Source organism: Sceloporus occidentalis, unplaced genomic scaffold (assembly GCF_023333645.1).
Source record: "Sceloporus occidentalis isolate IW3139 unplaced genomic scaffold, rSceOcc1.0.p SCAF_47, whole genome shotgun sequence".
In the NCBI taxonomy this organism is placed as follows: Eukaryota; Metazoa; Chordata; class Lepidosauria; order Squamata; family Phrynosomatidae; genus Sceloporus; species Sceloporus occidentalis.
In genome coordinates, this window is record NW_028317027.1 from 4,204,801 (window position 1) to 4,343,043 (window position 138,243).

A 138,243-nucleotide genomic window follows, 5' to 3' on the forward strand; every position below is an offset into this window, starting at 1 on the left:
ACAGCCCCATTTCCCAATGAGACAATAGACACCATGTTTAATTAAAACTTTTTTATTTATACGACTTTGGATACATTTGGCCACAGTCAATAATTAAATACATTTTCCCAACCGTGACACTCATAACGTAATCAATAATCACAATTAACCACACATTAACCACGCATTTGGCTAACAGCCAAGCGTATTAACACTGATATGTATAGATATATGTATACGGCTGGTAAGGGCGTAACCATTCCAAGTCACCTGTAGAGGCTGCCGGCGTCCAAAGCCCAGCAGCCACCCATCAACAAACACGTCACCTGAGCAATGCGCCCAGGGAGTGTTCTGCACTTCCGCCCTTAGGCTTGTGCACCACGAGTACAACCATACCTTAGACAGTTGTCTCAAGCACCGTACCAGCCAACCACATATTAACAAAACCCATAACTTAAAACACCAACCGCCACACTGGACGATAAATTATCAACTCAAAAAAGAGGGAAGGGAGGGTGGGAATTTTGCCTTCTTTAAGACCTACAAGCCTGATTGTGAATAGCTCTGTCACTGAATATTCAGAATGGGGGGCAAAATTTCATCTGGAGGCCAAGGAGTCATACAGGATGGTTGCAGGTGACAAATCATTTAACCCTTTGCTAGGTCATGGGGTGCTCCTTGTTCCTCACCCGGTCATGGTGCCCCTACACCGATGTACTTGCTTCGGGGCTGGTCTTGTCTGGTCGACACAAGAAAATCATTGAAAGAATACAATGGATGCAAATTGATGGCGGGCCATCCATAACAACAAAAAAGTGTCCAAAATGTAAAATACAAGTGACTGGTGACCGAGAAGACAATTGCCTTTTAATAATGGGGAATAATGAGATTATTTCTTCTTCTCTAAACCCAGATTTCTTAAAGAATATTCAGAATTGTCACTGGGTTTAGGTGTTCCTGGAGTATGTTTTGTTCTTCAGCAATGAAACCACATGCAAAGAGATCCCGGGTTTTGTCCATGAACACTTTTTCCACATCCTGACATGGTTGATGGTTGAGTAGTGAAGTGGCCACAGTGTCTGTGGCTGTTTTGTAGACAACCAAATTCCATGTTACAACCTTTGATCAAAGAGAACCTGTTATTGAAGGCAAGGAACTTTGCTCCAAAGTTGTAGCTCTCTTACTTACTTCAATCAGTTAGCCAATTTATTTCCCTTCAAAGAGTAATCTGTAATTCTTTACAGGTTTGTGACCTGTATCCAAATATCTGTGAGTATCCTTTACAGCCTACACTCTACAAATCGAAATGTTTAATTATTTGAGGATTCATTTTTGGGTCATAAGATGTCACAAATACCTCTCTGTGAAACTTAATTTTAGAATGTCTTCAACATAATAGAAAAGAAAATGTCTTGCTTGTAGTAGTTCTGAAACCGCTTATGAAGAAAATAATAATAATAATAATTGTATTTTATTTTTGTAATTGAAAAAACAATGGCTTACATAACAATGCCACGTTTTTAAGGAACGACTGCTTACTCCTGAAGTATTATGGGTAAGAACTCCCTGGGAAAGGGAAAAGCAACCACCCCATCCAATTTAACATTTACTGTTTTACTTTGCGTTAAAAAAAACCACTAAACATCATCACAGGATATATTTATAGAATAAAGAAGAGGAAGATGGTGTGATACTGTGACTCATATGTTAACTGGTTCTCCTTAAGGCACAAAGTGGAAAATATTGACCAAAGCGTAAGTTAAAAGTAGATATACAGCTGAGGTAATGATAATTATTGGCAAGTATAACTTTTAAAATAGTTAGTGTATGTGAAGCTTCATGTTAGTTCCAGACAGGCCATCTAGCACACTGGGAAAATGTCTAGTGGCCAATAGGATGGCACGCTAATAATGCTGCTCCAGCTTGGGACCTGCAAGTGTGTGGTCGCATGCTGCAAGAGTATAAAAAACGTAAAACATGCAGTTTCATTGACATCTTTTGGTAACTGGTAGCCTTAAAAAGTCAGGGTCGCTTATTCATCTTCAGTCTGGGCCTGATTGAATTTAGAATTTAGACACTGGCTTCTTGCATTGGAAAGGAGAGGGCATCGTGTGAAATCACTTAACTTTCTATATATTTGGCTACAGCTTTTAACACTACAATATAGTTTAAAGTCACTTCCAGTGGTCTCCCTCTAACCGGTCCAAAATTAAGGAAACAGACCTTGCGCTCTCACCACAGTAATTAAGATGATAGAAAAGAAGAGAGAATGGTAAGAGATGGAAAGAATGGAAGAAATAATAGTGAGACAGATAAAGACAAATAAAGAAGAGAGATAAAGAGAAAGAGATAGATAGATAGATAGATAGATAGATAGATAGATAGATAGATAGATAGATACACAAAGAAATGGTAGAAATAAAGGGAAGCGATAATGAGAAAGGGGAGAGATTATGCGAAAGGGAATAAATGGGGAGAAAGGGGAGATATGATAGTGAGAAAAGGGAGAGATAGAGAGAGGTAACGAAAAGGAAAAGACTACCCCTACAAACATTATAAAAAATAAGTGGATCAATTGAGATAGGGGAGTGATGGGAGAACAGAGGGATAATTAAACAGTGAAGAGCAAGAGTGTTTGTGTTTTGAAATTATTTGCATGTTAGGGCAAGTGTGTCTATAGGGATGTAAGTCTGTAGCTGCAAAGACATTATATCTCGGGGGTCCACTCCGAAAGGCATGCAGCACCTTTTATTGTAGTTTGGACATCCACCGCTGTAGGGGTTCCCCTAGGCAGAGCCTAGGCAAGTTCCAAAGGTAGTTAAATTACTGGCTTGTGTGTGTATGTTATTGTGTGTCTGGGTACATTAGCTTTTGTGTGTGTCTGGATCTGTTGGTATAAGTGTCTGGGTGTGTTAGTATGAGGTATCTGTGAGTGACTGGGTGTAGTGTCTGATGCGGTAGTGTGTGTCTCTATGTGTGTCTAGTGTGTTAGTATCTAGGTGTGTTAGTTTTGTGTAAATGTGAGTTTCTATGTGTGTGTGTTAGTGTGAGGTCCCCACAGTGAAACCTAGCCGGATAGCAAGCTATTGGAGCGATGAGAGGTAGGCGGGGGCTGTTTGTATGTATGTTAGAATGAATGTGAGCACGAACAGGGCCGGCCCGACAATGGAGCCGAGTGGGGCAACTGCTCCAGGCGGCACTTTTGAAGGGGCGGCACTTTGCCGCCCCAAGCCCTTTTTTTAAAGCTCTGCGAGCCCTCTAGCTCGGGCTCGGTGCCGGCTTGTAATGCTGAGCGCCGGAAGTTGGCGTCATTTCCGGCACTCAGCATTACAAGCCGTCACCGAGACCGAGCAGGGAGACTCGCTGCAGGACTGCTGAAAGGTAAGTACAAGGAGGGGGGGTAGGGTAGATAATAGGGAGGGAGAGGAAGGGTAGATAATGGGGGGACGGCAGGGAGGGAGAGGAAGGGTAGATAATGGGGGGGCAGCATTTTAAACTTCGCCCAGGCGGCATTTTGTCTAGGGCCGGCCCTGAGCACGGATGTGTAATTGTGTGTGTGTGAGTAAAGATGTGTAATTGTGTGTGTGTGTGTGTGTGTGAGCATGGATGTGTAATTGTGTTTATGTGGGAGCATGTATGTGTAAGTGGGGTGAGATGTAGTGTGTGTTAGGATGAATGTGTTCATGTGTGTTAGTGAGTGTATGTAAAACGTGTTTACATATGTGTGCCAGAGTGTATATTGGAAGGGGGGGCAAGGGGCAAAGAAGGCATGGACCAACTGTTGGGGGGCCCCGGGGCAATTTTCACACCAGGGCCCTGTGATTTATAGTTACACTCCTGGCTGCTCCTCGAGGTAAAGAGGTATACTTAGTTTAATACAGAACTAGTCGTGTAATAAATTTCCAGTCCAAATTAATCCAAATGTAAGAATAGTCACAACTCAAGTCAATGTTCAAACCAGCAAATTATACAATCCATAGGTTAAATGCCAGGTGAAATAGACAAGAAGTTGCAGCTTCAATAACCAAGCACTACAAAGCGAGTGTGTGCTGATTAAATAGACCAAACATTCCCAAAATGAGGCTCAATTTACTCATAATAACGGGACATGTGGTGGTAGAGCCTCAAGTAGGTAGAGTTAAGCAGCAGTATGTGGTACCTACTTTAGGCTTCACACCCTTCTATCCCAGGGTGTTTGAGCTCATTTACCAGCATTTAGCCTGTGTGTGTATCTCAGACAAACACATCTTAACACAATGCTGCCTGTGCGCAGTGCATTGGGCGTAAGCAATATTTGGATGGGACAAGGTTCCAAAAACGGGACTTCTCAGTCTATTTTCGGGGCTGATGTATTTGGCTGCTGTCCAAATATATTCAGTCCAGCCCTGCACAAATAGGTGTATGATTAAGTGCTAGAGTATAAGTGTATATATATTATGAGTGGGTGGCAAAATGTAAGTGTTCATATGAGTTGCAAAAACAATGTTTTTGAATTTTTTTCCAATAGGGTCATCTCATATTCAGGCTTTTTTTTTCTTTCATTAAAATCCAAAATTAGGGGGTCAATTTATAATCTGGAAAATATGGCAAGTAAAATACTCTTTGGGCTTCCCAGTCCCTGTCCAGTTTTAGAATCAGGCACAAAGAGAATTAGTTTTTTCCACATTTTTATTTTGTCAGGTTTCTTATTTTAAATTTTGGACCCCCTCTTACATTTGGCCAAAATAAAGACTTAAAAGTATCAATGATTGTGGTGGGATGGTCCCTGGTAAGTGTTCAAGTAGTTTTTTCTCCCACAGAATGCTTTGTGTGCCAAGGGAAATTGGTGGTTAGATGTCCCTTATTGGCTTTGCCAATTTTGTGGTAAATAAAGGTAGGGATAGGAAAGAATTTTTTTTTAACACTACCCTTTTAGTAATTACTTTTTTTATGCATTGAGGGCTAAACATGGGATGAGCTTTGTACCTTCCTGTCAGGGAACTCAGCACTGGATCAGGTAGGAGTCTGAATGCAGGGGCAGGTTCAGAACATGGCTGTAGGAAGGGTGATGTGCTCCACTTTAGCTTTAGATTTTCTCTTGGGCGCCATCTTTAGGTGTTCACAGAGAGCAGGATAAAAACAGGCAAGAAACTGGAAGCCCACTGGCAGGGCAGACGGATAGGAAGCCGCTGGACAGGTAGGTATGTCTCGAACACGGTCTGGTACACAAAACTGGATCGCTGACGTAGCCAAGAGTCATACACAGGAGACAGATCAGATGCAGCAAAGCAGTAGCTCAGTATGCAGGGCCAGGAACACAATCCTCTAGCAATGAGGCTAGGCTGATGCCTGGTTTATATTGAGCCTTAATTGACCAAATGAGGTCAATTTTTTCAAGAGCATTAGGGAACAGCATGGTCCAAGGAGAGGCAGAAGGATACTGCAATCCAGGATCCACCTGGTGGAATAAATGGATAGGTGATTTACCTAGAATCCACAGGGTTGCAAGTTCAAATCCCTGTGGTGCCTGACACTTCCACAGGGTATTTCATATATTTAAACCCACTTGCTATCCAATTGAACAGTTGATTTTGAGGGGGGCTATAGTTGAGGTCTACACCTCCCATGGGTATTTACCTCCCACCACACTGTAAAAGGGGCACCATTTATATTTTTATATATAGGAGTTATATGTTTATTTTTAATATTACTGATGGGGGAGTTTGCCAGTCACAAGGGACTTCATACTGCATGCAGTTCCCCCTAACATTTGCAACTTGTGATGTATGACTACACCTTGGAACACTCCGATCTTCGCACAGAGACTCCAGGTAAAGTGCTACTTCTACTGGTCACTACAGATAACTCTGGGTCAAGGGCACGCCCCACTTTGTAGTCACTGCTTAGTAAATATCTGCAACAAACATGATTAAACTTTGGCAGTGCAATATGTATATGGGAAAAATGCTTTCCATCAGTTGCTTCAAAAGAGAAAAAGTGTAATTATGTATTAGATTGCGTATAACAAAAAAGTAAAAGCTACCCTACTAATAACTGTATTATTAGTTTCAATTATAAAAAAATTGCAATGTGTAAAACAAGTATGTGCTACCCACTGACATCTGTTAATATGCAGCAACAGTAAGGAAGTGATACACATGCTGTGTTGTAAGAATAGATGTGGTTATTGAGCAACATATAAGTACATGGTAAGAACCCTCACAATACATTTTATAGACATAATTTTCACACATGGCTTCTCCATTTTGGCTTTTTTTTTTTTTTTTAATTAAGTCATGACACGGTGTAATAATTTACCAAATATTTATACCTGCTAAGGAACAGATTTTTGTTATTATGTCCTAATATGTAAAATCATACATAACAGACAATTGTAAATGTTCATTTGCTGACAAACAGTATGATTTCATTAGGTTACAAAGCACCATTTACTGTTTTCTTTGTACGCTTGAGTCATAGCGGTAGGTTTATACATGAGAAAGTAAGTTCAGTTCCAAGACATGATTTAGTACACAGCAGAGGTGGACATCAAAGTGGAAAGATGTTAAATTGCTATGAATAAGGTTGAAAGGGCTTAGCAAATAAAGATAAATCACTTCAGACACCCAAAAAAGTTTACAAATATGGGTCACATACAGACATTCAAACTCATAGAAGCACATTGTAATGACCCACTTTTCACAAACATTTTATAAATCAAAGTACATAACTGTGTCTAAAAACACTAACTTCCTGTTATCATCACTATTATGTTACTCTGCCCTTTTTGGTGGAATCTGCTTTGTTTATACAGTGTTCTTATGGTTGTTGGGGGTCAGCTCAGGGTGAAGTTATTTGGTTTTAACTCCATTTTCAAACACCATGATGAGGTGATTATGTACGGCGAAATCCAGTGTGTGTACAACGCCTCCGTTCCTCACTTTTATTAGTATAAAGTATCAAGCTGAGTGGTTAAGACTAAGCCATTTCAATGTTTGTCCACAGAAATTATGATTAGGAGTTAACGGTGTTTGCTATTATGCAGCTCTCTGAAAAACATGTAAAAACCAGAGCAGCTAGAAAAAAACAAAACAGCACAATATTTTTTAAAAACCTATTTTCAACCTGATGCTAGCAATAAAGAAAAAATGCTTTTAGTTCCCCTTTCAGGATATACATGCCTTGACAAAGATCTTTGCTTCCGTATGCCACAATTTAATAATGTGGTGCCATTCATTAGAGTGAAGTAGCAATAACCCATGTTCAGGGTTGCACAGTAACTGACGTCCGTCTGTTATTGCAGCAGTCTACCCCACTGGTATTTTCCAGCATGTTTCACTTCCTGTCTTGGGTGACCATTGGACTTCACATGGTTACAGAACATGACATTTCCAAACAGTAATTATGACATGCATAATTTTAACGTAAAACCTTTTTTGTGTTGAGGAAAAGCTGCACAATTACAATATTAATAATAATCTCCATAGACAATCATTGGTAGTAGAATGGGCGGCCACCTTTGCCACAAGTCAGGTTATGAAATTTTTGTCCTGCTAAATCTGCCTTCACTTTGCCTATGATACAATTAATTTGGTTTTGCCTGCATGGCTTGAACCTAGACTTGCCAGCTGTCCAGGTTTGATATGGGCAGTCCAGGAATAAAGTGTCGGGAAATACTGGGCTAGTGCCCATGTGGGTTCATTGTCTGTAAGGGGATACTAGGCAGCCTTTGGATAGTTGAAAGCGGTTATTCTCCACACTTCGCACATTTGCTGGGAGTAGGTTGAACTACAGTATCAACACGCACATGTTCTGGAGATTTGTGGCCTCTGGAGATGACTGCTACACGATGATGACTGACCCTCTCTGGAATACCATGTGCAGGTTAACAGGTAAAGGAGTTTCCTTTCCCTTTCCTCTTTTTTTCCTTTTGCCCCTCCATTTTCCCTTCTCTTTAGTTTCCCTTTTCACCACTTGTCTCTCCTCTTCTTACTCCTAAATCAAACATTTTAGCGATCACCAATAACCTATGCCCATTGTTACACTGCACCACAATGCACCAGTTACACTCAAGATTTATTCCTTTTAAAGAGTGTCCAGGATACAGTCCAGTAAAATGTGACAGCCCTACTTGAACCACTGCTTTAACCAGTGACTTGGTTTTGAGAATAAACTGCTTGATACCAATCCTTTTCACCAAATGTCCATGGAGTTTATTAGGTCAGGACATTTACAAGACCATTACAGAAACAATCATTGTGAACCTTCGTCCCAGTCTCAAATCTCTGGAAGACTAAAACAGGTTTCCCTCAAAAATGTCCTTGTATTAAGCATCATCCATCATTCCTTCAAACCTGATCTGTTTCCCAGTCTCTGCCGATGCGAAACATCCCCACGGCATGATGCTGCCAACACCATGCTTCACTGTGAAGATGGTGTTCTTGGGGTGATAAGGAATTTTGAGTTTCTGCCATAGAATTTTCCTTGATGCCCAAAAAGCTAAATCTAAGTCATCTAAACATTTTTCCAAATATTTAAGGAGTCTCCCACGTCTTTTAGCGAACACCAAACGCGTTAGCTTATTTATTTATTTTTTAATCAATGGCTTTTTTTTTTTTTCTGGCCACTCTTCCATAAAGCCAAGCTATGTACAGTATACAGCTAAAAGCAGTCCTGTGAACAGATACTCCAATATCCGCTGTGGAGCTTTGCAGCTTCTTCAGAGTTATCTTTGGTCTTTCTGTTACCTCTTAATGCCCTCCTTTCCTGGTCCATAAGTTTTGGTGGACATCCCCCTCTTAGCAGGTTTGTTGTGGTGCCATATTCTTTTCATTTCTTAGTAATGGATTTAATGGTGCTCCGAGGGATGTTTCAGATTTTGATTTACTACTCAACTCTGATCTCTACTTCTCCTCAACTTTGTCCCTGACCTGTTTGGGGAGCTCGTTGGCCTGCATGGTGCCCCTTGCTCAGGGGTGTTGCAGAATAGGTGTATGTATATATACAGACACTTAGATTGCACCAATTATGTGACTTCTGAATGTAGTTGGTTCTCTTTATTTTAATGCACCAATTTTGACTATTATGTGTAAGTTACGTGAAATCCAAATAAAAATAAAAAAAAAATGAAATGCCAGGTTGTAATAAAACATAAAATAGGAAAAATGCCAAGGGGTGAATACTTTTGCAAGGCACTGTATGTTAGTCAAGGCTGGTCCAAATCAGGCATGTTGACCAAGGTATTCCAACACCTAACAAAAAACCTCCGTAAAAGGAGGGTTTACATTTATGGGAAGACAATAACGTTTTCATACCTGGAGATTGCCCTTTTAATTATCAAATTTAAACCAACTTAATTTGTTCTCTCAGGCTTACTCTAGATATTATTGCAACATAATATAATCTTATCAAAACCAATGCGAAAACTAGGCAACCAAGAAAAATGTATACAAGGGAAATACTTTTTTTCACACCACTGTTTGTAATATAGTGTTTGTAATAGTTCTGGTCACGATTACTACCTCTGATTATGGTCAAGGTCTGAGGATACAGAAGACAATCTTCTATTTAAAACAATGCACCAAAGGAGAGGTTGGATGATTGTTTCTTGACAGACATGAATCCCATGACAAACATGTATGTCCTTCTCTGTTGTAACTAATAATTCAAATAATTCCTTAGGGGTTTAATCACTAATGTGAGTTGCTATGTGATTGTTTGCCTAAAATGTAGACATTTATTGTTTCATATTCCGCAGTGCTGTACAATAGATATATGACCAAATAAAGATAACATCTTAGTTAATGGACTTACCATAATATTTGTACTAAATATGTAGAATAAACTCTATCAGAAATTACTTAGAACTGCTATATGTTAAAACATTACCCTTTTAGGGCAAATCACTGTGAAGATATGTTTTGTTGACAAGTCACTGTTAACCAGTTCATGGTATCTTTACGTACGCATGGAACAGACATATGGCTATCCTGAATCTAACATGAGACAAAGGACTGAAAGTCAGAAGTAAATCAGGCAACACAGAAGGACTGAATGGTTCTAATCTGCCATCAAATTCTATCTTTCTACCGGATAGGAAATTTACAAGAAATACATTCTTTCGATGCCGTGTACCAAAAGCTAAATGAACGCACCCAAAGACAGAATGTGTAAATTTTATTTCATTTAAGGAAAACATGGGGAAAAAACCAAGGATTTTCATGATACACAGTAGACATAAGTTAGATAGCACTGCAAAATGTCTGAGAATGTTTATCACGTCTGCTTTGCAGCTCATCAATTAGTAGATTTTATGCAGTTTGTCACCTGTATTATTTCTGCATGTTATCTTAAAATCAGAGACATTTGAGGTTATAGGTCACAAAATGTGTACTAGTAATTTATGAAAAACACAATAAACAGCCTCAAAAAAACAAATATGTGATGCACATTAGTTTAACAAAAACAAATGTAAACATTTTCTCCAACATAACATGGGCATAAAATAAAAAGCAACTCCACAGTCATACTGTTCCTGTTACTCAAACATACACAAATTTATTATTTTTAAGCATAACTAAATCTACTGGCGGGGTTTTTTTTTGTCTGCTTGATGATATACAGCATTAAAGAAATATTGTCCATAATTATCACATAGTGGTTTATGTTAATACTGGTTTTATCAGACAGTTGGTAATGAAAGCTAGCTTTTTTTTTTTTGGTTTCTTCTTGAAAGGTGATCCCCGTTAAATTTCAGCAAACGATGCGGCTGAAGCGCTTACACCTTGATGTTAGCGTTACTAATTAACCTAACATTGCTTGAACTGTGGCCATTCCTCGATGTAACGATATATATATTACATCGGAGACCCATCCTACAAGTAACATTTCTTCTTTTATATATCTGTATAAAAAATGTCTGGGACCCCCAAAAAAATTTAAACAAAATTCTATAAATTAAAATAAATGACGGATAGTGATGGCCTACATGTTGTCTTCATGGAAACAAAGATCTACAGGAGAATAGGATGCTCTTGCGTATAGACATTTTGAACATAAACAGATAATGAACGTGTCAGTATTTTTCTTTCAGTGCTTCTGGTGAAATAATAAAGACAAACCTATTACAAACAACTTTTTTTTTCTGCCGTTAATAAGGCTTCCACACCATTTTCTTATTTATTTGCAAGTCTAATGGAGTGGCCGCTGTGCAACTACCTTGCTTTCAGTAACTCAAGGGAAATTTTCCCAGCACTTAAAAGTATCAACTTGTGCCGTTTCAAAAATATATAATATGAACATGACAATTAACCTCATAGTGTATTAATTCAACAACAAAAATATTTAAAAAATGATTAAAAAAATGGTGTAATACTATGGCAGAAATAAAGAGTAGTCTATTACTACATTAAAGAGAGAAACTGTTCACAAATGAACAGCTTAAGGCAGCTGTCAACAATGTACCCCACACCAGGAAAATAAAATCTTAGAGGGTTCAGTAATGATGACACTGTGCATTGCTACATCACCCACAACTATACACTTAAGGAACCTCAAAAGTTAACGTGTAGCCATTTAAACAAGTTTTGACGTTTTAATAAAAAATGTCAAAACTTTCCAAAAATAAAACTGACCGTTTTAGGTTTTTATTTTAGTTTAAAAAAAAAAAAGGACAGGGAATCTTACACCTAAACACAGGTACAGTATGCCATTTATGAATAAGCATTAACTACATTCTTATAGAATAAATTTTTAGTGCATTGCATTCTTAGAAAAGGAATACGTAGCCCCCTTCAAGAACAAACATGACCCTCCCGTGGCCGTTCTAGGTTTCTACATTTAACTAGACTAAAACACTGATCTCCCTATATCAGCATATCACAGGGTGAAAGCCCTACAGATTCAGGACAAAATCCAATTTGAAACAGACAAGTTTAGTAAAAACAACAAGCAAAAGAAAAAAAAAGTATTTTCACCAATGAAACCCACTAAATTTCCAATCAGTGTTTTGTCACCACTAGCCACAACTGTGCCACAATTAATACCAACTTCCGCCATTGGGGATAATCCATTATGACAATGACCACTCTGGCAATGAATTTGGTTTTAAGATTACACATTCATGTTAAGGGTGAGACAAGGGTGAGGAGCATTCCACAAATTCAATGCAGCCTGGGACATCAAAGGAGTTTGCGCACTGGCAAGAATGAGGTAGGAGAAATCATAAATCAAAGGACTGATCAGGATCTGCCTCTGGTGTCAAACTCTTTGTTCCCTTTAAACAGTACAGACTTCACTTAGTACACTGTTATGCACCTTTACTGAGGGTTTCTGGGGGGGGGGGGGGAGTGTAAACCAACACATGAGACAGCGCTAACACTGTCACATGGTGTTAGGCATAATTCAGCAACGCACAACATTGTCCCAAAAATCTTCATGTAGAGAAAAAAAAATTGCTATCACCTTTCACATTTTATAAATACATTTTATTTTGTTTGTCATATTATAAAAAAAAAAAAGGGAAAAACCTAAATTAAATAAATCAGAGCATTAGAACAAAATTGCCAGGCTGTGCATTGTTAAAGTTGGCTATAGTTCTCCTGGTCTGCCCTCTTGTGTTAAACCAATTTCATTGCACAAGGTGCTTTTACTGGGATATGCTTTTGTATTTCTCATTGACAAATCTGCTTTTAAGTTTTAAACAGGAAGCATCAGCGTTCGTAAAACCCTGCTGGGTTTTTTTGTTTGTTTGTTGCGTTGTTAATTTCCAAATCTTAGATGTATTAGCACCCAACAGAAGGCAATACAGTACAGCACTAGCTGCCTTGCAAGCTGCATCAAGATCCTGTAATCATCTCCCCTAAATTAGGTACATAACATTTTACTAAATTAATGCAAACTCCATCTCTTAACAAATCTTTCAAATAGAAAAACATCAGTGCGTGGGTTTGTACTCCAGTTGTAGATGATTTCAAGTTACGGAGATTATGAAGGATGTAGGGGAGGTATCAGCCATTCCTTTCATGCTCTTTCTACCAGCTCAGCAGAGAACTCCTGCCCAAGGTCATAAAATACACTTGGCTGCTTCCACCAGATCGCACAGAAGCAAAGAAGACCTGTACCAAGAGATAAGCGAGTTAGATCAATTTGTCTTTCAAACAATAAAAATAGGTAAAGGTAGTACGAATAAAGAAAAATAATAGATAGGATATGAACGTGTGTATAACACATGTCATTTTAACAATATATTGCATGGATAAAGTACAGACACTGATCTTTCCATGTTATTAGGTTCCCAGGGCCAAAACATCTTCAGGGGCCCATCCCACAGCTGTCCATTTCCCCACTAACCTGGCTACCCCCAGTCTCCATGGGCACTTCTTGGAACAAATCTGAGTGAGATTTGGCTACTAACTGATTTAGTTAGTGTGAGTTGCCCCTTAAAACAGGATTTTATGAGATCATATACGCATTTGTCTGCCCATGTAGTTTTTTTCAATGGCTCCATGTAAATTAAAGGCAGCCCTGCAAGTTATCTGTAAGGGTAGCGTGAACTACTAAGATTACTAGTTCTGAGCTGTACCTACTATTTAAAATAAAAAAGGCAATTTAACCCCTTCGTGACAAAGGCTGATTTTACTTTTTGTACCCTTCGTGACAATGGCCGTTTTAACATTTCTGCGCTGCGCGTGTTTAGCTGTAATTTTCTTCTTTCCCGTTTACTGAACCCACACACATTATATATTGTTTTTTTCAGGACAAGAAGGGCTTTCTTTAGATGACATTGTTTTGATTGTATCATATTATTTACTATTAAAAAAAGTATAAAATATGGTGAAAAATTTAGAAAAAAAAAATGACTGTTTCTAACTTTTAGTTGAAAAATCTTTTACTCCTCTATAAAAGGTAATGAAAAAACCTGCTAAATAGATTCTACTATTTGTCCTGAGTTTAGAAATACCCAATGTCTTTATGTTTTTTTGCTTTTTTCTACACATTATGGGGCAATAAGTACAGGTAGCGTTTTGCTATTTCAAAGCCATTTTTTCCAAATCTGGTAATTCTTCCCCCCATGTGCCATTTCGGGTATCTTTGAAGCCGGCCAATGCAATTTACCCCATCAAGTCATATATTTATGAAAACTAGACAGCCCAGGGTATTCCAAATGCTAGTATTTTAACCCTTTCCAAGCACTAATTCTACCATCAGCCTTTTTCAAACTTTATGGTAGTAATTTTTTTTGAATTTGTTGTCACACACATTTTACTTCAGGTATGAATTAAAAGGTTTTCGTATATGTCACTATCACAAAACACCCCAATATGTGTTCGGCAACATCTCCTGAGTACAGCGATACCTCACATGAATGATTTTGCCTTGCTGTTTGGGGGGCAAAAGGGCCACATTTTGGGCATGCGCATTTTTCAATGTTGAACTTTGGCATTTGGGGATCCACTGCCCATGCCCTATTTGGTACATCTTTGAGCCAGGCCATTTCAGTGTGCCCAACAAAACCATATATTTTTGAAAACTAGACAGGGTATTTTAAATGCTGGTATTTTAACTCTTTGGATGCACACATTTTGCCACCAGAATTTTTTCAAAGTTTGCAGTAGTATTCTTTTGTGTGTATTTTTCCCCCACACACCTATGTTATGTATGAATTTACAGCTCCTGGTATATGCCGCTGTCACACGACACCCCAATATGTGTTCAGCAACATCTCCTGAGTACAGTGATATCCCACATGCATGGGTTTGTCATTTTTGGGGGGAACTAAAAGGCCACATTTGGTACGTGTGCATTTTTCTAATTGGAAATTAGATGTGTGGCCATCCTTCCCCCCTGTGTTAATTGGGACATTGTTGAACCCAGCTAATTCAATTTACCCCATCAAATCATACATTTTTTAAAAGTAGACACCCCATGGGCATTTAATATGCCAGTATTTTAACTCTTTCCATGCAAGAATTGTTTTAAGCTAATGTGCTAATTTTAGGACTTGCTCACAAAAATATATATTTTTTATATATATATTTTATTTCTTTTGCCTTTTTTAAAAAAAATTTTAAAAAAAATTCAACTTGAAGGTTCCCCTGATAGTGACATCAGTGGGAAATTATTTTTACATTTTACTGGTTTTTTTTACTATTTTTTTCTAATTATTATTAATTTTATTTTATTTTTTAATTTATTTTTACTAATCACACTGTGATTAGAAAGCTGGGCTCCATTGACTTGCATGGTTGAATGCAGTACCTGTATTCAACCTGCAAGTGGAGCCAGAGTTCTCTAGAGGGTCTGAAGACCATCTAGCGAACTTTTTCATCTTTATTATTTTTTTTCCCGGAGCGGTCACAGTCCATCCTGGGGTAAGTGTTTGGTGTCGCTGGATGCCTCCTGATCGAGGCATTCCAGCGACACCATTTAAGTTTAGGAGGTGATCGTTGATCGCCTCATAAATGCTTTTAAAACGGGCGTCCGCCGCCATCCATGTATGGCGGATGTTGACGCCCCGGGGAGGGGCCAGACATGGCCCCTGGTGCCGATCGTGGCGTTGCTGAATGCCCCGAGGTCGAGGCATTACAGCAACGCCGTTTGGGTGAAAAAAAAATGTAAAAAAAAAAATAATAAAAAAAAAAAATAAGCGATCACGGATCGATTTTTTTCACCCGTTTTAACAAATGACAGTCCTGGCACGTCATTTGTCGTAAACGACTTGTTTTTCCGTGACGTGCCCGGACCGGCAATTGTCATCAAGGGGTTAAAGGAGTTTCTCACCTTTTATTTTCGAAGAACAAATTTATTCGCAGATATAAGCATCACATAACCATGCCCCCCAACTGTCCTGAATTAGGCTTTGCAGGGGCAGAGGAAGGGTGAGACGAGAATCGTACTCTCCTCAGGTGCCTCCCTCTATTCGGCTCAACATTAGGGAGCACAAGGTCTGTCACTTCAGACCTTGCTTTACTGCTCCCTCATCAATACCCGCCGGCAAATAATGGCGAGCGCGGGGATATGACATCATCCCTGCGCTCTGCAGGAATAACCGGCGCGTAGTGATGAGGGAGTAGTAAAGCGAAGTGACAGACCTTGCGCTCCCACCGGAGGATGCAGGATACAGGTAGAGGGAAGAAGGATGGAGTTAGAGTTAAGAGATGGGGAGAAAGGGGTGTAAGGGCAGTGTGTGTGTGTGTGTGTGTGTGTGTGTGTAAGAGCAGTATAGGTATTTGTTAGCTGGTGTGTAAGGGCAGTGTACATGTAATTGTGTGTGTGTGTGTCTGTGTGTGTGTGTGTAAGAGCAGTATAGGTATTTGTTAGCTGGTGTGTAAGGGCAGTGCACGTGTAATTTGTGTGTGTGTAAGGGCAGTGCATGTGTAATTGTGTGTGTGTGTGTGTGTGTGTGTGTGTGTGTGTGTGTAAGGGCAGTACACGTGTAATTGTGTGTGTGTCATGGCAGTGCACGTGTAATTATGTGTGTGTGTGTGTCAGGGCAGTGCACGTGTAATTGTGTGTGTGTGTGTGTGTAAGGGCAGTGCACGTGTAATTGTGTGTGTGTGTGTGTAAGGGCAGTGCACGTGTAATTATATGTGTGTGTAAGGGCAGTGCACGTGTATATGTGTGTGTGAGAGTAAGGGCAGTGCACGTGTATATGTGTGTGTGAGAGTAAGGGCAGCGTATGTGTGTGTGTTTTTGTAAAGGCAGTGTATGTGTGTGTTTATAAGCAGGTGTGTGTAAAGGCAGTGTGTAAGGGTCCTGGGACGGAGGCTAACATTAGCCTTTTTGAATAAAAAAAATAAATCTCTGCTGCTCTGGACTACTCTTCCAATGATGGTCAGCCAGCATTATGGTGGACATCTGGCTGGCTGAGAATCATGGGAATTTTAGTTCACAGCTAGCATCTGCAGCTTTACTGTTGCTGTACTTCCCATGACGCTCAGCCAGCATCATGGAAGTAGTATGTCTGGCTAAGCCTCGCGGGAATTCAATGTGCTGACAAAACCAAAGTGTGTTTTAAGCGGCGATGCAAGCTGGACATTGTAAAGTGCAATTGCTTGTATCGGTGAGTTCCGCAAGATAAAGTGGCCCCCTTTCACATTTTGAAATGCTTGGAGGTATGCATAACCGTATAACCAAAAACGGTGCTTGAAAAGTACTGTGGTAATAGATTTAGTGTTAGCTGTTGGGCAAATGGAGCAGAGTCCCAGTGGTCGTTTTTCCCTACTTAACCTGGACATTGCATTTCCGATTCTGAAAAAATGATTGAAGAGTCATGGGTATCATGGTCACAGTACACTTACTAATGATGGGTATAATGCAATAAAATTGTGTTTATTACACCCTATAAGGCCTATTTATTTTGCATTTTTTAGTAAAATCACCAATATTTGTACTTTTAAAAAATTCTGTTCAGAAAAAAGTCAGTGATACACTTAAAGCCTATCATATCAAACCAAGTTTTACCTTATCATTCCGTTCGCACAAGAACTTGAGCCGCTGTGCCCGTTTGTGCATAAATACTCCATCCAAATGGCCAGTTTCTACAGATCGTATCTCAATTGCTTTTTCACCCCATCCCATTATCTGGTTAGATCGAATATATGCTGGAAAAAAATCAAAGTTAAACACTAGATGAAATAATTGTAACAAAATAGACCACATTAAACAAACAATAACACAATGCATAATAGCAATCAAAACCTAACACCATCCCTTTTTTAGCCTAAGCGAATGAAGAGGCTTTTCACTACATATTTTTTGTATGCAGGGTCGGCCTTTGGGGTGTGCAGGCACAGGGCACCATGGCAGCAGGGGCGCCAGGCGGCCGTCCCATCACCAATTCACTGAGGGCATCCGAGCACGCGATAAACACGGCCCGGCGCTCGTGCAGTGTGCGTGCAATCTCCATTACATTGCCCTAGGGGCGTAGGAACGCACCAGGCATGGGAGAGGTACATCAAAAGCTTCAGCCGACTGGCAAGGTAAGGGGGTAGAGACTCTCTGGAGAAAGGAGGGAAAATAAATGAGTATGATAATTAATTAATATGTGGATGAATTGTGTGAATGCGTGAAAGAATAAATTAATGTGTATGAATTGCTTGAATGATTTTTGAGAATGTGTTAATGAATGCGTTAATGAATGTGTAAATGATTTGTGTGAATGCATGAGAATGAATGAAGGTATGTATGGATAAATTGAATGAATGAATTGCTTGAATGATTTGTGTGAATGAGTGACTGTATAAGAGTTTATGTGTATCAGATGTGTAAGTGATTTGGGGAAAGGCTAAAATGGGCAGGATGATTATGGGACAAAGACGGCACAGGGAGGGCTGTTTATGGGACAAAGACGGCAAGTCCTAAGTGTGTAATCTGGGCCCTGGTCAAGTTCTATGTGGGCAATGTGGATGACAGGGTTGGGGTGTGCAACCTGTGGCCTGCATTTAGGGGGTTTTAATCTATACCTTTAATGCCAAGTTTGTATGCAATTTCCTGTTGATCTATATCTGCTATGCTATGTTTCTATACATTATTGTATACCTACAAATACAGGATTTGTATGTCGGATTCTGTTTATTTGATCTATATCTTAAATGCAGAGTTCACACTTTATTTTCAATTGATCTATACATGCAAAGCTGGGTGTATGTGTTATTCAGCAGATCTATACCTGCAGTGCTGTTTCCATGTGTTGGTTATTTGATCTATACCTTCAGTGCTAAACATTTGATTTCCAGTTGATCTATACCTGGAAAGTTGTGTTTGTGTGTTATTCTGTTGATCTATACCTGCTATGCTAGGTTTCCAAACATTATTGTATACCTGCAAATACAGGATTTGTATGTTTGATTTTGTTTATTTGATCTATACCTTCAATGTCGAGTTTACATGCAATTTTCAATTGAGCTATACATGCAAAGCTGGGTTTGATCTATACCTGAACTACAGGAAGGAAAAGATGTGTGGCTTAGTGAATGAGGGGACAAAGGGACTGTGGGGATTATTATGGGGGAGTGGACCTCTCAAAGTCACGGTAGGGTTAGAAGGAGGCAAGACTGCAATCACCGTATTCCTCTAATTTTTTTTTTTTGGTGTAAGAGCGGAGGGAGTGATTGCATGCTAGGGAACGTGGAGGGGGGACCAAGTTAATGCTTGCCTTGGGTGCATTTTTTTCAATATTTTAAAAAAAATGTCTGATACAAAGATTGCTAGTTTTTTCCTCTGTATTTAAAGTACATTATTGTTACTAGGGCTGAAACAACTAATCGATAAAATCGATAATAATCGATAATAAAAATCGTTGTCAACGATTTTCATTATCGATTAATCGAATCGATTTTTATCGATTATAAAAATTATAATCCGACCTCAAACAGAGATCGGATTATAACACTAGAATCCAGATCCCCCGCAACGCTGCAGGGGACCTGGATTCCCCTCACTGTCGGCCGGTCTCTCACTTCCGTCTCTCTCCCCCTCCCATACACCCCTCTGACTCCTCCCCCCTCCCATGCATCACTCTGCCTCTCTACCCGGCTCCGTTACTGACTTCATAGAAGCCTCAGCGTAAGTGAAGGGCAGTAACGGAGGCTGTCTGTGCGCATCGTTTAGACCCCCACCGACTGACAGAGGATCATCCTCTGTCAGCCGGTGGGGGTCTGCATCGCACAGATAGCCTCCGTTACTCACCTTCACTTACGCTGAGGCTTCTATGAAGCTGCAGTGAAAGTTCCTGTCAGTAACGGAGCCGGGTAGAGAGGCAGAGCGGTGTATGGGAGGGGGGAGGAGTCAGAGGGTTGTATGGGAGCCACCCTCCCATACACCACTCTGCCTCTCTACCCGGCTCCCTGGTGTCTTGTGAACCTCCGTGGCTGACAGGAGGCAGAGTGGAGTATGGGAGGGGGGGAGGGGGCAGAGTGGAGTATGGGAGGAGGCAAAGTGATGTATGGGAGGGGGAGGAGCCAGTGATGTATGGGAGGGGGGGGAGGCAGAGTGCAGTATGGGAGGGGGCAAAGTGGTATATGGGAGGGGGAGGAGGCAAAGTGATGTATGGGAGGGGGGAGGAGGCAGAGTGGTGTATGGGAGGGGGGAGGAGGCAGAGTGGAGTATGGGAGGGGGGAGGAGGCAGAGTGGAGTATGGGAGGGGGAGGAGCCAGTGATGTATGGGAGGGGGAGGAGCCAGAGTGGTGTATGGGAGGGGGAGGAGCCAGAGTGGTGTATGGGTGAGTTATAGTGGTGTATGGGGGGTATTATGAATTTCAGGGCATATAGGGGGTATAAGGCATATCGATATTAGGCATATCAGGGTGGCATAAAACATATCTGGGGGTAAAAGGTATATCAGGGGGCTCAGTGGCATATAGGGGGTATAAGGCATTTCGATATTAGGCATATCAGGGGGGCATAAAACATATCTGGGGGTAAAAGGTATATCAGGGGGCTCAGTTGCATATCACTGGCATATAAGAGGTATAAGGCATATATGGGGGCAGAGCGGCAAGCTGGGGGTCAGATGTGCATAACCGGGGGCAGTTTGGTAAATAAAAAAAATTTAAACAAGGCTTTTTTCTCATAGTTTTTATTAAATATGAAAAATAATTAACATATGAATTAATATTTACTCATAACTTTGTATTAAAACCTAGTTTGAGAAACACTGTGTTTGGGTTCTTGTAGCTTTTATTATGTCAGTAAAATAAGAAGGTGAATAGAGAGAGGCCATTGCAATAAAGAGATGAAAGTGTAAATTGTACGTTTTTTATTACATTATTTTAAATTGAAAAAAAATAAATTTTTTTATCCGATTAATCGAGAAAATAATCGGCCAACTAATAGATTATTAAAATAATCGTTAGTTGCAGCCCTAATTGTTACCAGTGTTTCTAGTTATATAGTTATTGTACACGTTGTATTAGTTGTTTACAATATTTTTTTTTCCTTTTTTGCGGGGCGGGGGGTGCCAGAGGAGTAGCCCGCACAGGGTGACTGAACATCTTAGGCCAGCCTACTGCATACTTTTAAATGGATATAGTATGGTGACGTATGATCGTATTTGTTGCCAACTATTTTTAATGTTACGGCTAGATAACATTCTAAGTAATACGTTCAAAGTAATACGAATAAAAAGTACAAAAAAGCAATAGTGAACTGCCTCAATGAGATATTCAAAAACATAAGCATATAAATGAGAACGCCGTCAGGCTACAGAAACATACCAACTGATGTAGGCATTTCTCCCCACTGTAGAACCACATCTTTTGTGATTCTGCCATAGGTATTGACATAAACTCCTTCATCTTCATAGCAAACCAGCAGTTCCATCCCTTCAGTATTTGGGAGAATAATGATTGCATGTGGCTGAATGCTGCTTTGGATCTGCAAGAGGATATGTGCATATTATATTTTCACATCTTCTAGGCCAAACACTCAATAGTCACTATTTCAAAAAAAACAATGCACCAAATTCCACTACAGACTTCATTTTCTCTAGTGCCAATAATGCAGAATTATTTTTTATTATTTCTAACACAAAACATTCAAACCTGCCGTGTTCACAAAATGATTCCACCCAAAAAAATATTTACATGAGTTGGTAGATATATATCGTAGACAGCTCCCGAGTCCACATCTACAGCATGGAATCCTGCGCATGATCCATAGATTACTTTGAGCCTCTGTCCTTCTTCTACGGTCAGGTCTACCAGCAGTGGCCTATGTACCAAGTCTCCAAAAGACTGCATGAAATACATTAAAAACAACATTACAAACAACTCCTATGCTTGTGAAGGGACTTTTCTAGCTCCAAACCCATCACCACAAAGTTTCTAAAATTGTTGAAATGTTTAATTTTACTGATTTTACCGATATTTGTTTAAAATATGGGTTTAGAGGCACCGAATGGCAAACTATGCAATTACTAGTAACAATTTCTACCACTTGCTAACCCTCTTTAATTCTAAAGCTGCAATAATTAATTTAATACAAAGTAATAATTGCACCAATAAAGCCCCAAATAAGGATGATATCGTGTGCACACACATTAACCGACACATCTGAAGTACCTATGCCGTTATGATTGTACAAAATAGATTTTTATAGTGCTATGAAGCCACGTGAAAAATATCTCCATAGACTACATACCTTAAAGGCCATGAATTTGTGATATGGCTTTGGTGCCCAAGCATAGACTTCCACTGAACTCTTTAAAGCAATAACCAAAAACTTGATGCGTTCATATTTTACTGAAACAGAAAGGAAAACAAAATATATGTACTAGATTTTTAATTTGAATAAATGACTCTTACAATAAAAAAATAAAAACAGGGCTCTCCAACATGCCTCTAGATTGTAAGCTCCTTTGAGCAGGGCCCTCCTCAACGGTTGTCTCTAAGTCAAATTGTTGTTACTTTCTACTTGCTTTGTCGACCCATTGTACAGTGCTATGGAATTTGATGGCACCATATAAAACAAATAATAATAATAATACTCGCCATGCTGTACCATGCCCCAGAGATACCAGCATGATATAGCGAGGTGGGGGGGGGGTATGTATCCAACAATATTGCAGCTTTGCTTTTGGATATATAGATAGATAGATAGATATACGATACTGGACTATTTTATCTGGAAGACACCTGCCCTAATGCTTAAAATGCACGTATTCCTAAAGTCTATACATACACTTTATGGACTAAAGTATTGGGACACACCTCTAAGTTATGGAATTCAGTTGTTTCAATCAGACCCATTGCCGCAAGTGCATTAAATCAAGCACCTAGCCATGCAGTCTGTTATTTACAAACATTTTTTAAAACATAGGTCGTTCTGAAGACCTCAGTAAATTGAAGCGTGGTACTGTGATAGGATGATACCTTTGCAATAAGTCAGTTTGCAAAATTCCATCCCTGCTAGATATTCCACGGTAATCTGTAAGTGGTATTATTGTAGAGTGGAAGCATTTAGGAACAGAAGCAACTGAGCGGAAGACCACGGAAAGTCACAGAGCGGGGTCACAGAGTGCTGAGGTGCATCTTGCGTTAAAGTCACCAATGCTCTGCTGATTGCAGAGCTGAAGAGTTCTAACCTTCCACTGGCATTAATATTAGCACAAAAGCTGTGAGGCGGGAGTTTCATGAAATGTGTTTCTATAAATGAGCAGCTGGATCACCAAGTACCAGTCAAATGGAGTGGTGTAAAGCACACCACCAATGGACACTGGAGGAATGGAAACGTGTTCTGTGGGGTGACTAATCATGCTTCTCTGTTTGGCAGTGTGATTGACAAGTCTAGGCGGATGCCAGGAGAACCTTACCCGACTGCATTGTGCCAACTGTAGTGATTGGTGGGGGAGGGATAATGGTATGGGGCTGTTTATCAGGAGTTGGCTAGGCCCCTTACTTCCAGCGAAGGGAAACCTTAATGCTTCTGCATAGCGATACATGCTGGACAATGCTACACTTCCAATTTGAGGAAGGGCTTTTTCGATTCCAGCATGCTTTGTGCACTGGGGCACAGTCAAGGTCCGTAAAGACATGGTTGGATGAGTTTGGCGTGGAAGAACTTGACTGGCCTGCACAGAGCCCTGACCTCAACCCCATTGAACACCTTCGGGATGAACTGGAACAGAGATTGCGAGTCAGGTCTTCTCGTACAATATCAGTGCCTGACCTCACAAATGAGTCCAGCTGTCCATGAGTGGTGATCTGGCTATTGTACCTCTTCCTGAGTTTTGTCTAAAGGCTGTCTTGTACAGCGGGCAATTACTTTCAAGGAATCCATGTATAAAGTGGATATAGAGGCAAAGGTGATAATTGTTAACCTTGTTTGCATGTGCCTACCCAGAATCCCTTGTGGTTGTGAAAGCACCATGAGATATCTGAGGGAAAAGCAAGCCTTCTGGCTTGTCTGGTGTGTGTAGATGAGTGTTTAACAATACTTCTACTGCCCCTTAAATTTAAGTGGAAGGGTTTCTGTTACCTTTTACCCACCACAACTTATGTAATGACCTCACAAATGCTCTGCTTGATAAATGGGCAAAATGGAAACACTTCAAAAGCTTGTGGAAATCCTTCCCAGAAGAGTGGAATCTGTTATAGCAGCAAAGGGGGCACCAACTACATATTAATGTCTATGTTTTTAGAATGGAATGTCATAAAAGTCCCTGTTGGTGTAATGGTCAGGTGCCCCAATACTTTTGTCCATATAGTGTATAGGCAACTTGAAAAGAGAACAGACAGAACATTTAATGTTGTGACTTTAGAGTTGAGAAATCAACTGCTAATTTATTTTGAATAGAGAAGTCATAATCCATCCCTTTGGCATTCTTCGAGTTGCTCAGATGCTAATAGCCCTAGAGAACATTGACAATATACAAATGTGGATTAAGTGTTGGTGCATTGGACCACATACCAACTTTGTAGTGCACACAGCCTTCCAAATCACCCACAGTTGTCCATCCTTGTTTCTTCTCAACTTCCGGGTCATTGCGAAGAATTTTATTTCTCAACCAGGATAAATAATACACTCTGAGTTTGTTCTTTTTTCCTGTGGACAAAATAAACAAAATTTTCTTACCACAAACATATAAATGAATAATGCTTTCTTATGTGAATCAGCCCCACAGCTTATGGATCGTATGTCTATGGGGAGTTCATCGAAGAGAAAATGGTTTTGAGTTACTCTTGTGTTATTAGAATTAAACGATTGTATACACTTTAGTTATGTTTTTTAAAAGATTATGGTTAATTATGGTTATTGTGGAGAAGAGGCCATTTTTTTACATTTTGCAGCTGCACCTCTTGTTGATGTTCATATTGTTTTAATTCGTTATAACACCTGTGTCACGTATATATGTGGACCCTACAGCTGAAATATAGGCCCCATACCGCCACATAAATTGCTCAAATTGTAGCACAACCTACCCGATATTGTAACCAGTACATTAAGGCCTTCTAGCACATCCATTTGCTGAAATCGTCTTCTGTTGATTAGAGGATACACTTTTCCCTGGCCACTTCGATCCAACAACATTAATCCACTTTCAGTGCCCACTAACAAATTAACTCCTACACAGACAAACAGGGGGAAAAAAAGCGTGACTTATAAAAGAGTTTTAACCTAATTAATTCTTATTGAGAATTTAGGCAAGCAACAATGCCAGACTCAACAAAGTGCATCGTATTAGCAAACATATGAATGTTTCTACGTCTGTAAAAGTGCATCTGTAACACCTAAACAGTTATCCAGATTATGCTCCAACGCTCTACAGCACCCCCCCCCCCCTCTATGCGGTTTAACAATATATTTTGGTTGAAATATACATTTTAAAGATTACAGGATTGCTTTAAATTGCTTCTGAGCATATAATGTGGCTAGTGGATTACCAGTATAAAGCTTGACAAGGCGATATGTTGAAACCTATCCAGCAGCCCTGAGTAAGTCGCCTTGTATATATATTCCCATGTAGTAGGCTCAAAAGCTCGCATTCTAACACAGTGTAGATTCCCACTGGATTATGCTGCAATTAAATAGTTGGCCCCCGACGTTAGCAGATGAGTCTTGAGAATGTGTAATTTTAGAGGTTGGAAAAGAAAATTTGTGGCCCAACTATAGCACGGACTCTAAGAAGATTTCTATTCTTGAACACAAGGTAATTAATAATTAATATGGAAGTAACTGGCAGGCATATGCTTTTGGGCTGCCAAAGGAATTACTTATTAATGTTCATTCTGATCTTTTGGAGCTTCTACTAGGCACAGAATAATTGAAATAGGGAGTGTCAAGCTTTGTTTGTGTGTATATATAGTGTGTTTTACAGCTGAGATAAATTATTCTAAATAAGCCTTTATGAGTTGGAATTCCAAACCACTGAAACTTACCTAAGGCACAAAAACATTGTGAAAATTAAAGGTCTACAGACACTTCTGCCTTAAAGGAGTCATGCTACTGTTATTGTTCCATGTTCACGTTATTCCACTTTATGTTATCCAGCTCTGACAACACATCTACCCGAGGCAAAAAGGTACAGCCAGGTGTTTCATATGAATTATCATGCTACCCTTGATCGGAAACAGTCGCTCCAGTAGGACATTTTAACAAGCTTTCAGTCTCTTACTGACACCTTTTTGAAACCGTTCTACAGCAGCACAGTGGTAACTTTCTATATTAATACTTTATGTGAAAAGGGAAATGCAAAAAGCAATAGCAAGGGCCAGAGATAACCTAAAACATCGCAGTTTGATGCCCGGCCATTTGGAATACTTATATTCCTTTTGACAAAATGACCGATCACAGTAGCAGGATGCTTTTCAAACCGAAAGGCAACAGCAGAACGACTGATTGCATGTCTACCACTTACCCCACAAAGCTGCACATAAAATCTCAGAATTAAATCTCTTCTTGTATTTGCGTATCTCAGGTGTGTCACTCTGTGGCCTTGTATTTGTGGGATTAACATTAACAACTGATCCTTTCCTGGTAGGATCTTGCCTCATAGCATCTGGCCTCAGCCCTTCACTGGAAAATCCCACTAAAATAAAATGAGTATTTTTATGGTTAGCTTCCAGCGTGCGCATGTATGTACCTGAAAGATATAAGCAGTCATATGTTCAATAAAATAAAATGTAAAAAAAAAATTTAAAAAAATGGCACTTTATAATTACACTGCATACAGCAAGCAGGGTGGGGAGGTAGCAATGCTACTGGAAAAGAAAAGCAGATTCTATGCATATTGCTACACATATTATCCCTTCATTAACACAGCCAGATCAGAAAAACCGGCCTGCCAGGTTTTCCACTGAAATTATATTAAAGTGGACCCGTCACCTAAGGGGGGAAAGTTACATTCATCTACACCATTTTAGGTTTGTGGCTACAGTTTTAAACAAGATCCAGAAGAAGGGTTTTGTTTTTGTTTGGTTTTTTTTACTACTAGTATGTGATATTAACCATTTGTAGGTGTTTTAGCTCTATAATCATAGCCCAATCTACTAGGCAAAGTAGATTGGGCTATGATTATAGTGAACCATACAATGGCTTATCAGAGCCTCTCACTAATGGAGAAAGAGGTTTTAGAACTGCCATAAAGAATCAGCTCAGTGTGGCCACCCAACATTTCACTAAACCGACAAAGGCAATCTCTAGGTCTGCAGATAAACTAATTTATTGGAACCAAAAGAGATAGAACTAAGTTTCTGTCATGCATACATTTTTCATGGGACTACCACCTGGAGCTTTATAACCCATAAAAGAATCCATGTTATTTACTCTTCCTCAGCTGCTAATAGGGTATGGGCTACAGCTGCAACAGACAAGGTAGAGTGGATAGTAGCATGAAGAAGAATATATGAAGAATGGTATTTTTCACAGTAATTTTTTGTAGGTGACAGGTCCACATTAACGGACTATAAACCCCACAATCACATATTGCTAACTAGTCTTACAAATATATGCTTTAGCAAATAAAAGAGAGGGGATGACATCGAATGCAGTACCAGTTCAGGATACAGAACATTTACGTCAAAAGGGACCTGCAGAAATGATACTTTATTTACACTACGTTAACAGGCTTCTTACGTCAGATCTATCTCTGATCAGATTGTGTCCACTACCTATGCCATACAGGATTAAATACTACAACCTAATATGCAGCCCTGCACTGGCATCACAAATCAGTGGGTATTCAATAATCACAGTATTGTGAAGAAATAGATGTTGGGTTTCATTCCTGGCACTCCTGGTTAGCCTTTAGTTGGAGAAGCTGGGTTTCCAGCGGGGCAATTATGCGGGTGCTGAAGACTTCCCCCGCCTACCTACGTTAGGTAAATTCAACAACAATGCAGAGGTTGTTAGAAGCAGGGCAGCCGTTAGCCTGGAGCACAAGAAACACATACTATATACAGGAACACAGATCAAACGTCTAATACACAAAGATGTCTTCTCATTCAAAAGGCCATTTCAAACTGGGCTCTTAAAAGAATAAACTTACAGAACACGCAAGAACAAAGTACCCCTGGTAATAGGCACTAAAAGTGGCCACCAACCTCAACGCCACTGTCTATTTTCCCATTTAAATGATTGCGCTACAATACGTTATCGCAATGCGAAGCGCGTTATAGAAGCAGACTGATGTTTACAATCTTTCGTTTTGTAAATGAAATACGTGGCGTCTAATAAACCTACATGTTCAATAAGTTTTCTTATTTTAAGAGCAGACTTGCTTCCAATATTTTCACTTAATGCATACGTGGTTTCAGATCTCAAACTGCAATATTATGCATCTTTTTGAATCACATTCACATTAATAATTCTGTTATGACATGATAATTCTGTCAGTTACTATCGATGCGGACTGCTTTAAAGTTTCAATTCTTGAATCACGATCGTTAAAAAAAACAAACAGTCTAAACGAATATATCAAATTTAAAATAAAAAATCACCGTTCTGAGCATATTTCTTTAAAATGCTACCGCTTTTACACAGTAAACAATGTTTTTTTAGTCAAGAAGTATTAAAATACATACCCACTGAGGTAACAGTTGTACCACTAGACGGTGAAATCTGCAATAACCGAGGGTCTATGAAAGGCGTAAACGAGGAGGAAGATTTGTGTTTCTGAAGTGTGTTACTTGCGGATTGGGTCTGCAAGGCAGAAAGAATAAAGCATAATTATCAAAAAGCACAAAGCTCAACAGAGTAAGAAAGGGCAATGGACATGAGCGGATAAAACCGAGAGACAAAGATGGATGCATGTGGGTTACAGTGCTGTATTAAAGGGATAGTGAGGTGAGAACTGGAACCACTGATGTTATAGGGTGATTTGTGATGCAAAGGGGTTGAATTCATGGGCCATTCCACTTTGGCTCTATTACTGTAAAAACTAGCACAACCACCAGCATGGACGCTCTACACTCTACATTGCATGGATACAACTACTAATTTTTTTTGTTACAATCAGTAACATAGGCGGTGTGTGTTTACAATATTCTTTGTGACAATGATACACAAACACAATCAAAGCAACACAAACCAACACAAAAGGGGGGACTAAAGGGTAGCACAACAGAAACAAGATTCCTGCCAATCCATTATAGGGAAGCTACATACAAGGCAAACTGAGGACAAGAAAGCAATCCTTATGCTAGCAAATTATGGGCACAATCTACGCACACCCAGCAACCGCTAAGAATGACTGCTTTATGAAAGGCGTAGCAATGACCATGACATCCTTCAATCTGCACACGTGCACTTGGTCCCCACCTTTCTAATAACTTGTACAGGTTTTTACTGAAGGAGTCAAGCGAGTTTCCCTGCTCCTAGTCTACCAGTTATTTTGACATTTCACCCCAGATCATCAATCCAAGATGTCCTTAGTTACCCTTTCAGACTAGAAGGAAAATAACTGCTTCCTGGTCGGCCATTTTAATTGCCATGACATCACATGGCCAGAAACCATGTCATGCAGCACAGAGGAAGCAACAAACCAAAAGAAGGAAAATTGTAGAGAGAAGGAAGCCTCATCACCATAGCGTCTGCAGAAGATAGTATAGCTAGATATGAGTGTGTGTAAATTTCTTCCTATTGATTAGGGCCAGGGACCTCCCTCCACTGTTGATGTGCAAGGTGTCTTTCCATCTTATTTTTTAACCACTGTGTTAGGAGCTCTGTAGGTCATCACACAAAAAGTACACAGATCAGTCTGGCCGCTTGACAGCAAACATGGCCAATAACTGCCCATTATTCTAAATGGACATTAGCGTGGCTATTCAGGAATTCAAAGAACAGAGATGCTTTGCGTAGTGTTTGTTGATTTCAGCCACCATTCTGGCACGTTATTTATGGATTTATAGCCTTATACGCTATAGCATGTCTTATCAATATTGCTGCCCACATAGTGTCATGTATAGCTAATCAAGGACAAAGGGAAAATTTTGTTGTCAGTGCAACAATGGCGGTTTGTTTTATCTCCTGTATTTTATGGTGTCAAATGCATTCATTTAAGTAGGCACTGTGTGGACAAGGATTGAAGAGGGAAACCAACGAAGCAAGCGGCCAGATTCTGTCTTATAACCTACTACAGCCGCTCTATTTCCTGACTGAACAGGCCAGCTGGGGAAGGAGGGTCAGACATACCTCATTAGCAGTTAACTTGTCCTGGGGTGTCTGTGGGGACATGGTAGGTGTCGGTTGACTTGAGGTTGGGGAAGAAGTGGTGGAGGAGGAATGGCTTTGCTGTAAGAGATCTGGCAAGAGGTGAATGCGACCGGCAAAGCCATTGCTCTCAAGTTGATTGGCACGCTTTTTGTCAACTGTACTCTGCAGAAAAAACAGGCACACTTGTCTCGTTCAAGTGCTGCTTTGTAACACTCTAACACGCGCAAAATCCTACACGTGAATTCACAGTCCACAAACTCTAGATCGCAGAAGCAGTCAGAGCTAAAAAAAACTTCATGTCTCGATGCCATAGTAAAGGTGAAGGGTTTTAGATCAGATGTAACCAAATACATCTACACTTTTTTTTTTTTTTTTCACTGGGGTCGATTTTAGTTCTCTAAACTGAAACTCAAATCGGTTTCAATTAATTATAACGTCCCATTGCAGATCACTAAACTCCTAATACATAATTGAAAAAAAGATTTAGTTTGGGACTAAAAATCTAACAGTTAAAAACAATGAGAGACTACCCTTGACCTAGTCGCTGGTACACCAAGCATGAAGTTATGAATTTGAGTTAAGTTTATAAATTCTACATTGTCTGAGTTTTAAAAATATAACTGGGAATTTGACTATAAAAGTACAGGCACTAAAAGTAGTTAGTGTAATAGGAAAAGTACTCTGCTAAACTGTGTTAACACTCTTCCTTTGCTGAAAGCTAAAACTAATCACTGGGGCAACCAACCACGGTGTCATCTGTGATTATTTTTGGCCTGTTTGTTTCAGCCATACAAAGCGTTTTAGTGAAGACTAGCTGAAAAGAGCCATAGGACTATTAGAAGTTAGTGGAGTAGGGGTCTGTGCAAAACATGCAAAGTGGGAAATGAAAGGGGCCAAGTAACTATTGCGCATGCAAATTAATCTATAACTGCTTAAGAAACAAATGCTACAAAGTAAACATACATGATGTTGAATGTACAGCATGGATGGATGAGCTGGCAGGACACAGAACATTGAGTGTGAAAGTGGTACCTGTCTGACGATTAAAGTGCCTTCTTTGGAAGGAGTCATGGCAGGTTCACTCTCCACATCATCGTGGACAATCATGGTTTTCACCGACTCTGTCTCTCCATTGCTCAAATTCAAAGATGACCTAGATTTTTAGGACCGGAGGGAGATGTTTGTTAGACATTTCAACTCAGTCAAGTTTCTATAACCTGAAGCTGTTCTAAACATACATGGCTCTAGCATCCTCAGGTCCAGATGTGGACTCATCTGCTCCTTCCTGTTCCATGTCATCTTCCTCATCAGTAGTGCCAGACTCTTCACTAGATGACGAGTAATCTGTTACTTTATGCAGAGGCCGCACATCCTCCACAGCACGAAGCTCCTTTGCCAAAGCAGTTAGGTCCTTGTGGGGGGGAAAAAAGTCACAAACTTGGTGAGAATGGGTTAATTTCATCATGTCTTCCGACAATAAAAGTGTGAGGACATTACTTTGCAGTAAATAGGCTTCCAATAAAACATCTTTTTACGAGATGTTTGCAGTCATTCTTGTGCTTGTACAATGATGTCTATCTTCATACCGGTGTCTTGACAGTAGAAATATTATACATAGGGCCCCTATATCAATTTACACATTGTTAAGCGTTTGAGATGACGGATAATATGGAAACCTTTCGAAATAATTCTGCATTTTTACTTACCACCTCTCCCTGATGAATGCAGAATTGTTAAGTGGTGCCATCAAAAATCCAAGATCATAACAGCATAGGAGAGAAAAAAAATCATATTATAAATACTTTTAAATAGACCATTATCATCAGAATATGCAGTTACGTAAGCAAAAATACATCCATACCTCCCAACGTCTCAAATGGTCAAAGAGGGGCACTTTTGTTTTAGGCAGGACTTTTGTGCGGCATTGACCTATTGACGGCCATTGATAATGCGTTTCTAAGAAGGATAATGTATGGTACTTGCACAATGTAATATATAAACATATTTTCATGTATTGCTGTTGTGTTGGCCAGTGACCATAGACCTGTGTGAATTTCTTTAAAAAAGTCGTAAGGAAATATTAAATATGTAATTCATTGGGTACAGCTTAAAGTATATATTCAAGTTTTTCATATCCTAAATTGAATGTTATAGCAGCAATAGAGGTGTTGCTGTCTTACCGCAGGCTTGTTAGATCTTAGGGTTTCCTTCTTCTCTTCAGGCTTTTTGGCTACATTTTCTTGACGCTGAGACGGGGACCCTTCTGACTTAGATGAAGCTATAATAGAGGAAGGGAAGCCATTACGACGGAAAGTACGGAACGGTCAACATGCAGCAACTAAATTGCTAGGTTTCTGTATAAATTGGTTAACAGCAAACAAGCCAGGCCATGAGGGTGTATACCGGTTTAAAAAAAATAAATAAAAAAAAAAAATAAAAAAATTACACATAATACATTGTCTCCAAAACAAAAGACAGTCACAATATTTTGAACAGGTGAAGAACTAGTGTGGCTTGTGGAGGATGAAAAAAAAAAACCAAAAAACAAAATACAAACACAAAAAGCTAGTGATGCATATTTCTGCAAGAGCAGTTAAGCCAATTTTATTAATAATTACTTACATCTCATGCGGAAACGCTCCCCGGATCCACTCTGAGAGCCGGGATGAGATCCTGCCTGAGACCCAGAGTTACTTGATCCAGAAGAACTGCCACTACCTGGTCTGGGCACCAGCTTCTCTACCCTTTCCCAAAGCAGTCTAGGCTCGATATTGCTATAGGCACAGGAAAGGAAGAAATATCATTAGGAGTTTAAAAAAATGTTAACAGGTACAAAAAAAACCAAAAAACTGTTGGCAATCATTTTAAACATTCATAATCAAAAAAGGCAAAAGTAGAATTCAGCAGTTGCATGCAAGGTCTCTAGGTAAGGAAGTTGTCACAAGCTTCACCATATCCGCAAAAAGGCTATCAGCAGGGTTTGGTCCACCAACCTGGTCGCTTATACTATATATCAACTGGTGTTATGCCTATGGCTTGCAATAGTATTAGGACAAACCACAACATCAGAAGGATGCTCATATAACATAGAGCAATTGTTTCATGTCATGTATATTCTAACATTTCGGAACAAGGCTACAAAACGAAGCAAAAGGATACAGTTAACAAGCTGCTTTTTCCTAACACTAGATGGCACTGAAATATAATAAAAAGGCCATTTCCCCAATAGTTGTATCATTTCGGATGTGCGTGTAGTTTTCCAGCATAAATACGTTCTCCAAAAAAATAAAATGAATATACGAGAATGCAGCACAAATTAGTTATTACTGATAATGTGTATCTCACCAGCAATGCTGGGCGGAGAGGGGGGAAAAATGTCCCCATGGTCGGGTGAAAGCTGCTGCCCTAAACAAACTCATACATTTACAGTACATATTTCAAACCTTTTGCTTCAGTGTTCTTTTTTTTAAATGAATCACTAAACAATAACCATTACCCCTTGCTAGAGAACTGACAGACCAACCGCTCATTAATGTATGCTAAAGTAATAATGAACAACATCTCAATTAAAAAACTGGCTTGCAAAGCATACTTAAAGACATGCCTATGAACACCTGCTTCTCCTCTTACAGGTGCAGTCATGGCTTTTTTTTTTTTTCTCTTTTCATCTCAATCTCATAATTGTCTCCGTATAATCTTGTATAATTTTATTATGTGTCATCCATGAAGATAATATCATTAAGAAAATCTGTTGGCATCTACAGGTAGTACAGGTTTCCATTTGGATTAAGTGACGACATCACTCTGCTCCCACAAAAGCCAAAACAGACTTTCAAATGGAGAAAAAGGCTGTATTTCTGTTATTTCGTGAAACCGTAAAAGCTTTCAGAATCAACAAGAATGACAGTTCTTGGTATCTAATAACGCATTCTATTATAAACAGATAAATAAATAAAAGCTTGACGCCATCAGCAGTCACTACGTGATAGTTTCACCATAAATGTGGTTAAAGGAGTGTAGAATGGTTACATTTCCAAATAGGTCAGCTTACACCCACCAATTCTTTTGTTAGATTTAATTAAAGATCCAAACAGCTTTTTTTTTGTATTTGAGGGTTTCTCATTTATTTTTCTGCGTTTATGTAATAAGGGATGATTAATGGGAATATGCCCATGTTTTAGAATTCTTCTCACAAGATCTCATTTAAATTGACCAAATCCGTGCCAATACTGATCAGAACATGGCATCTAAGATGAGATGGGTTCACGCACCTTGTGGAGTTCCTTTGTCCAGCTTGGCTGTTCTGCTGGCCACTGCCCTGCAGCGGGGAGTCTCTACGGGATAACACAGGGGATCTTGACGTTGTCCTTACAGGGACCTTTTTGGGAAAGCAGAATTAAAACCCGGTTTCGTTACAAAATTTTGTATGCATTCAACTATATGAGGTACATGCAGAAGTCTACAGCGTGTATTCATTTTTGTAATAGAAAACAAAGAAACAAACATGAAATAACCCTACAAAATGGAAAATACACAAAGGGTAACGAAATATGTTGTCAGGGACTGGGATGTTCTTAATACAAGATAAAAGGAACAGGAATATATTTGCTAAGCTTAGGGTGGATAAGCACACATCAGCTGTGGAGAGGCTGTGAGGATGGGAACAGAAAAGTATCGCTGTGTCACAAACATTATGTGACACCACCGGAAAGTGCAAAACCCAATGAGGAGCTACAGACTTGTTCATCATCTAAAAAGTTCAAGAGGTGGCCAGATGAGTACATTGCCACTCCTAAAATAGGCTTTCTTGTAAACTGTATTTGATTAAGCAAATCCACAAATAAAACAGTGAGCTAAATTTTTTATAAAAAGTGAAAAAGAAGAAGAAGAGTATAAGTGAACTTTATGGCAGAAAATGTCTGGTCTCAGAAACAACAGGAAAGTATAGAGACAAACAAAACAAATTATTACTGGGAAAAATCATCATCTAGTTTTAAGAATGGGGGCTAGGCTGTCAAAAAAAACCGGTTCTTAACAATTCAATCATAGTTCTGCTGTCTGCTCCTTACCCTTGGAGGCACCTCTTCACTGTCTGATCGAGCCCATGCCCTTTGGTTGGGCTCAGGTACCTCAGACTTAGGGTCAGAGCTCTGAGTTAGGACTTCACTGCGTGAAGGTGGGTGTGGGTCCTGAGATCGAAGGTGGTGAGGTGCAAATTTGGGAGAAGGGTCACTGAAGGAATGGGAACGCGAGACAGGGGAAACATTGTTCTTGAGGGATGCCAGATGAGACCATTGTACCTTACGAGGAAACAAGACATAAAACATTTAAATGGTGCCTTGGCATTTCCACCTTTTCCAGCTTCAAAGAATCAGGCATGGACAATAACAAACTTTACAACAGAAAGCTAGCCCACAATGATAACAGCAAGGAAAGGAGGATTTGGGGGATGGAAAGTGAACAAGAAATGAAATGGGTATGACTGAATAATGCGTTATTAAGCATATGACTGCATGCACTAATTGTACAAAATAGTTTTCAAGACCATTACTGAAAAAACACACTCCGGTTCAAATTAGCAAAATGCACATTTCAGCCCATTTTACTTATGAACTTTGCCTGCTTCAAAAGTAGACAGGGAATGTGTGAATGGGTCTGCAACCAATAAATGTGGTATGTGGTGGGGTCCAACTTGCATTAAAGTTTGGAGACTGGAATAACTCTATAACGAGTAATGATCGAGAGATTTCTTGAATTGCTCCACATTATGCCACACAAGCAGACTCGCCTATTACATGAAAATATGTGCCTCTGTTAGTCAAAGGTTTGGCTGATGCTATGGCTCTCTTTTTATTATTATTATTATTTGTAAGGAGCCAACATAATCCACACATCTGATATTTGAGTAGAAGACTATTAAACCAGTACATTGAAAAACCCTACCACAAAGGGAAGCAACCGGAATAAAATCAAAACATACAATGGCCTGTTTATACTTTATTTTGCATCTCCTGTTAGCCCTTTTGGATCATGCCCAGAGCAGATGCCTACCTGAGGTTCCACTGGCCTGTGCATGCCACTCTGAACAGACTCAGAATTTCCATTGGAAAATGACTCCGATCTTGAAGGCACTGGTGGTTCTAAAACTCTCCCTGTTGGTTTAGACTGTGCTTCAGGAGAACCCTGGAGAGCTTTCCTATGACGCTCTTCTGCCTGAACAGAACATAGAACCAAATACAATTACAATATATGTAAAAGTAAAAAAAATACAATAAAAAAAATGAAAAAAAAATGCAATATTTATGCAAAAACGTTAACAGTTTTAAACATTACACTTTGTGTAGACTTGGTGGTCACACTGTCAACATAGCCTTCTCTAAGGAGAAACGAGTAGATTTCTGAAGAGGAAGCTAATTAAATATGCTAGTTTTGACACAAGCTACAGCACCAATGGGGTAAAACAGTCCACTATTTTTAAATCTCTCAAAAAAAAATGCACCAGTTGACAAACAAAAGCTACAAGTAGTTTAACCTATTCAGTCCCAGGCGTTAAGAACCTAAGGACCAGTTAGTTTTTTTTGTCATTTTCTCCATTTGATTTGCCCTTTGCATATTTGATGAACCCCCACACATTATGTATGTATGTATGTGGGGCCATCTCTTAAAATCATAGAAATACATAAAACATAATTAATAGTGCTAATAGATTAGAAAATTGATACTATAATAGAAATAAAAATCAAATTTTTGCAATTTTGCCTAAAATGTCCTCTACACTGTAGGCGCCACAGCAAAACAATGCCCCAATTTATGTTCAACAGCACCTCCAAATTACAGTTATACCTCACATTTTTTTGTATGTTCAAGTGGGCCACATCCATGCTTTACAATACTAATAGCTTAAAGGGTAGATATATATGATTTTTATTATTATTATTATTATTTTTACTTATAGTAGTAGGGCTAAAAATCCTGTTTTAAGGATGTACTGGTATGTCCTAAGGGGACATAAAGGGTTAAATAAATGGATGTAGTTATGCTAAAAAGCTTCATGGCAACATTTCCCTTTTAATGCTTTTTCATACGACTGTCACCTCCTACAGGAGCATACGTTTACTGGGTGGGGGCTGTGTCTTGTACATATATTCTTGTTTTCTATTGTGTAAAAGTGGGGAAGCACATGGGGTATTTGCGTCTGATGATGTGACTGATAACAATCCTACTGCTCCAAGCGCGGTCACACACAAAGTCAGAAGGCTTTAGAAGACCGGAGCGTTAGTAAACATACTTCTCGAACTCGTTCAGCCTGGTCATAGTAAGCTTTAGACTCGGGACCATGGTATGGCAGCTTGCTCCTTTCTTGTTGCTGTAGTGGAGGCTGCTGAGGTTGCGGCTGCTGCAGTTGCTGCTGTGGTGGTTGCTGGCGATGATCATGCTGGAGAGACATGAGATACGCCTGCTCCTGTTGCAGTTGGCGCTGAAGCCTTTCTGCTTGGCGATGCTCTTCCATTTCCCGCCACCTGTATTCCTGAAATAGGTTATGCCATCGAACAGCTATAAACATTGGCAGTGCTTTTAAATATATATATAATGTTAAATGCCTTAAAATGTACAAGTCTTTTCCTAAAGATGAGTAAATGAATGTTACCGCTCATATTCTGATCTGATAGATTTACATGGCAACCTTTAATGTTACTGTCATTTTAGTAAGCTCGCTATGTTTACAGGGCCTAGCTGAAACACTAAAGCAAACCCTTTGCTTGTTGCACTAGTAATAAAACAGCAGCAAATGCATATTCAGTCCGAAAAAGGTCCATGAAGCAAAACTGGGGTGCTGATTGCCCTCTTAAGTGGTCATCTTCCGAACAGTGTGCCACAACTCAATAAGATGGTTACAGAGGATGTGTGTGATCGCTCCAACAGTCCATTTACCCATTTATGCCAAGGAGGACTCCGTCAAGATGAAGTAAAAGTCAAGATGCAGCGAGGACAGCGGCGGCAGGGGGTGCTGCCCAGGGTCAGGGCACTGCCCAAGGTAAATGCATCACAGAGTACACGGGCTAATGTTATATGGTGGGGATTATGGAGAGAGAATGGTAAACACATGGGACGTTCCCAGATGCAGGAGAGACAATGAGTTTCATGAGAAACCATTCTAGCTTGGCCCGTTAGATCAACAAACTCCTTTAATATATCTAAGTATATTAAATAGTTTGCTGATCGAAAAAAAAAAAAAAAAAAAAAAAAGGGCAATAGGAGAAGGTCACTGAAAAGAAATTCAGAAATGTGTATGTAATTTTTTTTTTTAAATGCCTCAAAGTACTGCAGTGCACACCCTTTAGAGTTAACCGTTTATACAGCTTTTACAGCCCCATAGATGCAGCACTGCTATTACCAGTAACATGGCCTGCTCCTGTAGCAGCTGCTGCTGAAGGATTTCCAAGTGCCTCTGCTCCTCTTCCAGCTGTCGCCGTATATATTCCTGTCAACCAAAATATTCTACAATTATTTTCTTTAAGTTATGTTTACCGTAGTGCTCAATGACTATACACACACACACAATTATATATTTAATATCTCCCAAAGTGTGTGTGTATATATTAATAGCACCATAAATGCTAGTTATTCAACTAGAAATAAAGATGCCTGATAAGTTAAAACTCATATTGCAGAAAAGATACAAATGAGAGCTATATGACCCCTATAGAGATGTGTGTAATAAAATAAGGCAGACTATGAATGGAATATAACTGGGGAACACTACCAATGATAAGGATTTAGGAATAATGGTAGACAACAGACTTGGCAAAAGTGCGCAATGCCAGCAAGCAGCTGCAAGGGCAATAAGGTTTTGGCATGCATAAAAATGGGGTATTGATTCACGGGAGGAAGATATCATCTTGCCTCTTTACAGGTCAATGGTAAGACCTCACCTTGAATATGCAGTACAATTCTGGGCAGCGATCCTTAAAAAGGACATTATGGCAGTAGAAAAAGTGCAAAGGAGGGCTACAAGATTAAGGGCATTGGACGATCTTAGTTATGAAGAGAGACTAAAAAAGTTAAAATATACACTTCAGTGATCTGTTCATTAGCAGAGATGTACAAAGAACAAGAGGTTACCCTCTGAGATTGGAAGAGATTTCATAGATGACAAGGGGGTTTTTTACAGCAAGGACAATAAAGGTATGGAATTCACTGCCAAGGGAGGTGTGGTGTTCTCAAATACATTAGATGCATTCAAAAGGGCTCTGGATATTTTTTTTAGAAAAGCATACCGGGCAATAAATAGAATAACAATATTCTAGAGCTTCTTGATCCAAGGGGAAAACAGATTGCCTTTTGGAGTCAAGAAAGATTCCCCCCCCCCCCCGATAGCAGAATTCAAAGTAGCTTAATTAGGGGGGTTGCCTTCTTTTGTATCTAGAGTAAGGTTAGGTAGAAGGGTTGAGCTTGATGGACGTAGGTCTTTTTTCAACCTTATTTAATATGTGACTATGTAACACATAAAACATTTCCATAGAAAAAATACAATCTTAATATGTCAGTTACAGAAAAAAAACTCAGCAGCAGCAAACAGGTACCCCTCTTTCAATTCTAGAATCAAAAACCTATTGGGTAGACTACTCCAGAAAGTGGGCCCAATGTATTTGCACCAGCTAATATTGTCCAACTGGTCAAACTGTTGCCTCTGATACCATAAACCATTAATACGTCTGCAAATGGTATATAAGACTCTGGACTTTGCATCATAATTGCTCTTTATAAAAAAAAACAACAACGTTTGAGAAGCACTCTAATCACCATAGCAACCAATAAAGTATCATTGCCGATTCTAGCATCCCAATGGTTTGTATGGTGACAAATCATTTATAGGGGATGTGACAGAATGACCTGTCATGCAGGCCCCGAAGGTAGTCAGAGATGGCTCCAGCCTAGCTGTCAAACAAAGATAGCACAGGTAGGAACGCCATTGTTTAACTAATCCGATTAACTGGATTACTGCGAGGGGAATTGAAGGTTGGGTTGTATACATGTATCCGTTTATCTATGTAAATGCAGTTCTGTGGATTTATGAGGCTATGTTTTTCAACAATAAAATGCTTGCTGTACTCAACTCAAGGTAGTTGTGTCTACTTATTGGGTACACATAGCAGGGTTCCAAGGTGCGCATGCTGACTGGTGCTGGAAGTTATTCCGGGGACAACAGGAGGATACATGTGGGTGATCTCTGGGAGTTACTACAGCTCTCTTGGTGAACCCGTACCAGGGGAAAATTAATAAAGCCTTACAGGTATTAAATGCCTGTAGTTACTTTGCGAATGACAGTTGTACTGACCTGTTCTCTTTCTACTCGTCTTTTCTCTTCTTCTCCTCTTCGTCTTTCTTCCTCTTCTTTTCGTCGTCTTTCCATCTCTTCCATTCTCTTTTTCTCTTCCTGCTCTCTCCTTCTTTGTTCCCGTTCCTGCTGCCTTCGAGCCTCACGTTCTCTCCTTTGTTGCTGGTATTAATAAGGGGTCACCATTAACAGAATGAATGCATCATCAACTGCAATTAACTAGCAAGAAAATTCAAACAGTGCTTTACTGTTTTATAATCCAGTTACATTTAAAATAAAAAAAGTGATCAATCACAACATGTTTTATATATCCTAATGATAGCACACTGTATTGTAACAAAATGTATGCTGTTTAAATGCACAACAGAGTAGGAATCCGTTTCTAAATGCTAAAAATGGTTTTAATCAACAATAATAATTTTCCAAATTATCAAAGTCTAAATTAATATATTTAAATATCTAGGAAATTTCTAAGTGTGTTACATAACGTTATTCGTGTAGCCTACAATCGATACATGATGCCAATCATTAAAGGGATGCTCTCAAATTATAGAAAAAAAAAATACCGTATGTCCTCGATTATAAGACGACCCCGCAAAATTTGAATATTAATTTATGAAAAAAAGAAAAAGCCTGAATATAAAATTACCCTATAGGAAAAATCCAGGAGGATCCAGGTCCCCTGCATCGCTGCGGGGGGATCTGGATCTTAGTCTCATAGTCAGACCTAGTTGAGGTCTGATTATAAGACGAGGGGTATTTTTCAGAGCATTTGCCTCCAGCAAAAAAAAAAACCCCAAAAACCTCAATATCCGTGTGTAACCTACACACTACGGGCCAAAAATGAAAAGAAATCTGTGTAACCGACTCATAATGAATAAAGAAACAAACACAAACATATTAAGCTGCAAATAATTTAGATATCGGACTTGTTTTAGTGACCATAAACTACAGTCAAAATGTATTTTACACAATTAAACTCTTGAAAATCATGAGCACCCTGGATGCATTTTGTAGAAAAAAATTCTCAGGAGACCATTTTATGACAACACAACAATCTTTTGTCAGCAAAGATTAAGTGGTAGAGGTTCATACGGTGAGTTTATTTAAACATGCATGGGATAAGCATGTAGCCATTCCGAATCGAAGCAGGACTAAAGGACTAATTAGAGTTTGAGTCTTTACAACAGGAATAATGGTCAGACTAGATGGACCAAATGGTCTTTACCTGCTATCAAATTCTAGGTTTATATGAACCTAATTATGACCACAGAATCTTCAGCAGCTGCCAAGTACATAAAATGTTCAATGAAGAGAACAGGTGACCCCTGGTAGTCTGGTTGTCTTTTGGGGCTAGAGATGAACAGGTTTAGTTATTTAAAGTTGACTTTTTTAATCAGACGGTCAAATAAAGTTGTTCCCTCGTGTACAAAATCGATTTTCTGTTTCTTAGAATATGTAACCTGTCACTAAAGTTACCATTGTGGTTTTTGTGATTTGTTTTTTTTTTATACTTCCAGAACTAGTAGACAAATATGCTTCACAAAAAAATGAATGGATAAGATGCAAACCATTTCTGTACCTCTTCAAGTCGCCTCCTTTGCTCTTTCTGCTGTTCTATACGCTTCTGTCTCTCTGCCAAGAGCTGTCTCTTGTATTCCTCCTGCTCTCTGAGCTGTTGCTCCTGCAACAGCTGCTGTCTCCGCAAGGCTTCAGAGCGCTCCTTGTTCTCCTGCTGGAGTCTCAGGAAATCACGTCTAAGTGTGGATTCCCCAGGCACGTTGAGAATGGAGCTGAAAGGGAAATATTGGTGAACTTAATCTATTGAATAAAATAAGTCAAAAAATTGAATTTGCTCCATTAACCCAACCTAGTGTTTAATTTCCAGTTAAGGCATAATACTAACTTAGAGGGCAAACTCGCAAGCAAATGAAAAATTATCTACGGTGAATTAAAAATTGAATTTTAAAAAGTTTTATTGATTGCAGCTCTTTTATGTTCCAACTCTGTATAAATCACAATGGTGGAAAAGCAGCTCACATAACAAACCCTTAATATCTAATGTGACGATGGCCACATGCGCATGCATTGCACTGAAAAAGGAGGAGAACATTTAAATATCTCCAGGTATCAGTAGCAGGAGAGCCTGCAACATTTAACATTCAATGTTATTTCTTTTGTATATATGTCGCAGACCAATACTGTATGCAGACATCATGTGTACAAAATATTTTAAATTTACTAGGGAAAAGCAATTTACCTAATCACAAAGTTGACCCTAATTTTCAAATTCATAAAGCAGTCTATAGTGACATAGAAAAAGAGATGTAAAAATGACAGAAGCTTTTAGGAACTTTACATATTTTTCTGTTTCGTCCCAATACAAAATATTTTCATAAAAAGAAAAAAAAAGAAAAAAAAAAAAAGTGTGTTTTCAGGATAACCAGTTAATCACTGGTGCCTCTGCTAAATTCCATAAAAATTTTACAGCACTAAGTCAAATACACTGTGTTTGCCACCCACATTGATACAATACCACACTTAAACACATTATTAAAGTTTTTTACCCAAAGCACATAGATTCATATAAAGGCTGCCCACTTCTAATTTATATTATCTTTTACTTATATAGCGCCAACAATTTACGCCGCGTTACTTACAAAGCGTATGACAAAAATAGAATTGACAGACTAAGACAAGTCCCATATATTAGGTAGAGAGGGCCCTGCTTGCGGACTTACAATCTATTAAAGATATTCACTAGGGCTGGATATCTAAGCATGCTGTGTGTGCTCGGCAATTTTTCATTTCTGATTCTTCCTTGTGGTAGATGAGTTGTTGCCACAATGCACTACTATAACAGCAACAACAAAATGGCGGCAGGTCCATCTCAATGAATTTATTTGTAGGCCTCATAAAGACTGATGAGAGAGTCCTTCTCCTTTGTTTAAGATGGCTGACGTTTTGTAGCAGCCCACTAGCCCAGGCAGAATTCTCCTTGCTAGATAAAGAACCTGATGGTCAGCAGAAGAATTCTGTCTAGCAGGGTTTGCCACTATTCAATATGGGGATTCCAAGACATGCCGTACCTTGGCTCTCCTTCCTGTTCAGGCACTTCCTCTTCTTCCTCTTCACTTCCACTGTATTCATATTCTGTTTCATCTGAGAGAAGGAAAAAAAAACAGGTGTAAGTGGTTGCTGCTGGAGGCGCCAGAACCACAAGCTCCTGTCCGAGGAATCGAATAAGAATTCCTTAAGATATAAAAGGGACATACATAGATGTCCCTTTAGATCACACAGGTGTCACCAAGAGATGAGTTTTGTAACTTTATGGCATAATAATATCCTTGTGCAGGAAACAGAATGGTGCCTCTTGTGAGAATATCCTAAAATATTCTATTCCATAAGTACTCACAAATGACCTAGCCTTTTCTAGCATCTCAAGAAGGAATTGAAAAACTCCAATTATGAAAAAGGAGCATGTTTCTAATTTTACATTCATATATGCTGCTCATTTGTCCAGCCAGCACATACAAAACAGCTCTAAGTATGCAGGTGGCTGTAATCTATAAAGTAAATATATATATATTCAACTTTGTGTCATACCAAAGCCAACGTAACCATAATTTCCCACCAGCAGAAATTGTTAAAGATCAAGCAATCTTATAATTAGCAGTTCTGTTTGTAGTGTTCTTCTCTGAAAGGCTCTGCATGTCCACCATAGAACCACAATGTCCTTTTTTTAAATTGTATCCTAAGGAACACTGAACCACTACAAACATTGGTCTCTCTGCGTCCTTTCACAAGCACGCAAAAAAAGCCATACAATATTTGAATTAGAAAGACAAATAGCAGCAAAAAGGTCCTTAATTGGACTCTGTTAGTTTCTGGAGGGATGATTCCCAGCATGCAAGCAGTCTTTTGAGCTGGATACAGACATCAATTGCCGCTTTGTCTGTTCTGGCATAATCAATGCAAAAAAAGTGGAGGTATCTACAAACCATCTCAGAATGACAAAAAAGGTGAGGAGGAACAGGGTGTCAGCGGACATATTATACGACAACACATAAATCTATTTCTGTTGTGAATAGTAGGTTTATCACACTTGTAGTAATTCTTTTTGATAAGAACAGACTTTTCTTCTACTCCAAGTCATAGTCGGACAAATGCCAGCGCAGGCACGCTGGAGGTGCCACACCAGGCATCAGCGAGCAAAAAAAAAAAATAAATAAATACAAAAAGCCGGATACAAAATTTTCCATCAGTGACATCTATTAAAGGGTTTTGATCCCTAACGCAGATATTCGTCAAGGAACAATTTAAAATATAATACGTTATTTTTGTACATTGCCCCAATAAAGGACTGAAAATGGCCGGGCTGAAAAATCTAAGTAAAGTTTAATGCATAAGTAAGCCTCGAAGTTCACTTCTTCATTCTTGGCAGGATATAGAAGCCTCGCGTGAAACGCCTACCTTTCTCTCCCCTCTTCTTCCTGGTCCTGTCGATATGATCTTTGAGCTGGATTCTCACTTGCCGCTCATTTGGCTGGTCCCTTATAAAAGGGTGCTTAAGTAGTTGCTCAGTTGGAGGACGCTGCATGTAATTTTTCACAAGGCAGCCTTCTATAAAACTGAAAAACTTTTTTGACCTAAAAAAAATAAACACGCAGGCTGTGAGTGACATTACATACACAAAATAGGCAAAGCAAATAAAGTTACGCTAAATTCCATGAGTATCCTCTGCTCAGAAATTGAACCAAGGCAACGCATCACATTTGCTATGGGAATCTTGCAAATAAAGGGACTGTAATGAATCCCGTGACTAATATAAATACCGTTAGTTTATCTCAACAGATTCAGCATCAGAATTTGAAGACTCTTTCTAGACTATTTTCCCTGCTGTAAATAAATAATTTGGTCCTTGGTCTTGTCGTATTTAGAATAGCTTGCATATTCTCCCTCATTGTTTCCACCTATAGTACATCAATTGGAATATTGTTACATATAAGGCCACCTTCACAAATACACATTTAACGGCTCCCATGACATTATGGATTATTTATTTATTTATTTTTAAACGTTTGCCAAGAAATAATTTTATTCAGCACTTTTAGTTTAACGATTGTAGAAAACTAAAACTAATGTCTAGGAATCTTTCTTTGTCCGATGCAAGTTTACATGGGTAGAGAGTAACCTTTCAGTATCCACCAGTTAAATTAGACTACTTTCAAACATCTTAGTAGGCCAATTGTCCCCTTCAAACACAGATAACAGATTTCATAACGTACAAGTCTGGCACAAATGATTTAGGATTCCACTAAAAAGTAAAAGAATCCTCAGATCCTTTTCTTATAAAGACCACACATACACACACAATTCCCTGGAAGTTTTCATATCTATAATAGGGAGGCAGGAATAAAAATGGGGCTCAAAGGGACAGTAGGATGGGTGCTTCTATAGTCACAGTGCAGATCTTGACTTTCCGTGAAGTCCATGATGGAGATCAGAAGAGAGATCAATAGTATCTCAAAAGCACAGATCACCTGCTCCCATCACCTACTGCCTGAAATCAGGGATAAAGTACGGAAACGTGGCTTACTGGATGGAGATAAAGCCTTTCTCCTTCACCTTTCTTCCTTACATACTGTAAGGTGTGTCAGTAACCTTGCCTTTGAATATGACATTACAGAACATGTTTGCACCATTCTAAGTTGGCTTAACGAGTACTGGAAAATGTCCCTTGGTTTATTTGTTTTAATAATTCCATCAAAAGTATTTTGATCATTGCGGTTATAGTACTTGACATCTGTTGATTTGCAATAAAGGAAAACTATCTTGATCAAGGTCTATAAGCTTCTAAAATGAGCCATTTGAAAATGTGCAGATATCTTGACCAATTAGAAATTAGAAAAACTTGGTGAGAAAAAAAACAAAAAAACAGTGCTTACACTAAACACCTAAAACAATATTTCAGCCTATGGCTTCTATTCAACATCTTCTCAAAAAAGCATCGCTGCCGCAAAGAAGAATGCCAAAGTTGCCTAAAGCCAGTCTTGTTAGCACTGCTGTTATCCCTCTAGATAAGCAATGATATCACAAATGGCTTTTGTATGTAACCGTATAAAACACTCAAAAGTAGACTGGAGAAACAGGAAACAATCGCTAAGTGCACGCATCGGTTAACAGCCATTGAGCCAAAGAGATACCTGTACCAACCCCACTGAACCAAAAGCATTTCTGTAAAAGGTAAAAAACGTGTGAACTTTTCCTTTAGGCTTACTCTCGTGAACCCCACCAATCGTTAACACTCTGCAGAGCCACTTGCCTGCTTAGTAGGCTAACATGCCATTGTGCGGTTGGTTTTAATCGATGCCTAGGGAAAAAAATGGACATTACTGCCCATTTAATAGCTTTTCCTAGTTTAGCACTAAAACAAATTGCAGGTATATTAACATACTAGGAGATTGCCATTTTTAACTATTTTCATCTTTGTTAAAGCACATAATAGAACAATTGAATGGAAAATACGCTTAATTAGGTCACGCGCCAGGAGAACATTCGTAGGAACTGAAGCTAAATGTGGGCTTTACTGCGTCTAGAAGGCGAGAAACTGGGGATTAACAGTGAAAAAAAATCTATTGCAGCAATTATGGAAACAATAGGCAGTTAATCAATCTTATTATAACTGCTATTGCTAAAATCATGAAAGGGTTCCACGCCAAATTCCAGCTGCACTAAAAATACACTTTAGAGTCACCAAAGTAATTCCTCTTCTTGATGTGTAGAAAATTCCCATTTAGGGTCAAGGTATCACTACAAAACAAACAAAATGAAGAGGGTACGAACTTTCCCATCATAGACTTGGAAGACTTTGTGTCTATGCCATCACATTACTTATAACAGCCAAAACACAGTCAAAGCATACAGACTGTTAGACACATAACTAGCAGGAAGGATGCACTATAAGAGTACGACTGGGACTGATCAAAATAGAATTCTGCATGGATTCTACTCATAATTCATGAGGATATCTGAAAATAGCACATACATCCAGTATATCAGGTTATGGTGAAGCTTTAGAATGACAGTCTTTGGCTGCCGAGACAAGACAAGGTGAAACAAAAACAAAAACAAAAAAGCATAAAGAGTTCCTCTGTTACAATTACAATTAGTTTCACTTTACATTGCTGGAGGACGTGTGGAATAATTATTGGCTTAGGCTCTGATCAATTTGTTCATAAGCAGCGGTGTGCATACTTCTCATACACTATACATATACACTCCAGGCCAATTATTTATGACACCCCACTCAACCCCCCCCCTTCCCTAATACCATCACTTGTTTTAAGTTATAACCTCTGTCATGTTGATCAGTATTGCTTCAGACCTGATGAAGGGAGGATACATCTCGAAAGCTTGTCTTTTAAATATTATGTTAGTCCAATAAAAAAAGGTATCACCGCATACTCTGCAATTGACATCGTGTCTACTGGACTGATACTGCTAAACCCATTTACATTACATACAAATATACACACAAACACACCAATTCAACTTACCATTTCTTAGATTTCAGCCGAGGAGGTGGATTTCTTGGAATAAGGAACAAAGCTCTCATAGGATGCATGTCACAAAGAGCTAAAAAAAAAGGACAAAAAAGAAAAATTGCAAACTTTCATATTACATAACCACAAAAAAATCTAATTTGGCATAAATTTAAGAACACATTAATAATTTACCAAGCAATTATATATAATTCTATATCAATAAACTCACTAGCAGAAATGCTAAAACAATATAAAAATATATTTGACAAACGTATCTCGATACTTGTAAGATTATCCATCCAACTGAAAAGTAAATGTAAGATATCAAGTAATACTTACGAGGAGCACCTTCTGCCATCTCAATAGCTGTAATGCCACAGGACCAAAGGTCACTCTGTTAAGGAACAGACTCAAAGTTTTTAGCAAATTGATGTCAATTGATAATGTAGTGACTTCATAGTTGAGGTTGCTCAAAATTATTTAAATTTTCCAAGATAAAAAGAAAGAATTTTAAAAAAAGGTAACAAGCATGTTTTAACTCCTCCCAATTAAATATACCACAGTTATTAAATCATGAGTCTGAATACAGAGGTTCCACATATGCCACATTCTTACAAGAACATCACTGGCACTTCCTGCAATATTGATGAAAAAATTAGATTTACATCAGAAGCTGAAGCTTTCAGATATTAATTTAGTGGTGTGTATCAGCTACACATGCATTAAGTCACGGCTGTTGCCAGCTTCCTTGTTACATTGATGCCTCTTGTTAAACACAGCTACTCCAAAATGTCCAAGATTCCCTGTCCATAAGGCAGTGCATCATGGGGATATGCGCCTAAGCCCATTAATTTACAGTTTACGCATGCAAATATTTGCTGAATTAAATAGTTTTGTTTACAGAAAGAAGATCTGGGAAACTTTTAAGGACCAAAATAACACGTGATTATAATATTACTATTATACTACAAGTTTTGAGGAACATCTCAGGTTCTTCAATGTTGTATGCTAGAGTCTTTAGCAACTGGGAACCAGGAATTCTCTTTTAGACCTAGTGAAAAACATCACTTATCAACTCAACTTGCCACAAGTCTATTCAGAGAATACTCCAGCACTGGACAATACTGAATGTATCCCTCTTCAACCAAACATTGGGAATGTGAGTATTAAATGTGACTCACTCTGTAATCGTAAGTAGCATCTGGGTTTTCGTCGCAGGCAATAACTTCAGGAGCCATCCAGTAAGGAGTACCAATAAATGTATTCCTCCTCCCCACAGTTCTGTCCAGCTGTGCGCTGACCCCGAAATCCACTGCAGGGAATGACATGAACCGAACAAGATAAGAACTTCCAGTACATGCCTAATTAAAGACTGCCTGGTCAGCAGAGCAAATCTATATGCTGTAAAGTTTTTAGCAAGAATATATATGCTGGCATGAAATCAATATAGTCTTACACTAAAAGACAAGGGCATAGTTGCATGTACACGAAACATAACATAATAAGGTATGGTGCTTGTGTCAGTACAGTAATTTAATGGCATTAATAGCAACCAAATGATATCATTAGGCTACTAAATTCAACCAAGGTAGTTTCTTTTGTTACCCTGTATAATATAGTTCAGTAAAACAATGATCCAAAAGGACATTTAATATCTAGAAAGTTGCATTTAGAACAGCTAGAATAAGTCTCCGTAACAGTGTGACTCCACAGGCTTTCACACCAGAGCATGATTATTGAAATGGACCAGGAAAGCGTGTGTGTGTAGCCATGCGTCTATGGACAAAGGTCCATCTGCTGAATCAGGAAATGTGTCAAGTATGAAGTCTTTGCTGTTGCAACTCTACATAGGAGCGTTAGTATACAAAAAATACTACATCAAGCTTAAAGAAATCTGCTTTGGTTCAACCTTTTCCTAAGTTATTTTATAAGTAGGTAGTTGCAAACAAGTGTTACAAGGATTGCAACCTCAATAGCACATGGTCTATCACTTGAATGCCGTCACTTACCAAGCTTCACCTCTGCGTTCTCAGTCAGCAGAACGTTCTGCCCTTTGATATCTCTGTGAATCACGTGATGCGCGTGGAGGTGCGCCAAGCCCTGAAACCAGAGTAGGTTACAACAAAATTTACCAATTGCTTAACAAAAAAAACCTATAGCCCTGATAAAGCATCACGGTAACAAAAGGAGCCAACGACTCCCAGTACCGGCTCCTCAGCAAATAGAACTTAATACATATTTTGGGCCCCTGCTTGGCTACAGAAGGGTGCTGAGGCGGGTGCCTGGATGTACCATAGTGCTCGAGTCAGTGTTTTGAGATAGCGTGTGTGTGTGTGTGTGTGTGTGTGTGTGTGTGTAACAAATTATTTGCCAATTTAATATTTATCAATTAACAAGTTACTGATGTACTAATAATGTAATCATGTATCTATTAAATGGATTATTGTTTTCATTAACTTATCTATCAAGTCTTTATTAAATGGATCATCAAAAATACATTTGCCAAATTTTAATTCTATTGATCAATAAAAAACTTTTTCTAATTATTAAATATATTTTGTGAGATAAAAATTATCTTTAGAATGGGACTTTCTTTTTTTAAATATATATATATCATAGGGACTTATGATGGTGGAGCATCATCTTTGAAGAGAGAGGGAACATATGACCAAAACTTTAAATAACTGCAAATAAAAAATGTAGGAGCCAGGTTCTCTCTCTCAATCATGTTTTTGTCTGGCTCCTAGATCCAAACCAAATGCACCAACCCTTGGTATAGGTTAAGACAAAGAACGGTCACAATTACTTTATATAGAACACACAATGAAAGACTTGTATGCATTTTATAAATCATATGTTCATTGGTTTTTACAAAATTTATGTTGTGGATTCAATAACGCAACTTGTTTATCCCCATATGTAGGACTAATTGAATGTGGTGCACACGAATGTACATCATAAGTTGTTGGATAGAGCTTTGTGTCTGGCCAATTCCCCAATGACTGACGTCCTGTATTAGCGCAATTATCACTTCTGCTGGTTAGCCCTGTGATGCCAATACCTTGCCGTTTGTTTCTGCAGCAAGGGGATTTCCATTTCATAAAAAGGATACCTGCCATGACATAGCCGATTAATAATTCATTGAAAAATTCCCAGCAATATATTGAATGCTGCAGACAGAACATTATTTTCTCTTACCCTAAGTATCTCACGGGAAATATAAGCAATCCAGTCTTCTTTCAGAGTATTCCCCTTTGTATTCTTCACTAGGTCAGTAATCGAGCCAGCACCACAGAACTCCATCACAAGCTGTAAGAAGTCAAAACCAATGTAAGCAACTCAAGGAACCGACAACAGCTGAATTCCACTTATTACATGGCGGAACAGAGACAAATCTCTAAACCTTTGATAGATATAATCTAGATGGTTCAAGAGCATAAACATTCTCTGGAAAACCTCTCTAAAACTGTTGGCTCATGTTGTGAATAGCGACCCAACAAGTGTCTGGGTTTTCCTTCCTTCGCATGCAATTAAGGAAAATGATACAGGCTAGAGGCAGAGAGGGATCGGGATGGAAGCAAAATGGCGCAGGGCCAGAGGTGGGAGTGGGTGGAGACAGACCACTCGCTCACCTCGCAGCACTCAGAAGCAGAGCATTGCAAGGAGGACAAGTACAAGATGTTATTTCAAGAGGAACAAAATATGCACAAATGTATGCATTTGCATGAAGACTGGAAAAAAAACTTTTTTTTTTTTTTTTATGTATTGTATGACAAGATGTCAAAACCTTTTCACTTAAAGTTTATAAGAAAGAAGAAAAAAATGTATGGCTGAAAAGTACTGACATACCCATACCCATCAAATATCCTGACCTTCTAGAACAGACATCCAATGAGGAATTCGCCGTGGGATTTGGGTTCCAAGCAGAGATTGTCACTTGAGAATTATTCACTGTAAATACCGTATTTCACTTAAATCATTTTCCTAACTTCATTTTATTCCGAAGGGAACACTGCAGCTAATTTTTTCCTTGAAGCAAGTTAACTATGGATGAATGTCTAACATTTAGTGGAAGAGTATCCTTTAATCTACCCTCAAATGATTATCTACAGTAGGTTCTTCCCAAAATAGATGTGCGTCATCTGACCTTCAGGTGCTACCTGCTTTTAAGTGCATGCCTGTCGCTTTAGTGTAAGTGAAACATAGGTGTCTTCTGCACAATATATTGCATGCAGCTTCTCAGAGCCCAGTCCTGGCATCAGTGAATAACTACTGCAGCAGTATGACATCCTTCATCTCTAGTATCAACAAGTCATAAGGAATGTAAATAACACTCCAGAAATCCACAGGCTGATTAAGCTCCATTTCTACATACATAGGAGGAGTTTGGGTAGTGGAAGATAATTTATTCTTTTGTATCTGAAGATTTCTTGACATGGCATCTTTCTCCAATCCAGACATGTAAAGAATACATGGTTAGTCTCCTGGGTCCACTTTGACAGCCAAGTAAGCCATAAGTGGTTGGAATTCTTAATTTATGTTTTTCATCATAATGCAACATTGGGGCAGAGGCCGACTAGTACCATCACTACTATACTCCTTTGTCTGATCACAAGTATTTCTCCTTTTTTTTCCTCTTATATCCTCTGTCTTCCCCTCCCATTAAAGTTAGTCAGACACAAGGGCCAGATGCTGTGGCCCCATGGCAAATACTTTTTAAGCCATTTAAGCTAAAGCGCACTTCCCACAATACAGTACGGGATTACTGTAGTCCCTTGTCTTTTGTAGTCGAGCAGTGCCAGGAAGCACCAAAGTGTAAATGGGCCATTGAACAGCAGTACACCAGTGTGCCACTGCTACCCTGGACCTGCCACCTAGTCAGCCTAGACCAGTTTGTACTGCTGTACAATGGGCAGAGATTATTTCATATTAGTACTTTTAGGACATAGAATAAAGATCCAAAAAAAAAAAAGGCAATTTAAAAATGCGTCCATGTCTTTGAAGATAGAGCTGTTCAAGTGGCCTTGGAATTTTCATAAATTGGCATACACTATATGAACAAAAGTATTGGGACACCTGACCATTACACAAACAGGGGGAACACTTTGGGGGAGACCCTTTTTAATTTCAGCATGACTGAAATGCACAAAGCAGTGTCCATAAAAGACATGGTTGCCACAGAAATTCTCCAAAATCTTGTGGAAAGCCTTTCCAGAAGAGTGGAAGCTGAAACCTGTAATCGTCAGGTGTCCCAATACTTTTGTCCATATAATGTATGTTACGAGACTGGACTCTTAATAGTCTCAGGCTGTGGAGAACACTCCTGATTAATGAGATCATTTCTTTTGGGTTTACCCCTTTGCAATTAATGGTGTGCCAGGTCCTAACAGGACCAGTGACATACCTGGTACCTCATCCATTAAAATTGCTCTTGTGTGGCTGTCATATGTATTTAATTATTTTTTACTTGAAGAATACTTACTACTTACAGAATATTTTAATGTGCATTCTTCTTTAGTGGTGGTGTCAAGGCGTTTAAACTCTCCCTTTAAGTAATGGATATCAGAGAGAAAAACAATGAACAAAAGGAATTGTTAATGTGCTTACCCAAAGTTGGTCATCATGGCCCGGAGGGCTCTTCTTTATGAAAGCACCATAATAAGTAGCAATGTTTCGGTGATGAGAATATTTTTTCAGCATATTGATTTCCAGTTTTATTTCCTCTTCTTCATCCTTGATGGAGGGGAAAGGTAACAGATCAGAACTGATTAATATTGTCACAACAGAAGAGTACCATAGCATTATAAAGCTTTATGAGAGGATCTCTTTTGAAACCAAGGTCCCACACCGGAGTGCTTTCCACGTGTGCACCGAGGTCTTATTAGAACTGCCTGAAAGTCTTGTGCAAGTCACTATTGAAGCTGGCTGATGACAGTTATAGAGCGTAAGCTCAATGACAAGCAAGAGCTGTGTGCAGTTGAGCACATCTCCTGCAAGCCAAGGAGCTGATGGACAGGTAATGAGAGCAAATGCATACCTAGGATTCTGATGAACGCCCCATGGCCTGGAGTTTGACAAAAATAATTTAAAAGGGGACACTAGGCACCATATGCACTAAAGCGGCTGGAGATCACCTTTCCATATTGCTAAGTCTACAATGTAACATGTGTATGAAGAGCATTCTGCTAAGATGTGGCAAATGTGTTGCAATCACCATGACATGCTCCTGCTAATCGCCTCTCATAATACCTTCAGAAGCACAGTACTGGCAGGTACTAGTCTCACTAAGATGAAACCACACAAAGATTCTTTATCACTTTAAGGGAAACAAAGGAGTTGTTAAAAACTGTATTAAAGTTAACATTCAAGAAAGACTCCTTGTAAATAAATAAAGTTACAAAAATGATTGACAGATATAAGGGCATATCAAATATTAAGTTATACCGAGACTAATATTTATTAAAAATTTGTTTACTAAAAATGTATTAAAATAAGTCAAACATTATGTATGAAACCACTTCAACAAAAAAGTTTAATAAAGAGCATCTAAAGAGATTGTTGGTGAACAAGTTTAACCCCATAAGTGCCTGCAAAACGTTTCAGAACATGCTGCATATCCATTTGGAGGTAAAACTGCTTTATACAGATTACATCGCGTGCATCGAGAACATCCCACTGCGAACCACGAGCGCGGCTACGACATCTCCACTTACCATCAGGTGGAGCCTGTAGGGGGAGATTAGTAGCACCATATGCTCATATTTTTTTTGTTCAGATGACCCCAGAAGCACCATATCCATGTGAAATCCTATCATACTTGTTTCCCCCTGGCTTACTCAAACCATCAAAAGAAAATGCCTTTTTTAACGGAAGCCTTAACAAAATCATGGAATCCGAACCCGGCCAAATGGTTTCAATACGGCTTTACCCTTTATCTTTCATTCGAAAGCATAAGACATAGTTTGTTTTTAATAAAAGTTATGGTCAAGAGAAGTGCACTGGTAAGCAAAGTGTATATGAACGTTAATGCAATCAATAATATAAATTAGATTTTAACAGAGATCTGTTAGAAACAAACAGCGGCCAACCGGATGTCTTACGGTACTTTACTAGCCAGTTATCTAAACACACCTCTAAGAAAAAAAATGTAATTAAAAAAGACGCCGCAAGGAAGGTTATGGACTTATCAAGGAGACGGCACGCTCAGTTTAACAACATTGCCTCTAGAGCCGTCAGACTTTCTAGATAAGGATTAGCCATTCAATGCCATCAAGACTTTTGGTTGACTTTATTTGTAAAAATATTTGCAATATTTGGATGTAGGAAAGAAAAGCTTTCGTAATATGAGATTCTATCCATGTTACAGAAGCGTTTTCTGCCATATGCTATTGTCACCTGGGAGATAGCCTCTGTATATTAATCCGCCGCCACGCAGTACTTTCCGCAGAATCCGACACCATTCCAGGTGTGAGCAGATTACTTCAAGCGTTGACCTACTGACTGCATCAACACCATGCATTTAGATTATAGCTGCCCCGCTGAGGTCATGCTGGGATAAAGAGACGCAAGATCTATTCCCTTACCACAAGAAGCAGACAAAATGATCTGCGGCATGATTGTGGGAATCAACAGTGCTCAGATAAACATTTCCTTGTTCCAGAACATCCATAAAAATGCTGTTTCTATTTGTAACGCCTTCAAACGGTAAGGACTAGACAAAGATTTCTGGGAGGCCAATTTAAACTACCTTAGACTACCGTATGGGAAGTCAGCCACACAGAAACACAGAATTGGACGGCAGTTAAGGACCTGTCGGCCCATCTGGTCTGCCCAATTCTCCTGATGTAGAGACAGAGACCTTAATCAGGTCCTTGGTCCTTTCTGAGATTCAGGATAACTTTATGCATATCCCATGCATGTTTAAATTCCCTGACTATATTAGCCTTTATCACTTCTGCCGAGAGGCCGTTCTTGTTATCTACCACTGTCTCGTACATTAGATCTAAGCCTCTCTCCCAGAGACAGACAACACTTTTTAATACCGTATTTGCTCGATTATAAGACGACCCTGATTATAAGACGACCCCCCAAAATCTGAATATTAACTTAGGAAAAAAGAAAAAGCCTGAATATAAGACGACCCTAAAGGAAAAAAGTTTTACCAGTAAATGTTAATTCATGTAAACTATTTTTTTTAATAAAAGCTATGATTGAGAAAAATATTTTTTTTGTTTTTATTTCTTGTATTTTCCAGCCTGTCCCCCAGTTACGCACATCTGCCCCCAGGCTTGCCACACCAATATGGCACTGTGGCCCATGATATGCCTTTTAACCCTCTATATGCCACTGTGCCCCATGGTATGCCTTTTGACCCCCTATATGCCACTCTGCCTCCAGAAATGCCTTATACCCCTATATCCCATTCTGGCATTTAGGGGGTTAAAATGCATATTATGGGGCAGAGTGGCATATAGGGAGGTATAAGGCATTTCAGGAGGCAGAGTGGCATTAAGGGAGTTAAAAGGCATTGTATAGAGCACTCTGCCTCCAGAAATGCCTTATACCCCTATATGCCACTCTGGCATTTAGGGGGTTAAAAGGCATATTATGGGGCAGAGTGGCATATAGGGAGGTATAAGGCATTTCAGGAGGCAGAGTGCTCTATTAAATGCCCCCTTAACGCCACTCCAGAAATGCCCTATGCCCCCATTTAACTAACACACACACACACTCTCTCCCCCCTCTCCTCTCTCCCCTCTCTCCCCTCTCAGCCCTCTCTTACCGGTGCTTCCAGCCGGGGCAGCGGGTTGACGTCGCCTTCTGCTGCAGCCGGAAGGAGGTGGAGTTGGCAGCGGGGGTTTGTATGCGTCCGTCGCGTATACTTTCCCCGGCTGTCAGAGATCAGAGATCTCTGACAGTCGGGGAAGGTCTACGCGACGGACGCAGACAACCCCCGCTGCTAGCCACACCTCCTTCCGGCTGCAGCGGACGTTGTCTACGCGGATCGCGTAGACGTCAACCCGCTGCCCCGGCAATACAGCAGGAAGCACCGGTAAGTGTGTATGATGGGGGGGGGGGGTGAGACAGGAGGATCCAGGTCCCCTGCAGCGGTGCGGGGGATCTGGATCTTAGTCTCCTAATCAGACCTCTATTTGAGGTCTGATTAGAAGACGACCCCGATTAGAAGACGAGGGGTATTTTTCAGAGCATTTGCTCTGAAAAAAACCTCGTCTTATAATCGAGCAAATACGGTAGTTTATACGGCTGGAGAATGCAGTTACAACTAAATGTCATTAGGTAAGTATTCAAGCTACAAAGCAATGCATGTTGATCAAGTACCCCGTGTGTGCTACAAATACACACAACACGCACATCCACCCATAAAACCTGACTGATCTGAAGCACTCGCTGTGTCATCGGAGGATTTACTCTACTGAGAGGGTGGTAGGCATGTGGAAGATAGTGATAGATACTAATACAGTGGTTTAAAAGTTACTGTGTACATCTACGTATACTTCTTTACACCCCATTTATTATGCTAAAAATCCTAATCGATTCATGATATTTATATTGCGTTCAGATGTGTTAATTGTCACGTTATATTTCAATTAACAAGAGCTCTAAACCAAACAGGATTAAACTATTCTAAATCAATGACATGGAAACCCTCAGAAGAGACAGCTTAATCCACCCACCCCCCTTGTGGAAACAGACAGAAAATGTTCCTCCCTTGTCAGCTTGTTAAGAGATTTGTGATGCGAGTTTCAAGTGCTGACTAGGCTTAAAAGTGGCAGGTTGAGACCCATAAAATACAGCGGCCAAAAAAATAATATTCAAGGGACTCAAGCTGACCAACATCTTCACCTCCTCACCTGTACTGTAAATCAACTTGTTATGTACTACTTGTTATCTCCTGTCTAGCCATTGTACAGTGCTAGAGAATATGATGGTGCTATATAAAACCAATAAATACTAATACTACTTTAATTATATATACACCTAAAAGTCTTGTCACCAGCACCCATGCTCATGAGCCTTAAAGCACAAGTAGACCTTTGCTGTACATCCTATTCAGTTTGACTGTCAACTCACAACACGGCTCTGCTGGATAACGTTGTGCGCAGTGAGAACAGCAGATACCAAATAGCGTTGGATGGGGCAAAAAAAAAAAAAAGGGCGAAAGAGGAGAAAAAGGGTAGAAACAAATAAAACTCTGTCTTATATCAATACAACAGTGTAGTAGCTGCTAGAATTATTTAACTTCTGTCCTTGTTTTGTGCCGTGAGGTCAGGTATTATTTTAAAACCTGGAGTGATGCCAACTATGAAATATTCTGGGGACATCCTGAAGGACCTAACTCATCGACCAGGACTTCTAGTGGTATAGTTTACATAATATCCTTACAGGAGGTTCAATGGACAACTATTTCTAGCATAGCCTGCTTGGCAGCTTTAAAATCGAGAGATAGGCATCCAGAACTTGATTTGGCAGCTCCAAACTAAGCAACATTCCAAATCCCTTGCTACGTGAATCTCACTCAGCCCCACCACCCTCTTTTCAGTAATGCTGCAGACACCGCGCTCTCTGTGAAATGTTCTGTAAGACTGAAATATCCAGATTATCTTCAACGTTCCTATATAAATACTAGCAGAAACTCCAGTTACCTAGTCTGCCACGCCACGAATCAAACAACTGTTGGTGTTGCCACTTCAAACACAACTACATGTTGATCACGGCGACATGGAGGCTTAAACAGTTTATAGCATTTCCAATTAAATTATAATATTAAATGCATAGCCCAAAATATAAAAACCTAACTAGCACTATCTTATTCTAGAGGATCTGTAAAATAGGACATAACAGTAGTTCATGGCATAACCGTTTGGATTTACAGATGCAATAACTAATTAGGGGCCTGCCTACACACACTATTGTATTCTGCAAGATACGAAGCACTGCTCTTTAATTTATAGAAATCAAAATACAAGATGCAAGCCTCCTGTTTGGACTCCATACTTCTCTACTATTCTGGGTATGCCACTTTTATTAGGATTTATCGGTATGCTTCCATTAGCACAACCACAAATCAAGTTTGATCCCAAACACTGAGCAGCATTCTATTATATTAATCATAAACCATTGGATTTTCCCCCCCACTTTGGAAGGTTTTTGTTTTTACTCATCACGGGCCATTTAAGGATGAGGTCACAAATGTAGAAGTTCTAACCTTGTCCTCCAGGGAATAGTATTCTCACATCCTCTAGCCAAGAGAATATCCTGAAGCTACATGACTCACCTACTACCAGAGAGTTTCACAAACAAAAGCTATTGAATGATAAACGTCAGACATGGGAAGCATACAGACACTGGCTGAATTTCTAGGTGCCACAATGGGCGATTACTATCCTCATCTCGGAAGGCAGCAGATGACCGTTGGGCACAACATAGCAATTGAGAACTAAGTTGAAGTAAAGTCCTACTGTGCGAGAGGGGAAGTAAGGTCATGAACATATGAGTTGTGTGTTTGGCCAAACACTGCTTTTCAATAAATCATCCAGTAAGAAAATGCATGAAACCAGCCAGATAACTCAAATGTGGTATTTAACCGCTAGTACAGGAAAGGCTAAGTATGAGTTGTACATGCTGACAAACAACTTACAATTAAAGGAACAGCGGTGCCCAATAATAAATGAAATCCTCAATTAAATGGGGTGTTTACATGCTCTGTCTTAAATGTCTTTACAAAGAAGTCAAAACCTCCATATTTGTGATATGGAAAGATCTAATGGAAAACCAGCAATGAGTATTTCTGCATTCTCCCAGTAATATATTGTAGGGCTGCAACTAACGATTATTTTCATAATCGATTAGTTGGCCGATTAGAGGCCACGCTGCCTCCCAGACATGCCCTGCCTCCCACATATGCCACTCCACGCTGCCCCCCACATATACCACTCCACGCTGCCTCCCACATATGCCACTCTGCCTCCCACATATGCCACTCCACGCTGCCTCCCACATATGCCACTCCACGCTGCCTCCCACATATGCCACTCCACGCTGCCTCCCACATGTCACTCCACGCTGCCTCCCACATATGCCACTCTGCCTCCCACATATGCCACTCTGCCTCCCACATATGCCACTCTGCCTCCCACATATGCCACTCTGCCTCCCACATATGCCACTCCACGCTGCCTCCCACATATGCCACTGTGCCTGATACACCTTATACCCCGATACACCACTCCATCCTCCCTAGACATGCCACACTGCCTCCCAGACATGCCACACTGCCCTCCCCACATATGCCACTCCACTCTACCCCCAGATAAGCCACTCCACTCTACCCCCAGATATGCCACTGTGGCCCCAGATCTGCCTTATACACCCTGATACACTGCCCTCCCCACATATGCCTTATATACCCTATATGCCTTATACCCCCAGATATGTCACTCCGTCCTCCCCAGATATGCCTTATACCCCCCAGATACTGGGTTAATCTTCACTGCCCCCAGGATTTAGATTCCCCTTAGTTTGCCCCCTTTATCTCTAACTGCACCTTAAGTTAACTTTAATAAATTAATAAAATTAACCCTCAGTCCTCATCATTAAATTAACCCTAAACACCCCATTAACCATAACTGCCCCTAAATTAACCCTAAAGACCCCATCAACCACAGCATCCCCTAAATTAACCCTAAAGACCCCATGAACCACAACAGCCCCTAAATTAACCCTAAACATACCATTAACCAAAACTGCCTCAAATTAACCCCAAACACCCCATTAACCACAGCTGCTCCTAAATTAACCCTAAACACACCATTAACCATAGCTGCCCCTAAATTAACCCTAAACACCCTATTAACCATAGCTGCCCCTAAATTAACCCTAAACACCCTATTAACCATAACTGTCCCTAAATTAACCCTAAACACCCCATTAACCATAACTGCCCCTAAATTAACTCCCACCTCCCCTAACTTTCAGTAGCCCAAATATTAATTTTATACTTACAGTTAGATGAGTGTCACAGCCATGTGGTTCTGGCCTTCTGGTAGAAGGAAGGGGGCGGGGCCAGTTGTCACAGTGATTACAGGGAGGGGCTGGTAAGTAGGAGCTGCTGCTGTGAGTCACTAAAACGGATTATATAATGAGGGGTAGTTTTCAGAGCGTTTGCTCTGAAAAAACCCTCATTTAATAATTGATAAAAATCGATTCAACTAATCGATAATGAAATTCGTTGGCAACGATTTTCATTATCGATTATTATCGATTTTATCGATTAGTTGTTGCAGCCCTAATATATTGTATCTGCTCCTGGTTAAACCGAGTTTGCCAAAGCGAGATAAAAACTAAATTCAGTAACAGTCTCATAGCCTTCTCAAGAATATTGTTGACAAGCTAAACTAAATTAGCGAGATATTAATCGTTATTTGTCATAAAAGAAATCTGGTGAAATTTCCAAAGTTTGGCACCATTGGGAGAACTATTGGCTGCTATAGCAACTGCACCCTATTTAGAGCTTTGACCTAGAATTGCCAGCCCTGCTCCTCACAAGAGTAGGTTTGCATGGTTGAGTGAAAGCACATCCACATCATTCTATTGCAGCAAGGAAACATGCATAGCTAATTCATTCTCTCACGCTACCTAAATGTCAGATATCAGTGTGTGCACTTTTACAGGCGTGATAGCGTTTGTGCAATAGAAATAATGTACTAACCGCTCAAGGAAAAGCCAGACATAAACGGAGGACTTAGAGGGTGTACATATAATATAAAACAGAAGCAGACCAGCTTGGGTGGGAATCTATATCCTCTGGCTATTCTTGGACCAGTATGTGTTGCAAGGGAAATGCAAGTTTGTGGGGAGCACATCACCTTTAATGAAGCCTATAGAGGCAGTGATGAGCTGGCACAGCCCTCGTGGTGTAAATAGGTCAGTTGGGGAGATCAAAGCTTCTAGGATACGTCACTGGTGCAAGCAATCCAATGAGCCAGCTCAACCCCAAAAAATTTATAAATGCCAGATTCTTTAACAATGGCCAGAAACAAAGGGAAAATTTAATGATTGTATTCTCAGACACTTTAGAAACAAATGTTTCTAAGACCGTTGACTGAATTCAAAGCTGTCACAAAGCCATATTTTTGCTTTTTATTATAAGGACATAAAAGCAGGTCCAAAAGATTTCAAATTCATGTATTTATAGGATGACTAGTCATACCAGAGCTCTCTTACAAACAAAAATCCCACCTTCTCCCTAGGAATGGTGTGACAGCCAGGAAAGCCGAGTCAAACAAAAATAAAGATGGATGGTGACACACTAACACAATAAATACATTTCAACTGCTCTGTGGATGGAAGGAAGTATATATCACCATTAACTATGACAAATGAAGCACAGGCCATGCAGGAAGCAATGCTATCCTGCACATGTTCTATGAATTAAGTTGCTATTTACAGCAATATACACAAGGTACGAAATTTTTTTTTCTTTTTTTTTAACACACGGAAACCTAAAAAGTGCAATCCTGCATGGCATTAAAGAACTCTTCATTACAAAACACAATTCGAAACGGAGGTTGTTTTTTTTTACATTCCTAATTAAAGATAAACCTGCACACCATGAAAACGTAGATTTATTTATAGCTTTACAAGGCCATCCATAACTCCCTACATAAGGTGATGCTGTTACCCAAATGACAAGAAGGAATCTTTGACAGAGAGCTTTTATAGAAAACGTAACTTAGACTATAATGTTCCCTACCGAGCAATAAAGGCCCATTTAAATTAGATTTTACTTGTTTTTCAAAGTTACTACTACTTAGAATTTACAATTTTACTAAGGGGATAATGCATGACATTTATGTATTTTAAAGGGTTTTGAGTCATTCGGCACTCTATATCAGTATGTTCGAAATGACTGCAGCATACAGGGGGTAACTAAAATATTTAACTCTTAAGGGAAGGCCAAGAATTTCTCCCACACAAAAACCTGCCCTGCCATAAACACATGTACATGCAATCAGTCATATACTATTTTTGCCCAACAGGGAAATCAAAGCGTGAAGCGATGGGGAGGAGCAGCCCGCTGTATGCAAGCATTTACTATACACTAGTTGGTGTAGCATAAGGGGGCTGGCGCCTTCTTGCTCGGGGATCATGTAACGTCAAGCAGCCCTATCAGTCCCCATCCATTCGGTTCCTAACATACGCACTGACACACGTGTACACACACTCTCACGCTAACACAATCACACCTCTCCAACACACACTCACTTGCTCCCTATCTTACCACCTTACTGTGCAAGCAGCCGTGCTTTTACCAGGTGATCAAACATTGCATTACGTGACCCCAACGCATCTACTCCTCTGCATTTGCTCCCCTGCCCAGCCCATGTCGATCCTAAGGATGGACAGGCACTTAACACAGAACAGAAAAGGACTATTCAGTGTATATATATATATATATATATATATATATATATATACACACACACATACAGTAAATAATTTTACTAGCTCTCAATCTGCAGTTCAAAATCACAGCAAAACGCTTTGCTAAGAAGCTGCCGTTTTATATATGCCGGTCACCTACCTCCGTAACATCCATGACTTTAATAGCTGCAAGCTGGCCCGTTTTGACATGCCGACCCTGAAAGAATACAACATAAGAAAATGGTTTATTGAAGTAAAATAACAAGGGTAAGAAAGATAAACTAGAGGATGTGGCCATTCTAAAACTTGTTTGTGCAAAGATCACAACAAATGAAAATTTCTTAGAAGGGTGTTTTTTCAAAAGCAATTCCTACTATCCCCACCCACAAGTAATATATACACAAAATAATCCCTTCCTATACATACATATTATATTTACCTACATACACACAAATTTATACACATGTCCCAAAGTAGTAGCAGCAGAAGTTTGCTGTACATTTCATTTGTAGCTTGTTCTTGCTTTTGATTTTTGGTTAAGGTTAGGAAGAAAGAATGAAATTTATCATGCATTACTTCCACAACAATGTCGAGTTGACAACCCAGGGGAGTTGAGATCAGAAAAACAAATGAATGAGCTGTTGGGATGAATGAACTGGATGAAGGGAATCAGTCTTGTTTTTATAGTCACTTTATTGGTTTTAAGTGTACTTTTTTCTAGCAAACACCTGAAAATCTGTCACAGTTGCTTGCGCATTTCCAAACAGACTTGCAAAAGTACATTCTCAAGGCGTCGAGGGGAGCTGGGGTCGGACTTAACCGTGGATCACGTCATAGCCTGCTATGGCAAGCTCCATCATCAACTGCTAAATACCGCTTGGATAAGGCTGATGCAAAAAGAAGCACAAAAACTTTACCAAGAGGTTGCTCTAGAGCTCTTTTGGAACTGCACCTCTCTTACAAACTTCAGACAGCCTATGGGCATTTCAATGATGACCAAGTATCCACGGAGAGGACATTTAGCAACATGTAGATTACAGTTGGTAATCCTTGAATTTGGCAACTCCCAATTTCTGCTCTAGAATTATTCTTCATGGGTAGATTAAGGTGAGGGGTGCAGGTCAGCAGCCTTACTCCTCATGATACGTACATTCCTTAGAGGAAAGAAACGAGAGCTTTGCTAGGAAACTTTTATTACCCCATAAATAGAAGAGACTGCCACATCCAGATTAACTAGACACCCCCTCCTGCTGCAAATATAAATTACTGCACGAATTTCAGGGCTACACTTAATGAAACCAGTCCAAGATAAATTTATGAGAAAAGAGAAATAGGAATCACCGAAGGGGCATTAATTTCCTGTACGAAGCAGCACTGTATACATTAAATGCATAGCAGGACAGCCAGCAGTTAAGGGGAACGCCACCATTTATCAAACTTGTTTTACAAACTAGCTTACATATTTGTATCCTAAATGATGTACCTATGAAAGGAAATTTCATGGCACTCTGAAACCTAAACTATCATTTTATTAAAAGGGGAACTCTTTCTCTGAAAAGAAATTCAATGTAAATATTAAGTGAATTGCAGCTAACTTTAGCACAGAAGGGATCAGCTGGGTTCACTCGCTTAAGGAGCAGGCAAGCAGTAAGGAACTTAAGTGAACTCAACATTGGAGGTCATGTATAAAAAGCTATTCTGCCGCAAAGATTGAAAAGAAGGAGTTTCAGCGAGAAGATTGCGTTGGTTGCTATGGTGACAAGACTTCTTTTCAAACTCTGCACTAGGATATCATTTACATGTTGAGACAAACATTTTCACTTATGAGCTTATTCTGAACACTTGCACAAAGAAAAAAAATAAAATAAAACGGTTACGCAGCTCAATGTCTTGCAGAATAGATACGAAAAGGGGGACACCATTCACTTTTGGGAAGTATATAAAAAAGGCATAAAGAGATAATGTGGATAAATGGTATATATATATATATATATATATATATATAACAGATGGGGAACCCCAAGTTAAATTCTGTACAGGGTGCTAGAGTCCGTTTATACTCTTAGTCCTGAAAGTTCCGTGTACAGAAGAGATTTAGACTGACAGAGAATGAAGGGTAGATTTCTTTCCCCCACTATACTATTGTACCATTCCTGGCTAAAATATAAGTGTGTCCCTCGATTAGGTTATTCTTCAGTGTAGACCTCTGCAGACTTTTTTTCCCCCAAAACACAGATTGCTTATGTGGAACAGGAAAAGCAAGGCCAGAGCATGTAAATCCTCTCCTTCATAAGTACTGACAAACTCATGCTTAGCATGTTCACCTCTCCGCATTACTAATTTCCCTGTGGAGGTCTGAAAACAAGGGGAAGCTATTCATATGTGTTTTCCAGAGCTGAAGCTTGTGCCATGTGGGAAACCTTTCCTGGATGCTTCATCCCCAGCACATTGCAAGCCAATAGCTATCCATCAGGGACCCTGTCTCCAGGAGAAGGTCTAGCAAGGGAGGAGGACCACAGCTGCGCTGCTCCACAACACATGCTCGCTACCATGGGATGATCTCATCCGCACAATATCGCTATTGTCAGCCTCCGATAACATTGCACACCTACCTCAAAGAAAGACATATATATATTTTATTTATTTTTTTATACACACACACACACACACTCATCTACTCCATTTCCTAGCAATAAAAATGGTAAACAAAATGAATTAAAAGAAACAAATTATAAAAACCATCTTAACCCTGCAAAAGTTAAAACACCTTTTTGTAAAAAATAAAAAAAAATAACCCGCGGAGAGTTGAAGTTAAGAATCTCACAGAAGTATAATGCATTGGTCACCAGGCCTCCTAACATAAAAAAGGATGTGTGTGACCGTATAGGGATCTCTAAAAGCATATGAAGAGATCCTCATGATCAAAAGACTTTGGGATTAACCCTTAATTAAAACTACTCAGGGCAGATCTGGCTTCCTCCGGTCAGTTGAGCTTACCAGGTACCCGAACCGGGTGAATTCTATAGCGATACTGCTCTACTGTTTATCATTTTGTTCCATGCTTTCATACAAAATCCAGAACATAAGAACCGGGTTAATGGTAGAAGCTAAACCACTGAGAGTGAAAAATCCATGCAGTTATGTTTGCCAATGACATCATTCAAATTCCAGAGCAGTGTTTAATGCACAGGAATTCTGCATTACAAGAACATCACCACCATAAATGGTTAGCATAAAAAAATGCAGTTCAGACCTAATTTAACTTGTTGTCTGAAACTGGGAAGGCTTTCAAAAAAGAAAATTAAGTATATCCCACCCTGGGAATCCACTTCTAATCCTTCAATGAGAAAGACTAAGTTTCATTGCAGGATGAGGACCCCCTCTATCATAGCAATGGTTAAAGAAACATTATGTTTTTATTAAAGCATGTAAAAGACAGAACCCTAGATTTTCTCAGACTTATTTTGAGGAAGGTTACGTCCTCCTGGGAAACATCTGTGCCAGATTGTCGAGGCAAAGAGAAACAGATCATTTTCCAACACAGCATTTCCAATTGCTCCAACAGTTATCGGGGAATTCTAGAAACATACAAATAAATCCCCTCTGCACTAATGCTCAAGGGACAGATGTAAACCTCTTGCCTCCTTTTTTTAAGTTAATAAATGAAAAGCTATTTTCAAATCTCAGGCACTCTGGGAGCATTTCATGAGCTCATAAAGGCTTCCAAGGACAGGCCGCATCCTTTACTGTCACTCACTTCTCAGACCTGGGAAAGATTGTGAAAAGCATGCAGAACGGAAACTCCCATCATACAAAGTCCTTTGTTAAACAATCCACTGGCCCATATCAGTTGCTTCTAGTCTGAGAACTAATTATACGCAACATCTTTTGAGCAGGTTAAGGTCACCGCTATTTTATGTGATCGTTTACTTAAAAAGCATATACGTTCAATGTCACGCAGAGGACAATTTTGCTTCGTCTCAGAAAGCTTATTCTCGGCATAGTTTTTTTAATATATATTGTACCTCTTACTCTGAACCCCCTTTCTCTAGTGTTACTTGGGCATGCAAAACGATATAACACCCAAGGACAGGTATATTGTTCAGCGATGTCTTTTCTAAGTTTTGTCTTAAGGTCTCACTTCATCACATGCAAATTAGGGCATCTGTGCCACATTAATGCTCTGTAGTAATATTTGAAGGGGGCAGTAATACCATTTCTTTAAAAACCAACATGTCAAACCTTTGAGTCGCCGGTTCAACTAAACAAGTTTTAGATATAGGATGAGATGAAAATATATTCCTACATTAACTCTATTTTATGGCGGGCCTACTTTCTTTACAGAAACCTGCTCTTAAATGATGGTTAAATCAGTGAAAACGTTTTTGGGTGTACTGTGATTGACGTTCATCGGTTTCCTATAGTTGCCTATGTAAGATCTTTTGTAGACTACGTTCCTGCCATTTCTGCGACAGTAAGTACAGCAATGCAGGCTCCCAAAAGTTTAGCCTGTTGACAGAAGCACAATGAAAGATCTTCTACACCAGGCCAGAAGCCATGACTTCCGATGCTTGTGTTGTTCTAATGACCCAACCCCGTCACACTAGCTGCTCCTCAATAATAATTTCCTTCCCTGCTTCTCAATCAACAGATATGTACGTTCCACGCAGATGCACCAGTGATTTACCCTAATTATATTGTGAAACATATAGGGTACTTGGAATGTACTACTATTGTTAACAAAGATTTAACATTTTACAAATTGTGAAAAAGATGTAAATATTTGAAACATATATAGTGCAGGATATGCTCAACAGTATGGTCTATGAATTGTAGCATTTTGTGAATGTACGTCTCCCATCTCCACCCCATGTCTCTAGACGTGAAACCAGAGACATCACAAGAGTGCCAATGAGAAGGGACAGAGACATCACTATCACAAGTACACAGACAGTCGCTGATGAATAGCTATGTGTTTACTCAATGAGTTACTATTCAATTTGAGCAAAACACTGTAGCAATAGCGAGAATAGATAGCAATAGTGCTGTTACTTCACAGTGTCATACAGTGTGACCTTCCTTATAAAACGTACAATATATGATTTTCCCCAATATAAACGAAGGCGTGTCAGGTATTTCACCGGTTTACATCCTATTCCAAGAAACTATTTGCAAAAGATTACAGGACCAATATGGGTAACCATATGAACCATTTCTTTGTTGAGACTACAATACCAAAAATGTTCTTCATATAGCATGAATGTATAATCAACATTAACTGTTTACTGTAGTAGAAGGCTTTATTTATTTTACTACCAGTGTAAAAGTTGAGGTTTTCAAGATAACTGCAGTTCACACTGACAGACTTCAGTATGTGTTATGAAGCGCAAACCCTGCCTAATAAAAATTAAAAAGGCTGGCTGCTCCTGTATAATTTTCGAGATGAATGAAGATTTCTCGAGAGTCACTTCACAAACGGGCCAGCTCAGCTCTTCTTGAGGAGAAACTAGCCTGGGTTGGCCCCTCCACAATCAAATCCATCATCTAAAACAACAGCCCCCCCACTTTAGTGAATAAACCTGTGAGCACAGTCCATCATATATTGCATTACAGACTGTTCTCGTCAATAACATTCATAAAGGTGGTACAAAATGTAGTTTTTGTGCATAAAAAAAAGAAAATGTTAAGGATAATTCCATTCTAAATACAGAACACTTCTGCAATTGGTGCTACCTTACTTTTGGTAGTCCCACTGCTAGACAAAAAAGCATCAACAAAATCCTGAAAGGGTTAATGCCTGTTCTTTACAGGCATGCTTTTGGGATAAACACAGGTAAAAGGTTGGTATGGAATGAAACAGGCTGATTTACGTACTGCTTTTTGGTTTCCCAGCTACCATGAAGAAAAGCTTTATCTGCATTTAGCATTTAATTAAATCTAAATCGGTGGTGTGCTCTTGGATATATTTTTGTCCACATCGTTCCTTTTGACGAGTAAAACACCAGTTTCCCTTCTTCTGACTCAATGTAATGATATTGTTCTCTCCCGCCTTCCCTGCTCTGACGGGCCACAAGAACCAAAATAACATATCTTGTGGTGTTCTCCAACGTTCTATCGGTGACTACCCAATGTTAAATTAAAAGGGAGCTCAAGTCATGTATATATTTTATATAGAAAAACTCAGAAGACTAAACAGCACAATTATGGTACATATTTTGACATGTTAATAGTGTTTTATTTGCATTACGTGTTAATGTTGTTGCATTTTCCAAATCCAGAAAAAAATGCAAAAGAAAAGAAAAACAGACACAGCAACAAACAAATTAAATTTAGGAACAGTTGAAATTGCAAATCTCCAAGGAAGACAATATGGAAACAATATATATCTTCACGATTATGGTTTACCAAGCTGTATTCAACACCCAAAGAAAAAAACCCAAGGCACTTCCCATTTAAATCCACAATAATGGAAGCTCTCATACATAGCATTTTCATGACGTTCTAGATCCCTTCCGTAGGGATTTCCAAAATAACCTGATCTCAATGGCATCTTTAAATTTGCCTAACATGCAGGGCCGGCCCAAGACTTCGCCGACGCCATTATCTTCCCTCCCTCCCTATTATCTACCCTATCCCCCCCCCTTTGTAATTACCGTTAAGCAGTCCTGCGGCGAGTCTCCCTGCTCTGCCACGGTGCCAGCTTGTAATGCTGAGCGCCGGAAATTGAAATACTTTTCATTTTGTGACTTGGATGACAAATCTAAACAGGTGTTAAATCACTCTGCCTTTAATATCAAAAAAACAGATCTATATTTGGGCAACTTATCTGTGGGGCCTTATCAGTCCGGAACGAGGGCCGCAATTGGCTCTCGGGCCGGACTTTGGACATGCCTGCTCTATACTAATCCTTTGGTAAATGTACCAGGACTCGGAGATAAGGCGATATTTCTGAACACAAAACAGACACTCAGAAGCTACAGAGAAATGGATGAAATAATCCACATTAACTCTATATAGACAAAGGGAAAAGGGTCAAATCTGAGCAAAAAGCTCACCCAATTAAACATATTATTGAACTATTAAAGGAAAAGATGGATTCGAAGATTGGGGGGTTTGGACATCCATTTCATTGTTTAGCTACCCTCTAATCTTCATGATGACTGACTGGGTCATAGTTTAACCCCAGAGTGCCAGATGGACTGTAACCTAATGCAAAGGCTAACACAATCCCGCAATATGGTTTCCACCTAAACGGCCACAAAAGTTACTTCCTGAGGGGGGGGGGAAGTAAAGTCAAATCTCCAGCACTGCGGAGGTCTGAATGGTGTTTAAATACAATACACAAGCGTATGTTGCAAAGGAAAAGAGAAATAGAAAGCGTATAATTGCCGTGGAACCGCTTGGCGGAAAAAATAAAGTTTACAGAGCAATTTATCCAGAAGGCCAAGGAAGTTATAAAGCCATTAAACCTCACATATCCTCTTATTTAAGAGACAAAAAGGTTGTTATTAGAAAGCCCAAGACTACTGAAGATTTAAGAGGGATATATCAAAACAAACCACATACAAATGAGCTAAGATTGTGTAGCAAAAGAAAATATATTTATATTTTTTGTATGTATCTATAGTATCTATGCAACCATGGACAATATTTACAAAAAATTATATATATATATATATATATATATATATATATACACACACACACACACACAAATACACTCATACATACATACGTGCTCCTTGATTAGCACAATATACAGATTGCTCATTTATGTGGGACACTGTTTATAAGTGATGTAGAGATACAAAATTCAACAAGTTCTCTACACGGTTGTGATTCCTATACTTCGCACAGCAATCTGAAACCCAATAAAAGCCCCTCTGCTACACTATCCCATTAGCCTGTAAATGAGACTAATTTGATCCGTGCCATATGTCCACTTTAATTCATAGGCTAGGTAAAGAATAAATGTTGACCTAAAGAATATTTTTGTACAACAAGGTTAGTTTACTTTATTAGCTTTATTGTGTTTTCTTATGTCTCCCAACTTTCCTGAAATCAGTTATTTGTAGGACCCCTAAGGACCCCAGACAGCTGCCCCATTGTAAAGACAGCCATAAACCCTTCTTTATGGGATTTTTATTTTAAAAAGCACTGTCATACAATCACCTATATTTTAGTATTGTTACTTTACGTGCCGGTTTTATTTTTCATACCCTTTTTATTCCATTGCTACATTGTTTACAACTTAACATTATAATGCTGCTAGTTATTTATGTTTTTTTTCTTGTATCACAATGCAGTTCATCTTGTACACATTCAATATAATGGGTCACTCATCTATACTGTGTTCCCCAAGTTTGCCAATTCCTTTCCCTTCTTTTTCTTCATTCTGTATCCCAATATACTTGAATCAACAAAAAATTATAATTGAAAAATATACTGCTGCTACTTTTTATAATATTCTATATTACATGTAAAATATTACTTTGTATACCATTTTATATTTCACTGTTAAATACAATTTTATTCTGTATTATGCTGATAAGAAAATAGTTTCACAAATGTAGAATTTTTTTTCTTCTTCAAATATTAAGGTTTAATGACCGATTACAGGATTGGAAATAACCCACTCGAAGTTTGGATGTTAACATATAAATTCTGTTAGACGACTACTTCTAAAGCTTAACTTCAGATTAGGGCTGAAACTAATCGATAAAATCGATAATAATTGATGCTCTGAAAAACTCCTCTCGTTATATAATCCGACCTCAAACAGAGATCGGATTATAACACTAGAATCCAGATCCCCCGCAACGCTGCAGGAGTCAGAGGGGTGTATGGGAGCCACCCTCTCATACACCACTCTGGCTCCTCTTCCTCCCATACGCCACTCTGCCTCTCTACCCGGCTCCCTGGTGTCTTGTGAACCTCCGTTGCCGACAGGAGGCAGGGTGGAGTATGGGAGGGGGGAGGAGGCAGAGTGGAGTATGGGAGAGTTATAGTGGTGTATGGGGGGTATAATGAATTTCAGGGAGGCAGAATGGCATATCTAGGGGAGTTAGAGTGGTGTATAGGGGGAGGTAGAGTGGTGTATAGGGGGTATAATGAATTTCAGAGTGGCATATCTGGGGGAGGCAGAGTGGTGAATCAGGGAGTATAATGAATTTCAGGGTGGTGCAGGGCATTTATGGGGAGCGGAGTGGCATATCACGGTGCACAGTGGCATATAGGGAGGTATAAGGCATAAATGGGGGGCGAGTGGCATATTGGAAGTTATAAGGCATATAGGGGGTATAAGGCATATCGATATTAGGCATTTCAGGGGGGCATAAGACATATCAGGGGGCTCAGTTGCATATCACTGGCATATAAGGAGTATAAGGCATATCGGGGGCACAGTGGCATATCAGGGGGCACAGTGGAATCTCTGGCATATAAGAGGTATAAGGCATATATGGGGCAAAGTGGCAAGCTGGGGGTCAGATGTGCATAACTTGCGGCAGTTTGGTAAATAAAAGAAAATATAAACAAGGCTTTTTTCTCAGTTTTTATTAAATATGAAAAATAGTTAACATATGAATTAATATTTACTAATAACTTTGTATTAAAACCTAGTTTGAGAAACTGTTTGGGTTCTTGTGGCTTTTATTATTATGTCAGTAAAATAAGAAGGTGAATAGAGAAATGCCATTGCAATAAAGAGATGAAAGTGTAAATTGTATGTTTTTTATTACATTATTTTAAATTCAAAAAAATTGCATTTTTATCCGATTAATCGAAAAAATAATCGGCCAACTAATCGATTATTAAAATAATCGTTAGTTGCAGCCCTACTTCAGATTAATATTTTCTTAAGAGGGGCTCACTTTTGTAGCGTTAAAATCACTTCAAAGTTATTAATGGTTATCCATCCATAAAACAAAAGGGAGAAGAGGGGGAAAAAAAAACAACACATTTTTCTAGCCCCAGACTCCCTTAACACTTAAATAAACACAGCTGCACGAAGATAACGGTCAGCCCTGCAGCTGCTTGCCACTTCACCATAATAAAATTAACACAAAGCATGGATAGACGACTTAGCTTTATGCATCAGGCAAAATTGGTCTGGCGACTTTATAGATATAGATACATGAAAGAAATTACAGCGACAGAGGCTACAATTAGCTATACTAGCACTCTGGAGAAAAAAATGCCTTGTATTAGAAACGCAGATCAGAAATACCTGTCCTGAATAGGGGTGACCCCTGCAGCCTTCAACGGAACCTGAGACCTAAAGAAGTAGCAGAAATCAATACACAGTATCCTGCCGGAGAAGGTCATTTGCTGCCCTGCTCCACCGATGTCCTTGGTCTAGCTGCTTACATTTCAACCACCATCCTTGGGCCCAATATAGACTTCAAGCCACTGATCAACAATGGCCGAGCAGCAAACTGTATATAGGCCTTCATTTATTTAGTGGCATCAACTACTTCATAGGTTGCCAAGATGCAGCTTGGCATCAAGAGAAATTGGTTCCAAAACAGGCAAATTACTCCCTATCCCTGCACCATCTAGTTTCATGTACATCAGTGTTGCCCCATGTCACTATAAGTTAAGTGTTCGTTGCGTTGCAGCTGTTCTACAAAACAATGAAAATCCACACAAAGGGCACAAGAATTTAAAAGGCTTAACTACTGAAAGTACATTTAATCTCCCAGTCACAGACCCCCCCACCCCAGAGTCCTAACTTAAGTTTCTACCCAATAAACCAACACCCACCCACCATGCAAGCTTGAAGATCACCCCAGAAATAATAGCAAAGAAACCATCACTGGCTAGGTTGGGCTCTGTGGATTTTCTTCCACTGCTAACGGTCATTAAGAAGAAGTAAAAATGAATTTATAACCAAAAATTCTGAAATCTGAAACTGAGTATACTATAAGCTTTCCAATCGCATCCTACTGCCAACTTCAGTAGGTCTTTACATTATTGCTAACAATTTCAGTAATAGATTTTGCTTTATTGAACCAATTAATTAAAAGAGGCAACCCTGTGTGTATGAGATGTCTCACTGCTGAACAAAGAGGTTCACTGTCAATGATATATAGTAGGAAACCCTCCCTTCTCAAAGCAGACCACAGAGAAGCCTTTCAAGACAGATCACATGATCCTCTCTGGATAGCAAAGTACAATGAGATCATCCAGTCTCTCTGTAACGTTTAGCTCAATTTACATCAGTCAGAGTCATTATCTCAGCTAAGATGCTGCATTACAGATGCTTGAAGAAGACAGGAATGCATTAAATGCAACAGCGGACCTTGTCGAGTTAGACAAATGTCAAGGAAAAAAAATTAAGTGATTGCGGAGTCCAGCAAATAACTGGGATTAAGCATGATCCCAGAATACAGATTTATGTTGGAGAAGAAAAAAAAAAAATCTTAAAATCGGTTACACAACGAAAACTAAGGTTAGCTTAATTTGGCATAATAGATAACCAACAGATTTTACAGGCATTTTGCCTGTTTATATCAGAATATTCATTTAAGCAGCACATACTCGCTATCTGTTCCTTCAGGTTTGCAAAACGCATATTTTGCATTATTGTGAACATCGAAGATATAGTTTTTGGACATTAATGACATATCAGGTGGACATCATGATCCTGTGCTATATTATTCATGTTACATAGGGCCGGCTGATATCTTAAAAGATGATGTCACTCTACATTTATATATGAACATATACTCTAGAACAGTGGTTCTCAAACTTCCTAATGCCTTTAATACAGTTCCTCATGTTGTGGTGACCCCCCCAACCATAAAATTATGTAATTATATATATGGAAATGTGTTTTCCGATGGTCTTAGGCGACCCCTGAGAAAGGGTCACTCGACCAGCAAAGGGGTCGCGACCCACAGGTTGTGAACCACTGCTCTAGAATGTCAACAAGATCTGCCTAGTCCTATTTGTTCAGTTTAGTCCCCAGATTTTTATTTTTTATGTTGAGATAATTCATATTAGGGAGCAAAACCCAGAATGCAACTTGTACATGCTTAGCAACATCCCAGCATACATGTTTAGTTGGCATGTAATTAACTGGTGCGGATCCCATTGACCATGGCAGGAGTTCTACTGTGTGCTTTATGCAAGAAGCATACTGCGGTATGCTCTTTACTACAACAGAAGCAGCAGGAGGAGGGGTTAAATAAGTCAGAAATCCCCATTTTCTAACTCCAGCAACTAAAGAATGCATGCACCAGTGGGCATGTTGGAAAATACACTGCAGTCCATACAAAAGAAACATTCATTGAACATCTAAGCACATATGAAAAAATAAAATAATCGTAGTTGTTATGTCTGCTAATCTCTTAAATTTCACAAGTCTTTGTTAACTGCTCAATAGGAACAGTAGATGGAATCACTAAACTGCAGGACAAAAAATGTTCTAAGAACAATGTCAGATCCTAAATAAAGATGTTACCTAGTGGTGTAATGAATGAATTATCCCGTGAAGGTGTAATTACTGCTTTAATAATGGAACATGGTTCATAATAGACTGCAGAGAAACAAAGATATTTTTACTCTCACTCCATAATTATATTGAATAGTTAAAAAGTAGTAAAAACAGCAATTGCACATCGAACACAAATGTATAAACTCAATGGGGGTTATGTATAAGAAGTGTCTCTACAAGCCCTCTATTTCTTCCTTCTGAACTGCTAACCGTGGACCTAAATTAAGGTCAAAAAGAAAATTTTACTTAAGCATTTCCTGTAACAGAACTGTGAACGTATAATTAGATCACGTCTTTCATTTTCTGTGTAATTGGTGCAAAGGTGCTAGTTTCACGCGGCAATCATTCGGAAGCACTGTTCCACTTAGACAAAACATTACTTTCACTCTCTAGTATCTGGCATGCCAGATTTTGGGAGGTTTAGTCACATTTAAAAAAATAAATAATAAATAATTGAAAAAAAATGTTTACGCTTCTATGGCACCAACCTATCGGTGCCTTCTTCAGTGTCATGTGACAATTAAGTGTTCATGGCAAAAAAAATATATTAATGAGGCAAAAATCTACAATATTACATTTCATGGAAATAACATTTAGTTATTTTGTACGTTTGTTCTATAGCACTGACACTTTACCACATAATATATAACGCAATGGAACGAACTTAGGGTGTGAGATAAACGAAAGTATCCACAAGTAACTGAATCGTCAAACTAATCACTGTAGGAATGAGTTTCCGAGAGGTAATTAGGGCCTAAAACATACTCTCGCTGTAAGTATGCAGCAAGCTTTCCCAAGGGTCTCCGTCTGCTTTGATGTAGAGTAAGGGATGTGTGTCAGATCTGTTATGGTGAGTGTGATCTGCCCAAGTCTAGATAAAAACAAAGAGGAAGTGTGCTAATCAGATATCAAATTTTCTGTTTTACCATATGAAACTTGGTGTGTATTGCTAGTTCAAACAGCCAAGTGTTTCTGGGGAATTTTAGAAAAACAAACACACATATATATATATATATATATATATATATATATATACATACACACACACACATATATATACACACACACACTTTTCATTATGATTTGTACCCTATAAAATGTGACAAAGTACATAGACACTTTTTTTGTAGTGTGTGTGTGTGTGTAAATTATATATATTATATACACATCGACTTATATAGAGGAGATGTACAAAAAAGGTGAGTAGTTTGCAGGACAGAAATTATCAGAAAAGGTTAAAGGATCAAAAATATGTACATCTTGGAGGAAAGGAGAGAGAGAGGGGGATGCAAGAGAAACATTTAAATACTTAAAAGGGATTTAACAAAGCACAAGAGGCAAGCTTTTTTGAAAAGAGGAGCAATGTTAGGACAAGGGGTCATAGACTAAAACTAGAGGGTCAGAAGCTTAGATGTAGCATCAGGAAGTTGTACTTTACCGAGTAGTAGATGGATGGAAAAGTCTTCCAGCAGCAGTGATAGAGGTTAATACAGTGAGGGAACTTAAAGAAGCATGGGATGGACATAAAAGCTTTCCTCACCAAAGGACCTGACCAAAGACTGGATTAGGGGTTTAAACCCATTACATGTTGAAAAAACAGGCAGACAAGATGCGCCAAATGGTTCCTATCTGCCATCAAAATCTTTGTTTCTATGACGCTACAAAGTACACGAGTTTACACATGAAGCTTTAGGCGTTATTCACCCTTTATTAGGGTGACCACATGTCCCGGAATTGAAACGACTCCGTGAGGCCTCTAGTATGTCTTATTCAGTTGATCTATACATGCAAGTGCTGTTTTACATGCATTGTTTATTTGGTGCGGTAAAGGAGGGGAGTGATTGCATGCTAGGGCCCAATTTTTTCAATATAGAGTGTATTGGCAACAGGGTCTCATATTTATATACCATATTGGCTCGGATATAGGCCGCACTTTTTTCCCCCACTTTAAGTCTTTAAAGTGGAGGTGCAGCCTATATTCGGGGTCTAGCGCCCCAAGCAAAATAACTTTTTTTGGGGTGTAAACAGTTACTCTAAATACTCTGGATTCTGCTCTAATGTCGTTTAGAGACACCGTTTATTATTTTGTTTGGCTCTTTATTACAACTTTTCCCTGTTTCAGAGCACGAAATTGTTTGCTAACGGAGGCTGAGGTCATCCACTCGACGATGCCTGCCAGAAAGAAACAAGTTTGCCCAGTGTTACAAACGAATTCTACCTAAAGTGAACCCGACTGTCTCCAGGCAAAGTTTAGATAGAGGGGAAAAAAATTTAAAAAGGCCTAATGGTTTTCTGGCTCACAGCTGAAGATATCCAGAATAAATCTGAATACTTTGATATGGTATGGCCCACTTCAACCACCCAACACATGAACAAATTAAAAGCTTGAGGCTCACAAAAAAAAAGTTACTCTTCAGACCCATATCTAGATTAAACTGCTACTTTTGTTTGTAGCTATCAGTAAAATAAAGAACCTAGGAAGTTGGTTTCCTCTTTCTGAAGGCACTGGAATACCCACTTTTCTCACATTCCTCTTCCACTTAAGGGTGCCTGGGGTTAATCCTGTCCATACAGGTGGCTAGCCCAACCTGTACACAAACTAGCTGCCTTCAAGTCATTAACCAGAAGAGCTGGAGCTCCAGGTCTACCAGAAGATGTTCCCATGTATGGTTAGGAGTTATTATCTATGGTCACCAAGGACTTGTTTTCAAAGTTTGGCAAATTGGCTTTGCATTTTGAGTGATGACCATACTCTACTCCAGCTCTGTCTACTTGATTTTTAGTGTTTTACTTCAAGTCTACATGGATACAGTCAAAGTTCAAGTCATTCCCCCCCCCTCTAGTTCCAATCGATGATGGATTGCTGTCAGAGACTATTTCTCAAGGGCTATAAAAGCCACAAAAGGAAACCATGAATGCAGAAGAAAATAAAAGGAATGTATTATTTATATTCTATAAGAATACTTAGTACATAAAAAGGTCATACTTTACAAAATAAGTAAAACAAAAAAAATGGAACTGGGAGAACATTGATATAAAGATGACTGTACCATCCTAGCATCCCTCCTAAGAGTTCCATTTACTGCTGCCACTGTGACGTCTTGGCTAACAGAAAACCAAGTTCATTGCCTGGAGAGCTTAGCACTACAGGAGGGAAAAGATCAAAAGTTCCAAGACGGAACAGGGGGTATTCCTAATGCAGTGTTTAGAAGATGCAAGAAAGAGCAGCATATTGTGCAAAAATAAGAAATCTATTTTCTACATTTATGATACAAGAAAGGCACAGCCTCAGGTTGGTGCAGCAATTTATTTCGACAGGACCGGCTCAGATGGCAAGGCCACAAAGCAAACATGGATTGTACCTTCTGCTGATTGTGCAGAAAGAGTCACCTAAAACCTCCCTTCAAATATTTGTTTTCACATAGTAAATGCAAACACTGCTTTGTTTCCCAGTCAGTGTGTGAGAAGAGCAGCAACGGTCATGACCCAAGGTCACATCAAGGATTTTACAGACTGATTTATGGTCAAAGATCATTTTTACTTTGAACATTAAATAGTGTTTTAAACATGATGTTAGTTTTTGACGGCTGTATATTTACTTCACTTAATGTGTATACATTTTAACAACTATATGACTGCTGTTAGACACTCAAGTCAGTCTTACAGATCATCGAACAAAGAAAGAAGACGAGGATAACATAACATATGCACTCTCATAAAGCAACAGGTACAATGTGTTTGGTGAGTGGCTGTGATCTCCAACAATATGACATGACTACCAACTGGTTCAATGGCAGCCATTTTCTTATCTGTACATTAGACAATATAAACTCAGGTGTTCAACATACAAAGAAAAACATCTAAAGCTGATCACTGAAATCCTCTCACACATCATTGCTTAAGCAATGAATTGGGCAACTGCATTTTTTTTACCTATTAAATAGCAGATCATAAAGCATTATAACATCTACATATGAATACACATTCGACATTGCCTTTAGTAACCAACTCCAATGCAGTGCCTGCCATTTTGGTGGGGACTGACACAGAAGCTCAGACAATTTCTAATTTCTTAAAACAGGCACGTGGCATTCAGCAATACTGAGAAGGTACTGCTCAATACTATTCAGTAATACGCAGGAAGCTGAGAATATACTTGACTTATAATATAACTTATCACCACTGCTTGGTAGTAATAGAGCCAAAAAATAGGCTCTACTCGGGGTTGAGAAACTGATATGATAGATCACAACAACACATGTATGTATGTATGTATGTATATATAATCTATAGTATTGCTCTTCAACTGTGACAATCATTTTTATATATATCTCCTTTGTGGTTATGGGGAGTGGATTACAGCTTTATACTGCCAATAGCTGAATATTCATTCATTGGTGTCCTGCCCGCTTCACAAAAGGTTGGATTAGATACATTTGTATAAAAAAAAAATATATATATATATATATATATATATATATATATATATATATATATATATATATATATATATATATATATATATATATATATATTATATACACACACAGGCTCCTGGGATTGTTCTCACTTGTTTAGCCAAGTGATTATTGTTGAATAACCCTGACTCAGGCATGTATCTGAATGTTAAGTCAGACACGTTACGCACATAAGAAGCAGCGTGGTAGACGGGAAATAGGAGTGCCTTGACTGCCCTCTTCTCAAATTGCACTAGTCATATTTTTATGACCGACTGTCGAGGGAAAATGCTGGAGGACAACCAAGTACTCTTATCACACGTATTGCCCAATTGGATGAACATTCCCAGAACGCGGAGAAGGAGTGTACGAGGCGGCTTTAATGCCTGCTGAACAGTCTACAAAGCTACTGGCCCTTTCCCTCCAAACAGAAGAGGATTACTCTTAGAAACACGCGTTTGGTCATCATACATCTTTAGGACATGTTGCTGAACTTTACAAGGATGTTAATTCCTGCACACCGCTGGGTAGTAAAGTGGTCCTGTACCGGTAGTTCTATGAATTGCCCAAAGGCCTCAGATTTCAATGTCAGATGCCTGGAATATGGTGTAATGTATATCTCTTTAGTGTGACACAGTAAAAAAAAAAAAAAAACCAACAATGGCAAGTTTTTTCAACATAGGACATTAATAATAAAGGATAACCAACGGTCCGCGAGAGACGTTATAATAATAGTAATAACACACACCAGCAGCTTAACAAAATTATTTTTGTCACACACAAGACACCAATTTAACTGTCTTTCCAAAACACAAGGATAAAAAGCACCATTTATTGCCCAGTCGGAGAGAAGTACCTTGTAAATTCCATATCTACAAGCACATAAAGAGAGGGAGGCGAGCTACGACTAGAGGACTGCATTGGGAGGCGGGTCCCACGGGACCCGCCAAAAAACTTGCGGGCGGTCTTTCTGGGGCTGCATGGGGAAGGTCAGGCACTGTACCTGCGGGTCCCAGTAATCCCGCGCAGTCCCGCAAGGATGCCTTCTCGCTGCTCCATTACAGTGTCTCCTATCTTGCTCCGCCCGTGAACAAGGCGAAGTCACGTGATGTGACGTCACTTCCTGTGACCCCGCCTTGTTCCTGGGCGGAGCAAGAGAAGAGACACTGTGAGGGAACAACTCGAGGGCAGCCTTGCGGGACTGCGCGGGAAATCAGGTAAAGGAGGCAGGCGTGATTGGCCACAAATGTGGTGGGAGCGGGCGGGATTGGCCACAAATGTGGCGGGAGCGGGCGGGATTGGCCACAAATGTGGCGGGAGCGGAACACCCACATTGCGGGAGCGGGATTCAAAACAGCGGGAGCGGGATTAAAAAAGCAGTCCCGCGCAGGGCTCTAGCTACGACTCTCAACATGTCTCAATGACAACTTACCATAACTCAAAGAAACGGTCTGTGCCGACTGGAGTCTCTATGGTAATAAATACCAGTTTCACCATTTAGTCTAAAACCAGTGCCTGCTTTCAATACATTTGAAATAAACTTTATCACCATGGCACAGAGCAGACTTAAACAGGAGGAATAAGGGGGACTAAGAGTTTGTGCTGTTTATTTAGTATAAACATACATGGACGCTAGACTTGTGGCAGAAGGTGACCCCCTCAACTGACATTAATCAACAACTTCCCTGTCCTGAAGTTATCTCCAGATACCCCACCTTTGAGATAAATATACACAATTACACTATTCAGTTCCTCTGTCAGCACCTGCTTTCTGACATTAAGTCAGAAAAAAAAATGCTGGCCATCTGCACACACATACACCAGCACACGGGCATTGAGGATTGCATTTGTTAGTTTAAATTTGCATTTCAGTTTATTAATGACAAATTAAAAAAAAGAATATTTAGTTAAACGGTTTCCATGTATTCCTTACAGTCAAAAATGCAAAGAAGCTTTCAAACTAAACATTTGCGTGGCATGTATGACAAAGGAGGCCAGGGAATCCGGGCTCCCAGCAGAGCAAAAATTTTAAATTTTGTTTCTTTTTTTAAGATGACCTCATATAAATGCAAGTATCCATAAGAGTCTTGTGATAATTAACGGACAGGTAATGCAGTGTTAAAGTGGTTCATTAAGCACTTGGAAGCATTCTCCTTACAGCTCTTCTATCAAGGATCCACATACAGAAGATCGACCCCATCGACACCTAATTGCAACTCAGGTAGAACAACCTGCTGCGTAGAATGGGGTACCACGAGCAGCAAGTTGAGGCAAGCCTGGGGTTTTACCTACATTAAAGTCACCTATGCTCAAGAATCAAAAACAGGTTTCATGGAATTTAAGCCAAATGTTATTCTGCTCGTCTTTGCACTCATTATTTCACACCACACGAAAACCAGGCCAAAGTCTTGTTTTGTAACAAATCCAGAGAATATTAGAAACTTAACACAAACAATCTATCCCAAGCAACACAAATTTAGACAGACATTCTGATCAGTTGAAACTGTCAGCCCTTCAAAAACAAGAGAGGATCACACAGGTGTCTGGCCCCGGGGTCAAAAGATTGTGTGCGGGGGGGGGGGGGGGGGGGGGAATTCATACCAACAGGGTTTGGAAGTTAACCAAGATGCAGAAAACCTGTTTTTGTCAATCTTGTGGCACAAAAAAAAAAGAAAAAAAAAAAAAGAAAAAAGAAAACAGCTGCATGTTCTTTGCCTTGTTTTGCCTCTGTAAGTCTAATTTGTTTAGCTTATAGCTGAGAGTCACATTACAACACATTACGCAGTGCTTGAGCGTTCGTTTTCATGGGCACCATTTATAACTCTACTTCAAACCAATCAATCTTAAAACAAAACACCAGAAATTGTAGAAAAAAATTGCAAAACCCACCATTGGGAATGCCTTCAACCACCCAAGGTGCAGCAGACCACACTCAGCAGAACCACCTCAATGTGCTCAATGTCAGAGTGTCTGTGCTTTCACACTACTTGTTGATGTAGTCCACATAATTCCTACAAAACACAGCATACTTTCTACAGCTGGCTAATCTAAATAGCCACCGGCTTGCTATACAGTCAAAGGTTTGCCAAGCCCTAGGAGCCAGTGATCCTTGACATGCTTTACAGTATGTTATATTAAAGGTGTATTAATTACTATACTTATAACCAAGGTCCAATTTGTTTGGGGTTTTTTTTCAAAACTAATCTGAAGCTTTAGAAATGCATTTTTTCAGAATAAATCTGCCTTCAGATAAAACAAAGAATTTCATAGAAAGCAGCATCATTATATCATACCTTCCAACATTTTAGATGGTGGAAAATGGGTACTTGTTACAGAGGCTATGGCTAGGAGGTATGGTTAATGGCCATGGATTTACAGATACTAAAATACTAAACAGTGATTAAAAGTAATTTAACATTAAAAGTTAAGAGTCGTCAGTTCTCCCAACGGCGTACAAATCTTCAGACCCATGATCACTTTTCCGAGCTCTGCTGACAAGACAGCGAGGGTCCTTTCTTAGAGATCTAGTAGGAATGTATGATTTAGTAGTGTTTGTATATATCCTGTTGTAATATCCCCATAGGCCAGTATGAAATGCATTAAGGTGGTGGGGGGGTTAAACTTGCTTTTTAGCAACCAAGTAGTAGCTCAAAGCTAAAAAAATCCACAGATGTTGGTATATCTCTGGTTTCACTGCTGGCAAACTGGCAGTAGTTTTCCCAGAAATTCACTTCCAAGATAACATCAACCAAATACAAGGTGATGAAAGACTTTGCCGAGTCGGATAGAAGACATATTTTAACAAATACCAGAGAATGAACAAAACGCGATGTACTTGGTTGACCTTCAATATGGTAGAAAAAGAAATACAAGCATTGTACTAGCTACAGCATTTTATGTGTGTGTGATACATACATGCAGTTGAGGCCACAAGTAGTTTCTTCTTTTTCCTAGCAAGGAAATTGAGTCACCTATTCTGCTCACATCAGAGGTAATCTTAAATCAATTGATCGATTACAGAAAGAATTGGTTCAGCTTGATTTCACTATATCAGAATTTATATATACACCAAGTTGACTTGGTACCACGGTCAACTGTAAAAACAAAAATTGTATCTAAATATAATATCACATCAATAAATAATTCCCGAACCCAAAACATTTCACTGAGAAACAATGCTTGGCACATTTAATGGCTTCAGAGCTCTGGTTAATTTTCCTCTTGTTGAAAGGGGTAGTTTGTTTCGATGCCCATATTTTATTTCACTTCTGGACACCATCTACCACTGAAGAGGCAGTACTGGGAAATAATTGCCCACCAATCATGTTTCCAAAGAGCATCAAATAAAATCTTTGGGATGTAAATGTTCCACCAAAATTCAATCTAGCTGAATAAAATGTCATGTTAGGTCATCGGTGAAGCAAGTCTGTTCCAAAAATAATATCCAAATTCCAGCAGCTGACAAAGGGCTAGAACGTCAGCTTCAACACTAACAAGGAAAAACTCGGTTCCAAAGCTTTGCTTTTATTAGCGCACATTAACCGCTCTTCCACAACTACTTATACCCAATAAATATTGAATTCCTATTTCCAAGCGCAGTATTTAATTTATTTATTTTTTGCCATTTTTGTTTTGCTTTAAAGTCTTCAGTGACTTTTTCCTCAAGTGTTCAGCTCCATCAACCCATATGTTAATCTAGACCAGCTGAACATCAGAACTTTTAGCATAGTTTAATAAAGCTACCTGTAACTTATGTGTCACAGGTTGTTGATATTATGGTGTTAAACTACATTAAATATTCAAAAGGTATAACACACGTCATGTATTTGTTGAAATGACACAATGTAAACGGCTTCACAACTGTGTTTGCCTCGGGTCACATTAACATGTCAGACAACAGGCAATTAAGGGCTCGGAACATCTGACTGGGCAACCAGTGCCAACATGAAACGGGACCAATCTTACAGCCTTACCTTTCCTATTTCCTTTCTTGTTACTCAACACCTAACTAGCCCAGACAAGCAAAGCGTGGCCACATCGAACCAGTTTACTGTGCGATCTTTGAGTCACAGAAAGTGCAATAAGGCTATATTATTACGTACCATTTCGTAATAACAGAATTACAGAGTTAGTTAGCAAAGCAAATTAAATAGCACAGGTTTTTTTCCATAGTGACGTTACCCTCTATTAAACCGTGAACCATTTTTTGTCGCTTGTTAATCACAGTCAAAAATCTATAAAGAAGAGGAATGACATAAGCAGGAGAAAGGGTTTTTTTGTTGCTGCTGCAGAATCAAGTAATAGCAATTACAATATATATATACACACATATATATATATACACATATATACACACACACACACACACACACACACCTGCACAGTATGGGCATACCTGGGAACTAGTTCACTTGGAGCCTTCCCTTGCGGGACGTAGCTAGGACTTCCCGCTGACGTCGGTGGGTAACACCCCCATTTAAAGGGGCGGGTCAGAGGATTCGGGTGTTGACCAAGAGAACTGGTGCTTCACCCTGAGAACTCCGGGTCAAAGCCGGAGAGTTCCCAGGTATGAGTATGGGCGAAAACCTCCAACATTATGGGAGATTCCATAGGTTTTGAAGAATAACAGGGATAAGATCCCATGGGACTTCCAGATCCAAATAGACAAGCAGGTACTGGAACATCAACCCGACATTGTGGTAGTAGACAAGGAGCAGAGGACAGCAGGTGATGTGTGGTGATAGCGACATCAGGAAGGAGGAGAATGAAAAGCTGTAGAAGTATCAAGGCCTCATAGAAGAACTAGAGAATATGTGGAGAAGGAAGGCCAAAAGGGTCCCAGTGGTCATAGGAGCACTCGGGACTGTGACTCCTAAACTGGGAGAGTGGCTTAATGAGATTACAGGAACATCAGAACACTATCTAAAAGAGTGCAGTGCTAGGAGCAGCTAAGATACTGCTCATAACCCTCAAACACCCAGGCCTCTGGGATCCAAGGTTGAGGAAGACACATACCATAGGGGTGAGAAGGGAATTATATATACACACACCCTTCCTAATGCTTTAGCCTGAATATTTCAAAATCAATGGCTAAGACTAAATTTAGTTTCAAAGCAGTCCAAAAAAAAAAGAAAAAAAAAACAAAAAAAACTTCACTCTTACTGGGCTCTCATTCATGGTTTATAACGCCCATGTAAGTATCACGTTTCATTCCTAGGATTCCAGTTGAGAGGTATTTAAATGACCAAACAGACAAATATGTGAGAGATACACCTAAAAAGCTTATGCCACAAGGAAACAAGCACCTTTAGCCCGTCTGAGCTGTTCTATGATGTTACTGTGCATTTCCCTGGCAAAAACTCCACAAATTTACTAAATCATCATACCATGTTTTGATAAGCATCAGTGACTATGCTTCATGAAGCGTGATAAAAACGCATAAAGCTGTTTCATTACCCCTGCCGCTGTATGTTCGTTTTTTAACATTTAATACAAACCAACTATTTAAGCCTTCAAACTTAATGGCAACTGCTGTGGCTTTTGCATGTAAAACAAATACATACAAAAATATATATACTTTACACACACACACATATATATACACATATACACACACACACACACACACACCGGTATATACATGCACACTTATAATAATATTTAACTCTTGTCAGGACAGATTCACTTTTTACCAGTTATTTTATTATCACATGCAACAATGCATCTAGGAATTTAATAATTATTACCTTTTATTTACATACCGCCAGATTCCTAATGTACTATGCAATGAGGTTAATCACAACCAATACGTTGCATCTTTAGAATGTAGACAGAAGGTACAGACGTCCACACTCAAAGTAAGCAAATCCAAGACACAGGTTGTGTGTATGTGGAAGACTGTCGAATGCTAATGAGAATAGCAAAATATATTGTTTTCTGGGAATTAGTATTTTGTATACAGTGATGCCATAACACACTGAAGAAAGTGGGCTTAAATATATATATACGGTAACTGTTCCAATAAACTTCCTTTATTGCTTATAACATTACCTGTGGTAAACAGCTGAATGGCTAAGTCTTTATCACTTAGCTGGACTTCTTGAGTAATGCAGGTCTAAGGAGGAATGGATTGCCTTAGCATTTGCATAAAGGTCACCCAAAATATAACGACTGACAACAACGGCAGCCTCCAGGTCTGCGGATAAAGGGGGTTTATCGGAAGAAAATAAGATAAAAATCAAGATTGTGTGTCATTGCTAAACCACGCTACTGTATACAGCAATATATTTTACGTAAAAATAAAATTTTATCTAATTTAGTCATATCACCAAATATAACTGAAACCATGAAAATGATAGTATTTCTAAAAGCTGTAGAAGTCCCCCTTTAAAACACATCAGATAAATTATTTAAATGAAGATATTAATAGTATGAAGCCTGCTCGCTTAATATGTCTAATGTCGACACCCTAAATCTGTGTTATATTATGATTGAAGGATGGAATCAAAAGGAGGCCAAAATCATAATTGGTGGTTCATTAGTCCGTGGCGCTCTTGATAGCTCCATCAGTATCATAGCACAATTCTGTATTTTTTCTTGGCAACACCCAGATACAGAGACAAAAATAAACTGCTTCTTAAATGACACCTTGGAAGGTGACAATGTAAACGAGAGCAATGAGATCTTCACACACACAAAATCCTTCCAAATCCATCCACTGTAGCTATGAAGAAGAAAAACTATTTTAGATCGCGGCCTATGGAAGAAGACGACTATTTTTTCTCGTGATGTCAAGGCATTTTTCTGCATGTTAACAGTTGTTTAAGATGTAGGCAGATGGGCATCACTTATCAGAATCAAACAATCTGTGATACTTCAAGTCAGTCACGGGACATTACGAAATGACACTATTCCCACGCAACAGCTCTTGGATGCCAACGTTGCGCTTTTTACTTATACATGGGGTACTTTGACATAATACACTTTTATTAATAGCTGACCACACTATACCCCTAACTGACCTGGTTTAGTTGAAGACACTTCCCAGTTCAACGTAAGAAGAGCATATAATGGTTGGAACATCTCTTTTACAATAAACATAAAAGGTGCCCCTTCAGGTTTTATAATAACCGGTTAATAGTCAACAAGCCATGACATCGTATCTTTTAATTTGTGCCGTTTAATATTCTAAAAACCTGTTTTAAATATTTTCTAAAACGTGGCCATGGTTTATCTCGCTTTCATACAGTATTGCAACAACGTGTCTCAAGGTCAGGATCAATGTCATCTCTGCTATTTTTGGATCAGTCCGCGAGGATAACCAGATCTTCAAGAAGTTTAGTTTTCCGATAACGGCCCGATATACCTTAATTACTAAAGTATTTTGTAATAACATTATTGTAAGGTAAGTTTAATGTGAACGCACAGGATAGGCAACATCTAAACATTAATTTCTATGATGTTCAATCTAATGTCTCACTATTCAGCATTATAAAATACCGTATTTGCTCGATTATAAGACGAGGTTTTTTTCAGAGCAAATGCTCTGAAAAATACCCCTCGTCTTCTAATCGGGGTCGTCTTCTAATCAGACCTCAAATAGAGTCTGATTAGGAGACTAAGATCCAGATCCCCCGCACCGCTGCAGGGGACCTGGATCCTCCTGTCTCACCCCCCCCCCCCATCATACACACACTTACCGGTGCTTCCTGCTGTATTGCCGGGGCAGCGGGTTGACGTCTACGCTGCAGCCGGAAGGAGGTGTGGCTAGCAGCGGGGGTTGTCTGCGTCCGTCGCGCAAACCTTCCCCGACTGTCAGAGATCAGAGTTCCCCGCACCGGTGCGGGGAACTCTGATCTCTGACAGCCGGGGAAAGTATACGCGACGGACGCAGACAAACCCCCGCTGCCAACTCCACCTCCTTCCGGCTGCAGCAGAAGGCGACGTCAACCCGCTGCCCCGGCTGGAAGCACCGGTAAGAGAGGGCTGAGAGGGGAGGGGAGGGGAGAGTGTGTGTGTGTGTGTTAGTTAAATGGGGGTATAGGGGGTGTGTGTGTGTGTGTGTGTGTGTGTGTGTTAAATGGGGGCATAGGGCATTTCTGGAGTGGCGTTAAGGGGGCATTTAATAGAGCACTCTGCCTCCTGAAATGCCTTATACACCTATATGCCACTCTGCCCCATAATATGCATTTTAACCCCCTAAATGCCAGAGTGGCATATAGGGGTATAAGGCATTTCTGGAGGCAGAGTGCTCTATACAATGCCTTTTAACTCCCTTAATGCCACTCTGCCTCCTGAAATGCCTTATACCTCCCTATATGCCACTCTGCCCCATAATATGCATTTTAACCCCCTAAATGCCAGAATGGGATATAGGGGTATAAGGCATTTCTGGAGGCAGAGTGGCATATAGGGGTATAAGGCATTTCTGGAGGCAGAGTGGCACATAGGGGGTCAAAAGGCATACCATGGGGCACAGTGGCATATAGAGGGTTAAAAGGCATATCATGGGCCACAGTGCCATATTGGAGTGGCAAGCCTGGGGGCAGATGTGCGTAACTGGGGGACAGGTTGGAAAATACAAGAAATAAAAACAAAAAAAATATTTTTCTCAATCATAGCTTTTATTAAAAAAAATAGTTTACATGAATTAACATTTACTGGTAAAACTTTTTTCCTTTAGGGTCGTCTTATATTCAGGCTTTTTCTTTTTTTCCTAAGTTAATATTCAGATTTTGGGGGGTCGTCTTATAATCAGGGTCGTCTTATAATCGAGCAAATACGGTATAAAATATCGAAAAACTGTTTAAAAGGTTTCAAAAAGGGTTATTTTCTCACTGTTAGTGTAATATCCCAAAATATAGTATTGATTCGGCAAATGAGTCAAACTGAATTATTTTCAGTTGCTTGACAGTGTCAAAGCCGATTTTAGCAGGAATAGAAATGTATACATTTTTTAAAAAATTTACATAATATACATTATTATATATATTTATGGACATTATATTTACTATGTGTATTTACACATACAAAAGTTTTTTTTGCAAAAGTAGACCCTGTACCAATTCTAATTACAATATTTATGTTCTGATATTGTATTTTAAAGCTTGTATAAAGATTGTCCAGTAGACTTGAAGATTTCTCTGCAGCAAAATGTGGATCTATTAAATCCATTTATCATAAATCTTAAGCCCAGAAAATAAAAAAAAAAAATCTCTTAATATTTACCCAAAATAAAACCAATGTCATCTTACAATAATAGATCAATGTTTTAAAATAAAATGTAATTTACAACCAAATTTCAACACACTATATGTAAATCGGTAAGGGGCAATAGGTATTCAGAGACTTACATCTACCCTTTGTTTTAATATCTTTAAAGAAAGGAAAAAAAAACCATGAATATTTGGGTTCCCAAGGGAAAGGCAAATAAGGACTAAGCACAGATAAGCTGAGACCACATGACCTAACAATTCAAAATAGCCATAAAAAAGTTTATATTTCTGAAATCAAGTCGTTTCACTAGGTGCGTTTGTCACTAAAACGTTGTGAAAGGGCAGCACTTGACTGTCTCTAGTAGCTTCATGCATGCAATGAAAAACGACATGTCACCATAGTCACGGAGAGCATAGTAGGTGGCAGTGACAGCATGTAATAAAAGCAGACATCTTAATTTCACACCCTGTATAATGACAATGAACTAAATTGCTGCATGAATACGTCTAATCAATATATATCAGTCACTCCAAATCATTAGAAAGGCACATAACGGAGCCAGTCTGAGGCTAGTCTAAAACCGTCTAGCCACGGCAACTAAAAGTGAGCCATTTTTAATACATCCCCCTGAATTTTCTAGTTTGGAAAACACATGGCTAATATTACATGGATGCAACCTCCATGTGGCGATCATCTAAACATAAAGACCTATGGTTTGTTTTTGAACATGATCAGTAAGGTAAGCGTCGCTATTTTAACGTAAAACAATTAACTATTTTAATATAATTGTCAGATATTGGTAGGTTGAGTGCGTACCATAATAAGTAGTAAAATTTGTATAACGTGTAGAAATAAATCTGCCACCTGCATTCTCTCCACAATACCAGAACCAAGCTATGGATATCCATACAGAATTTCGAGTGAACATTCTTAAGACTTTCAAAGTTTTCTGCTCGCATTCAAAAGGGTTTTAAAAAAAAAAAAAAAAAAAAAAAAAAAAAAAAGGGCACGTTGCCGGATTTTTGTTTGTTATAAAGTAAACGGCTGCACAATAGTTATCCCTATAGTTTAGAGATAAACCACCGTCTGTTACTCTACTTCCTCTTGAGCTTCCTGGAAAGCCAGAAGTATTTGCGAATGCCGGGATGCAAAGTGCGAGCGTGTGTATGCGTGAGCGTGTGTGTGTGTGCGTTATATGTTCAGCATGCACAAGGTGGCACAACCCAACTAATATATATATTTCAGCAAAAAAAAGAAAAGCAAGACAGCAAGGACTCTGTCGCAAGAAGAAAAGCACAGAGAATGTTTTTTTTCTCCTTTGCCGAAGAAAACGTAGCTCAGCCATTTACTTTAGATGCAGAAATATATTGTGTGGGTCTATATTGTGTGTCCTCGTAGAATCAGATTTACCACGGAGCATGGACAACAGACATAGCCCATGCTGTGCTTGTTTTGCATCATAGCCCATTATAAATTAAATATGATGTGCCTCGGTGAACATTATTTCATTGGCTTTAAACGGCTATTTGACGTCTGTTTGCCCGTACCAGTCAACGACGAGCGGACAGTAAGATGTATGCATCGAGATGAAAAGACGAATCTGATCTCGCAGCAATTATGTACTTAAGACAGGCTCTTAACCTCTGAAAAAAGTTGAGAATGTAAGGTTTTAAAGTAAGGGACTAGTGTACGTCAAGGAAACAAAATCTGTGCCAGGACTAAGAGAGCAACTTCCGATCCTGAAGCACTCCGTCTTCTTAACAGGTGAGAAAAAAACCCCACACACACACACACAATGGAGACGCACGATCCTGTTCTTATTTACGATCTGCATGAAGTTATTAAGGCTGCTTCCACACGTAACAGAATTCTTATGCATATATATATATTGTTTATTTTAATCCATAAACATTACATGGTTTTATTTAGTGGACTGAACGGTAAAATATGGGAAATGTAATGTAAATATAAGGACGTTTTACTTTACAGCGAGGGTGGTAAACAGAAGGGATAGAGGCTAATAAAGGTGCCTGGGATTGGCATAAAGCTATCGCGAATCTAAAAAAAAAAAAAAATGACCGAGGACTGATTAAGGTCTTTGACTCTACATCAGGAAAAATGGGTAGACTAGATGGGCCAAAGTGTTCTTATCTCCCATCAACTTTACAAGGTTACCACAAGCGATGCCTCACACAAGGCCTACTAGTAAATCAAGATGGCCGCTCTCTTATCTCAATCACGAATAAGAAAGTGGCAGAAAATACTGCATCTTTCAAAAAGTTACTCAGTTAAGTGCCTTTGGAGAATGTTTTAATTTGGACTTGGTTAAGATAATGATGGAGAACATGTTTGTCTAACAAGACTGCAGAGAAAGTGTTCCAGGTGCAAACTGGTTAAAAATGATAGTGTCACTTTAACGTTGAAAACACTAACGAGGCCAAGGATTGTAGATCAGGTGTAACGTAGACTGCAAACATTAACTACTGCTTCCTTGTTTTGTTTGGAAGAACAATATTTCTATGAAAAGGAAATCTACTATTATGAACATGCCCTGACATGCCAAAACAAACAGTTTAGGTGATCTAAAAAAAACAAAATGTAATTTAAAAAAAAAACAAAAAACAATTACTGCAATATTGGTTAAAGAACTGTCTTATAATTAGAAAAAGAAGCTTTGACATGATTAACCATTTGTCTGCCAATGGTATATTATGCATTGACCACCAAAACAAATCTGCTATTCAACTCTTCCCGGAACGCTAACATTTTACTTAGTCTACATAAAATTTTAACAAAACCTGCAGCTACAGTCATATAGTAAAACAAAATAATTTCCCAAGAGGCATGTTTACCAGATGCCAACTTTCCATCCTAATAAACAGGGATGTGCGAGTTTGCAGAATATGCATGGGGGGGGCAGTTAGGCTTGACACATGCAGGCAGAAAGACAAGGCATGAACCACGAAGAGTTTGTACATAACTATTCAAATTAGAGGTTTTTAAAAAAAAAAAAAAAAAAGTTTCTGGTTGCTATAGCAGCCTGCATTTAAAAAAAAATAAATCTGTCTTTGCTTAGCAACATCACACTTCCAGAAAGACAAGAAATGTTTAAGGAGGAACTGGAGAAAAACAATAAAAAAAGAATACTGAAAAGGTTTGTTTCTCAGACATTTTTAATGCTTCTAGGATACGTTTTTTGCATTAAAAAAGGAGCTACAAATATTTACACAAAAATTGTTTCAATTTCTCATCTCATAAACACAAAAGCTGTTTGTGCATTTGACAAGCCAACATAAACAACTATTGACCCTCTGAACTGCCACCTGAATTCTCAAAACCGTGACACACAAGGGGTTAACATCAAATAAAACGACTTGTTATATCCATTGTTTGAAGGAACGTTAAATTACCCCTTCTGTTGGTGTGATATTTAAAGAACGTGTGACCTGGGCTTGCTTTCCATGCAACTAAATAAAGAAGCAGAATCTCAGGTCAGTGTCCTGGCCTTTTCCACCCATGACCTGGGAATTCACTTAAATGATAAATTATGTCTGGAGAAGCTTGCGCAATTATAAGAAAGAAAGGAAAAAGATTACAGAACCGGAATAATTTGTTAATTTACAAAACAAACGGGAAACAAAGAAAAGAGACATGTAGTGATATCATCTGCTGTAAGAACCGTGCCCATGGTAGGCCTTCTGAGATATGTAGACAAGGCTTCGTTTTTTAAAGCAACAGAGCCAGCAATGACATCACTGAATCAATACTTCAGGCAAAAATCATGAAAATGAGTGTGTTACACAAAAAAAGGGGGGGGGGGGGTCAAAGAGGTATCCTTTACGAAATACAATGATTCCAATATATTTAAAAGTAGAAAGTGTCCTGTATGAAAATCACATCTTTAATTGGTGGCTAGCGATACAGTGTTTCTTCCCCAAGTAAACAAATGAATGAATGAATCGCATACAAAAACAGCTGGGGGTTTACTCGGTTAACTTTAGACAACACATTGTATAATCCTAGAGGTTTCTCAGACATAATGAGAAGAAGTTCCAAATGCATGCAGGATGTTCTCATGCCTCCTAGAGATCGGAGATTACGTCTTATCATTAGGGCTGATCACTGTCTATTAGTCACATCTGTACGAGCAACTCATAGCAGTCACATACAACCCCAGGAGATGTTTCTTTCATTTACTGTAATTAGGCAGTTTTCTCTTTCACCTCCCCCAACCATCAAAAGGATGTACATGAGGCCCAGAAGATATGATGCAGGCCTTCTCAATACCAAAGTCAGTGGTTTAAAAGGTCAACCTAGAAAGGGTCCTTTAATACTTCATTGACATCCTAGGACAATGCCCCCTCTATAAGTACAAACAGTGGGCCACAGAAAACATGCCCTACAAATAACAGTCGCCTTAATAAATCAAGTCATCTGCATTGTTAAGGTACAGGGGCTCTGCATCAGTCACGCCGTGCGCCTATCACACATGAGCACCGCCACGGAATATGATGGCGCAACATAAATCAATAAGTATTAACATATAGTTTGTCCGCTCTACGGCAGAACCTTCCACAGGTGTTTAAAAAAAAAAAAAAAGTATCTGTGTCAAGTGTTAGAGACAAAACATCAAGGTTCTCGGGTAGAATTTGGCCCCAAGCAGAAGTTTCTGAGTAACAGCCAAGGTACACCAGAACAAGATGTTTCAGACAAAACTACACAAGCCCAACACAGACACATGTTAATGAGGAGCTACAGAATTGAGCTCAATCCACAGATTTTTAGTAATATGGCCAAATAAGCACATTCTTGGTACACACCTTATAGACTTGTCCATAAGTGCCATTGCCCACCACTTCCACCAGTTCAAAAATCCCTGCAGGATCCTACAAAGAAAACAAAAGGACAGAACATAAATGACATACACATACATACATAGATAGAAGAATACTGCCAGCCCATAGAGCAGACATGGGGGAGGGGGTGCATTCAGCTGTTGCTCCCTAATATTTCTCCACTTGAGGCACATGCCAATACATGCAAACAAAGGAAGCCAGTTTAACTCTTACATGATCATGACTTAAGCACACACACAATAGCCCCTTGCAGATATACTACACTAAAGATGCCATGTGCCATACAAATATACATATTATTTAAAGCAAAGGGGAAGAAGAAAAAAAAAAAAAGAAGAAAGCTGCCCCCCCACTGGCCTCCTGGACTATAGAAGGGGCCCAGCCCTGCCTCCATCATATGGGTGGGGGGGCTGCAGCAGCTGCTGCTGCTCTGGATCCAATCTCAGGCAAAACTGCACAAGAGCAAATGGCTAGCTGCAAATAATAAATAAACAGATGCAGGCAGCCCACACCCTGCTAGTGTGCCCGGCGCTCTCCACACTTCCCCCGGCTGCGAGAGACAAGGATACTCACCCTCAGAGAGGAGAGATCTATGTCCACCAGACTTTTTGCAGGCGAATCGTTGGCCATGGTCGCCCCTTCCTCTTCTCCTTAGTAGTCCGGCCAGACCCCTCTCCCTCCCCTCCCTGGATCCAGACAACAGCAGGGCAAGCTCCTATCTTCCTTCACGATCTCCTGGCTGCTCTCAAACTCCTCATTTGGGGGGGCTGGAGGGAGTTGTCTGCCGCTGGTGGGGGGTGCTGCTGCTCCTCGTTACCCCCTTTTTTCCTTTTATTGCTCTTCCCACCTCTGTGCCTTGTGTTGACTCACTGCAGGAAGGAGGGTTACACCATGTTGAGGTGGCAGCGCTAAGCACACAGAATCAGGCTGTCTCTCTCGCTCGCTCCCTCTCCTTCCTCCCCTCCCTCTTTTCTTTCTTTCTTTCTTCCTCCCCTTGGACACACAGACATGCAAAGAAGAGACAGAGGGGGTGGGGGGAAGAAAATCCTCAGCCAGCACAGCTACTGGAGCCGGCAGCACCAATCCCTCAATATAGATCTCTTCTTTCCTCCTCCCTTCTTCCTTATGTCCCCGCCCACTTTCACCAGCAGCAGCAGCAGCATCACCATAGCACACTGATCCAGCACACACAATGCTCGATTGCTAATGGCTCCTCTATTGCTATTCACCCATCTATCTGGACTTTGAAAGATAACTCTATTCGCCAATTGCCATGTATATACTGTTGCAAAAATGGGTGCATTGGTAAACCCCGCTCACTATAATTTTAATGCAGGGAAACATAGGGTTAACTGCATCAGTGATAAATGTTGCCCCGTTCCCCACCCGTAGGCATCGTTATGATAGTTTGACAGTACTGGGTCTCTGTGCATGCGCAGCTTCACTCATGAAACAAAGTGTGTGCCATTGCTATGAACGCCTGTTATACATGCTGGGGTGCTAAGAGTGCAAGACTTATGCAAAGGGACTTCCATAAAGCAGACCACCGCTTTCTATTTGTTGCTCATTTACCTGTTTTTTAACTTTTAATAAGAGTTTTCTAACAGGTGAACAAATTGGGGAATGAGAGGGATATTTATATGTCCTAAATCCATAGTAGGCTGATGGTAGGTTGAAATGTTACGCTAATAACGTATCAAAAGCCACAGTATGACGTCAAAATGGTAACATATAGGCACGTTTTATGCTCTATGACTAGTGTTAACTGTACTATTAGTGACAGAATGTAAGGTATATGACAAATAAATCGTTCCATTCAGGTTTTCTGGTTTTGTATGATGCAGAGTATATTGCCACCAGTGGCCAAAGCACATAACGTACTAATCTTCTAGCGGTAAAAGGAGGTGGATAAATTCAGAACTTCAGGAAAATAACTCTCGACTTAAGAGCAAAGAACACAGTCTGATACGTGAAAAGTACATATGTAGTTGGAACATGTTTATGGAGTCTGTAAAACAGGTGAAATACTCTCCAATGCTCACTACCCAAGGTCATCTTTCTTCTGGACAACATACAGAGCAAACATTTCTTCATAGCATGTATTCTAGAGAGATCTTCCCGGTTCACTCCAGTAGATTATAGGTGGGCCCTCAGCAAGTCGAGTGTTTGGTCTTAATGTATATTTCCTAAAGTAGAGAGTTCATGGATGCAGGATGAAGAACTATGCTATACCACACAGTTATAGAATTATATACAGTATTATGTTAATATCTTCTCTTACAGAAAGGCTCTAGATGTACGCATGTATCGAGCTTTCGCATGTCTAAACAAGGAATAATTCAACTAAGAAGGTCCTAAGGAGTGTTTTCATGAGAAGTCGGGTTTTGTCCATATCTTTGTATCCTGATAGAAAATAACAAAAAAAAATACACTTCGGTTAGGTTTCAAAGTTTTTTTAAATTAAAATTCAAAATAATATACCGTATATTCATTGTATCAAAATAAGGTGTGCTAGGTCAGATCAACTTTTCCCGGTTGTGTTTAATGCTGTCAGCATCATCAGCATCGCATCCTTTGCTTAAAGAATCAGTAGTAATCCATTTCACATACACATTCTCTTGTTACCATGTATCTGCCACAAGCACCAAACCCTTTGCTTACATTCATCAGAAGCAACATATTCCCTGACACCCATTGTCTTACTTTTTCATAAAATTTGTGGGCTGACCACGGCTATCACACCACAGTGTACCAATCCTTTCACGTTATATTTTAATCCTTCTTTATTCCCATTCTAGCACCAGTACCATTTGCACCACCTCTGGACTGCCATCAGGAATTTTTTATATCCCTTTATGAATATATTTGCCTGAGCCTACCATCAAAATTGCAACCACTCCCCATGTTCTCTGAGACCACTTCTCTTTTGCAGACCCCTGTTTCCATTTTCCTGTTCTCCCATTGTCCCCGCCACACCTCTTCACGGCCCATAGCTCTCTGCCACCCTCGCCCACAGTGTCCTTACCCATCTGCTTCTGGATCTATAAACTTCTGATGTCTCTACCCACTTTAACAATGGAATAAGTGTACACAATGATGGTAGGAGGTTTCCTACCTCAACGTCTGTAGCCCTGCATCTCCCCTCACTGTCCATACCCATGTGCCTCCCCCCAGTCGACATGCCCCTCTGCCTCGTTCTACCTTTAGTTTATACCCTTATGTATCCCTCCCACCATTGTCCATACACTTCTGAACCCTCCACATTTATTATACCCCTTGTGCCTGTCTTTTCTGTACTTTCTTTCTTACTTGCTGTAGTCCAGGTGTGTAGCACAGTGCAAAGCGGCAGGAGGCAAGAGAATGTGACCTCAGCGTGGGGTTGTTTATGATCCCTTGCTGATGTTACAACTGTTATCTTGTGCTTCCTGCAGCCGTCAAGTCTCTACACACTGTGCCTGTGAAAAGCAAGAAAGGTGGGCACGGAGGGCTAGGACCAGTGCAGCTCCATGAGGGGTCTTGACCCCCCTGGAGACTGGGCTCCTTACAGAATTACTTGATAAATAGTGACCTGTACAGAACCGTGGGCCAACCAAAATCTAATGGATTACTGGGCATGAAAGCTACACATTGCACTAGTTCTCCTAGCCGTAAAATGGAATTTTCAATTAAAAAAAATAAGAAACATTGATTATGTTTGTAAAGAAAGCTGAACTACCAACAATGTACTTTGTCACTTCTCGACCTCACAATTGCCACCATATTATACTAGGTTTCCCTGAAAACCAAATAATTCCATCAAGTCCTCCTTTTGCAGACTGGTTTGGGTAAAAACAACTCTGAAAAGGTATTTCTGTCTTAACAGAATCCATTCTATATTTTTGGGGGGTTTTCCGAGTGGAAAAAGTACATTAATGATCTCAGTCCTGTGTCACTGCATATACAACGCTTTGTATATTGTTCCCATCAGGAAAACAATGGTTTGGTTATAGTTTAGGGGAATTCTGTGCGAAGCCATTTTTATTTTAATGCTATTTTTTCATAGACGTTTTTCCTACACACTTGTCAAACTGGTTTATGCTTAACACTTTGCAGCCCTCTATCGAGAAGAGAGACACGAAAACTAAGGAGGAGGAAAACAAGGATATCTCATGCTTATGTCACAAGTGTATGAATCAGCCATCCGTTCCTAGTACCTCCAACCACATCTGGAAAACTGGAACCTAGCAGACTGATTGAATAATAACAATTAACTGTATAAACCCACATACGGTGGAGTTGTTTTGTTTCTCACAAGCCCTAGGCATGGAGATGACAAACGGACGTATCATTATTTATTACCATACCGGGTGGGGCACAGAACAATAAGCAATCTTCTATTTAGCTTTCCCTATTGAAATGTGAATGGATGACATTGCACATTATGATGAAAAAATGAATGAATTTTTTAGTGACTGTCCCAGTAACCTTCTCTCAACATTTTATTGAATAATAGCAAATAAGGCAGCTATATTAAGCAGCTTTTCTACCGGAAACCCCCAGGGACCATGTGAGTTAGGAAGTTTAGGAGCTAATATTATACATTTATGATAACCTTTTTTTAAATTTGTAGATTATACACCATCTTTTTCTCCTCAATAATGACAGGAAAGCATTTATTTCATACAAACAAAACATGAACCAAAACAAAATCTGGTTGGACAACTAGTCTGTTCCAACTCGCCAAATAATAGCGCCAAACGCTAAATAGCAGTGTCCCCCCCCCCCCCCCCCCGCAGCACAGTTCTATACAATGTTGCAGCTTCAGAGCCCAGGTTACTTCTGAGCCATGCTGTTTACAACCAGTCTTTTAAAGGCCCCAGACCGTAATTAATGGCTGGGGTACAGCCCTAAAAGCATGCTGGCTCCTAAATACTTTCCTTCCAGCACTCTGCCTCACCTCTTCCTTTGTACCTGCTGGATCCTAAACACCCTCGATTTAAGGACTCACCTTTCCCTTCACCATATATCTACATAATCGATTAAGGTGGGTCTTCATGAGGGTGCATGAATATCCTTCTTGATGCATCATGCATGAGATAAAGGTTATTTCCACCGAAATACTTTGACAAAAAAAAAATACTTGTAGTAATGTTCCATTGCATAATAATATCAGTTACACAATAAATTATCGCTACAAAAACTGTGGTTAAATACACCCAGTCCATTTTCTCAGCGTCGATGTTTATCACCGTGAAGATGCTATCCTCAAGGGAGTGTTCCTTTGGATGCATTTGCAACATCCTGTGGTTGATCAGTTGTGGCAGCATTCTGTTGTGTATTTTGTTCCTCATATCTCTCAAAGTGAGCTTTCTTGAACAATCTAAGAAGTGCTTTGATTCATATTAACTTGCCCCCTGAGCCCCCTGGATGCTTTTATTTCTGTATTCCATTAGTTCTTGTTTTTTTCCATATGCACTACCACCATCTTCTTTTCTGAGTCTCTACCTACACAGGGCAATGAACGAGTAGCAAGAGTTTAAAATTATGACACAGAACAAAATTGTGGGCTTGTGTGTTTGAAACATCGTAGTAGACTTTTCATTTGAAAGCTGTTGTAGGATTAAATCTTTGTCATGTCACATGCATTGGATGTCTGTCATTCTGTAAATACATTTGATAAGAGGAAGAAGGGAAGGAATTCGCCAAAATCACATAAAATCATCTACTGTAGTCATAAATGGTACAAATCAGACACCACAATCAATGTCTAAATGTATGTTTCAAGGTAGGTTTTTTTTTATGGGATCCATGCTAAGGGCCAAAGCATAGCCCACATATACCACATGCGCATACAGTATATACTTGTGTTTCTTTGACATATTCCATAGTTCTTTCTCCTTTGTGTCTGTGAAGTGAAGCAGGAACATAATGAAGACCCCTGCGGCCCCTGTTATGCAGGGGGTCCACGAGATCCCAGGGGGACTTCAAATGCTTGTTGGTATCTTTTGAGGAGGCCACTAATTTTATCTGCTGCTAATGTGTTTTGTAGTTATTTTTTGCCAGTCATGTTCAATGTGTCATCATATCACTGGCTTATGTATGTTAAAATATGCTGAGAGTGTACTTCTCAAGACTCCCAGTTCCCATGGCCTTACCCATAGTGGATTATCACAAAGTATGATAATTATAACATATTAATAAAATATATTCAGTCAAGCTACGCTTCCTCCTCGGACTCTTTCTTTTGCCTGTTTGGGTCTACTACTAGACACATAGCTTTCCACTCTTAATCCTTCAAGAAGACAGAACCAGTTTCTGTTTGTGAAAGAATTCCAAGTTGGTAACTTCCAGCAGCTGCTATTTTATCATCAAACAGTTCCAAATTATAAAAAAAAAAAAAGAGGACACATATTTTCAGACACCCTGATAGTAGCAATAGTCTATAACCAAAGCCTTAATGTTTTACCAGGATACCAGGACATTAGCCAGTAGACTATCTGCCCTTGGGCAGCCACCTCCTGTGTGTGGCCACAGAGATCGTCTCCACTGCTCACCACTCTTTCTTCTTCAACCGGCTTAAAGTAAAGTAAAAGAAGGCAAACAAACGACAATGATGCATTGGTTTGTAGCATCAACAAAGTAGACTCTTCAACATTCTGCAACAAAAAGCCTATAAAGTAGACTTTTTAACATTCTGCAACAAAAAAGCCAAAAAATAAACCTAGGATACAGGTCCACAGTACGGTGACTAATACACAGATTTTATTTTCTTCATTATTTTTTTTCTTTTTCTTTAAAAACAAGTTTATTTTTTTAAGTGTTGCACACGGGAAAGTACCTTTTTATTTAAAATGTATTTATAATGTTAATTACTGATCTACATACAATTATTGGTTTGACATGTTTTGATGACATCCTATTTTGCTGCATCAGACTGTATTAAGTAGATATAGCACTGTGATGTACTTTAATTTACTGGAATAGACCACTCTGTAGAAATTCAGAGTTAAATATAATTTTTTTTTTTTTTTTTTTTTTTCACCAGTTACTAGCAATAAAATCAATTTCCAGTCCATATTAATGCATTAGGTAATTTGAGATTCCGACTGTGTTCCGAGACCATGGGAAATTCACCATGTGTTGCAGCCACTCAGCCCTCGTCAGTTAACATAATGGGTGTGCACATGCCCTCATATCTCAACATGCAGCAGTTTGCTGATAATGATCTAGGTGAGTAAATATAACCAACAGAGCATAGGTAGGAGGAACAGCAAACTGTCTGAGACAAGTGTTTGCGTGAAAGCATATTACAGCCACTGACTACTGCACTTTGTACTGATAATTAGAACTATTGTTCAGTTCATTTACATCACACTTAAATGTAGACTACTTTGCATGTAAGGATGTAAATATGTAAATAAAATGTTATCGTAATATGTTTAATGAATAATATGTTTGCCCTAATAAATATAAAAATGAATATATTATATTTATTTATATTGCACCAGCAGATTCAATAGCGCTATTACAACGGAGTCAGTAAAATAAATTAGAATCACAAACAGAAAACCGGTACAAAAAGAGAAGAGAGGCCCGCCTCAAACAGTAGGAGAGGACTATATACGGTATATGCAATGGTGGTTAGAAAATAATATTTATATATGTACTAGATCCCCACTTAATTATATACCACTGGGAAGGGAGTGTAATGCATGTGGCAGTTTCTGTAGGATATAATGAAATTTGTTAAAGTTTGTTGTGGGTTAAAGCCCAAGATACCTTACTTACATTGATACGTGCGTAATAAGCTGGATGTCACAAGCCCACGGGACTAGAGAGCTAAAAATACCACTGGTAGCGCCTCATTTTTTAAACTAAAATACCTATTTCATTGCACCTTACAGTTTTTTTTTTACCTTGAATTCATTCGATCCCTGTACAAGGCAAGGCCAGTGGCTGTCAAATGACATAACTGGATATGCACGACCACACATTGTGTTTTTAGTTTTTGGCCAGACATAATCATTCAGTGGGGGCATACTGCAGGATTCGATCTGCTGCTGAAGAGGCAGTATCGTTAAGCTGGGGTCCTACCTCTGTGAGTATTTTAATATATATTATATTATATATATAATTAGATATAAACCTTAATATAAAAACCTTTACTAAAATATAAAAAAAAACATTCTATACTGTAGATGCCATAATTGCACAACAACCCAATTTATGTTCAGCAACAACAGGGCCACAGCACTAATACCTACTGGAAGGCAATGCTCAATTGCGTGATATAATTGTGTACTGGCGCTCACTTTGAGCACTGTTACACGCGATTGGTTGGCAGCAGCCCAGCAATGCTAGAGCAATGGACAGCCTGATCTCCCATGTATCGGCAGTGAAATGTCCCTGCCACCACAGCAAAGTCAGGACATATCAGTATGTCCTAATGGACTTCTTTGCACAGCTTTTAGGGATGTACAGGTACATCCTAAGGTTAATACCAGTGTAGTTCTCAGTCCTTCATATTCTACTTGGATTTAATGATATCTGAGCAAGCCTACAGGTGCTTTTTTAAGTGGCATATCACAAATGAAATCCCTGCTAGAACACAGGTGACATCATTTTAAATATCTTTACCTGCTAACAAATAATGGTTTTCACGAGCACTCTTATTAAACCACCTAAGGGTGTAGGCTGAAAGCATTTTCAGCTATGTCAGTGGGGTCTGTTTATATTGACAGGAGAGTTCTGGTTTCAACTCCTCCATTTACTATTCATTATGAAGAGCCAACACTGGCAGTTTCTTCCAGCTAGGGGGGCTGACCATACCCTGTCTAATGTATAATTTAGAGAGTAAAAATACTTTGGAGAAATCTCATTATTTTAACTGTTTATTATACAGGGCCTTCCAAGTTATTCCTGTAATAGAAGTTCATAACATAATGTATGGTGAGGTCAATGAGTTGAAACCACAACTCTACTGCAAATTCCACCACCAACACTCTAGTAAGTAAACCATTTGTTCAACCATGTTCTTTCTCATTTAGTCCATTGCAACCATTTGGTTTTGGGGTTTTAATTGTGGCTTTCTTTGCAGTTGGAAAACATCTGAAGCAAAGGGAGATGTCCTGTGTTAGCCCAGAAAAGGTAAACAAACAAAGGAGACTACCACTGAAGTAACTTGTATGTTTGAACTAGGAGCAACTTGACATGACTGAGTTCACGTGAGCAGTGTGATGAAGGTTTGTTGCAGAAACATCTTTAAAAGATCTAATAACATTAGGTTGATTTTCAGCAGGCTCACACAGCCCACACTGACAAGAGTTCTAGATGCAGGACATCAAGATGTTTCCTTGTAGCCCGGTTACATTTCTCACATGAATCACATCTTAGTCTATATGAGACACCAGGGATCAAGCAGGAAAACTTAGCAAGCACAACACTGAAGTATAGACAAAACCTAAGCAACCTGGTATATTTTGGTGCAAAATCACTTCTATCTCCGTTCTTTTAGTCAATTTGGGACTTCTGGCTGAAGAAACTAATTACTTAACTACCCACGTCTCACTTTTTAGAGAAAGTGAAAGATTTCCAGGAGCTGCGCAGGTGTGCCGGTATAAATTCTGTCATTTTGTTTAATGTGGCAACAGGGTCTTTAGTAATAATAATGTCTGCAGGTCAATTTTGAAAACTGTGTGGTTAGCTCCTTCTAGAAAAAATATATTTTAATGGTAGTAAATTAAGTGAGCCATCGAAAAAAAATGTTTCCTTATGTCCATCCAATAAGCTGTCCATTAAATTGCTTTAAAAATACAAAACTTTATCATGGAGCTCACAGTGTTATGAAAACCTGGTGTCCCTTGAACCTCATCATTGTAGAGCATGATTATAAAGTTTCTTTTCCAATAAGAGATACCTAAAGTGGAAGCCCAAAGGAAAACAAATTTCTTTGAACTTGAGCATTAAATACAGTGCTGTATAGAGTAATGTAGGTTAACCTTGACAAAAACCTGGTTTTATATTATTTTGTTCAAATAAACGTCCTTTATCTGCAGACCTGGAAGCTGCCATTGTTGCAGTCATGTGATATTTTGGGTGACTTTCTCTGCACAAGAACCACAATGACCTGAATCTTTATGACTTTCTTTAGCCAGAATGGCCAAGAGGATGATTAACAATGAGCCATTGTATTGTTTACCGCAGGCAGTGTGATAAGGCGTCAGAGTGCTTGTCTAGTAGATTGAGCTACCATAACAGAGCTAGAACACATGCACATGGCTAATATGCAGCCACCTAAAAACACTATATTATGCAAAAATAGAACAGAGAAGAACATGGTATTGGAGTATGCTGATGTCTCTGGTAAGAGGTGACAATTTATTATAAGCTACCCCAGTTTCAGTATGTCTCAACCAAGAACTCATAATAACAGATTCCCACAGCCATGTACCCTTAAAGTAAGTTTTCCTATCAAATGCTTATATAAAAAAAGGCTGAGAATTTCTGATGTAAAGAAAAAAGTCTATAGTAAACTTAGAATACACTGCTGGAATAGTTTTCACTTCTCAGGATTTATGGGACCCAGAAAGGGAGATAGAATGATGTTTTCAGCATTCCCAAAGCCAAGTTTTATCCACTGAGTCAAACTGAAATCCTTTGCAAGGATATGCTGAATTCAGAATTGTTTGGTGTAGGTGAGCCTCCCAGTTAAAAATCTAATATCCACTTGGCTTGTCATCAGTCCTAAAATTAGGAGCCGTATCCAGATATCGGTAACCATTTATTCAGTCAGTGCTGCTGATGCAGAGCTTCTTGACTGCAGAAAGCTGAACCTTCAGCTCAAAGGCATCAAAGTTTTATCTCTGTCTACACTGATCTATTATTCTTTACCACGATTGCAGCACTGATATACAGGTTAAATAAGGTTAAATAGGAACCAATAAGATATGTTAGAACTAGATAAAAGTGCTAAAATAGCACTGCTTTAAAATGAATCCCCTGTATAAATTCTATATATTTAATCCTAATATTTTATAATGAGGCATAAATGGGATTAAAGCTAGGCTGTATCATAAGCCATCATAGCCGTCTGAAAATTTGAGGATGACAAGATGGAATATGGATAGCCCATTTTGTTTTATTAATGCCTACACTGTGTTTAGATAAATGTGCATTATGATCTCTAACAGCACAGGTTGTAAACGGCTTGGTTGTCCAAATCCATTCAGTTCTAGTAAAGGTTGCCTGATGTAGGCATAGACACAAGAGTACGTAGCCTTGCAGCATAGAAGGATCATATGGCAAATTTAAATGTAAGATGTGCTCACATCAGTGGTGTATGTAAATTAATTTTATGTATCCTATGTGTGTCTAAAAAAATCAGCCATTCTGTCATCCTATTTTTTTCAGGTATGAAGTAGTACGAAGCTAGATTCACCTACTATCGCTTATTAGAGACTGCCTAAAACACCTAAAACTATGTATTCTTCATAGGGCTTTCCAAAAGCTGGATATATATATATATATATATATCTTTTAAGAAAAACAATAGCAATGCATGAAAATGCCTACCTTTTAAATGGTATTTAGGTTGAAGACCATTTATAAAAAATAATTTAGAAAAAAAAAGCTATTATATTAGATATCATGGGCACAATCAGCACTGTGGAAAAGCGATGAACCAGCATCCGGGTCATGGGGCTCCAAGGCTCATTGATGCACGTTGGGGCAAAGGCTGGCCTGTGTGGTCAAAATCCAACAGACGAGCTACTGTAGCTCAAATTGCTGAAAAAGTTAATGCTGTTTGTTGCGTATGGGGCTGCATAGCTGCAGACCAGTCCGGGTTCCCATGCTGACCCCTGTCCAACTGAAAGCACCTACAATGGGCACGTGACTGTAAGAACTGGGCCACGGAGCAACGGAAGAGGGTGGCTTGGCCTGATGAAGATATTTAGGTTTTTGGGTGGAGAGGTAATGCAGCTTATGTATATGTAAAAACATACAGATGATGATAGAAATAAAAGCCACTTATGCTGAAAAATATCATAACGCATTTTCTTTAATAACAGTGTTTTGTAAATATAAAACTAAGCAAGGTTTTAGAGGAAAGGAAGACAAAACACAAGAATGGCAGAGTATGAGAAACAAGAAAAACTAGTTTTAGTAATCGTTCAACTTCAGCATGTCAGTCACTGGTGTCAACAACAATGTATGAATGAGGTTCAACGTAGTGAATAGATAGGAGGATAAAAAGGTAGAGGGGTGGGTTGGTGGAAGGGTAATGCTTATTAGTTTTTGTCAACTTCTCTATGACCATGCACATAACCCTACAGCTATACTTCAGTTAGTGTGACATGACCAGCAGTATCTTTGATGAGGCAGTATAAAACTTATATATATTCTACATTTTTTCCATTGAATAATTTAAAATATTTTTTTTCAATTATTTTAGTAAAATACTTTCTGTGTGCATCTGCTTGGCTTATCCTAACTTCCCTAAAGCAAGCACCCTACACATTTTAATGACTTCTTTGTCCCCCAACAGCTTGTCAGTGCCCCCAAACAGCTTGTCTGTGCCATGTAGGAGAGAAACCCCTGGTGCTGTGGTGGGCAGCGGTCATCTGGGGGCCCAGACCATCTCCCAAAATTTCTGATGGCGGCCATGTACGTGTGAGCCAGCTCTAGTGCAGGGGCTTTTTTTCTTCAGACAGCGAGCTTTGGCTGCGCCAGCAGGTATGATAGGTACTGGACTTCCCTGTTCATTAATGATGTCCTGGGAAGGTCTTTTTGAACACTGTAATGCTTGGTAAAATGTAGGCATATTTATAGTACACAATGGGGGAATCAAGTGTATCTAGGGTTGTTTTTCACCTCCTTTTATTAGGTGGTTTTATTCTCACTTGCCATTTTGTGGTTCATGTTATTGCATTGTTGTCCTCATTGTGTTTAACAAATATTAATGTGGTTTATGGGTGGGAAGGGGATGATATCCTTGGCTTTGCCCTTGTCATGCACTTAAATTTGAAACAACAACAGACATTGTTCTGATGGGAAAACTTTAGTTAAAAACAATCCACTAACATAATTTCTTACTATACATTTGCTAGCAAAGCTCAAAGTGTAGGTGAAAATTTTTGAGGTCAGGTTCAGATTAAATTATGTATGTAATGTCTATGGACATATTCCATGTCTATGGAGTATTTGCCACCCATTTCCGCTCTCCAGGACCATCTGTACAGTATGCCAAAAAGGGCCAGCTGCCCAGGACCCAAACATGCCCATGCACAGCTGAGCCTTTTCCCACTGATTGTCTTTGTCTTGGCTGACCCCTGTGTGTCAGTACATTAATTGAGGTAGAGAAACTGCTGGAAAAGTTAGTTAAAACTGTGGAGTGCAGAATATGCCTACTCCTGCCTTAAGTGGTTTGTTCTATGAGCATACCTGCCAAGTCTCAAACTCATTTTCAGGGGGTACCTACTTTACTCCAAGTCTCTGGACCAGCCTCCCTTATTGTGCAAATAATGTCTAATCTTTTTCCAGGGAATAATAGTTTTTCTAAGAAATGTCCATTGCAAGATGCTGTTAGGGGGCACCTGGATTTGAGCCAGGGACCTCTCGATCTGCAGTCAAATGCTCTACCACTGAGCTATACCCCCTATGTGAAGATCTGGAGCCATTGACTGATGTGTAATAAAGCACATCTGTCATTTTAAAGGTAATACATATTAGTCACATTTGCTCTTTCCCCATAAAGGTAATTTTGTTTGTGTTATCCTAAAATGATCTGGCACTGTTTGGATGATCCCACCCCTGTTGTGCTCATTGTTTGTATTTTGTTCCTGGCAATCACTGTTTATTTTAATCCTGATTATCACTACAAAAGGTTGTCAGGGGGCACCCGGATTTGAACCAGGGACCTCTCGATCTGCAGTCGAATGCTCTACCACTGAGCTATACCCCCTCCACAGGTACACCTTTTCGTATCTCGTCTATTTCATCGTCACACCCTAGTTGGTTTTCTCTCACAGTTTTGTGTACATTTTAGTAATACACATCTGTCATTTCACAGGTAATATTTGTTCTTGATATGCCTAAATAGCATTGCAGAAGGAAAAACGTATTTAACCCATTTTCAGGGGTACCTACTTTACTCCGAGTCTCTGGACGAAACGTACAAGTTTATTCAATGAAAATACAAAGACCTTTATGGAATTCTGTGAATTATGGGATGCACTTTTCATAGGTGTATTTAGTGTATACAACTGTAAAATGTAGGATTCTGGGAAAGGTGGGAGATCTGTTTGATATGGTCATTTACTTCTATGGCAGTCTAGATCATGACAGTACTTTATTATACCATACATTACTTAAAGAGGTACTTTCTTTTACTAGAAAATTCTATACAAAGAATCTACAGAATTAGAAGAAAGAAGAATATGCTTTTTGGCTTTGCAGCGTTATTTCCTTTTATGACATCAGACTGTATTTAAATCAGTTACACATCACCCTGACAACGTTCACACATAGATCTGCAAGGCTTCATATTGCTACTAGCAAATCTTTCTAAAATAGAATCCTGCAAGTGAGCAAAGAGAGTCGCGTCCTATGACTGCAGCACAGAAAATTATATTGATAAAATGCTTGTGGATCAGGGCTCTCCTTTGAGATTTCTGTGCATATCGTGGTAAATAAGAGAATGAATGACAGAACACTACCTAAAAAATCGAAGTTGACAAATATCATGTTAAAATAAATAGTTGCTTATCATACGCTATATGACTGTGTTTTGTACTACATGTCACAAGCAAAACAAATAAGTGTTGTCCAAAATTGGACAATAAAATCAACAATATCATATATATATATATATATATATATATATATATATATATATATATATAATGTTGATTTTGGTGTGTTAGCCACACTTTTATTAAAAGTAAGTAACACACCAAAACTGGACAAAAAAATCCAATAAACAATATTAATATATATGATTGCAGCCAGTACATGCTGGAACCTGAGCATGATAGGAATGTGATTACAGCCTCCCTATGCCATGCTACCCCCTCACACACATACACTTACACATCCATGCTATCACACACACACACACACTCATTCACAAACTTTTATTGTAGGCTTTAGTGTTGTGCGCTGGGATATGAAATCAAATCCCGTGCATAGCATCAGTTGCCGCAAGCATCGCAAGGGAGCAGGATCGGGGGTAACAGACCCCTGCTCCCTTAATTGACTTTAAGCCGGCTAGAGGGAGATCCTCGATCTCCACAAAAGTGCCTGCTCCTCCTGCGGCGGACATTACTGTGCCTGATGAGCGGCACCTGGCGCGGACCGCCTCGCCCCCGCTAGGTACGCTACTAATTGGGGGACAGAGAGAGACATGTTTTTTGGCAATTCATTTTGTTCCTAAATAAAAAGAAGCCCTCAAAAATGAATGTGCAAAACTGAAACAAAAAGCCAGGGGGCACCCGGATTTGAACCAGGGACCTCTCGATCTGCAGTCGAATGCTCTACCACTGAGCTATACCCCCTCCACAGGTACACCTTTTCGTATCTCGTCTATTTCATCGTCACACCCTAGTTGGTTTTCTCTCACAGTTTTGTGTACATTTTAGTAATACACATCTGTCATTTCACAGGTAATATTTGTTCTTGATATGCCTAAATAGCATTGCAGAAGGAAAAACGTATTTAACCCATTTTCAGGGGTACCTACTTTACTCCGAGTCTCTGGACGAAACGTACAAGTTTATTCAATGAAAATACAAAGACCTTTATGGAATTCTGTGAATTATGGGATGCACTTTTCATAGGTGTATTTAGTGTATACAACTGTAAAATGTAGGATTCTGGGAAAGGTGGGAGATCTGTTTGATATGGTCATTTACTTCTATGGCAGTCTAGATCATGACAGTACTTTATTATACCATACATTACTTAAAGAGGTACTTTCTTTTACTAGAAAATTCTATACAAAGAATCTACAGAATTAGAAGAAAGAAGAATATGCTTTTTGGCTTTGCAGCGTTATTTCCTTTTATGACATCAGACTGTATTTAAATCAGTTACACATCACCCTGACAACGTTCACACATAGATCTGCAAGGCTTCATATTGCTACTAGCAAATCTTTCTAAAATAGAATCCTGCAAGTGAGCAAAGAGAGTCGCGTCCTATGACTGCAGCACAGAAAATTATATTGATAAAATGCTTGTGGATCAGGGCTCTCCTTTGAGATTTCTGTGCATATCGTGGTAAATAAGAGAATGAATGACAGAACACTACCTAAAAAATCGAAGTTGACAAATATCATGTTAAAATAAATAGTTGCTTATCATACGCTATATGACTGTGTTTTGTACTACATGTCACAAGCAAAACAAATAAGTGTTGTCCAAAATTGGACAATAAAATCAACAATATCATATATATATATATATATATATATATATATATATATATATATATAATGTTGATTTTGGTGTGTTAGCCACACTTTTATTAAAAGTAAGTAACACACCAAAACTGGACAAAAAAATCCAATAAACAATATTAATATATATGATTGCAGCCAGTACATGCTGGAACCTGAGCATGATAGGAATGTGATTACAGCCTCCCTATGCCATGCTACCCCCTCACACACATACACTTACACATCCATGCTATCACACACACACACACACTCATTCACAAACTTTTATTGTAGGCTTTAGTGTTGTGCGCTGGGATATGAAATCAAATCCCGTGCATAGCATCAGTTGCCGCAAGCATCGCAAGGGAGCAGGATCGGGGGTAACAGACCCCTGCTCCCTTAATTGACTTTAAGCCGGCTAGAGGGAGATCCTCGATCTCCACAAAAGTGCCTGCTCCTCCTGCGGCGGACATTACTGTGCCTGATGAGCGGCACCTGGCGCGGACCGCCTCGCCCCCGCTAGGTACGCTACTAATTGGGGGACAGAGAGAGACATGTTTTTTGGCAATTCATTTTGTTCCTAAATAAAAAGAAGCCCTCAAAAATGAATGTGCAAAACTGAAACAAAAAGCCAGGGGGCACCCGGATTTGAACCAGGGACCTCTCGATCTGCAGTCGAATGCTCTACCACTGAGCTATACCCCCTTACCTGTATGTTTGTTTTCTCTCTCAGACTTATGTACATTTTAGTAAAGCAAATCTGTCATATCAAAGGAAATATATATTGGTAACATATGTTCTCTCTCCATTGAAGTAATTTTGTTTGTATAATCCTGAAATGATCTGGCCCTGTGTGTGGACTTTTGGGTGAGTCCACACCCTTTGTTTTCCTTGGGAATCACTAATTAATTATGATTATCAACACAAAAAACTGTTAGGGGGCACCCGGATTTGAACCAGGGACCTCCCGATCTGCAGTCGAATGCTCTACCACTGAGCTATACCCCCTACCTGTAACCACATACCTGTAATTTCAAAAGGTAATATTTAGAAGTACACAAAACAACGTAAGAATTCAGCATATGCAGAGCGAATACCATTTGTAAACACCTATCTAAGGCATAAATATCGGTGATTCTGTCACAAAGTATGGCCTTACATCGCTTAGCCCTCAGCTACCTTAAAGTACCCCAGGTATGGCAAGCCCTATGTAATTTTTGATGGCTATATTACTAGGCGAATCAGTAGGACTGCACGTCATTTTTAATCCAATAAGACCCTCAAGCAATTTAAAAGATTTACCTGGACACTATTAACCCCTTGATGACAATTGCCGGTCCGGGCACGTCACGGAAATTCATGTCGATAACGACAAATGACGTGCCAGGACCGGCACGTCATTAAACGGGTGCAGAAAGCGATCTATTTTCGCTTTCTGCACCGAAACGGCGTTGCTGTAATGCCTCGACCTCGAGGCATTCAGCAACGCCATTATCGGCACAAAGGGGCCATCTCTGGCCCCTCCCCGGGGCGTCAACATCCGCCATACTTTGTATGGCGGCGGACGCCCGTTTTAAAAGCGTTTAGGAGGCGATCAACGATCGCCTCCTAAACTTAAATGGTGTCGCTGGAATGCCTCGATCAGGAGGCATCCAGCGACACCAAACACTTACCTTTGGATGGGCTGTGACCGCTCCGGAGAGCGGTCACAGCCGCAGCTGCTGGTGATCTTCGCCATCTGCAAGATGGCGGCGGTCCGGGAAAATTCAATAAAGAAACAATAAAGTCTAAAAAGTTCGCTAGACGGTCTCCAGACCCTCTAGAGAACTCTGGCTCCACTTGCAGGTTGAATATAGGTACTGCATTCAACCATGCAAGTCAATGGAGCTCAGCTTTCTAATCACAGTGTGATTAGAAAAAATAAATTAAAAATAAAATAAAATTAATAATAATTAGAAAAAAAATAGTAAAAAAACAGTAAAATGTAAAAATAATTTCCCACTGATTTCAGGGGAACCTTCAAGTTGAAAAAAAATGTTAAAAAAATTTAAAAAAAGGCAAAAAATATATATATATATATATATAAAAAATATATTTTTGTGAGCAAGTCCTAAAATTAGCATATTAGCTTAAAACAATTCTCGCATGGAAAGAGTTAAAATACTGGCATATTAAATGCCCATGGGGTGTCTACTTTTAAAAAATGTATGATTTGATGGGGTAAATTGAATTGGCCGGGTTCAACAAGGTCCCAATTAACACGGGGGGAAGGATGGCCACACATCTAATTTCCAATTAGAAAAATGCACACGTACCAAATGTGGCCTTTTAGTTCCCCCCAAAAATGACAAACCCATGCATGTGGGGTATCACTGTACTCAGGAGATGTTGCTGAACACATATTGGGGTGTCGTGTGACAGCGGCATATACCAGGAGCTGTAAATTCATACATAAAGTAGGTGTGTGTGGGAAAAATACACACACAAAAATACTACTGCAAACTTTGAAAAAATGCTGGTGATAAAATGTGTGCATGCAAAGAGTTAAAATACCAGCATTTAAAATACCCTGGGGTGTCTAGTTTTCAAAAATATATGGTTTTGTTGGGCATACTGAAATGGCCCGGCTCAAAGATGTACCAAATAGGGCACGGGCAGTGGATCCCCAAATGCCAAAGTTCAACATTGAAAAATGTGCATGCCCCAAATGTGGCTCTTTTGCCCCCGAACAGCCAGGCAAAATCATTCATGTGGGGTATCACTGCGCTCAGGAGATGTTGCTGAACACATATTGGGGTGTTTTGTGATAGTGACATATACGAGAACTTTTTAATTCATACCTGAAGTAAAATGTGTGTGACAAAACAAATGGAAAAAAATGACTATCACAAAGTTTGACAAAGACTGGTGGTAGATATGGTGCATGGAAAGAGTTAAAATAATAGCATTTGAAATACCCTGGGGTGTCTAGTTTTCAAAAATATATAGCTTTATTGGGCACACTGAAATGGCCCGGCTCAAAGATGTACCAAATAGGGCATGGGCAGTGGATCCCCCAATGCCAAAGTGCAACATTGAAAAATGTGCATGCCCCAAATGTGGCCCTTTTGCCCCCAAACAGCCAGGCAAAATCATTCATGTGAGGTATCGCTGTACTCAGGAGATGTTGCTAAACACATATTGGGGTGTTTTTTGATAGTGACATATACCAGAACCTGTTTATTTATACCTAAAGTAAAATGTGTGTGTAAAAACAAATGCAAAAAAATTACTACCATAAAGTTTGACAAAGGCTGATGGTAGAATAAGTGCTTGGAAAGGGTTAAAATACCAGCATTTGGAATACCCTGGGCTGTCTAGTTTTCAAAAATATATGACTTGATGGGGTAAATTGCATTGGCCGGCTTCAAAGATACCCGAAATGGCACATGGGGGGAAGAATTACCAGATTTGGAAAAAATGGCTTTGAAATAGCAAAACGGTACCTGTACTTATTGCTCCATAACGTGCAGAAAAAAGCAAAAAAACATAAAAACATTGGGTATTTCTAAACTCAGGACAAATAGTAGAATCTATTTAGCAGGTTTTTTTATTACCTTTTATAGATGAGTAAAAGATTTTTCAACTAAAAGTTAGAAACAGTCATTTTTTTCTAAATTTTTCACTATATTTTATACTTTTTTTAATAGTAAATAATATGATACAATCAAAACAATGTCATCTAAAGAAAGCCCTTCTTGTCCTGAAAAAAACAATATCTAATGTGTGTGGGTTCAGTAAACGGGAAAGAAGAAAATTACAGCTAAACACGAGCAGCGCAGAAATGTTAAAACGGCCATTGTCACGAAGGGTACAAAAAGTAAAATCAGCCTTTGTCACGAAGGGGTTAATAAGGCATCTGTGTGGCAGCAGGGGTTGCTCAACCCTAAGGTTTGTTCAGAGCCTGCAAATATACATAAGACAAAAAAATACATACAAATATAGAGGAGTGCAGAACTTTAAAAGCATACAATTTCAGATTCCTGGGTTGCTGCTAGGATAATAATGACCAATAAGTAAAAAAGCAAGAAATCAGAGTAAACCTAGTGAGTACCATTCAGAAAACACCTACATAAAGCATAAATATTGAGGATTCAGTCACTCTATATGGTAGACATGCATTTGGATTCATACAAACTTTTTGTTTTTTAAACAAAAATTGCGTACGAATCTCTGAAAAACGAGGGTGATCCCTGTCAAAACTGAAAAAAACTAATTGCAAACCTGCCAACATTTTGAATTTCATTCATTCGTTTTCGTGCCATAGATGAGTCTTCTCTCCCCCTCAGACGTTTTCTGGGACAGGTGCCAGTAATTACAAGGTGTTGCTTTAACAGGCCATGATCAGTGTTCCCTCTAAGCTGTGCGCTTGTGCGCGCGCACATAGCTTTCTCAGGGAGCGCACACGAAAAAAAATTGTGCGCACAACCAGTAGCTTACCGAAGGAGGGGGCGGTCCGCTACCGGTTGTGTGCACAGCACCTCTCCAGAGACAGACAGTAATGTCCGCCGCTAGTGGAGCAAGCTCGGTTGGGGAGATCAAGGATCTCCCTCCAACCGGTTTAAAATCAATCAAGGGAGCGGGAGGTCTGTTAATACAGACCTCGGATCCTGCTCCCTTGCGATGCGCACGGCAACTGATGCCGTGCGTCGGGATTTGATGTCAGATCCCGGCGCAGAGCACTGAAGCCACGCCCACCAGGGCCGGCCTTAGGGGTGTGCGACATGGTAGCAGGGGCGCCTGCCCGGGACTTAAAACATAGGTTTTTTTTTTGTTTGTTTGTTTTTTTTAAACTTTATTTAACATCATTCATGTTAAATAAAGTTTAAAAAAAAAACAATAAAAAAACGATGCTTTAATCTAAGTCCCGGGCAGGGACGCAGAGCGGTTGCTCGTGAAGTTTTCAGCAACCGCTCGGCGCCCCTTACTCTCCGTGACTCCGTCGCGGTGCCGGCATCTCATGTTGAGCGCCGGACTATTCCGGCGCTCAACATGAAATGCCGGCACCGCAGCAGAGCGAGAAGACGGATGCCTCCCGCTCTCACTGCAGGACTCCGGCAACAAGGTAAGTGTGGGGGGGTGTAGTTTGAAGGGGCAGGGCGGGGTAGTTTGAAGGGGCAGGGGGGGGTGTAGTTTGAAGGGGCGGGGGGGTGTAGTTTGAAGGGGCAGGGGGGGTGTAGTAATTTACTTATGCAGTGAGAATTTCACCTTTAAAAAACATTACAGTAAGTAATACTGTTGTGTAACTAATACTACATTATCACACTATAATGTAGTGTTATTAACCATGAGCGAGCTGTACCAAAAATATAGAATAACAATTTAAATGTAACGTTTGCAGAAGCATATTGTGCGCAAAAAATTTTGGCTCTGGGAAAATTTTTGCACAAGAGAAATTTTCTGCGCACACCACCTAAGAAAAATTAGAGGGAACATTGGCCATGATTAGCATTTTTGGCAGCATTCCCAGTAAATGTGGTTAAGGTTTGAAGTGGGTGCATGTGTTAAGCATTCAGATCTCAATAAATCTAACAGGTGATGATTATTAAACAATCAAGGACAGGGTGCAAAAGAGTGCCTACAGCAAAAGATGCCCCCCTACCTGTGAATAGGTATGTGAGTTCAACTGGTTTGTACACTGTGGTAAATGAAACATATATTGGTAACATTTTTTCTTTCTCCATAAAAGTAATTTTGTTTGTATTTTTCTAACATCCATTGATCCGGTCACCCCGATGTGCACATAGTTTCTAATATTTTTCCTGGAAATCCCCCAGGCCGCCTGAAATATAATCTAAACGGCCGCTGGGTGCTGATGCCGCCGGCCGGCGCTACTTTAATACTTTTTTTTTTACATTTAATATGGCAAGCCGGATCGGCTATTAAATAAAAAATTTAAAAAAAAGTATTAAAGCAGCGCCGGCGGCATCAGCACCCAGCGGCCGTATGTGATGGCCGCCAAGTGATGGGAGCAGCGTGAGGGGTGAAAGCTCCGCCCCCTCGCACTCACCTTTCACCCCTCACGCTGCTCCCATCACTATGCGGTCATCAGATTGTTGGAAATCGAATCTAAACGGCTGCTGGGTGGTGATGCTGCCGGCCGGAGCTACTTTAATACTTTATTTATTTTTAATATGGCAAGCCGATCCGGCGTATTAAATAAATAAAAAAGGATTAAAGTAGCTCTGGCCAGTGGCCGTTTGGATAGGTTTTCTGGCGGTCTGATGGCCGTGGCGTGAGGGGGCAGGGCCGCTTTGCTTGGCTTGCCCCCCGGGCCTTGGGCTGCCAGCCCTCCCCTGGCTGGGGGGCACCTGGATTTGATCCAGGAACCTCTTGATCTGCAGTTGAATGTGCTCTACCACTGAGCTACACCCCCTTACCTTTGTATGGAAGTTCAACTTTTGTATGACTTTTGTACATTGTGGTAAAGCACATCTGTCATTTCAAAGGAAATATAAAAATGTATCCATACTGTTTTGTTTCCCTTGGGAATCATTGATTAATTATGATTATCAACACAAAAGGTTTGCTAGTGTATATAGATGTGAATTCACCTGGTTTGTTTTGTCTCTTAGACATATATATATATATTTCTCCATACTGTTTTGTTTCCCTTGGGAATCATTGATTATCAACACAAGGGGTTGCTGGGGGGGCACCCAGATTTGAACCAGGGACCTCTTGATCTGCAGTCGAACGCTCTACCACTGAGCTATACCCCCTACCTGTGGGGCTTTGTTGTGAAATATTTTCTAACATCCATTCACTGGTTTGTTATCTTAAACGAAATTCCTTGTTCAAAAACAAATGCACCAAAAATAAAATGAAAAATTAGTCAGAAATGATTTTGGACCTCCTGCACTCTATAGTCTACTATATGGCCATATATTAATAGGCCACCACTATGTCAAAGTACCCCAAGTTTGGCAAGTCCTAGCTTATTTTTCATGGCTATATTGGTTACCAAGGAGCTAAATTAGTGGGAATGCTTTGCATTTAAACCCCAAAAGAGACTCTCAAGCAATTTAAAGTCTCCTCTGGACACCATTAATGAGGCAACTGTGTGGCAGGAGGGGCTGCTCAAACCTAAGGTTTGGTCAAAACCTGCAAATATGCACAGCACAAAAATATAAAAAGATCTTTTGTGTTTAAATGCAAAGCACTCATTCAGCCCCTTGGTAAGAAATATAGCTATGAACAATTACATTGAGCTAAACTTAAGTCACTTTGACGTACTGGTGGACTAGGTGATTTTCTTTGCATTATCTTAAAGTCATCCAGGCCTGCTTTGGGAGTTTTGGACCAGCCACCCCTATTGTGCATATAATGTCTAATCTTTTTCCAGGGAATAATTGCTTTTTAAGAAATGTCCATTGCAAAATGCTGTCAGGGGGCACCCGGATTTGAACCAGGGACCTCTCGATCTGCAGTCGAATGCTCTACCACTGAGCTATACCCCCTACCTGATAGTATTACCTTTTTTTTTTGCTCCAGATCGATTGACTGATGTGTTTTCTCTTTTATCTTAAGTACTTTGTAATAACGCACATCTGTCATTTTAAAGGTAATATATATTAGTGACATTTGCTCTTTCCCCATAAGGGTAATTTTGTTTGTGTTATCCTAAAACGATCTGGTGCTGTTTGGATGAGCCCACCCCTGCTGTGCTCAGGGTTTCTATTTTTTTCTTGGCAATCACTGTTTATTTTCCTGATAATCAATGCAAAAGATTGTCAGGGGGCACCCGGATTTGAACCAGGGACCTCTCGATCTGCAGTCGAATGCTCTACCACTGAGCTATACCCCCTACACAGGTACACCTTCGTGTGCACCTGAGCGTATGTCGTTTATTTCATCATCACACCCTAGTTTGTCTTCTCTCACAGGCTTGTGTACATTTTAGTAATACACATCTGTCATTTCACAGGTAATATTTGTTCTTGATATCCTTAAATAGCATTGCAGAAGGAAAAACGTATTTCAGTATTGCTAATACTAATTTAGTGAATAAAGTAATCTAAAAGTGCTTTTAGATCCATTATGACTAAAAAAGTGAGATCACATATGATGGCTACCCCCTCCATTGTGTGACTGGGGGAAAACGTTAATTTTAAGAGAACATTCAGCTATGATATGCATTAAAGTTGATCTATCATTTCCCTAAATCTTGCATTTTACAGTTTAACATAGTAAGTAAATATATACCATATTCTCAAGATCATAAACGGCACTTTTCCCCCTAACTTAAATCTTTAAATTAGGGGTGCGACCTATAATCGGGGTTCAGATATTTGTCAATGTCCGCTTACCTTATCTGCAGATCACTTTCATGCCCATATACTTTCATGCAGCTCTCTTGCATCTTCTTGTTTCTGTGTTCAATATTGCAGACACACTTGCATAGAGAGGCACATTTCTACACCTGCTTGATTATCTCAGCCCATTAGTGCATTCCTCTCAACTTCTACCCCAGTGATGAATTGAGACACTCTGGGCCGGAGTTTTGGAGGTAGAGTGTCAGCGCACATGCACAATTCGGCACATGTGCAGTAAAGATTCTCCCATTTCCCGGACCCCCAAAAAATGAAATTGGAGCCCTGGGATTGCAGTCCTGATTCCAGCTGTCCTGCCAAGCTCTACCTCTGTCCTGACATGCCGCACAAAGCAAGACAGTTAGGAAGCATACTTTAACACTTCCCTCTCTTTTCATGGCAAGTGATATCTTTAAAACAACCTGTAATCAGTTATCTCTAAAGCAACATATTCCGCAGCGCTGTACAATGGGAAAACCACAGAACATAACCAGCAGTACATTTCTTAACAATTTGGACATTCAGAAACAAACGATTAGGAGGGTCCTGCTCAGGGCCGGCCCAAGACATAATGCCGCCTGAGGCGAAGTTTAAAATGTCGCCCCCCCCCCCGCCGACACCAGGGGGGGGCGGCATTTTAAATTTTGCGGACGCCATTATCTACCCTCCCTCCTTATTATCTACCCCCCCCTTTGTACTTACCTATAAACAGTCCTGCGGTGAGTCTCCCTGCTCTGCCCCGGTGCCGGCTTATAATGCTGAGCGCCGAAAATTTACGTCACTTCCGGCGCTCAGCATTACAAGCGGGCACCGAGACCAAGCTAGAGGGCTCGCAGAGGAGAGAGAGGGGTGCTGAGCGGGTACTGACAACTTGGTAAGCAAAAACCACTCGGCGCCCCTCTCTCCTCCGCAAAAAAAAAAAAAAGAAAAAAAAAAGCGCTTGGGGTGCTCCATTGCTCCATTGTAGGGCCGGCCCTGGTCCTGCTCAAACAAGCTTACAACATACCCTTTATTAATAAATAAATGTAACAAAACGATGATGACAGGTCTATTTTAACTAGTCACTTTATTTTGTATGTTCTTCTATAATTGGATAGGGGAAGGGGTTTTACAAATGTAACAGCATACAAACAACATATAGGAAGCGCTGGTTTTTAATAAAAAGTTCCATAGCTGACAGTTTGGTTTAAGGTTTCTTTTTTCACCCTGAAGTAGGGTGCTAGAAAGAACATTTTACTTTTTCTGCAAAAAGCACAAAACAATAAAAAGGAACGTTATCTGTCCTTCAGAAAAGGGGAGTAAGCTATAAAATGCCTGAATAAAAGAATACTTCCAGTGCAAAATTATAATGTATGCTTGTGCAGGTGGTGAAATAATGGCTTTCAGTATGTAGGCTTCATCATAGTTATCATTACCAAGGATAAGGCATTTATTTAAATAATGCTGCATCTATTACTCACTACAACGCTCTCACCTTTTCATAGATGAGCTCCAGAACTCCAGGAATGATGTTCCTATAATGCATTTAGTTTCAAAATCTCAAATAGCATGGTCTTCTTGTGGTGATGTGATCCCGCACAATGAGATACCACGAGAATGATAAAGATATGTTTAAATAAGAGATTTTGCACTGCTGTGGAACAATTGATATGATATGTTCTTCAATAAAGAGACTGGGCAGGCATGTTTTATGTTAAATGATACAAGATTATGAAATAGGGTGAAGGGATGGTTTAACAAGAAATATATATTGCAGGGTTACATTCACATTCTTGCATAATGAGGATATAATGAAAGTATGTATGGTACTATATACACAGCTAGTGAAATTACTAGCACATGTATTTAGAAAAAGTTAAGCTTGCCTTAACTCTGGACTGGTGGACTACAAACAGGGGAGGGCTGGCAGCCTAAGGCCTGGCAAGTCTACTCAAGTGGCCCATTGCGCCACCAAAGCGGCTGTGAGCGAGATTGAAAGCGGCCGTCGTGCGGCAGTCACTCCACCGGCGCCTAATGAAATTAAAGCGGCCGGCGTGCACGCACCGCGCCGCCCAATAGCCGTGCCTCAGCTCTTTATCCCACCCCTTTTAAGACGTGGGACGAAGAGCTGAGGAATGGCCATTGGGCCTGACTGCCGCACGACACAAGGGCGTACCTAGAGTATTTGGCACCTGTGGCAGATCCTGTATGTGGCACCCCCACCCACACACACACACACACACATACACACTTTCAAACTGAATAGTTTCTATGGTTAGGCAAACATTGACAGCGGTACAGCAAAATTTTTATCATTATATACTGAGGCACACATTGACGGTGGTACAGCATAACTGTTATCATTATATACTTAGGGATTACACTGTACCACCGTCAATGTGTGCCTATACTTTGAGCCAGACACTGACAATTCTGCAGTACAACCCCTATCACTATTTACTAAGCCAAACATTGATGTGGTGTAGGCCTAACACTTCAGTGACTGGCTTAGTACATAGTAGGGATGCACCGAAATGAAAATTCTGGACCGAAACTGAAAATTCTGCATTCATTTGGCCAAAAAAAAAACCAAAAAACTTTTAAAATACTTTATTAAAAGTAACACACCAAAATTAGACAAAAAAAATCAATAACAATATTAATATATATATACCTATATATATATATATATACATATATATATATAATTAACAGAAATCACAATCCTATCATGCCCAGGTTCTAGCATGTACTGGCTGACTTAGCATGATAGGCGTGTGATTGCTGTTTGCAATCATATATATATATTAATACTGTTATTGAATTTTTCTGTCCAATTTTGGTATGTAATTTACTTTTAATAAAAGTGTTGTTAACACACCTCAGTTGGACAAAAAAAAAATTGATAATAGCAATCACACTCCTATCATGCCTAGACAGCCTCCCTATGCCATGCTATCCCCCCACACTTCCATGCAATCTCAAACCCTCATTCACAAACATTCACAATAAACTATAGCATAACACCCATCACACACTTACTAATATTTTCCTACCTTTCCTCTGGCACTGTCACTTTTCCTCCTCCTCTTCATTCTTCCTCTTCTTCTTCCTCTTCTGTGTCCCGTCCTTCCGGTGCAGAGAGCGCGGAAGACGGTGGGCGTGGCTTCAGTGTTGTGCGCCGGGATTTGACATCAAGTCCCGACGCACAGCCACAGTTGCCGCGCGCATCGTTTTTGGAGGCGTGCCGGCACCCCTCAGTGAGCGGCACTCCAGGCGGACCGCCTCCCGCCAGGTACGCTACCGGCACGGCGGACAGTCCCGGTGGCAGCCGCTTAGTTTTTAACTTTGCGGCTGCCATGAATGTTCGTCTGCCGGCCACCCGGACCCCGCCCAGCACGCCCCTGACTACAAACATGTCCACCAGGTGGGCTGCATAGGTAGTCACAGCTTTCACCGTGAGACTGTACGCTGGGACTTAATTCGTTACAATTATTTTTATCAAGTAGGTAGAATAGCTGAGGGTGCAAGCAGCCATAGAAGCACCAGAAGCTGGCTTTTCGTAACTACAGGAGTCAAGGAAGAATCTTGCCACTGTTCCCAGCTGTTCTGCACCCCTAGGTCCGTGTGCCTTGATTTAGTGTAGCATCAGGGTGACAAGTGTTTTTATCAACATGTATCTCTTATCCTATTCTTGTTGGTCAGTCATGGTCTATCATGGGCCTTCTGTCATCATGTACATGATTTGGCAGGTACACTGGTTCCTGCAACATGTGCAGCTCCATCAACTTTTGTTGTAAACTTAGTATTTAATTTTTTGTCCAATGTTTAATAGTAACTGGATCATATTAGAATAAAGTCTAACAGGCTGCATACCCACCAATATAAAGCGGTATTCTAGTTATAGAATTTGAGAGTACAGATAAAGGTTCATGTTTGGAGAAATACCAACGCTGTATCCTGACACTGAACACAAAGTAAATAACCCTTTACACAGAGGTGACATTGTGCTATATTTAACTAGTATAACATGTCCGTACACAACATCATAGTATCCCAAGAGTCGCAATCTGTCTGTTTTACTAAACAGTACAGTTAGGGACTTGAAGTGTGAATATCCATCTGAAGATAATGATATTTCCAAGTGCATGTAGAATAGGTTCCTGCATTGATATGCAAGTTGGAAGCAAGGATGAATACCTGTGCTGCATATTGCTCTCTAATAAGAAATTACATTATGCATTCTCAAAAATGAAAATGCCCACAAATTATATATTCTATGGAGATATTAAACTATAATTTGTATTTCCATGGGTGAGTTCTTTTTCTCCCATTTTTATATTTAAGTGGCAAGTAATTATTTGAGTAGTGTATGGTGGCATTGTTTGGTATTATTATTTATTGTTTTATATAGCGCCATCAAATTCCGCAGCGTTGTACAATGGGTAGACAGGACATAACAAGTAGCATGTAACATAACAAATTGATTTACAGAGACAACAGGTGAGGAGGGCCCTGCTCAAACGAGCTTACAATCTAGAGGATTGGTACCATGTCTGGACTGTGCAAATGTCCAATGAACCACTGGGCTTGGGTATTTCTTTTAGTTGATCTGTTGTGCTTTAAATGCCAGAGTCTATTTAGGGGTTCAAGACCCTATCTGAAGTTACAATAGTCAAGGTGGTTGTTTGAATTTTACAATATGCTTGAGTCCATTTACAGTTACTACACCCACCATATTCACTAAATAATCAATTAAAATACATTACACAGACACATTTAAATATTTTGCATCCAGTACATATATTGTAGGCTTTCTGCTTTATTTAAAACATACTCAAGGTCTCAGTCCCCAAAGCCTTTCTTGCAACTAAACTAATACATACATTCACTTTAAATTGCAATTCATTTACAAATGCTACTCCCATGTCCTAAAAGAAAGCTGAAGCATGTTTACGCTATTGAAATTTAGATTTTATTTTTACAAAACAATAGAACATTGTTGTAGAATCTCCAGGAGTTTTATCATGCAGACACTGGCCCTAAAGCAAATATTCCCAAGTAAAATAGCTAATTGGAGAGATATGAAAACTACAGCGTTCACAAAGAAGTAGTAGTGAAAGTCAAGTCTCCATGGAGCTAATCTAGGTGGGAAGTGAAAAAGTGTGTTTCAGGAAATAGAGCCTAACCACCTGCTTCTTTCACATGTGTCTCCAAGATAAAAGGAGAAAATTAGATGGGAAAACTCCATTAATAGTACCTATGCATTAGACATGCCCACCATCTGAACTTTCTGTTCAGCTAACATGATTTTAACCTATTATGCTGAGATTCCCAAATGCAGCTTAGTTCCCGTTAGTTTTTTTCCGTATCAAACAACACAAGGATAGAGAGAGTAAAAAGGGCAACAGAAATGCCCCCTGCTAGTGTGATACAATATCCTATCCCCACTGTACACAAGGAAACAAGGCGGATCCCATATTCACTATATAATACTATACCTTCTGACATACAGAGTACTGCCTCCTATTTGGGAAATACATTATTACCCCCTCTATCCCCTCTATGCTAGATCCAAAAGTACTATGAGGGCTTTTGAGATACAGCATATTAATTAAAACAACTGGATAATATTTAACCTGCAAACAGATTGTATCTCTCACATGGTTGCCGACATTTTCTTGGTGGGCACTTTTTTGTCTCAAATATTCCACTGTGTCTTAAATTATATAGCCAGTCTGAATGTTTTCCTTGCAGGATCTCCTGAAACCAGAAAACAACTAAGTGAAAGTAAGGTCAATATTATAGTGGGGTGGGGGGGGGGGGGGAATCACAAACTGAAGGTGATCTTCTTCTTGAAAGCAATGCTAAAATACAGATTATATTGGATTGATTGTTTTTTGACAAGGACAGTTATGTCATTTCTGCAAAAGTGTATGTAACAGGTATATGGCTCTGTAGAACGGAATAGGATGTGCTGTGTTTTTTAATGTACCAAAAACCCTCTTTAGGGTTATTCATTGGCCTGGTATTTATAAGTGGTCAGTATAGTCTCACATGGAAGTGCTATCAGGAAATGAGACAGAATACAGGAAGTTCCTGTAGTGAGTTCTTTAGTAGTCACTGCTTTGTGTTTTCTTTGTAGGTCACATAAACTACATTTAAAATCAGTTGAATGGTGGGCATTAGATAAAAGTCCCAGACAGGATCCTAACCCCCTACAGTGCAATTTAGTTTTAAATATACTTGATTAGTTTACATGTTTAGTTCCTAAAAAGAGAAAATATCATCAGCTATGAATTAATAAAAAATTATTATTTTAAAACCATTCTTATTTTACCTATCTGGTGTGAAATATATTCCTTATTATTAGGGTGACAGTAGTTTAATGAGGTCACAGTAGGTTTACTAATCAGCTGTCTCCACTCAGCCTCTCCTATTGCCGCTGGGCTTAAAAAGATAATGGAATACATGGAAGCATGTAGTCTATCCCAGCAATTCAGGAACCTATGGCACGTGTTCCATAATCAGCAAGCCAAGGCCTCTGTTGTGCCTCAAGGCCAAGTTGAGGACTGACTGGTTAACTTTTTAAATTGGCCAAAAGTAGAGGAAAAGGAATGTCTGTTCATACAGGCCTCTGGTTCACCGCTCCATGGCAAAGTGTGCCAGCTGTTGATGTCATATCCTGGAGTTCAGCACTAAAGTAGAGGGCACTGTGATGGAACACTGAAAGTGAGGACCCACCACAAGAATTAAGAAAAGTAAGAGATGGGGAGAAAGAGAAGAGATAGAGAAGAGATAGTAAGAAAATGGAGATATAAACAGAAAGCTGTAGGGGAGAGATAATGAGGAGGAGAGAGAGAAGGTAATGTATGTAAGTGTATTTGTGCGTGTGAGTGTGTGTGTGAATGTATGCCTGTGTGTCTATTGTGTTTTTCTTCTGAAAGGTGAAAACAACACTTTGAGGTCCGACACTTGGTTTCATGAAGAAAGTTGGGCACTCAAGCCAAGAGACTTTCGTCATTACTGGTCTATCCACTGCCTCCCCTATCCAATGTCTGGTAAAGCAGTGGCTAAATAACAATAACATATACATGAGGGGCCCACTGGGGTGTATATGTAATAACATTAATTGGAGACATAGTTGGAATGCCAAAAACTGAAAGCATAAATCTAAAATTCACTTAATTCTCTTGTGATTACATCTCAAAATCCTTATTTGGAAGCCTGATGGACTTACCCATAAAACTTTATCCGCGATTATGGTTCTACCTCTTTTCAGCTAGCTACTAATCACTTGTGTACTGTACACAAAGGACATTTCCATACACCATTGTGAATGGAAAGCGCAAGCTGCCTAAGCGGCGCGCTAATTGTCCATTGCTGGACATTAGTTATATAACAGGGGTCACTAAAAGGTCAGGAAAGTTAAGGCATAAAGTTTTGGCTGGCTAGGTTAGCTAAATCTAATTCTAGGTTGCTGGGCAGGCAGTTTATTTAGCGCAGCTGATTGGTTAATCAGCTGTGCCGCAGCACGAGGTTTGAGTGGGCGTTATGTGCGGCGGGAAAAATAAGCACAGCTGATTGGTGCAGTCAGCTGTGCTCACGGCGCGAGGAAACTCTAAAATAAATAAATAAGCTGCGCGCAGGGAGATTAAATTCACCTCAAGAGAAATCTTCAAGGAGCTGTTGCTGAGCAAGCGTCCCACCCCCCCTCCCTTTTGTGTTTAAATGTAAGGTATGTAATATGTTATATTGTCGTAGTTTTATAAGGGGTAAAGGTCGCCTCTGTGTTGAGGTGCATAGAGGCTTGGTGTTACACAATCTGGCTGAGAAAGGGGCGGATTGTATTTGGTGTATTATATATAAGAAGTTATTTGGTTATTACGTTAAATGGTTTGTGTTGTTAATGCCTCTTATACCCTTTTAAATAAAGCTACGGCCAATTTTATCCAATTTACAATTCTGTGTCTGTGGTTATTTTATTGATTTGTTAGGGGTTAATACGTACATGCAATGGACATCACAACAGCCTGCCATTCTGCCAAGCATTTAGCCTTATTGTGAAAGAGTCTCTGGCAGATAGGAATTCCAGATTTCAGAGTAAACGCTGGTTACTTGTAAGAAGTGTTTTCGTCTTGCCCTCTTCATTCTCACATTCAAATTCACATCACTGGAGCTGAAACTTACTAATTGTTATACTAGGGGGACAGCATTCCTGGCCTCTGCCATGACATTTCTAAGCGTAAATCACTTCAAGAGGCTACAATCAAAGGATCTGCCTGAAATAATTAACGAGCCATATTTATCTTGTTAGAAGAGAAAACATATGGATTTGTTCATCATTTCTGTGTACTGTAAACTTTATATATACTTTGGCACTAATGCACTTGTAGAACAGCAGGATTTTAGAGCTGTGTATCTGCATCACTGATCCCAATGTTTTAGCTTAACAGCCAGCAGCTGCTTCCTGATTCTTAGTTTTCTGTGCATGCACATGTGACACTTAACAGATTTGCTTATTTCACATATATATGGCAGAAGGAGGTTGCAGGGACTTCATTTAAAGGGAAAAAAAGGAGCAGTGATGCAAAAAGAATGACATGACTAACACAAAAAATATGTGATGTAAGAATATTTTGTCATAGGAAAACGCCACAATGCATCATACCATATTTAATTGGTGTTCGCTGGCTGTGGATTACAACTTCTAGCACATTTGTATGGATACAGTCATAATGTAAACAGTTCTAGCAATGCAGCAACCAAATACATTACTAAACGGCCAATACATTCTTCAGCGGTGAGAACATATCTGGTCAAGTAATTGGTTACAGGGAAAGCTAACACTACATTGTGCTACAAATGTGGAGACGCACTTGGACATTTTGTTTATAAATATGGAGTACAGAGTGTAGCAGTTGATATACTCCTATTCTTGTTTCAATATATATATATATATATATATATATAATTATGTTTTATTTATATAGCGCCAACAGTTGACACAGCGCTTAATACAATACATAAATTCAAGGGATATGACAAAACAAGAATTGACAGACTAAGACAAACCGATACATTTGGTGGAGAGGGCCCTGCTCGCAAGCTATATATATATAAAATTACTATTACTATTACTATTTTGACAAAGTGTGGTTGTATAATTAGTGCATGGAAAGGGTTAAAATACCAGCATTTGAAATACCCTGGGGTGTCTATTTTTCAAAAATATATGGTTTGATGGGGATTAATTGAGTTAACAGGCTTCAATGATATTCCAAAGAGGAGATGGAGGCAGAATGACCACATTTGGGAAAAAAGGTTTGGAAATCATAAAACGCTACTTGTACTTATTGCCCAATAACTTACAAAAAACAGCAAAAAAACATAAAAACATTGGGTATTTCTAAACTCAGGACAAATAGTAGAATCTATTTAGCTAGTTTTTTTACTTCCTTTTTTAGTTGAGTAAAAGGTTTTTCAAAGAAAAGTCATAAAAGGTGTTTTTTTTTTCAATTTTTCACCATGTTTTATTTTTTTTTTATAGTTAATAAGATGATATGATCAAAACATATGGTATCTGAAGAAAGCCCATCTTGCCGTGAAAAAAACAATATATAACATGTGTGGGTACACTAAATGGGTGAGGAGAAAATTACAGCTTAACACAAGCACCGCAAAAGTGTTAAAACAGCCTCGGTCCCACAGGGTACAAAAATTAAAAATTAGCTCGGTCCTTAAGGGGTTAAATTAAAACATCGTTTTTTTTTGTTTTGTTTTTTTTTTACTTTATTTAAATCCTCCATGTTAAATAACGTTTTTTTTTTTACTTTATTTAACATGGAGGATGTTAAATAAAGTTAAAACAACAAAAAAAAACGATGCTTTAATTTAAGACCAGGGCAGGGGCAGGGCAGAGTCTCCGTGACTCCGTCACAGTGCCGACGTTTCATGCTGAGCGCCGGAATATGATGTCATATTCCAGCGCTCAGCTGTAAACACCGGCACGGAGAGTGAGGGGCGCCGAGCGGTTGCTGAAAACTTCACGAGCAACCGCTCGCCGCCCCTGCCCGGGACTTAAATTGAAGCATCTGTTGTTTTTTGGTTTTTAACTTTATTTAACATACAGAGCGAGAAGACGGACGCCTCCCGCTCCCACTGCAGGACTCAACAAGGTAAGTAAGAATAATGAGAAGTAGGGAGAGGGGGTGAGGGGAAGGCAGTGAGAAGGAGCAGAGGGGAGGAAGGCGGGAGGGAAAGGGGGGTTAGCAGTGAGATGGGGCAGAGGGGGGGAAGGCAGTGAGAAGGTGCAGAGGTGGTAGATAGTGAGAAGGGGGGGCGCCACAGGAGTAGTCCGCACAGGGCGCCAGAACACTTAAGGCCGGCTCTGGTCACGTTTTACACATAACTTCACTGATTTACCTTCATTTCATAAGTTTAATGATTTCTTTGTGGAACAATGTAAATATATCCACTCACTGTTTTCCTTCAGATTTAGTTTACACACCTTACCTGGCAAATCTGATATCTTGCATTAACTCTGCCATGTACCTGGAGAGAAGGACATCACTCCTACAACTCTGATCCATTTCTGACCTCCCCATATTTCACACTTTAACTGGCTAGTTATGCTTCCTCTTCCCTTCCTTCACATAAGCCCCACTGATTAGAAAGCGTATGTTCCTGCGACCTTCCAGATCTCTGCGCCACTGACTTGTGTGACTTTCACTACAGTCAAATCCCCGTTCCCAAATACTCTACCCCTATTATCACATTCTACCTTAACCTTCCATTAGATTGTAAGCTCAGAGGAGCAGGGCTTTCTCTTTCTGTGCCATTATGTCTTACATTTTTTCATATTATCGATAGTAATTATTTTGTTAATTTTATGCTATGAAGCTGTTTTAATAGGTGAAACATAATACAAATAGTAAAAACTATTAATGTTTATAGAAGGGTTATAAAGAGCACTTGACTGGTATGTACATTACATACAGTTGAAAAGTTAAAATATTGATGCATTTTCTAGTGTATCGATGGTATTTAGTCACTGACATTTTGTGATTCTTGGCTTATGTTGCGTAAAATACTTTAGCTATTGCAGTTTCTGCTATCCAGTTTCCTTCTGATTACTCTAGTTTGAAATTGTAGTTAATTAACTCAGGCTGTTAGTGCATAAAAAATGGGGGAATAGTATTATTATTTACAAAAGGAAATGTCACAGGACTCAATATGTACAAACTCCAAAAGCGAGTGAGAGCATCCTTCACTTAAAATGCCTTGGGGTGAGGAAGGTAAGTTTAGCAGCTGGCAAACTGTAGCTGCCCCAATCCATGCCTCTGATCCCCCCAGCATAGTCTAAAATATGCATCCCCTGAAGAGATAGTCCTTTTCACATGCTGGCCTCCCACCAGGAAACATTACATCACCCGCATGAGGGAAGGAAATTGTAAGGGTTTAAAGGACACAAACAAACATGACTAACAGCTAGGGGGTATGCTTCCTATCCAACTGGCTACGTAAATATTAAAGCTCACACAGAGAAAAAAATAAGACAGTTATATTTAACCCCTTAAGGACCCGGCTCATTTTTTCTGTGGGACCGAGGCTGTTTTAATACTTTTGTGGTGCTTGTGTTCAGCTGTAATTTTCTCTTCACCCATTTAGTGTACCCACATAAGTTATATATTGTTTTTTTTCAGGACAAGATGGGCTTTCTTCAGATACCATTATTTTGATCATATCATCTTATTTACTATAAAAAAATTAAAAAAACATGGTGAAAAAATGATTAAAAAAAACACCTTTTATGACTTTTCTTTGAAAAATCTTTTACTCAACTAAAAAAGCAAGTAAAAAAACCATCTAAATAGATTCTACTACTTGTCCTGAGTTTAGAAATACCCAATGTTTTTATGTTTTTTTGCTGTTTTTTGTAAGTTATAGGGCAATAAGTACAAGCAGCGTTGTATGATTTCCAAACCTTTTTTAACAAATCTGGTCAGTCTGCCTCCATCTCCTCTTTGGAACATCTTTGAAGCCGGTTAACTCAATTTAACCCTGTCAAACCATATATTTTTGAAAACTAGACACCCCAGGGTATTTCAAATGCTGTTATTTTAACCCTTTCCATGCAACAGTTATACAACCACACTTTGTCAAACTTTGTAATAGTAATTTTTTTAATTTTTTTTCACACAAATTGTACTTTAGTTATAGATATACAGGTCATGGTATATGTCAGTGTCAAACAACACCCCAATGTGTGTTCAGGAACTTCTCCTGAGTACAGCGATACCCCACATGCATGGGTTTGTCATTTTTTGGGGGAACTAAAAGGCCACATTTGGTACGTGTGCATTTTTCTAATGGGAAATTATTAGGGATGTGTGGCCATCCTTTCCCCCCTGTGTTAATTGGGACATTGTTGAACCCGGCCAATTCAATTTACCCCATCAAATCATACATTTTTTAAAAGTAGACACCCCATGGGCATTTAATATGCCAGTATTTTAACTCTTTCCATGCGAGAATTGTTTTAAGCTAATGTGCTAATTTTACCCCACATGCATGGGTTTCTCGTGTTGTTTGAGATTTAAAATGCCACATTTGGGAAGTGTGCTTTTTTTCTCCATTTTGGTCAGTCTGTACCTATGCCCTATCTTTGAGCTCGGCCACTCCAATTTACCCCATCAGCCATTTTTTTTTATATTAGACACCCCTTGGGTATTTGAAGTGCTTTTATTTTAACTCTTTGTTGAGATTTTTGAGAAATTTTAGCACTTTCTCAAAATAATAAATTCTTTTTTTTATATTTTTTTTACACATTTTGCTGGTACTGGATGGTTCCTCTAGTGACATCACTGCATAATTATTTTTAAATGTTAACACATTTTTTTTTATTTTTTTTTTAATTATTATTTTTTGAATATTTTACTAATCACATTGTGATTAGAAAGCTGGGCTCCATTGACTTGCATGGTTGAATGCAGTACCTGTATTCAACCTGCAAGTGGAGCCAGAGTTCTCTAGAGGGTCTGGAGACCATCTAGCAAACTTTTAAAACTTGACTGTTTTTTTTTACAGGGCAGCCGCCATCTTGCTGATGGTGAAGATCACCGTCCATCCAGAGGTAAGTGTTTGGTGTCGCTGGATGCCTCCTGATCGTTGATCACCTCCTAAACACTTTTAAAACGGGCGTACACTGTATGGCGGATGTTGACACCGCGGGGAGGGGCCAGACATGGCCCCCGATGCCGATCTCGGCATTACAGCAACGCCGTTTAAGCGAAGAAAGTGATCGTTGATCACTTTCTAAGCTTATTTAATTTTTTGACGGTTCATTTTTTGAACCGGCAAAGGTCGTTAAGGGGTTAATCATGCATTCAATTCACTTTCTTGCCCTATCACAACTACCCCTTCCACTAACCTTACTGCCTCTGACTTTGCCACATGCATCAATAGTAAAATTGAAACTGAATCAGATGTGATATATCTGCACAGTCCCCCTGACTCTACACTCTCCCATACATTGAACTATTATTCCTCTTATACATGAAACCGACTATCTATTGTCACTGAAGGTTCATGCTCTCCTTTTTTACTCTTGTCTAACCACATGTCCCCTCGAGGTGATCTTCTCATATTACCTAATCTCTCTCTCATGTACTCTTGTCGTTACACTAGCTCAAACTCTCATTCTCTACTGGATCTGTCTCATCATCCTTCAAGCCTGCTACCATCACACTATTCATTACTTGACCTTCTGCAATCTAGTTTCTGCTCTTGGCATTCTACTGAGACTGCCCTTACTAAAATTACTAATGACCTCCTCACTGCTAAATCTAAAGACCACTACTCTATGGTAACCCTGCAGGACCTTTCTGCTGCTTTTGACTCTATGGACTATTCTCCTAAAAACTCTTCATGATCTTGGTTTCTGTGACACTGCTCTCTCCTGGTTCATATCCTACTTTTCTAACCATACCGTCAGCATCTCCCTCTCCAGTAATATTCCCCTCTCAATCTGGGTACCCCAAGGCTCAGCTCTAGGACCCCTTCTGTTCTCACATTACACTACCTGACTTGCAAACTCATCTCAACCTTTAGCTTTCAATACCACCTGTATGCAGATGATACCCAGATCTACCTATCTTACTCCTGATCTCTCTCCCTCCGGCTTAGATGGTGTAACTGCCTCGCGTCTGTCTCTGGAGGTCTGCATGTTTCCTAAAACTCAATCTTTCCAAAACCGAACTTCTTCTCTCCCCACCCTCCAATGCTAACATTACCTCAACAGTTTCCCTCAATGTCAACCTCATACATGTTGTCTTGGTGTCTGTCTTACAAACACCTCTCCCCTCTGTCAGTCTGTGCACTTTAGGAATCATTTCAAAATCCTGACTCTAAATACACTCCTATGCAGTGTCTCTGATGATCCTGCCTGTCCTGTGCTCTGATCTTTTATTGTAAGCTTGCAAGAAAGGCCCTCTTAACTTTACTTAATATATCGAAAAACCAAGAATAATTGCATATCTACCAAGCAATACAGTTCTTATACATCCTGAACACCCATCAGGCACCAACATTGCTCATGGCGGACAATTTAATGATGTTTTATGGACCCTTAGAAACCTAACCATGGACACTGGTGTCCTTGTACGCCCACTTTACCTATCTCTGACACCAAAGGGGCACCTAGCTGGTTTTATGCTATACACGGTGCCCCTTCCCACCCAGTTCCTAAGTACCACTGACTACCACTCTTTAGGACAGTCCCTCTTAGGGACCCAAACCCCTCTGGCCTTGGCACTCTCTTTTCTAGGATCTTTAAATGTTTAGTTGTCTACATTATTGCTACGAACAATACAGTTCACCCTTCTGTTCTTACTTAGCCAAACAATACATTAAAAAAAATCCCTGCCACTGGCACTCAGGTTTGTCCAGGTTTCACACACAGGCTATGTGTGCTCCTATCCAAAATAACACAATTTTGCAATATGAACCTTAAACTTGTGTTTCATACTTGAACTTGTGAACATACATTTAACCCTTTAAGTCACATAACAATAAGGAAAAAAACATAATACTTAATTTTGCATGTTAAGCACACCAGAACTATAACTTATAAGTATAATAGTTATATTTAAAAGTAAAACTTTATTGTCTGGCATACATAGAATATGTTTTCTACTATTTATTATGGGCTTTAAAATTGCTTCATAGTCAATTTTATAGCAAAAGAACCCCCCCCAAAATCTGCATAACTTAATAATAGACTGGTCACAGTGGATCTTTAATATTGTATACTATTTATTTTAAGTAACATGAAAATTGCTGAACCGACAACTCCACAGGAAGAAAATGTATTTTACAAAATTATTGAGAAGTTTAAATACAAGAACATCGGCAGCTAACCTGGTAAGTGCCCTCTTTCCTTTTTATTTGTGCAATTCCAATGAAAGAAGAAGCAAGTTATTTTTGTTCAAAATATAAATGGTTTGTTTTTTATGGTTACACTATATTTTTATTTAACCCCTTGATGACAATTGCCGGTCCGGGCACGTCACGGAAATTCATGTCGATAACGACAAATGACGTGCCAGGACCGGCACGTCATTAAACGGGTGCAGAAAGCGATCTATTTTCGCTTTCTGCACCGAAACGGCGTTGCTGTAATGCCTCGACCTCGAGGCATTCAGCAACGCCATTATCGGCACAAAGGGGCCATCTCTGGCCCCTCCCCGGGGCGTCAACATCCGCCATACTTTGTATGGCGGCGGACGCCTGTTTTAAAAGCGTTTAGGAGGCGATCAACGATCGCCTCCTAAACTTAAATGGTGTCGCTGGAATGCCTCGATCAGGAGGCATCCAGCGACACCAAACACTTACCTTTGGATGGGCTGTGACCGCTCCGGAGAGCGGTCACAGCCGCAGCTGCCGGTGATCTTCGCCATCTGCAAGATGGCGGCGGTCCGGGAAAATTCAATAAAGAAACAATAAAGTCTAAAAAGTTCGCTAGACGGTCTCCAGACCCTCTAGAGAACTCTGGCTCCACTTGCAGGTTGAATATAGGTACTGCATTCAACCATGCAAGTCAATGGAGCTCAGCTTTCTAATCACAGTGTGATTAGAAAAAATAAATTAAAAATAAAATAAAATTAATAATAATTAGAAACAAAATAGTAAAAAAACAGTAAAATGTAAAAATAATTTCCCACTGATGTCACTATCAGGGGAACCTTCAAGTTGAAAAAAAATGTTAAAAAAAATAAAAAAAAAAGGCAAAAAAAAAATTATATATATAAAAAATATATTTTTGTGAGCAAGTCCTAAAATTAGCATATTAGCTTAAAACAATTCTCGCATGGAAAGAGTTAAAATACTGGCATATTAAACGCCCATGGGGTGTCTACTTTTAAAAAATGTATGATTTGATGGGGTAAATTGAATTGGCCGGGTTCAACAAGGTCCCAATTAACACGGGGGGAAGGATGGCCACACATCTAATTTCCAATTAGAAAAATGCACACGTACCAAATGTGGCCTTTTAGTTCCCCCCAAAAATGACAAACCCATGCATGTGGGGTATCACTGTACTCAGGAGATGTTGCTGAACACATATTGGGGTGTCGTGTGACAGCGGCATATACCAGGAGCTGTAAATTCATACATAAAGTAGGTGTGTGTGGGAAAAATACACACACAAAAATACTACTGCAAACTTTAAAAAAATGCTGGTGGTAAAATGTGTGCATGCAAAGAGTTAAAATACCAGCATTTAAAATACCCTGGGGTGTCTAGTTTTCAAAAATATATGGTTTTGTTGGGCATACTGAAATGGCCCGGCTCAAAGATGTACCAAATAGGGCACGGGCAGTGGATCCCCAAATGCCAAAGTTCAACATTGAAAAATGTGCATGCCCCAAATGTGGCTCTTTTGCCCCCAAACAGCCAGGCAAAATCATTCATGTGGGGTATCACTGCACTCAGGAGATGTTGCTGAACACATATTGGGGTGTTTTGTGATAGTGACATATACGAGAACTTTTTAATTCATACCTGAAGTAAAATGTGTGTGACAAAACAAATGGAAAAAAATGACTATCACAAAGTTTGACAAAGACTGGTGGTAGATATGGTGCATGGAAAGAGTTAAAATACTAGCATTTGAAATACCCTGGGGTGTCTAGTTTTCAAAAATATATAGCTTTATTGGGCACACTGAAATGGCCCGGCTCAAAGATGTACCAAATAGGGCATGGGCAGTGGATCCCCAAATGCCAAAGTGCAACATTGAAAAATGTGCATGCCCCAAATGTGGCCCTTTTGCCCCCAAACAGCCAGGCAAAATCATTCATGTGAGGTATCGCTGTACTCAGGAGATGTTGCTAAACACATATTGGGGTGTTTTTTGATAGTGACATATACCAGAACCTGTTTATTTATACCTAAAGTAAAATGTGTGTGAAAAAACAAATGCCAAAAAATTACTACCATAAAGTTTGACAAAGGCTGATGGTAGAATAAGTGCTTGGAAAGGGTTAAAATACCAGCATTTGGAATACCCTGGGCTGTCTAGTTTTCAAAAATATATGACTTGATGGGGTAAATTGCATTGGCCGGCTTCAAAGATACCCGAAATGGCACATGGGGGGAAGAATTACCAGATTTGGAAAAAATGGCTTTGAAATAGCAAAACGGTACCTGTACTTATTGCTCCATAACGTGCAGAAAAAAGCAAAAAAACATAAAAACATTGGGTATTTCTAAACTCAGGACAAATAGTAGAATCTATTTAGCAGGTTTTTTTATTACCTTTTATAGATGAGTAAAAGATTTTTCAACTAAAAGTTAGAAACAGTCATTTTTTTCTAAATTTTTCACCATATTTTATACTTTTTTTAATAGTAAATAATACGATACAATCAAAACAATGTCATCTAAAGAAAGCCCTTCTTGTCCTGAAAAAAACAATATCTAATGTGTGTGGGTTCAGTAAACGGGAAAGAAGAAAATTACAGCTAAACAT

The 138,243-nt window shown here is 39.4% G+C and overlaps 1 protein-coding gene and 8 non-coding genes across 34 annotated transcripts; all 9 read right to left on the minus strand.

The window, feature by feature from the left end:
- Nucleotides 1–12,989: 12,989 nt before the first annotated feature.
- Nucleotides 12,990–96,095, minus strand: LOC149289244 (mitogen-activated protein kinase kinase kinase kinase 4). 26 transcript variants are annotated; one of them, XM_089490823.1, is made up of 33 exons: nucleotides 96,039–96,095; nucleotides 95,430–95,495; nucleotides 63,599–63,655; nucleotides 53,602–53,727; nucleotides 51,193–51,303; nucleotides 50,004–50,094; nucleotides 49,176–49,306; nucleotides 48,334–48,388; nucleotides 48,007–48,085; nucleotides 44,921–45,096; nucleotides 43,537–43,609; nucleotides 42,030–42,240; nucleotides 40,448–40,609; nucleotides 38,504–38,590; nucleotides 37,397–37,543; nucleotides 36,160–36,321; nucleotides 35,178–35,408; nucleotides 34,380–34,486; nucleotides 32,731–32,882; nucleotides 32,289–32,386; nucleotides 31,815–31,823; nucleotides 31,347–31,519; nucleotides 31,141–31,261; nucleotides 30,088–30,270; nucleotides 28,479–28,596; nucleotides 26,315–26,485; nucleotides 24,879–25,022; nucleotides 24,367–24,501; nucleotides 22,099–22,199; nucleotides 21,543–21,692; nucleotides 21,174–21,333; nucleotides 17,422–17,561; nucleotides 12,990–13,073 (listed from the first exon to the last, which is right to left on the minus strand). In XM_089490823.1, exons 1-33 carry the CDS (start codon nucleotides 96,093–96,095, stop codon nucleotides 12,990–12,992), a joined length of 4,068 nt encoding a protein of 1,355 aa, XP_089346949.1. The 26 variants fall into 26 exon arrangements, with proteins under 26 accessions (XP_089346949.1, XP_089346946.1, XP_089346956.1 ...); XM_089490820.1 differs by having other exon boundaries at nucleotides 37,397–37,636; XM_089490830.1 differs by lacking the exon at nucleotides 30,088–30,270.
- A 12,932-nt stretch (nucleotides 96,096–109,027) lies between these two features.
- Nucleotides 109,028–109,099, minus strand: TRNAC-GCA (transfer RNA cysteine (anticodon GCA)). The gene has a single exon. It is a non-coding gene; the product is annotated as a tRNA-Cys (tRNA).
- A 233-nt stretch (nucleotides 109,100–109,332) lies between these two features.
- TRNAC-GCA (transfer RNA cysteine (anticodon GCA)) lies at nucleotides 109,333–109,404 on the minus strand. The gene has a single exon. It is a non-coding gene; the product is annotated as a tRNA-Cys (tRNA).
- A 1,519-nt stretch (nucleotides 109,405–110,923) lies between these two features.
- On the minus strand, nucleotides 110,924–110,995 carry TRNAC-GCA (transfer RNA cysteine (anticodon GCA)). Its single transcript has one exon. It is a non-coding gene; the product is annotated as a tRNA-Cys (tRNA).
- Nucleotides 110,996–112,512: 1,517 nt separating this feature from the next.
- TRNAC-GCA (transfer RNA cysteine (anticodon GCA)) lies at nucleotides 112,513–112,584 on the minus strand. The gene has a single exon. It is a non-coding gene; the product is annotated as a tRNA-Cys (tRNA).
- Nucleotides 112,585–112,815: 231 nt separating this feature from the next.
- On the minus strand, nucleotides 112,816–112,887 carry TRNAC-GCA (transfer RNA cysteine (anticodon GCA)). Its single transcript has one exon. It is a non-coding gene; the product is annotated as a tRNA-Cys (tRNA).
- Nucleotides 112,888–118,568: 5,681 nt separating this feature from the next.
- Nucleotides 118,569–118,640, minus strand: TRNAC-GCA (transfer RNA cysteine (anticodon GCA)). The gene has a single exon. It is a non-coding gene; the product is annotated as a tRNA-Cys (tRNA).
- Nucleotides 118,641–119,306: 666 nt separating this feature from the next.
- On the minus strand, nucleotides 119,307–119,378 carry TRNAC-GCA (transfer RNA cysteine (anticodon GCA)). The gene has a single exon. It is a non-coding gene; the product is annotated as a tRNA-Cys (tRNA).
- A 275-nt stretch (nucleotides 119,379–119,653) lies between these two features.
- TRNAC-GCA (transfer RNA cysteine (anticodon GCA)) lies at nucleotides 119,654–119,725 on the minus strand. The gene has a single exon. It is a non-coding gene; the product is annotated as a tRNA-Cys (tRNA).
- Between the last annotated feature and the right edge of the window lie 18,518 nt (nucleotides 119,726–138,243).

Bases quoted from the DNA above. Each gene is read 5' to 3' on its own strand.
- LOC149289244 (XM_089490820.1), bottom strand. From the start codon at position 96,095: ATGGCCAACGATTCGCCTGCAAAAAGTCTGGTGGACATAGATCTCTCC. The intron at 36,322-37,396 runs GTATGTTTACTA...TGTTCTGTTCAG, and splicing joins AGGCTGAACGAGTTCGAGAA to GCAGAAGAGCGTCATAGGAA. The intron at 24,502-24,878 runs GTAGGTTGTGCT...TTTTGTCCACAG, and splicing joins TGTACTGGTTACAATATCGG to GAAAAAAGAACAAACTCAGA.